This window comes from Anarhichas minor, unplaced genomic scaffold, assembly GCF_050575085.1.
Source record: "Anarhichas minor isolate MPS153535 unplaced genomic scaffold, ASM5057508v1 ptg000002l, whole genome shotgun sequence".
NCBI lineage: Eukaryota > Metazoa > Chordata > Actinopteri > Perciformes > Anarhichadidae > Anarhichas > Anarhichas minor.
Window position 1 is genome coordinate 4,415,878 of NW_027466448.1, and position 121,896 is coordinate 4,537,773.

General features: G+C 44.4%; 7 protein-coding genes and 1 long non-coding RNA gene across 25 annotated transcripts; 5 read left to right on the forward strand and 3 right to left on the reverse strand.

Annotated features, from left to right (window-relative positions):
- The first annotated feature begins 44,369 nt into the window (after positions 1 to 44,369).
- rapgef1b (Rap guanine nucleotide exchange factor (GEF) 1b) lies at positions 44,370 to 81,433 on the forward strand. 16 transcript variants are annotated; one of them, XM_076086200.1, is made up of 27 exons: positions 44,370 to 44,635; positions 62,502 to 62,647; positions 63,269 to 63,447; positions 64,964 to 65,120; positions 65,205 to 65,293; positions 65,382 to 65,537; positions 66,052 to 66,102; positions 66,636 to 66,750; positions 66,844 to 67,030; positions 67,563 to 68,078; positions 68,941 to 69,143; positions 71,342 to 71,503; positions 73,316 to 73,465; positions 73,975 to 74,067; positions 74,992 to 75,077; positions 75,442 to 75,547; positions 76,270 to 76,345; positions 76,737 to 76,821; positions 77,450 to 77,542; positions 78,112 to 78,297; positions 78,889 to 78,973; positions 79,070 to 79,164; positions 79,274 to 79,352; positions 79,444 to 79,545; positions 79,674 to 79,771; positions 79,859 to 79,987; positions 80,240 to 81,433. In XM_076086200.1, exons 1-27 carry the CDS (start codon positions 44,608 to 44,610, stop codon positions 80,388 to 80,390), a joined length of 3,603 nt encoding a protein of 1,200 aa, XP_075942315.1. In that variant the 5' UTR covers positions 44,370 to 44,607; the 3' UTR covers positions 80,391 to 81,433. The 16 variants fall into 16 exon arrangements, with proteins under 16 accessions (XP_075942315.1, XP_075942197.1, XP_075942239.1 ...); XM_076086082.1 differs by lacking the exon at positions 73,316 to 73,465 and having other exon boundaries at positions 65,379 to 65,537; positions 67,545 to 68,078; XM_076086124.1 differs by lacking the exon at positions 73,316 to 73,465 and having other exon boundaries at positions 65,379 to 65,537; positions 66,844 to 66,994.
- Positions 81,434 to 81,437: 4 nt separating this feature from the next.
- On the reverse strand, positions 81,438 to 84,052 carry uck1 (uridine-cytidine kinase 1). The gene is made up of 7 exons (XM_076086220.1): positions 83,879 to 84,052; positions 83,266 to 83,425; positions 82,904 to 83,000; positions 82,638 to 82,780; positions 82,464 to 82,558; positions 82,327 to 82,375; positions 81,438 to 82,242 (listed from the first exon to the last, which is right to left on the reverse strand). Exons 1-7 carry the CDS (start codon positions 83,966 to 83,968, stop codon positions 82,052 to 82,054), a joined length of 825 nt encoding a protein of 274 aa, XP_075942335.1. The 5' UTR covers positions 83,969 to 84,052; the 3' UTR covers positions 81,438 to 82,051.
- LOC142944984 (uncharacterized) lies at positions 83,239 to 87,380 on the forward strand. Its single transcript, XR_012952901.1, has 3 exons — positions 83,239 to 84,521; positions 85,119 to 85,273; positions 85,441 to 87,380. It is a non-coding gene; the product is annotated as an uncharacterized LOC142944984 (long non-coding RNA).
- On the reverse strand, positions 84,305 to 85,795 carry dnlz (DNL-type zinc finger). The gene is made up of 3 exons (XM_076086229.1): positions 85,391 to 85,795; positions 85,105 to 85,244; positions 84,305 to 84,515 (listed from the first exon to the last, which is right to left on the reverse strand). Exons 1-3 carry the CDS (start codon positions 85,715 to 85,717, stop codon positions 84,380 to 84,382), a joined length of 603 nt encoding a protein of 200 aa, XP_075942344.1. The 5' UTR covers positions 85,718 to 85,795; the 3' UTR covers positions 84,305 to 84,379.
- Positions 87,381 to 88,281: 901 nt separating the features above from the next.
- On the forward strand, positions 88,282 to 99,873 carry lrrc8aa (leucine rich repeat containing 8 VRAC subunit Aa). Its single transcript, XM_076086249.1, has 3 exons — positions 88,282 to 88,434; positions 92,433 to 94,554; positions 95,851 to 99,873. The coding sequence occupies exons 2-3, from the start codon at positions 92,443 to 92,445 to the stop codon at positions 96,124 to 96,126; spliced, it is 2,388 nt and encodes a 795-aa protein (XP_075942364.1). The 5' UTR covers positions 88,282 to 88,434; positions 92,433 to 92,442; the 3' UTR covers positions 96,127 to 99,873.
- An 862-nt stretch (positions 99,874 to 100,735) lies between these two features.
- Positions 100,736 to 105,120, forward strand: phyhd1 (phytanoyl-CoA dioxygenase domain containing 1). Of its 3 annotated transcripts, none has more exons than XM_076086288.1 (11): positions 100,736 to 100,907; positions 102,542 to 102,700; positions 102,954 to 103,029; positions 103,100 to 103,147; positions 103,241 to 103,296; positions 103,379 to 103,441; positions 103,518 to 103,539; positions 103,624 to 103,752; positions 103,857 to 103,973; positions 104,213 to 104,339; positions 104,561 to 105,120. In XM_076086288.1, exons 1-11 carry the CDS (start codon positions 100,875 to 100,877, stop codon positions 104,607 to 104,609), a joined length of 879 nt encoding a protein of 292 aa, XP_075942403.1. In that variant the 5' UTR covers positions 100,736 to 100,874; the 3' UTR covers positions 104,610 to 105,120. The 3 variants fall into 3 exon arrangements, with proteins under 3 accessions (XP_075942403.1, XP_075942419.1, XP_075942411.1); XM_076086304.1 differs by having other exon boundaries at positions 100,768 to 100,907; positions 102,519 to 102,700; XM_076086296.1 differs by lacking the exon at positions 100,736 to 100,907 and having other exon boundaries at positions 100,923 to 102,700.
- Positions 104,625 to 108,636, reverse strand: dolk (dolichol kinase). The gene is made up of 2 exons (XM_076086274.1): positions 108,506 to 108,636; positions 104,625 to 107,982 (listed from the first exon to the last, which is right to left on the reverse strand). The coding sequence occupies exon 2, from the start codon at positions 107,865 to 107,867 to the stop codon at positions 106,275 to 106,277; it is 1,593 nt and encodes a 530-aa protein (XP_075942389.1). The 5' UTR covers positions 107,868 to 107,982; positions 108,506 to 108,636; the 3' UTR covers positions 104,625 to 106,274.
- Positions 108,637 to 109,051: 415 nt separating this feature from the next.
- Positions 109,052 to 121,577, forward strand: nup188 (nucleoporin 188). The gene is made up of 43 exons (XM_076086262.1): positions 109,052 to 109,110; positions 110,120 to 110,174; positions 110,343 to 110,416; positions 110,501 to 110,585; positions 110,699 to 110,779; positions 110,975 to 111,019; positions 111,111 to 111,203; positions 111,305 to 111,424; positions 111,525 to 111,736; positions 111,837 to 111,951; positions 112,079 to 112,279; positions 112,588 to 112,668; positions 112,763 to 112,855; positions 112,966 to 113,085; positions 113,170 to 113,296; positions 113,385 to 113,543; positions 113,659 to 113,785; positions 113,877 to 113,964; positions 114,056 to 114,132; positions 114,230 to 114,344; positions 114,500 to 114,620; positions 114,724 to 114,790; positions 115,208 to 115,333; positions 115,429 to 115,669; positions 115,757 to 115,963; positions 116,044 to 116,213; positions 116,315 to 116,384; positions 116,465 to 116,532; positions 116,618 to 116,813; positions 117,340 to 117,417; positions 117,508 to 117,593; positions 117,706 to 117,842; positions 117,937 to 118,115; positions 118,338 to 118,538; positions 118,697 to 118,789; positions 118,897 to 119,049; positions 119,224 to 119,361; positions 119,461 to 119,535; positions 119,652 to 119,867; positions 120,025 to 120,156; positions 120,241 to 120,314; positions 120,412 to 120,541; positions 120,743 to 121,577. The coding sequence occupies exons 1-43, from the start codon at positions 109,085 to 109,087 to the stop codon at positions 120,920 to 120,922; spliced, it is 5,232 nt and encodes a 1,743-aa protein (XP_075942377.1). The 5' UTR covers positions 109,052 to 109,084; the 3' UTR covers positions 120,923 to 121,577.
- Positions 121,578 to 121,896: the final 319 nt, after the last annotated feature.

Genomic DNA, 121,896 nt, shown 5'->3' on the forward strand with positions numbered 1-121,896 from the left:
GTCAATCACATCACAAAAAGCGCTTTCTTTAATCTCAAAAACATCGCCCGTCTACGCCGTTCCATCTCCTCCTCGCCCGCTGTAACACTCATCCACGCCTTCGTCCCCTCTCGACTGGACTAACACCAACAAACTACGATACATCCAGAACTCAGCTGCCCGTCTGCTCTCCCACTCCTGCACCAGAGATCACATCAGCCCAGTCCATCAAAACCTCCAGTGGCTCCCCATACAGCAAAGAATCCAGTTCAAGATTCTCCTCATTACATACAACGCCCTTCACAACCTACCCCCTTCTGACTTCCTGCACCGGACCTGGGGGGGGGGGGGGGGCCTTCTCCATTGCGCACATCATCTTAAATATAAAATTGAAATTGAGCTCTTGACCGAGGTTCTATGCAGGCATATGTTTTAGTGTCACAGCTAAAATAATTCTGGAAACTTAATCTCAGAAGACACAGAAATATTGTCAGAGTAAATTGTTTGAATTGAGATGGTTGCAGGTGACTCACTGCAGTGAATATATGCATCCATGAATTCATAGAAGCAGAGCTGAAATATAAAAACGTTCCACTAGGATGAAGCATTGCTTTGGGAAGCTGTTGTAATTCTCTGTCTGACCTCGTGATGACCTCACATGCTTGTACTTTAATGGAGATTTATACATTTGAAGATTTGACCTTTCTATTATCTCCTCTGGTGTGATCGGTTGTAATCTCACTCTTCCCACTCTCTCCTCCTGACACGCCTATAGTGGCTACCTCTGCAGCTGCAGCATTGAAGCCTTAATCAGAAGTGTGTATCAATAATATCGAATCCAGAAATCCCCTTGTGTCCCGTGGCGTTTGTTCTGATGCATTGATGTACTATTGACGGAAACAGGACGGCCAACGGTGACAAATTAAAATGTCAGCCGTGGCAAAGGTGAGCCTCGCCTCGCCTCGCCTCTCCTCGCCGCGTCCTTAAGGTGGGGTGACGGGCCATCAGCTGAACGATTCCTGATAAAATGCTGACGCCTCACTCACGCACGAACAAGGACATCGGTGAGTTGCATATTGAAAGGAAGTGATTCAGGTGAGAGGACAAGTAAGGGGATAGGCTGTGACATAACGGTTTAATAATTGCATTCTGGTTAGTGATTTAATCGTATTGGAGCTTAAACTGTCCGAGTGTCTTATTTTTTAAAAGCAGCTCCCTATTCACTTATTACAGATCGGTTATTTAGCCACTTCTTTACATCACACTAAAATATGATTGTAGAGTACCGATGAACACTGCAATTACACAAATGAGAGCGTTTTTCCAAGAATTAAATGACACAAATCGTGATGCTGGTTGTGTCATTTAGCATGAGTAGGCCTGATGCACGTTGATTTCATGCAGCGTGTTCGGAGGAGTGAAATGAATCGAAGGCACAGTGACGGAGGACACGAGTGCCAGGCATGCTGTCAACATTTCAACATCATGAGGCCTTGTTAGTGCGCTCCCACCCGTCAACCCACACACACGACACACAGATAGAGTATATGATAACTGCAAAATCACTGATCAAGCTTTGCAAGAACTCCAGCCTCCTCGTTGCTTCTGACTGTTTTGACAGTTCATCTGGATGCAATTGCGGCTACTTATAAATGCACTCCTCCTTACAGTGATCTGTCAATGTCATTGTCCTCATGTTCCAGCTGTTCTGTGATTGTAACGGAGCCGCATTGTTAATGAGCGTAACTCTGACAGCCAACTGTCCAACCGGCCCGGGGACGGCTACGGTAGCCTCAGGAGAATCCTCGTCAGCTGACCGAGGTCAAGGACTGCCACTGATTGACAGCTCCGTTTAAGTTAGATCTACATTAAGTCGCTGCGTTTACACGACATGCATCCTAACTTCCAGGGACTAACGAGTGCCTCAACTGTAAGGGTGTCCGGTTTCCCAAGCCAGAGGACCGCTCTGATATCCTGCTGTTGTAAGTAATGGATGGAGGGAGTGGTGCTGTCGGTATCAGGTTTGTTTTATTCATGTTCTCTGTTGCAATATTAAGCCCGCTATCGAGCCATCCTTGACTGACCTGTACCGACGGGAGCCTCTGCAGTATGAACGAGACCAACTCTTCGCCTCGCTCCTGTGTAGCCCGGATTCAGCCTGATCAACATGAGCCGCGGTCTAATTTATGCACCAGCATGCGATTTACAGAACAACTATTAGCATAGCATCTGTCAACACACAGTCCTATACATCTCGGGGTAAAATGGTTTTGTATGAGGATACATCTGCATCATCCTGCCCGTTACTTAGAACAGAGATAAAACATTGTTTTGCAAATGGCATTGTGATTTCATGCTCAAGTATGGGCAGGAAAAGGCGGCCAGGTCAGCTACTCCTGTCGCCTCACTGCTGCTCCAATCCCCTCACTCGTTCCCTGATAAACAAACCACAATGTTTTCTGTTTTCTACTAAAACTCACCCGTCATTGAAAGTTTGGCATCATCCACAGGAATCAATAACGTATATATCTCACCACCTTATGCTCGTTAAATCTAGGGCTGCCCTTGACCAGATATATTCTTAGTTGACTATCACTCATACAGTTTTGTCAACTAATTGGTTTGTTGATTTAATCGACAGATCTGTGGAATGTTTCTCCACAAAGAATCACACACAGCACCAGTTTATATACAGAGATGTGCTCATAGGTTTCTTGAAAATAAGTAATTCAGTTTGAAAAAGCACAAAAAAATACTAATCAACTAAAGAAACAAAGACCACAATTACTAATTAGTTGACTATTCGACTAAGAGGGGACAGCCCAAGTAAAATCCACTTCACTGTGTGCACATCGTACTGTACAGTTTGTGCAACATTGAAATATTTTTGGTGTGCGTCAGACGATAAACATTTCAGTAACAGTTCATTTTATGTTCACAGCCATCCTGATTAAGTTTGAGGTTTAGCTCAACTTTGACAATGTAATTATTAAAGTAATGTAGTAATAATTCTGTTCTCGCATTGTTAGTCCTTATTCCAGAGCTAAACAGTTCCCTAACAATGTCAAGTCCTCCAATGAGAACAAGGGGCAACTTTTCTTGGATGTGTATTGAAAATTCACTTCTGTAAAACTGCAACAAAAGCACAAATCAGAAGCAAACAGAGTTCAGCTGTTTGTCCCTGTCCAGTCTTTGTGCTAAGCTAAGCTTCATATTTACCGTACAGACATAACAGAGATATCAATCTTCTCATCTATCTCTCAAGAAAAAAAAGCAAACGAGCACATTTCCTTAAAGTATTGCTTTAAAGCTTAAAAAAGGGCATCCGATTTCTCTAAACAGCTTGTGCCACACAATCCGAGACCCAACAGCACTGAGCAGGCCCAGTCTGAAAACGCTGTTTACGTGCAGAAACATTAGGTTACATTAGGTTTCGCTTTCTTTTTTTCTAAAAATCTCCATCCATCCCCAAATAAAAAAATAAGAGAAAAAATACCATCGAACAAGAAGCGAGTGGGTCATCGTTTTCCAAATGAGTTTTCCTCGTCCAGATTAACATGTGTGGGCGGGCTCTTGCATTTATACACACTGCAGAACGTTTGAAACATTTTTGGGGTGTGAAAACTGTCAGTTTAGGACACGTTTTTTTTTTTTACCTAATTAAGTATGGTGTAATGCATCAAAATATAAGACTTTATGTTATGAAGTAAGCTCTCCTCGTCTCCAACAGATTCTGTATCAGCCAGAGTTTTGTGTGCAGAGACAGTCAACAGATCGCTGGCTCGGTTTTGACAGAAGTCACAGCTGAGATAGGGACACTTCTATTTCTGTCTTTGTTCTTCACTCAGTTTCTGTCTTTCTCCCCTCAGTGTGACAAATGGACACCGCACAAGTCCATGAGTAATTTTTCAATGATTAATTTACTCTGCATAGTTTCTGCAGTAATACTTTTGTGTGGCAGCAAGTCATTGTAGCTTTTCATAGTGTTGACCAGTGTGTTCTTCATCTTATTTTCGGCAGCTTGCACACACACACACACACACACACACACACACACACACACACACACACACACACACACACACACACACACACACACACACACAGTGCTGTAATGTCTCTCTGGGAAGCTTTTCAATCTCATTGTGATTTGATGTTTGTTGTTTTTTTACACAGAGGAGAAATGAAAAAGATTTAACTGAGCTCCAATAAACAACCTGTCGAAACTATTATGTTAGAAAAATGTACGAGTAATGTTTGGTTTTGGGCTGTCATGATGTCAGATTTTCATTGAATGATTATCATGGCCAAAATAATGAATAATAACGATGTTATTGCGATATCTATAGAAATTTTGAAAAATGATAAGAATAAAAGATAATTCTATCAGTGAAATTCATCTTTGACATTGTTTATTGTGCGTTTTCTCTATTATTTGGCAAATTAATTACACTCAAAATACAAGTTTAGGAAGGGGAAAGAGTCTGTAACCATAAAGCGTACAAAAAGAACAATAACACTAATGGATAGTGAAACCATGATGAGCTGCTAAACAAAAAAAGGCCTAACATCTGCCATCATAGAAAGTCATGGGAAACAAAATCTCAGAGATTACGTGTATAATTAACATGATAGCAATATTTCATTTTTTCAAATCCCGGTTAACATCAATAACCGCTGCATCGCACACCCCCTAGTTCCAGAGTTTAACTATTTAAAGCTGTTTTGAATGTCTGAAACTGCAGATAGTATGACTGCAGTAGTAGCTAGTTGCTAAATTATCTGTGACTGTGTGTGTGTTTATGTTTTGGAGTCACTTTGGAGACACATGTTGGAGCCAATAAAAAAAAGTTATTACTTCAAAGTAATAAGTCAAAATTACTTTTGTTTTTTTTAAAGAAAGCTGCATACTAAAATCTGCATTAACTGATTTTTTTAGCAACTTGGGGTCAGGGGAAACGAGCTGTAAACTCAACATGTTATTTTCATTTATACATGCAGCAGTCAGGGAGCAACGTAAGCATTCATTTGGAGCCACTTCATGACTGTAAGTCCAACATTTTCTCTCCTTTTTAATTTTGCAGTTTAAATTGAGTCAATTTAAATTGCTACAGTTGTGGCGTTTGCTCCTTTTGCTGCTTTTACTACACAATAAAATACAAAATGATCTACAAAAATTCACAATAAAGCAGGAGAACAGCTGTTAAACGCAGTGGCCTCTCAATAAAGACCACCACTTGCCTCTACCACCACATTCTTTATGATGCCCTTGAATTCATCAATGGATGTCAATGTTTCTAATTTTACATTTTTAACTGCAAGAACAAAGACCTCTGACTTTGGTAGAGCTCTGAATGTCCATCTTTGTGCTGCACTTTATTGGCTTCCGAGGTTTATGGGTTTGGTAGCATCTAGTTCCCTTCAACATGTCAAAAACGTTGTCAGGAACAAAGGCACAACATTAACTGACATGGCTGTTATTAACTTTACAATACTGATACATTATCCAAGAGAGTTGCTGTGTTGTGTTATGTTGATGTTGTTTTATATGCACACTCCAACACTTCAGATTGTATGCTATATGTCTCCTCTCGGTTGTTATTGGAAATAGGAAGATTAGCACTAAATAATGGAGAACTAAATGGTGAGCTACATAAAATCCCACTTGAAATAGTTTGTGGTGCTTAGTCAAAGACCATCTCCTTCATGTCACAACAAGGTCTACTCTCAGCCTTGTTGCAGCAAGTTGTTCCTTCCTTTATTTCCCTTCATCTCCATCATTTCTCATCTATTACCGTCTTTCTCTCTCACTTTCCTCTCTGCCTCATCTTCATTATCCCCCTCCCTCCTCTCCGCCTCTCTCTCTCTCTCTCTCTCTCTCTCTCATCTGCATCTTTTCCTCTCTGCCTACGTTCCCTTGCCGCCTTCCCGGTGGTGTAGCCGCGGCCCAGTGGTCGTGGGGTTCCAGATGGTCTGGCTGGCAGAAGGTTCACAACTGACCCCTCGGCAGCTGAACCTGTCCTACCTCAAACCCCAGGGGCTCCATGAGGGAGCATGTATCTCAAGCAAGATGAGAGGCAGAGGACAGGAGAGGGACCGGGGGCTGAGGGAGGATTGCGTAACAGCCGAACCTGTCATTTACCGCATCTCGCACTCAAACAATCTGAGGCTGTTTCTTTGAAAGTGCCTCCACTTCGGAGTTGTTTGAACACACACTTTGCTATCACTCAAGTGCTGTGTAACGGGCAGTAAAAAAAAAAAAACTTGAACAGTAGAGGGAGGGAGTTGGGAGAAGAAAAGGCAGACTGATCACATTACAGATAGAAATTTAAGACAATGAGGGAGGGAGAATGAAAAGGAAGACTCAGCGAGGCATGGATGACAGCTTGTGACGCCACATTAGTCATTGTGGAAGAAGACAGAGGTGTCTACACTGTCTCTATAGCGCTGTCTCCTCTAATGGTGTGTGTGTGTGTGTGTGTGTGTGTGTGTGTGTGTGTGTGTGTGTGTGTGTGTGTGTGTGTGTGTGTGTGTGTGTGTGTGTGTGTGTGTGTGTGTGTGTGTGTGTGTGTGTGTGTGTGGGTGGTGCCTACAGCCTATGGTGCGTCCCGCCAATGCCTGCGTTTAGACAGCGGCTGCAGCAGTGTTGATGGAAACACACAGGGGAGGGAGGAGGGGAGAGTGTGTGTGTGGGGGGGGGGGGAGCAGGGCAGTGCTAATTGGGACAGAAGATCAGGGTCAGGGAGAAAGGAAAGGAGAGGAGTAGAGGAGAGACAGGGAGTCCTCAAGCCCTCAGGTGGCTCACTCTGCTTAATGATGCGTCTCTCTCGTAATTAGCAGACTGTAATTAACGCTCGGATCACCTGGGCCTCTGTGGGTCACATCCTCTCTCTCTCTCTCTCTCTCTCTCTCCGCCACTCCACATCCACGCCTCGCTGCAAACAAGCGGCCTGTCACATCCCCGTAGTCCTGCTCCGCAGACCTCCCAGCAGCCCCTGTGGCTCAGACTCGGAGCCAATAAAGCGCTCCTCCCATATGGGACGCTTATTTTATAGATGCATCTATGGCTCTGTTTAAACCAGCTTGTGTTTATTTTCTCGTGTATGTGTTTGTCTGTTTGTCACCACTTCAGCACCGCTCTGCCGCACACACACGTGTGTGTGTGTGTGTGTGTGTGTGTGTGTGTGTGTGTGTGTGTGTGTGTGTAAGCTGAGCGAGTTTATATGGGAGGCAGCCAGTGTTTTGTACACATGGTCTGTCAAGCTGCGTTATAGTGGGCCTCACCTCCAGGCTGGTTTAAATATTAAGACTAAGTGGTGGCTCAACATGCATATTTTAATGCAGCCCTTGTGTGGATGCATGAAGTGGCACATTGCTGGTTATTCGGCGCAGCAAAAACTCCGCGCTCCGACTTAATTATCATGATCCGAACCAGTCAGATTACACGCACCATAGCTGACCTTAATGAGCCGAACACGCCGCGCATGACAGAATAGGCCCTCGCGCGCTTAAACACACATTTGGTTGCACACAAACACATGCAAAGAAAAATACACACAGATGGTGGCGCAAGACACAATATGCCTTTGCTGGCTTGCTTCACGCCCGTTAATAAAACATGGAGTTGGTGAGACATTCATTGCAGACAAACCTGTCTCCAAACGGCTTTGTGCTTCATAATAACGCTATGAATTTATCAACATCTCTTCTTCACTTGGGTGTCATGGGATTGGGTCATGTTGGGTTTTGCCCCCCGGGGGTGGCGAGGGCTCGTGGAATGTTCACTTTTATATTAATTGCATTTTAAAGTGACCTTGCAGTGATATTGATCTGCATTTGATGCAACACACACTTGCGCACACACACGCGCGCATCCATCCTGCCTTGTGCATCCTTCACCAGCTCAAGGTTAGCGTAGTAGCAAACGTAAGCAGCGTGTTAGAGTGCTTCTTGGTGTAGAATATTTGTCAGAGTTCTGTGACGGCTGAAGTTTGGGAGTTGTGCTGAGCCGTGCAATAAAGGCGGGAGGGGCCGGTGGGGGGAGACAAGAGGAGGAGAAGGTGGAGGAAGGGGGGAGGGAAGAAGGGAGGGAAGAAGGGGAGTGTGAGCGAGAGAAGGAAGGGAGCAGGGAGGAGGGAGGGGTGGAGCAGCACGTCCAAAGTGCTTGGTGAAGTGATGGCGTGGCGGAGGGTAAAGAGGGAAAAGAGAAAGCTATGGGTGTTAATATGTTACCGGATTTAAGAGGAAGTGAAGAGGAAGCAAGCGCTGCGAACAGCCAGGTGTGAGGGAGAGGAAGACTTCTCTGACCTATTTTAAAGAGTTTGGATGCCGCGTGGCCCCCACTAGCAGCTCCCTCTTCTGGTGCAAAATGAGTAATACACGAGACCGGCTCCATTAAGTGTTTTCATTCCTCATTAGTTGCAATGAAAGTCAGCTTTTCGCAAATGACTTGCGTCTGAACACGCTCATGCATCACTTTGCCTGTTAACAACAGCTGTCAGAGTGAATTTTGGTCCTCAGCCCCAAAACAGACGAGCTGCTGATGACCGTGATTGCAGGAAAACGGTTCAGAGATGCACCGAACGTCTCTTATCCGTGGCAAAGATCTCACTTTCTCCTTGAAGGATAAAAGTACCGATTATTTCACCGTCGACACCTTGATTCTGCAGAACTGCATGTGCAAATATGGGGCTGGTGTGTTTCATGTGGCTGTGTCACACCCACGAGTGTGAGAAGGATCGAGTGTGTGTGTGTGTGTGTGTGTGTGTGTGTGTGTGTGTGTGTGCGTGTCCGTGTGTGGGCGTGTGCTCGCATGCCTGTATGGGAGTGTGAGCGTGTGAAGGAGGAAACAGTGGAAACTGCAGTATCTTAAATTGTGTTCCTATTTCTTTATGTCTCCTTCCAAATGAACTTACTTTATATTTGTCTCTCTGTGGAACTCTGTCCAATCATCTCTGTTTGTCTCCCCTTTAATCAGTCGGGCCATACATGGGAGTAGGGTTAAACACAGTGAATCACAGATCTAAGCTTTCTGATTGGTGGCATTTCCAGAGACAGAAGGATGTTAAGGAGCCTCCTATAATTCCTGGCGTTGGTCACGCACATTGACACCGATTGCCCGCTTAACTGGTACATGCAGGGGTTAATGGCAATTGATTGATTGCTGTTAATCACCGCGTTTTCTTGATTACCTGGCAGGGTCTCATCGATCGCTCATTGATCAGTGCATCGCCGCCACTTCTTCCACTGTGTCTGCGAGCTCGCTGTCATTTAGCACTGCGCTGGTGCAATATTGTCATTATGACACCCCAGGCGTTGGTGTTGCTCAATGACTCCCTGGTGGCAAATGTCTGCTGCGTTACGGAGGCACCGGTCGGTCAGCCAAACGTTGGATTCGCATGGGCGCAGAGAGGAAATCTAAACTGGAGAGAATATGTATGAGCTGTAGAGTTTGTGTTCGTCTGTGAAATACCTGGTGGCAATCACACACCTCGTGCTCCAGTATTATGTTGGACTCTTCTACAGACTCAATATGCAATATACAAGATTTTATGGTTTGAACACACATCACTAAGGTTAGTATATTTAACAACAAGGCCACTCACACAACTCCACAACAACGCACTGCAACAGAATACACACAGCACACTCGCCTCTCTCTCTGCTAACCGGACACACGTTCACTCGCTCGAGCCCGACACACAGAACTTGGCTCGGCTTCTTCTTGTTGCCGTCCTGGTACCCAAGAAGAGGAGAGACAATGTCCTGCTTTAATCCAGACCAAAATCCACAAAAGGCACTGGTTGAAATTTGTCCAAAGGGGATTTTTGCTGTTGGGCTTTCAGGGGGTCTGTAGTGGGAATATTGGGGTCTTGGACCCCCGAGACCCCCCATATTTTGCACACTGCCTTCAGGCTCTCTTTAGCCAGCTTGCTTATGTTACGTGGTTTGTTTCTTCACTTCCTCACCTGAATCTGGTCTGTGGTCAAGTAGGGTGAGGGGGGTGGTGCCACTTAAAAATAAAAGTTTACTCTCACCTCTCCCCCTTTCTCTCTCTCTCTCTCTCTGTGTGTCTCCATCGCATTCATTTCTGTGCCTTGGTGTGGCTGGCTCGAGCCTCCATTAAAAACCTTGTCTAAAGTAATGAGTTTAAAGTCAGGGTACCCGTCTCTGCTTTGGGAATAGAAACAGAGTGTGTGTGCGCGTGTGTTTGCGTGTCTGTGTGCGTGTGTGTGTGTGTGTGTGTGTGTGTTCTTGTACCTTGTGTGAGCGTGTTACTGCACACCCAGGATTTTGAGAATAATTGCATGTGCTCGTGTGTGTACGCGCTAAGGCTTTGAGGTACACTTTGACAGCTGCAAATTTAATAAGCAAACGTTAAAGGTAGGAGGGAGGAAGGGGGGGGGGGGGGGGTTTGATATGCAAAGGGCTCCGCTTATGAAATATGAATGACTGTTTCTGCATCATCTTCAGCGGGCTTGATATCGTCTCTGGTTGGCAATTCCCCTGCTCCGCTCTGAACAGGAGGCACAGTCCAGCAGTCTTGTGAGAGGGGATGCTTGTGCTGTGTATAGATATCGTTCTTCAACTTGTCAAACTGAGCTGCTCAGAGTTTTAATAGGCTGTGTCATGTCTCAACCTAAAGCGATATTTCTCTTTGGTGGAAGACTTTTTATATTTTAGCATGCATACCCTGAATGGCTGCATGAGCAGTCAGTCACCAATATTAAGTGACTCCGCTCTTTAAATTGATGTCACACACTTTGTCTCAGTTTGGTAGCCAACAAACTACGGCAAAGTGAGTCAGAAGCTGTGGGTGTAACTTGCACTGCACCACAACTTTAAACAGAGTTTCTGGTTGATTATTAATCAGTCAAATATGGAGACGTATGGAGAGAATTACCTTTCTGCTAAATCTACGGCTTGATACATCTTTGCATCCATTACTGTAGGAACTGGCACATATTTCAATCAGTATAACACGTGTATGAATGCATGGGTGACCAACTCTTTGTCCTATTATGTTTTGTTGGATTTCCGTGCTCCTTTAACAAAGAAAGTAAAAGAAAATAAATAAGAAAATGGATCAAAAGCTCCCTTCGAGCATCCCTCTGTGATCATAAAGTGTTCAGGGTTGTGTAGGAGATTTTGAGGAAGGATGAAAGAATGAGAAATATGACGTGGTGTGGTCTGTATCTCTTTAGCTGGTCCGTGGTCTTCTGGATCACTTCCATGACACATGAACAGACAAACTACAGTAGGTATGACATTTTTGATGTAAGTTAAATAAAGTTTCAGCTTTGCATTTCCGCAGTTCAGTTTGGAGTAAAAAACAAAATGTTAAAAATCAAAACAGCAGAGGTCGAGATACTCTGACATATAAAGCAGTATTCTTCAGGCTAAGTGCTCGTGAGTGATTGTTCCCCTCTACTGTGAGACGTTAGAATCGGGGACTGCATCCGAAAGATGTTCATTTTTTTTAAACCGACAATTACCCCCACATGACGCAGCAGTTGGCCAGGTGTGAGGATCTCAAGCTCTCTTTGTTTTCCTTCGTCACACAAATACTTCAGTCGTATTTCACATGCACTATCGAGTGCAACACCATACATGTATTTGGAGTGATCTGTAACAAAACCCAAATTTTAATTGTACCGTGTATATAGTCAATGCTCCGTTTTTCAATGCTCCGTTTTTCAATGCTCCGTTTTTCAATCCTCACGAGACCAACTCTGTAATCACACAACCATGTTGATGACATGAATGACCGCAAGTCATCAACATGGGGGTCTTGTGTTTACTCAGACTCTACAAAACCAGAGCCACAGAAGACATTGCTCCCCATGACAAACAAGCATGCATTAATGTGTCAATTTAAGTATTATTCCTGGTCAGGCTGGAAACATCTGCTTATGAAAAAGTTTGACACCAATATTTTGCATTAGCCTTTTCCAAAATAGTTGTGTGAATCCTCATTTAGATGCAGAATACATTCCTATAATCTGCTAAGCTTTGTAGGATATGATAATCGGGCTTGTAGTATTTCTTTCTTCCTGAATGTGTTTCTAAATGGAGCCTTATCTAAAATAGATACGGTTTTAGATTGCAATGCTACAAGATGATGCCTTTGTTTTCCCACACTGAACTGTAATAACTTGTTATCACCTCTTTTTCGCTCTCTCTAAACCCCACCACTGCTCTTCGGTGTTCAGTTTGTTCTAGTTTCTTCAGATAACAAGCTTTAGTTGTTCTGTGCATACTGTAGACAACAACAACAACGGCCCTGCATAATGTCTCACTGTCCTGCTAACAGCTTGGTTCTTTTCACTTAAATCTTTTTCTGACTGAATATTTATTAAAAAGTTCAGAAATACACCAAAGGAGGCCTCTCTTTTTCCAGTGGAGCTGGAAAACTACAGAGAAACATGAATACATGAAAACACGAGTCGGAAATATTTTCAGGAGGCTCATGCAGTTCAAACTGAGTGTGCAAATTTACCACAAAAGCAAAAACAGGTCTTTCACAGCTACGAATACGAATTATAATTTAGGAACCAGTCTAAAGAGCAGATACAATTAGTAACACATCAAACAAACAGAGAGGCGACCGATTGTTAAACAGGGACATCATATAGATTAAGCACCCTTGACTGTTTGTCTGCTAAACTAGTAAAACAGCTAAAAAGCTTTGCATGATTTTGCCTAAAGAATAATCCAACCTGCTAGTTTTCAGAAGCTTTGGACTCACTTACAAGAGACATGTCATTAAGAGAAATGATTCCCAGTGCAGAATAGGGTCAACACAGAGGTTGACGTACTGTACGTTTTAGAGCAAAGTTACCCCGAGTGTGTCTTTAAGCCACTTTCTCCACTTAAGTGAAATAAAGGCAAACAGGGTCATCAGACAATTAGCTCTCATTGTTTTCCTCCTCTATTCCGCATTTCTAATGTATATTAATTCCACCCCCTCGGTCTTAACATTAGGTTCCTTTAGTCTCAACAGAGGGGCCGCCCCCCTCCCTCCACGGTCTGCAACACTAAAAGGATGATGAAATGCGAAAGAAAGCCGTAAAGAAAAAAAAAAAAAAAGAGTTCAGCTCCTGCGCTGCAGTTGTGCAATAGAGAGGAGCATTCCCTCATCTGTTCCCCCAGATGCCGCGGTTCTCCATCGTGTTCAGTTTAACCCATCCATCCCTCTTCTTCAACCCTAATTACACACTGCGCACACGCATCTTTTACAAGTCCCTCAGCGGCAGAGAACTGGCTGCATGCTTAGACTGGGCTCAATAGGATGAAACTGATGGTTTTACAGACACACAATGGCTCTCATTAGCAGTCTCACACCGATAATGTGGAGATGAAAAGATGCTTTACCCCTGTGTGTGCCGTGCTGTTTTCTGTGAGCTTACAATATGCATTACTGCACAGCTGAAGCCTTGTGAGACACACACAGCAGAGCTTATGGCATTGTTTTAACTTGCTTTGTGGAGGGGAGAGAGCATTTACAGCCCAGCCAGGGGAGAAGACTTTTGTTTCCTTTAGAACGGTGTACGACGAGTGAGTGGCTGAATTCATAGATGTTGTGCAAGTCTGTGTGACTGATTATATTATTGCTATTAACCAATCTACATATATCTTTTTTTATTTGAGATTTACATATCTCGTCTGTGAGAGTCCTGGGTGAATAAACGTTGCAGGGCTGCAAAGATTATTTTCTCGCTGAAAGAATCAATTGTATGGTGTATGAAATGTGACCAAAATCACAATTTCAAAGTCCAGTGTTTTGTTGACCCACGCATCCACACCGACCTCTTCCCTCTGCAGACTTTGTTGCTCTATAATTACGTCGCCCAACTTCCTCCTCTGCTCCCGGTTAACTACAGTCATAATTCCTACAGTAGAGGCATTTGTCCTTTCGGGTATTTGCTGAAACAAGGATGACGGTCTAACACTACCCGTAAAATGGCCTTAAAAGACCGACCTCCCACCAACTTGAGACAGTTTTAACACCTTAACACCTTAACACCATGTGCTGTGACTGAGAGTCCCAGAAAACTAGTTAGCAAGTTTGTAGAGAGGACGAAACAGGTCGCTGAAAAGTGATGGATAAATTGATGACACGTCCAGCTACTGCCACTCCAAGCCTTCTTGCATGAGAGAAACAATATTGTAACCATATCCACTTAATGTGTTTATTAGTGTTGAATAACTTCCTGTTTATTGTCCATTCAGAAGAACACATTGAAAGATGTTGGTCGGTGCTGATGAAGGGATACTTGCGCTCATCTGATGGGGCAGATAAAAGAAGGTTGTGAAACACTGAACATGGTCTGCCCTCTTGAACATATTTCTTTCCTCACTTTCTTCTCCTTGGAGAATTAGTGGAGAAGCGCTAAAAGCCACAGTGGTGTTGACGGCTTGCACTCCCAATGTGGTAGAGAGTAGAGTCGACTTCCATCGTAACCAGCTGTTTAAGATGTTGTTATGATTCTTTGCATTGAATATTTGTGTTTGAATGTGTTAATTAATGCGTGCGTGTGTGACATGCATGTATTGAATATGTGTACAGTGGTGTATTTTTGCACCTTTTTTTTTTAAACCAAACTAATCAATGCCAGAACTGACAAAAGAAATCTAAATATAGAAATCTCATAACCTCAAACAGGGTTTAAGTGAGTAGCGCTCTAATGACTGATATATACACGGTGCGTTTTATCATTCGGGTCCCTTTTCAAAGCCTCGGTGGATGTGGGTGGAAGGCGCTTGATCTTCAAATGTTCATATCAAACAAGTCAGATTCCAGCCCCCACCTCAAAAACCTATACTCACATTTACACTTGGGCTTATTGGATGTGAATATGCGCCTGTGTGTAGCTTTCCTTTCAGCTCAGGCCAGTGAGTTTGAGTCCTTTTGAACAAGCGGTAACATAAGGCAACTACGACAGGCAGGACGACCCTTGATCACTGTTAATTATCCAAGTGGACGTGAGGCTCCCAAACCAACAGAGCGATGCAGCTAGCACTCTACATCAGGGAGGGTCTGTGCATACGTGCTTTCAAACCGGTGTGACACCCTTTGAGTGGGTGCACTCCTTGCCTTGTTTGTGTGTTGCCATCATCATCGCCGCCATATGACATATTGCCCTTCAAGTGCATGTCACACTCGCAGGAAGGCCTCGTTTCCTTGAACATCATTCAAAAGCAGAGCAGAGTTTGTCAAACCTGTCAAACACAAACGCACACTAAGGAGCTCTTGAGTAACATGTTTTTAATGAAGCAGAGGCCATTTAAGATTGATGAAAGAGTTTTACATCCCGACTACAATGGCCTGTCATTACACTTGAATTCAAAATGGTTGCATCATCTCTTAGGAAATGATTTGGACTTGGAATTGTGGAGACGATGCACTGAATTCCCTGGTGATTATAAAGTGGAGGTTTTACACGTGCTCGGAACTATTACAACACTTTTAGATCTTGTGACATGAAAAGGAAGAAAACTTTAAAAGAAATTTGACATTTTAACGAAAAAGAAAGAGCGTCAAGTGTCCTCAGTCCGGTGCACATTTACATAATGAGTCAATGTTGTGTGTTAGTGAGTCATGACAGTCTAGTCAGTGTATAGTGCCCACTGGACAATGCAGAGATTAGAACATAGATGGTCAAAGTGTCCTTGGAAGTATCGACTGGATTACAACGTATCGCTGATAGACAGCCGATCTAATCCTGCTGTTTCTCACTGGAGGGAGTCTGGTACTAACATAAGAAGAAATAATGGCCTGTTTAGCACATGACACCAGCAACCTGTGGGCGGTTTCATTTGTACTATAAATATATCACGCTGGCTTTGAGAAATGCTTTTGTGGATGTCTTCTTTCGGTTGCCTTCATTTGAGGCTAAAACAGCTGTTGATGCGTTTTTGCTCCGTAATTGTTTGCCTTATGCCGAAGAGCTGCTTTTTAACCACACGTTCATGGAACTAGTATTGTGAGTATAGAACTTCCGGAGCATATTTGTCACTGTGCATGCAATTATGCATCGTACCGATGCGTATAAGTGCAGACAAGGAAGTTGCCCTTTAAAAAGCAGCGAGAAAGACACAACAGAAACATACTTCAAAGTTGACATTGGAAGGTAAAGTATTGTATAAAGTGGTCAGTGTGTTTTTATTAAACCTCATACCAATGTTCTCGGGCTCCTCTGGGCCTGTTTCAGAGAATAGACAGTTGATTTTACCGGCTATATGCTGAACAAAATTCTCCCTTCAGTTTTTCAGCTTATACATAATGCTTTTTTCCTCCTCTCGTTTGTTGCAAGTAAAAATCTTGCTTTCTCTCTGTCAGCCCTAAACCAAACAACAGCCATTTAACAAGTGGGTGTTTGTTGTCAGTTTTCCTAAGCAGATACGTCCTCGCATTAGCTGTCAGACTGTCTGATATAGAGAGAGAGAAATAACTTCTGAGTGCCTTTACCCCTAAGATGTACTGAGGAGAGACCAGAGTAAACAGAAATGCTCCGTGACAGCTTATATTTGCGCACAAGGATGGCGAAGACTATGGCTAAGGGAACATTACATCATGCTCATGGACTTTCCATCTGTCATTCTTTGGGGAAAGAGGGAGCACGCTATGCTTCAGGCCCAGAGTTTGAATTACAGCAGTGCTAAAATCCTCATGCTGGCTGGTGGATCAAAACCAGATCCTTGTCTAAAGACTAAGGGGAGTGGTCTACCTCTTTTATTGTGATATAAAATACATGAATCCAAGCAAGAAAGTTTTAAGGATCCCCCTCCCCTTTTTCCTTTAAAATGCTCCTGTCCATTTCCAGCTGGTCTCGTTTATCACTGGATATAAGTGTTATAGTATTACACAGTGTGTAATCCCACCACTGTGCAGATTAATGTTTGCAAGCTACATTGTATTGCATTGAAAGAAGGGAAAAGCGAGGGAGAGAGATGCAGGGGGAGCACAAAAAAAAAAAAACACTATCAAAGGAGGGCTTCAAAGACTCAGCTGCGTCTCCTGGGTAATTTGGGATCCTGCATTCTTTCGACTTCAAAGGGCCGCTGTGTGTTGGAATACTGCAAGTGGGAGAGTGAGAGGGGGGGGAGACGAAGGGGGGGGAGAATCTGATTCCTCTAATAAATGCTGACACTAGGCCTGTTTGATATTAGATTCAGGGAACAGTTTGATTTGTTATCGCCTTTGAAACTCTCCGGACGTCCTTCAGAGAGGCAGGCCGACTATCACCACACCCCGAGTGCAGGAGAGGAGACCAGGGAAGCAGCAGGCTGATGGGACAATTGTCCAGCTATAAAGATGACCATTAAGGAGCTATTGATTAGGAGTCTCTCTGTCTGACTCTTTGTCTGTCTCTCTGTTGAGACCCATTCGGCACACACCGCATGTCTACAACATCTCAAAACATTTACAAGCAGCCGATAAATTTCATTCGAGGCTGATGTTGAAGCTGAAGCAACGTGGTTCAATACAGTGTGACTCAGCAGTTCTAATTCACTTCTCTCATAGTTATGGCTTGAAAGACATATCTGTGAACTTATAGTTGAGATAAAACTTCAAAAACCGAGCGATCTTCACATTTATGAAAACATACCGTCAGGTTGGGGGGAAAGAAATTGAGTTAAAATACGAAATATTCAGTGGACTCGGGAGGTTTTACTGACCACGCAGAGCTGTTAGTGAACAGCAGGGAGGAACATTTTGATACCCACCGCAGACTGCAGGTGAAGGGAGGAAGAGGAAACTCTCAGGGGTTGTCAGAATATCTATCAGGATAGCTCACAGCTGCAGCTTTGCATATTGGCATACTTTTAGGATGTTTTACTTGGTGTGGATCTATGCTTGCAGTTTGGAGGTACTTTGGTGCAGTGGAAACTTACAGTCCATCATTCAGTATTCCTGACAAGACATTGAGTTGGGGAGGATGGGGAAATTTGTTTTTGTTTTCTTCGAGTAAGGGTTAAGACACATGACGGGTCCCAAGTGACCCGACATGAGCCCTTACTGGTTTGATGGCTGACTTAAGGAAATGGGTGGCTGTCCTCACAGGAAAAGCTCATGTAAATATTGGCTTTTATCCGTCAGGAACAAAGGTGGATGAGTTCAGTAGTGCAGTCAAATCTGGAGGTTGGGGTGGAAGGATGGGGCAGCAAATTGTGTGAATCGGTTTCTTTAAACTATCGCACCAAAGATACCTTAACCAAGTCTTTTTTTTAAACCCAAACCCTGATCTTTTTCTTGTCTTAGTCCTTTTCGTGCCAAGACCGAACCAAACTATAATGACGAGGACTCGTTGGCCAAGATCTCTTCAATGCAACAAGCTACCAACATCTTATCCTTTCCAAACCGTACTGTTTGGCTTTGGTTTGGCTTTTGATTTTAAGAACTGCACAGCAATCCTTTAACAGCTTCCATTACATCTGCCTTCATATTTGCTGACACCACCAATGTCAAACTGCAGCATGCGCTCTCTGGGTTTCCTCCTTGTGTCTTTACCAAGGGTACACACAAGCTTGGTAAAAGGGCCTTTATGTGGGCAGCTCCATCTGCTTGGACTGAACTATAAAAAAATATTTCAAACACAAAGTCAGAGACGAGTGAAAAGTGTAAATGCATAGTGTTTTACTTCTTTTCCTCCTCTCTTTTTCCTCCTCTAAATGTTAGTTTAGGTATGCCGGTTTGTCTTGATCTCTCTTGAAAAAGAGATTTTGATCCCATCATGCGTAAATGAAGGTCAGACTAAATGTGAAATAAAAAAATGAATGTTTGCCATTCTTTTTGATATTTGGAAGCCAGTCTTTCCCTAGTTGAGAGTCGGTACGAGGAACTTTAAAAACCAACCTATCCTGTGAACTGGCTGTTAGCTTTGAACTCAACTAAGGACATCAAGGAAACTCTGCAACTTAGATATCATAGCCTTGTAAATGAAAAGACAGGTCTGTTGATGCCTTCTGGATTGTAGTGATGACCAGCAAACCTAAACCTAAAATCCTTCCCTCTAAAATGTCTCTTGTCCTGGTTTTCAACTGTGCAGCTTTAGAATGTAATAACATGACAAAAGAACACTTCTTGACTTTGTTTGTTAATACTAAACTGGAACATCAGAATCTTGTATCTCGATTCAAGCGACGATTTTAATCTTAAGCTTGCAAAACACATTTGGAATAAATCAACTGTGTATGTGAATTAATAGACGTGGTTACACAACACACATCCATACCTTTATTTCAACTTGCACTTATTCACATATCTTCCCCCCATAATACCCCCCCCCCCCCCCCCTTCCCCCCACACACACACACACGCAAAGGCACGGATGCACATCAAAGTGGATGTAAGTAGATGACACCTGCAGTGCCATCTACTTGCCTCATATCCGCAGCATTCACTGACTCAGGGGAGGATTGCGGTATTTGATTATTCTGCAGGGTGATTGATGTATCGTACACCACCGTGGTTTGCGCGCATATGAAAGCATGCATCGCCATTGATCCATTGATGCATGGGATCGTGTCATGAATACGCAAAATGTCGGTGCACTGCCGTGCATCCGAGCAATCGGCTCTGGAAGAGATCTCCAAGTCACAGGTGTTTTGGTTCCCGCTGTCCAGTCCGGACACTCGAGGATGTAAATGAGATGTAATGAGTACATCAGTACTAGCACTCCTGTATATGTGCCAGCTGAGAAACACCCCAGCACGCCACCCCCAAATCTTTTGCCCCTCCCCATCCTTTTCCGTCTCTCTATCCACTCATTAGTGCTGGGTTTGGAACAAAGAGCCATCTGGAAATGGCTACCTGCCAGCTCAGGTGGGCCTTTACACAGAAAAGACTCTTCAACATCTGTCTACCAGGATCAAAGACATCTCTGTTTACCCCCTAAACTCCCCCTCTTGCTTTCTCTCTCCTTCCCTACCTCTCACTTATTTCTACTGCCAAAACTTCCCATACATTAGATAGGAAGCAGGCTAAATGCAGCACCCTCCTCCCCCTCCATGTCTCTCTCCGCCTCTTTGTCACTCCCCGGCTCTTCTCTTTGCCCTCGGGGGGTCATGCATTCTCCCAGACTGCTTTGTTTTTGTTTGGAGCTTTTTTAGATAATTGTTTCCCTGTATGTATAATGAGGGAGACATGAGTTCTGGAATTTATCCGTGCTTTGCATCTCAACAGTCACTTGACAAATATATCCAACTTCTTTGTTTAATTAGTATCTTCTCCTCCTGGCCTTGAGTTGCAGGTGCAAACACGTAGAGGAGAAACGATCTCTTCTGGATGCTCATAGAACGTTTTCACATCAGCAGCTAAAAGTAGTGCTGGCATTTTTTTATGGGTGTTTGTACAAGGTATCACAATGTCCACTAAGATCAATAAACATGCTGAGCTATATGTGCAGACCGTAAAAAAAAAAAAAAAGGGGTCCGCTAGATTTACAGCTTGTAATCAGATGCAGATTGGTCCCCAGTCCCTCTGTGAGGACAGCTCATGGAAAGTATTGATGTATTTTTTTTATTTTTGTGCCATCCACTTTCAGAGAAATGATGCCGGCTGCTCTCGCCGTAGGTAGGTTATGAGATGGTGTATTCAGCTGGCCTGGCCCTGTAGATACAGGGGATCAGGGGAAGTGTTATCCTTTAAGCCAGGTGCCGCTGTTCAACACAGCCGCTTCCTGCTGACTGAAACACTTCCCTTGCACGCTTCTGTCTGACTGTGCTCTCGCAGGCTCAATGTGTGTGTGTGAAGAGGTTACTCAGGCCCTCTGTCTAAGCTGTGAGTGTGTACAGTACGAATGTGGTGAGAGTGTTTGAGCAGACTTTCTGGAAGCCAGTTGAAAAACTGCTGGTGTTGCTGCGTTTCCGTTTGAAGCCCTTTGCACTCAGAACTAATAAAGATTGATCAGTCTTCCGTTCGAGATCAATGGCGATGCTATTTTGGTTATGCCTGTTTGCAAGGAGGCATTCTGATCAATGACGGAGCTATTTTTTCTGTCGAGGGCAGAGCCCACTTTACTTCAGGCAGAATGCTGAAAACAAAAAAAGGGTTGGTTGATGGAGCGTTCAAGGCCACAGAAGCTTCAGCAGCTCGGCTCGACTCCTCCCTCCTCTCCCCCGAATAGTCTCCTAGTGTTGATGGTGAATTCATTTTGAGAGATTTCGCATGCTCTCTGTCACATTACCAGCAGGGACAATTACATCACTGTCAGATTACAACGTGCCACCCGCTGTACTGCCATATTATTAAAAACACTTCCAGGAAACCCTAAGTGTTACATGCGGCCCCTCTCCCTCCCTTTCTCTTCTCTTTCTTCTTCACCTCTCCCTACCCCTCACCCTCCTCCAGCAGAGCTTTTTCTCCTGCATGGACTTAGAGCTGGATGTGGGGGGTGTGGGGGGGGGGGGGGGGTGGTCATTGTCCATTTTTCAAGCATCATGTTCAGCCCACTGGGGCGTAAAACAAGGCTGTAGACTGCAGGTAGCCACCGGCTGAGCTCACCCGACGCTAAATTCACTCTGACAGGTGAGTTCACAGGTGAGTTCACAGGTGAGTTCACAGCCTCGTGGCGGGGCACGGCACCCAGCAGGGAGGCAAGAGGCGCGTGGGTGTAGCAGCTCAACTTCGTAGGAACTACTTCTGCACTGCAGCCCGGTGGAGCAAGATGGTTAATGACAAAAGATCTCATGGGTTATACGGTGAGTCTTTCTGCCGGATAGAAATGAGAAGATGCGACCACTACGCTCAGCTGGGCAAGCTGCAAGGGCCAGATAGTCACCGGAGCCACTATTAAAAGAGAGCTCATTTTGTTTTAATAATGATAATGACTCGCATTAAAGGTATGCCCTCATAACACAAGAATTAACCATACCATAAAGGAAGTGGGAGTCATTTAATGAGTTTGAACCATCCTGTGTGGGACAGTCATTCAGAGCATATTAGAATTCTTAATCTAGCATGTTTTTTTATTGATAGATCTACATGCTCATTTTAACTGATGTTCCTCTGCGTGCTGTAAATTCAATACAAGACATCACACATGAGGTACAAGCTGCTTTTACCAGTGTAAATATTATTTTGTCGGTTTAATTTGTACAGAAGGGGTCTTTAATCATTCATGACCCAGGGGAAGCCGAGACCTTCTGGTCCTAACAAGCTAAGGGTAGTACTGAAAGTAGGCTGGATTTTAGGGTCACATTAACATGTGTTTGCTAGCAGGAGCCCTGCAGTACAGTGACCGAGTTTCAGCTCATCGACGGAGCAGAAGAGTCACAGCATCTCCCATCCTAGTTTTATCATCCTCTTTCCCCAGTGACAGTTGGGTATTTCTCTGTTTTTTTTACGGGATAGATGACTGAAATGAAACAGGAGTCAAGTCAAAAATGGCTTCCATTTAAACTGCAGGAATTCAATAGTGCTCTGCAGAACACGAGTGTGTGTGTGTGTGTGTGTATGCGTGCGTGCATGTGCGTGCGTGCGTGTGCGTGCGTGTGCGTGTGTGTTTGTGCGTGTGCGTTTGTTTGTCACGTTTTCCACCTCCAGAGTGCTTTTATTTGTTCCACTCAGGTGCAAAACACACCATGGGGAAACCACACCCCTACATGCACATGCACACACATACACACACACACACACACACACACAAACCTCCCTACTCCAACTTATCCCAGCTCCACTGCTGCAACTCAGCAAATGTGGCGGGCAGGGTTTAATTTTCTGGCCCCCCGCCTCAGCCCCGGCCCCAGCCTCATGCATTTTTCATCACCGCCATCCTGTTCCCACCCAGCCACTGCTGCTGCACAATGGTATTGATTGGCGATTAAGCCATCAAACTGTTATAAAGAGGTTAATATTTTAAAGCTGTTACGCTTTTCCACCGGCCTTACATTAATGCCTACCCTCTAGTACAGTTTCAGGGGTTTTTGAGAGTTTCCACTCTTATGCCAGGTCAGGTTATGAATGTTTGATGTAATGCAGACGGCTGTGTCCCCCCCACCCCCCACCCCGCTCCTATACAACGCTTACTCCAGCTCTGAGGTGGTGTGTTCGATCAGCTGACTGTGCTAAAGGTCGAGAGGGAACAGTGTCAGTCAGCAGGGAGACTTGGTAGGGTCACACTCTGCTTATCCCACATATGGGATATGTCTAGTTGTTGACCAATTTGCTTATGGTAATTCGAATAGATCTCTGGAGGCTGCCTGGCAATATTGAGGGTTCAGCGTTAATTGTGACCACTGGGCAAAGAATCTGCAGTCTCATCCTATTCTAGCAACTGATGAGCATCTTGAGTTATTTTTAGGTGTTAATCCAGAGCTTTTCTTCCCCTCTCCTGTAAGTAATGCATGTACATATCCCTAATACCTCTGGTATACCAGCGTTATCATTTTTTGGAACAAAATTGGTAAAAGTAACTACATTTGATGGTGCTGAAAATCAGAACTTCTGTAAATGTGAGAAAGGTGAAAATTAAATGACCATATCAATATACATATATTTATATTTGAATTGATGAGTGTCCTCAATGGTAGCTACGGCCCTGGATACTTGCGTGCGGTAGTATAAACTCAAGCAACAACCCAAGACAAACACAGTGAAAAGAATAATGCATATTTTAGTATTTTTACACATTACAGTTACAGTTCAACAGCTTACTCTGAAGTCTTGGATGTTCGGAGCATCCTTGAACACACCAACAGGAAGATTTTTTTAAAACATGGTGCTGCATTGCCACAGGGCGATAAAACAATCTAGTCTATTATGATAGAGTACATTTTTAAACAAGACGGGAACACTCAGAACCACCAGCACAGCGTGGTCCTGTTGAGGGAGTGAAACAGGGGGTCTTGAGGGGGGACGTGAACAATGACAAGGGTTGAACGAGGTGAGAATGGACGCGGGATGTATTTCTTTTGTGAGATTGTGCTTGAATTGACAGAGGTGGTGGAGAAACAGGAGGCGTCATGGGTGTTAGTCAGTCCAGCAGGATTCACACCTGCAGGTCTCAGGACGAGAGGGTAAGAATGTCAGCAAGGCAGGGACAAGGTTGCAGGATGTAGGGGAGTGTTGAAAGAAACCAACTCTCTACTATTGTGCAGATGAAATGCTCAGAGCACATGCTTTAACTTTGACTTAAAGCCAAGGTTGTGCACTGAAAGGCACAGCTTTCACCTGTTACATGTCCCGGACTGACACAACTACTCAACGTCCACAAGCCCAACTCCAGTCAGTTATAGATGCTATTGCTCCGCACATCAATCATTTACTCGGTCCGCTTGACGGTGCAGACAAGTGACTCCTTTCATAAGAGTGGTCCTCTCCATTACTGCCAGTCAGTTTGCTCTGTTTAAGTCCTTATGGTGCTCTCCTCCAGGGCAGAGCTGGATAACACGCTTGAGCAGTGTCCCAATCACTGTGATCACCTGTGACAAACCGCACCGAGGCCCAATCAATACACAGCTCTCCCGGGGGCCGAGGCTTTAATGTAACTCTGCTGCCCTGCATGCCTCTCTCTCTCTGTGTGTGTGTGTGTGTGTGTGTGTGTGTGTGTGTGTGTGTGTGTGTGTGTGTGTGTGTGTGTGTGTGTGTGTGTGTGTGTGTGTGTGTGTTAGTGTTTGTCTCAGCACCAATACAGCTCTAGTTAAACGTTTGAAGCTCACAATATTAAAAAGGTGAAAATCTGGCTGCTTATATGTGATGAGGAGGAAAAATATCACCCCTTACCTGAAAGACGAATCAGAGAGGAAGAAAGAAAAATGATAGAATGAATGTGAAACAATGACTGAAGTAAAAAAAAAAAAAGGAGTCAAGTAGAGAAAGTTAGAGAGGCACAAATGAAGGCAGTGTGTGGGAGATACAGGCAGTGTGTGGGGGGGGGGGGCGCAGAGCTCAGTTGGTGTCTCCTAAGGGAGTGTTCACAGCTATATTAATAAAACACAGAGGGGGTAGTTAGAGAAGCTTTTGTTTGTCTTGGACTAAATTAACACCCCTTACCATCATAATAGTCATGTCATTATAGGAGGATTGTAGAAGAGCCTGAAGAGTGTTTATGTCATTGTTTTTCCTCCCACTTAATGAGCCGGGTTCACTCCCTGCAAATAAATGAGCGGATGAGACTATAGAGTCGTTAGTGAGGTACAGAGTTTGAGGTTTCACTGTCAATCCTTTGGTATAAAAGTAAGTTAGAGGCACAAATAACCACACACGCACGTATAAATTGTACCAACTGTTCAGTGTCTCCATTAATCAGTTGTAAGCTGTGTTTTTTCTTTGACTCATCCCCTGCATTTTGTTGCAGGTCTTTGTTCCCTTCTCTCTCTGCGTCTCCTCTTCCTCCACCTCCCTCCCGGCTCTTCTTGAACCTCCTGCTGCGATTGCCTCCAAACACCATCCACCCACCGCCACTACCCCGATGCCTGCAAGAGTTCGTCCCTCATTATCGGTTCGTACCGCACCCCAACCAACTTTCCCACCCAGCGTGGTGTCATGGCTTCAGTACAGCATTGTCTCATTATCTCCGTAGACACCAGAGAGGCAGGCATTATGAGACTTCAGACATTTCCCTCGGTTTGAGGGCCGAGGGCCACGGTTGATTAAGACGGGTCAAAGGTTTCCTCTGGCCATATCAATGCAGCCAAACTACACACTGAACGCTCTTTTCTGTTTTTGTTCATGCGTCCTTGTTCATACGTTTGTCATGAACCCTCATCTGCAACTTAGTATTAGTACAAAAAGAGTGAGCAGTCAAAATTAACAAACAGTTGTTCTTATGGTCTCAATCGCTAGTTTCAAGTCTTCTTCAATAAAACATGATGTTCATTTAGTAAATGAACATCTATAGTCTCAAATAGACCATAAAGCAGGGTATGCTTTAGGGCGGGCTTACTGTGATTGACAGGTCACTGTCGCTACCAGAGACGTATACGGCGTCTCTACCTCACTCCTTCGCATTCCAAATATGTTAATTTACTGCGACGGCCGTAGTCCAAGATGGCGACGGTGAAACCGCTAAACTCAAGGCTTCAAAACGGCAGTCCACAAACAAATTGGTGATTCAAAATTCAAAATACCAGAAAATTGGTGAATGCGACGAGGTCTCCTAAATCTGTCGTACGAGCCACTTAAGAATGAATCTGTTCGTACGAATGGTTCCTGCATGAGGCCCATCGTCTGAAAGCTCTATGACCAAATACACAAAGGACTCAAACAAGGACAATTAAGCAAGAGGTAGAAGAAAGTCTAAATAGACATGCATATAAATAGATTTGAGGCTTGAGTGGTTGCATTGTTTTTACAAGAACTCCTGTAGTTGGCAATTTGCAAGCACTTTGCCACCATGTCATTTATGTTTGTTTCAAAGCTCCAGTCTCTACATAAATGGTTTTGCTTCAACTTCATATTCACATTGGAAAAAATGTTTCTACAAAAAAAAAAACCATCTCAAATAGTCCAGGTTAACATGAGGTAATACTGGCTTGATTTGCCCTGTGTTGTTAAAAGAAGCCCTGGGTTTTAAGCTGAACAAATTTCAAAAAACTGACATCTTGCTTGCATCAGATGACATCTGTGACACTGAATGAATTCATTCATATTAACAGATTGTCCTTTGGTGACACCAAGAAGCAACAGTGAGGTGTATTGGACACAAATCTGAAATGAAATCATCCATATTATGTAATTAGATTTTGCAATAACCTCTGGTTATTGATCAGGAAAAGTGTTTTTTCCCAGAATACTTTAACTTGTTTCAATTATTTTCTTCCCATCTCTCTGAAAGATGCTGCGTGACCAAATTATCCAAAGATAATTGCGTGGAAGCAGGTTTGTCATAAATAAATCATCTCTCCATCTCCTTGATGTATGGGTTTAAATGCACTTGGCTCTCCATCTCCTCCTTGAGTCATCTCTCCAAATTACTTCTGTCTTCCCGGAGCTCCAAAAAGCAACACGTAACGTCCGTGTAACTGTCGGGTCTGTTTTCTTGCTTTTAGGATGGGGGTGGCGCGGCGGAGGAGCGGGCCTGGCGAGGACACAGCGCTGAGAAGGAGGAGGAGGAAGGAGGGGGGTTGTCTGTCCTAGGAGACAGCTGGTCCATGATGGGCTGGTGCTGGACGGGCTCCATGTGCTGTAGTGGGTAACTGGGGCCCAGGGTGGAACGTAGGCGGCACTCTGATCCTTAGCGCCACAGTAGTCCTCAGGCACAGGAGTCCACTTCCCCCGCCCATCTGTTCCTTCCATCGCAGCTATGGCAAGCGTTCCTGTACACACAAAAATACATGCAGGCGAACATACACAGGCGTTCGCATGCACACACTTACGTCAGACACTGCCCCCCCCCCCCCCCCCCCCCCGTCCTGCTAATATGCAGTTTTGAGTTCAGTTACAGTGCACAGCCAGCTCTTCCCCCCCAACATTCCTCCTCCCCATCTTATAAAATTAGCCCCAAGGATTGAGTGGATCCCACCAGCCTGCGCTCCCATTTCATGTCACACCAAATCTGTTAAACTCTCCCGCCTGACCGTTTGTGTAATCCTACATAATATTAGAATACTCCCACACATACTTATGGATGGCCGCAGCCTTTGCTAATCCTTGCACCGGAGATTTAATTGCTCCGCTGTCACCTGTGGGGGGGGGTAGAGCAGGTAGATCCACAGACTGGGAGACAGAAGCCAGAAGGTGAAGAAAGAAGAAAAACAATTGGCGACGTTGTAAACAGCAGAAAAACATGTTGCCATAAGGTCTGTAATGTATGCTGCAGGATGATGCGTTCCTGTGACTAACCCATGTCCCCGGAGATTTTTTTTTTTTCTCAAATCATCAATGTTTTCACAATCAGTCTGGTTATAAACGTGCTAACACACGTGCAGCACCCGGAGCGATAATGACTTGAATGGGAAGGTGACATCAGAGTCACGGTCAAAAGGCTGTTGATGAGTCAAGGTCAGATGGAGGCAGAGTACAAGATGCTTTTCTTTCCTGTTTTTCTTTTTGCCACCTGGAATGCTTGTGATCATCAAATGATGCACCACGCTTTTAAACGTTTTTATCTGTCCTCTGAGGGGGAAATGCGCAATGATAGTAGATGTGAGAAGTGTTTTTTTAATTTTTCTTTTATTAATTGCCTTCCTCTGGTTCTTCCTGTTCCAGATTACACTGATTGGACGGCAGGGAAATCCCCCTGAACAGGTTTTCGCACTATACAGGTTCAACAAAAACACAATCATGTTCATTACTACGGTCTAGGCATGTGGCTTGTTTGTCTCAAACTCCAAATAGAAGGGGCCAAGAAACATTTTGCTGTGAAGTGACACGGGTTTCACTGCTAAATGCAACTACAAATATTGCAAGGTCCATATCTGAGCTCTCATACAAACCTTAACTCCATCCATATCACCAGTTACCACCCCCTCTGTACACAATCGGCTTTACCTGTCTCCTCCCTTGTCTCTTTTCTCCTTTAGGGCAAATAGAAGCTGAGATTTAAAATTGAGACGATGTAACTTTTGCTAAACAATAGCAGCGGTAGCTATAAGTGGGAATACATGATAATGGCACTTTGAACTCTTTAATTTCTCATGGTTACCGTGAGTCAGTCGCTTCAAAGACATGAGTGAGAACGAGTGGAATGAGACGACAAGCAGGAAACAACAAACACGGTTCTTGACGATCTAATGGCGTTTACACATTGACATATATAGATTACCTTCCGAAAGTAGGAAATATGTCAACAGAATTTATAGAAAATCTGCAAAAGAAAATGCAAATGTTTCCAACCATGCGCATATTAGGAGTTGCTATTAAAACCATTGCAGAAGAAGAGGGCGCAACAGGATGACGTAGTTAAAAGACATCTAAAGCTATGTAGGAAATGCAATGGAAATATGGCATTTATGATTATTTCATGAGTTACAGTCTCTTTGCTCTACACATATTTTTCATCGCTTCAGTGTTTCACTGTTGTTTTGCCTGGAACAAGACATTGGATAAACCCAATATGTAGTGTTTTGATTTCTTCTTCTTCTTTTATTTCCCGGCAGAGTAGGCACGGGGAGTGCATTGCTGCCTCCCGCCGGTTAAAAACAACGCATTTAGTCTTTGCAAGTGGAAATGATCTATGTGTTTGTTTACATATAGACCGGGGAGGTGAGATCCGATCGCAAGTGGTCGCTCGAGACGCATTCTAATGCCGAGTGTGAACTGACGTACTTAGAGCTGTCCACTCTTGATCGGATCACCCAAGACGCATGTTAATGCCCAGAGTAAACAGGGCATATGAAATTCCACTGAGCGCCGGGCTTGACATGCTTTTAGTGAGAGGCCCTTAGCCAGCTGTCTGAATGCCAGTTAGGGAAACATTAGACCTTAAATATTAATGCAGTAATATGGCATTGTTGGAATGCTTACTGAGCTGTGGGCTCCAGGCCTGCTGGGTTATTTGTCTCGCTCCATAAAGCTCACAGAGCTTACACAGTGCAGAGTGTAGCCTCTTCAGCAGATAGGAAAGAAAAAGCACCACCTTTTATAACTTGGAAATGGGATCATGATGCTGGTGTATCCTTTTCTTTAGCCCAAGATACGTCTCTAATGTTCTCTTTCTTCTGCAAAAAAGCTTGTGGACTTCCAGCACATTATCTAGTTTTCTTTTGTAAGTGCTAAATTCTACCAAAGCCCAAATGAAATGTGGCTATTTTTCTCAGAATCCAATTGAGATTTGTACAATTAGAAACAGGTGCGAAATGCATGAAGCTCAGTAGTCAAAGCGGCCCTCCCCCTCCTCTTTCTCTCTCTGTGTGAATCTTCCAGCAACAGATGGCCGATGGAGAAATCAGCAACACATTTATTTTCTCTGTCCTTTTATTTTAACAAAACTGTGTCATAATTGGATGGCTACCCGAACACACATATTTTAGTATATATTGATTCTGTTCCAGCGGAGATATTTTCATCTTGCATTTTTCGGTGAACTGAATGTACGTGCCTTTACGAATAAGTCGCTTTTCGCCAGCAACAGGTTTTTTTTAAGATTTAGTTTTTGTGTAACCAAAAGAAATATGCAAATCTGCGTGAAATGCAACCACGAACACACAAAACTTACAGATACACGCAGCCTCTCAGTGCTCTGTGCTTTACTGCTTGTAATGTATTAAGTTGACCTTGGAGACTTTAGCTAGAGCTGGCAATGATGGCTGAAGCTCTGCAGGGAATAAGAAAATGAGAAGACAGAAGGAAAAACTAAACGATATGCTAACAACTTGAAGTATAACTTCACAGTTATAGTCAAATAAGTGTGTGCAGGTGTGTGTGTGTGTGTGCGTGTGTGCGCGTGTTGGAGCTCCACATTAAGACTGCCTGTGAAGAAATGTAAAACTAAAATTGGTGATGGAACGCTGGCGCAGGCTCACAATCGAGAAAGAGCTTCTGTGGGTAGAGTGGAAAGGTCGGGACACGAGGGTGGGGTTAGGGGGCGCATGCGGCGAGAGGGGGTCAATGATGTGAATTCCATCGATCGCAGGCTTCCTGACAAGTGTTCAGTGATTTCCTGTCCCTGGCAGAAATATTGTGCTTGTTAATCCATTTGAGTCAGGGCAGCAAGGGGGGCTCAGTCAAAGAGGCAGAGAGAGGTTGTGTGTTTGCCTGAGTGTGTGTGTGTGTGTGTGTGTGTGTGTGTGTGTGTGTGTGTGTGTGTGTGTGTGTGCGTGCTGTGTGTGCTGCTGCTTGGAAATGGTGGAGTGGGGGGGTCAATGCAAACAGGATGCTAATGAGCCTGCGCTAATCAATGTGTGCTTAATCAGCTATTCAGCTCTGAGTGGCCACGGGAAGGATAGAGGAGGGGAGCAGAGGGAGCGGTGAGAGAGTGTTGGGAGGAGTTCATGAGAAAGTGCAAGCCCAACCTCTGATTCACTCCCTTTCTTGAGAACATTGGTTCTCAGGAATTCCTTGGTGAATGCAGATTTACTTTCCTTCCGACAGTAGAGCAGCCAGTGTGTTGTTGGTTGTTGGTTGCTCCGATGCTTCACTCCTTCGGAAAGTAGCTTAATGATATTCAGCGTAAAAGATGGTGACGTCGTGATTTGTGACTGTTGACCGTACATATTATCTAATATATGTTTTTTTGTAGGAATGGTTACAGTCGACAGTCATTCTCGAGACAAATGGAGTGCTAGAGGGATGAGATGGAATGTAGTTTTGTTGGCCAATCCGGAAATTAGCATCACACTCGTCCCTCGACAAAATGCGAATGTTTTTTTTACCACTGGATTTTAGATTATTGCAGAAACTGAGCTCTGTGGTGAACACAAGTTAATAATAATTACAACTTTTCTTCAGCAAGATCATCTCCACAAATTAACACAACTCGCATACCGACTTGCAATCCTGGAAGCTAGAAAACATTTGGGGCGTTAGTGCCCTTTTAATTCTCACGCTATGATCTAGTATCTATAGTTCTTATTGTACATCCATGGTCTAGTTACAGTTGCAAAGCTATGATTTGACAATCACTGTTCAGAGGGGGGGGGGGGGTTTAGTGGGCAATTGTTGTTTTGTGCTATTAAGCACTTATTCATTAAAAGAAAAATCATTGTAATGATCAATCATTCATTTTGGAAGGTTGTTCTACACCTGCACGACTTGTCAAAAGCCTGTTTCTTAAGAACAGATCACACTTTTCTTTCATAAAGAATCAATGACATAGTACATAATGCTCTAGTTCATAAACTTATTTAATCCGCTCCCATAGGACATTTTCTCACTTTATTTTTTTCTTTTTTCCAGCGTGTTGGTTTCGAGAGTTATGCATTAATCCTGTTCTTTACCCACTCAGAAAAAGGCCACAACTCAATCAGTCTCCCGTCCTCGAGAACAGCGGCCTTTAAAAAATGACTCCATACCCTGAGTTGACAGCCCAAAGATGGGAAGAGAGGAATTAATCTCACAGAAAGACCCAGAATAAAAAATGGGAGGCGGGGGGATAAACTAGAAAAGAAGGTTGGGTAGGGTGCGTAAACAAGCTGTGCGTTTGGCGAATGTGGGGGCAGCCGCTCACAAATTGTACACAAATGCTACAGCACAAATGCTACAGCACAGGGTCCGCACACACATTCGCACACCCACACATCCGGTATGTGTGAAGATGAGGGGGGGGGGGGGGGGGGGGGGGAGCAGGGATCAATACATATTACGGTCTAATCTGTATCGCCTTGGGCTGCCGCAGCTGCAGGGTTTTTTGGGGACCTTATGAAGTGTCAACAAGTTGTGATTTCAACTGGAGCTGGCCCCGGGAAATGGGACCACTGCATTTGGTTGTTAACATTCTCTAACAGGCCAGGTCAGTGCAGACACTGTGGCGTCTACTTCCAAACAGTTAACAGAGGGACACATTATTCGGCTACTTTTACTGGCTGACACGAATAGGATGGGACCTGAGGGCAGCAAACAGCTGTAGGGCGGGGAGATCCGTTGGAGTAGTGAGAATCGGGGGAAGCAAAGAGAGAGAGAAAGAGAAAAGTGTTAATTCCTGGCAGAGGTCCATATCGATGTGCCGATGGAGTGTGTTAGTGCGTTTGCGTCGGTGTGTGCGAACTGTATCGGAATTTGGAAGAACAGAAGCGGAGAGGGAGGCAGATTGAGGAGAAATAAAAAGGAGAGACGTATGGATCGCAAAGGAGACCTATCTCTGAGGCCGTCCAGTGTGAATCGCAACTGCCAGTAAATTCATCACATCACAGCGCACAACACTCCTCGTTTTACTTCATTGCTCCTCTTGATCATTCCCACCATTCATCCTGTGAGACAGCAGCATGTAAATGGTGAGGCCCAATTGATTTACTGTTCTGAAAAATGCGCATTAACATGCTTTACAGTTGTCACATACCAAATTCGTGACTGTAATTTAAATGGCTCAAGTCTGATGTCGTGTCATTTGGCTTGTGTTGGAGAATGTTTGATAAGGCTACCCCCCCCCCCCCCCCCTCCCTCCCTCCCATCTATCTATCTATCTATCTATTCGGGTAAATGAGCAATGGCTCTCGTTTGAGCCGGAAAGCCGAGCTGTCATTAGTCCGTCTTCAAATACACCCACTAGCTCTAATGATGCAAAAACATGCCTGGCTATGCCTGAGCACGAGCCGTTTGAAGAGTATGGAAAAAAAAGAAGATTTGAAGAAAGATGGCTATAGCAGTGCATGTCTTAGGATGGAAGTAGTATTTCACCACTGAGAGATGGGGAAGGATGATGAGATCTTTCCGTGGGGTGGTGATACACACGTCGGTGTGTGTGTGTGTGTGTGTGTGTGTGTGTGTGTGTGTGTTTTATTTTCATTTTAAAGAGGAATGGGCTTTTAACATGCAACTCAGAGTCTGTCTGTCTGTCATCCACGCTTTGATGTCCTGCTGCTTCTGTGGCCTTTGAGAGGGCTTGGGTATCATTAAGCACTTCCAATGAGTCCCACGTAGAAAGATGACTGGATCCCAAAAGTGTTTCATCATCAATAAAAAGGAGTCTGCCGCTCCTTCAACTGGGGACTTCAATCAGCTTTAATTCATTTGTTTGTCCATAAATAACCTGCCTGTGATTAGCAAAATTATATTCTTTTAGCATTGTTAGACAACTGATCGCTGGCCTCTCCTGTTCTTCGGAGCTGCTTCACCACAGCAATGTGTGGCGTGTGGTCTATAATGATGTGCACGTATTCCTCGTATGTGAGTGATACGAGGCTAATATGCGCAGAGCTAATATATGCCTGTCACCAGCAAAGGAGAGCATGAGCATTCCAGAGTGCACCGCGTGCTGAATTTTGAACGAGGGGGGAAGACATTAAATATTCTTTTTGATTGCATATCCAGCTGCATATTCTCAGAGAGGGGTTTTGCTTTTAACTGAATGTGCTGTACACAAGCACTTTGCAGTTTAACAAATATTTTTCCCCTGGCAATGTCTCAGCCCAACGGTGGTTTAGTACTTAATCCTTCCCAACAAATTCAACTACTAGATTCACCCATGGGTGGGCGGGGGTCTGCCACATCTACAAAGGGAATTATTGACATTATTAAGCTGTTTACAGTAGAAAAGGCTTTTTGTATCATAAACAAATGTATGGTTTTCAATCCCTTTAAGCCTTCTGTAGGCTATAACTTAGCACATAATGATGAAAGTGACCTTGCTCCGGAGAGTTGGGTGGGCAGGTTTTACAAATGTAGCTGGGAATACTTAGGGGAATACTAATGTTAGTTGAGGCAACATCTTAGCCCTTCTTATAGCAGTTCTTACCCCCACGTCTGCCCCAGAATCAAGGGTCTTTTTTGAAAAGGCCCATCTTCTCATCTCTGGCTGTGTTCTGAAAGCTCATTAGGACCAGATATCAAAGAGCGGGGCAGCCGGCCTGTGAGCTGGACACTGTGGGCTATTTCCATCTATTTATCACTCGTATACGGCCGTTTTTGGCTCTCACTGGAGGTGATCTGCATCCAGATCGCACCACAACTTTCCTCTGTAATCCTGCCCGTTTGGTGACATCCATCAGCAGCCGTGCACTAAGAGTTCTCCGAACTGAATACCTGTTTCCAACAAATGCTGGCCTGCACATGAAACAAGTTCACAAGTTTGCGTGAAACAAACAGCTTTAACCTTGTCAGACTAAAATGCAGTTGAATCAGCACTTCTCTAAACCAGTGTGTTTGTTGTTTGTAGATTGCATTAGTTTTAGCTCAGGGTACCTAATAAACAGGCAACTATACATATGTATACGTGTGTGTACATACGGTGTAAACTCCACACCACCAGTTTCCTAATTTGCAGTCTTTATCCAAGACAAGATAATATAACCCGAAAGACATCATCGGTTATTTTTTGTCAGACCTGACAAAGCACCTCCAGAGCCGCATAAGACGTAATGCAACTGTTTTCACAGGCTCATAACTGGTAAACTCAATTTGATGTGTAAGATCAATGCAGACCGCGTGGCTGTGTTTCCTGTCTGCGTTTTCACCTGGAGCAGCTTTGCGGATGCTCGTTCCCTCGGCCTCGGACAAGATGCCCGGTGGAAACTTGATCAGCTGAGGGCAAAGAGAGCAGGACAAACAACACACTTCCTGTCTCAACCGTTTCCCTGCTTTTGTAGTCTACAGACAAACACACCTGCGTGGGTTCAAACACAAATGTTCATTCACTTGCATACAAAGGTTGACCTCAGAGAGCCCTGAGCGGGTGATGAGCGGGATGAGCAGGTGATCCGTCTGTCTGCTTTTACAGTTGTTTAACAATGACATTGCACAGCCAAGTCGAACAATAAGACGACTGTGGATCCAAATCTCTTGGTGCAACTCTGTTCCTCCTCAATGCACAGACTGGCGAACACATGCAGCATTTATAACCTTTCTACTCCTTGGGCTTATAGTGTCCATATCACACAGGACAAGAGTAGTAGACAAGTGTGAGAACATGCACGAAGTGGACGTCTAAAGGGAGCGAGTCTGTGATGGATGAGCCATAAGGGACATTGTGTGACAGACAGCGTCACACTGTAGCGACCTCTCGACACATATACATTATACATGACACACCTGCACTCCGCGTGCAGCCTTTTCACTCGTACATTCGTGTCATAAACATACCAGAACAGCGCAGTGACCCGTTCCCTGGAGCAAGCAGGTTTTTTTCGCTCTCGCAAGCTGTCCGAACATTTCTGCCTTTGAAGGCCTGTCTCAGCCTTTCCTTGCCTTCGCTTGGTACCAGGCTTCTGTTGAAAGCATCACTCTAACCACTGATTTATACTTCAGAGAGACTGAGTGGGAGAGGAAACAGCAGTGAGTATGTGTCTATCTGATTCTGGTGTGTTATCGTGGGCATTGGCCGCCTGTGCGCTTTGCTGCAGGAGAGTGGGATGTTCCATTGAAGGTTGCAGGTTTTTTTGCCAATTAAACCGACACTAATATCTGCCACAACGCCTGAGCTGAGCGGCTCAGGGGTTCCAGGTTGCTATCTCCGCAGTGTGCAGAGCAAACTAGGTTACTCCGTCTACATAAAAAAAGTTGATTGCAGCACATCAGAGCAAAAGCAGCCCGGAACACCCCAATAGCTGTCGTTGGAGCTCAACAGATGTAGCTTCCTTCGCTAAATCAGCTCCTGGAAAGTTGTCAACACAGCTCTGCCAGAACTGCTGCTTCTCTTCCTCTTGTTATAGTTGCCTTTTTTCCCACTTCGCTTCGGTGTTTAGTGTTTGCTGGCTGACTGTGGGGGAGATAATGAGGAGGGTGTTCTTTCTTTTTGTCCCCACGTTCACGTCCTTCTTGTGCTCTGCCTCACACATTCGTACTTCACAGACTTGCTATACAGTATGTTTGTGTAGCGTACGTGTCTGTGAGTGTGAATGTGTGTGCAGGTGTATAGGGCTGGGGGGGTGTAGTATAAATAGTCTTTTGATGCACCGTAGTCATGATAATATTCACAATTTTGCATGAAGAAACTCTTTTTCATCTACTTTTAAGGACCCTGTTGAGATGGTTTATTTCAAGGGATTTATTTATAAAATTGTAATTAAAAAAATATATACTAATCTTAACACTGTTTGAAGTTTAAACACTTTCTTAAAACAGTATTCATAGTTTTTGTTTTTTGTTTTTGGTAGCAGCAGAACAGCTGTACTTTTTAAAGCTGATACGATTAACATGTTTGTAAACTGTTGCTTATTTTCTAATCCAGCTGACACAGAACAACACAAGCAGTCATTTGAAGTCCTGTTTCTGTCGGACCAATGATCACTATTTACTCCTTTGGCTCCGTTCTGTCCTCCACCAACTCTAGAGTTGAATATCCGTCCCTCTATATGCTAAAAATAATGCTTCACTAGCTGGCCGCTGACTTTGTCTGCCTGCCGTTTGGTGCTGGGTGGACGGCGCACGCTGGGTATGTCACAGTTGTTTCAATGAAAATGAGCTGCATGTTGTTCATGGTTTTGGTTGCGGGACGTAAACCAAAAGAATGAGCTGAAAGACTCTAAAAAGCTCAATGGAGCTGCAGGGAACTGAGTGACAATTCTCCGTGGATGGTTAGTTTAACTAACTGTTGATCAAATAAGAGCACTTTATTCAACATGATATCAATATACTATAGATACATGAATAAAATATACACAGAGAATTAAGTCAAAGTCTAAAAATAGTAATAAGACAAATAATGTTGCTCATGAGCATGGAGATATGAAGTATTACTGAAATATTAAAATAAAAACACTATTCTCTTGAGAAAATAATTAGCTTCTTCCTTTGGTATGGTGTTGCAAACCTTTGAGTGTTCTTCTCTTATCACCCAGCTTTTCTAATTACACGTAAATCGTATGTTAACATGTCCTTAATGGGTCGCATGTAAAAAAAAGATGCATTTAAAGTATATATTAAAGGTCAGATTGACACGGTTGAGTTTAAGAGGTCTTGTGAACAGGAGATTTAACCTCGAGGAATCAATGACAGACTGTGACACTATCTAAGTCCCAGCTACAAGGTTTGATCCGCAGTGCATCCTGTTTGTTCTCCCTCTGTACATTTGGGTTTCTTCTAGATACCCTGGCTTCTTCCCACAGCCCACAGACATACAATCAGGTGGATTAGAGATTCTAAATTTCCCACAGGAACGAATGGGTGTGTGTGTGTTTATCTGTCAATCTGTGTTAGCTCTGTGATAGACTGGCAACATGTCCAGGGCTTTCCCTGCCTTCTGCAGAGTGTGTGCTGGTTTTCGGGTTCCACCCCTTCCCCATTATTATTAGCCTGGAAAGAAATAGGCTAAGTTAGAGGAGATGGCACTCCTTATATTTCCTCAGGAGCGAAAATTTATGTCAAAGTAGTTTAGTGAAATGTTAAATTTGCCTGCGAGTTGTTCACTGCAAGCAATAAGTGTGTGTGTGTGTTTGCGTGTGTGTGTAGGTAAGTAGGGCAGTTCTACATTAATAATGGGCTGTCACGTTGTATTTTTTTTTAGGCAGTGCAAGCAACAGGACCTGACTTAAACTGTGTCCTACTTCCGCCCTGTATACTAATACAATTTTCACTACGTATTAAACTTCATACTCTACTGTTTTGGCAGTTAATGCTCAAGGAATTCATGCACTTTGCTGTTTTGTGTTGTCGTATCTTTCATGCGACAGTGCTGTTGAAGTGATGAGGAAGGATGCTCCGAGGACACTGTTCTTGCTGGTATAATAAAGTTTATTACAAACAAGCAACACATGCCATTACGGACGTCTAGATCGCCCGGAGGTCTCAAGTCGAATCTGAAAGTCCTCCCTTTAGGGCTCTCGCTTCATCTTTATATAGGATACATGTTATGTAACATCTGGGCGGAACGTAAGAGAATGTATGTGGCCTCATCATTCCACACATCCACCCTTCTGCCCCTGGTATCCTGCACATCTGGTTTTCATCTAAGACAAATACACTTGGGGTCTTCGCTGTATTGTGCAAGACCTGAAAATATACCACAGTGTTAACATTGATACAGAACCTGCCCCAACAAACATCAATCAAACAATGATTTTGGAACATTACTGCCAATTTACATTTTGGAAACTTAACAAAGAGAAAGCAAAATGTTTTTTTTTTTTACAAACAATTAATATGTATTTAATATTCATGGGGCCTTCTCACCACCATCCAGAATTTCAGTTTTTCCAGCCGATACTCGATAATGAAACGTATTTAGCGTTCATACTTCATTACTGGTGTGAACGCACCGCAAACTGAATCCCGGTTAGAAGTAATATGAAGCGTGGAATTGGGGCACAGCTTTGCTCTCAGCATGCGACAGGCCGGGCTAGACCTGAAAAAATGCAAAGAAAAAGTCCTGCTTTCATTTTCCATTGTAGCACCTCATGTATTTATGAACGAGCACACTCTCTGGACCATACTGTACATATACACCGACAAATTCAAGCTGCAATGCACATTAAAGACGCATACATTTGACTTTCAGTGCAACGCTTTTTTTAAAGTTTCTAAAACTTAATGGTGCGTCACAGTTTGATCAATCTGTAATCATTAGTTATGGGTAAAATAACGCGTGGGCTTGTGTCACCTCTTTCACTTTAACCACAAACTTCCTCATCTTCTTTTGGCCAAGTCGCTGTCAGGCAGCTTTAGCTTTGGGCCGCACAATCCTAATTCAATTACTCACAGCCTTAATCACTGATCCTGTTAAACGGCCCTGGTGTGGATTGTATGTTGGAGCGCGAGGCAGCCGACTGCAGCACTTGTTAGGCCAGCAGTACAGTAACCCCCTCACCCAGGAGCTGGCATGAACTTAAGTGTGACACCCACGGACCAGACCAGTTCATAATGACATGCTGCTGTCAAAACTGGGCAGGACTAGTGTGAATAGACGATGACGCATCCTGGTCAGCTTCCATATCCACTGATAACACCTACCAGTACAACTGACCAGCAAAACACACTGAGATAGTGCGATGAGTTGTGTGAAGAGGAAGTCACCCAGAGGGCAGATTTCACAGAGTGGGATTTGAAACACACACAAAAAAAAAAGGGTGCGTTGATGAAAATTTAAATGTTACTACAACATTAAAACCTAACCATGAAGCACGCACAGGGAAGTTCCTGAAGAAGAATAAACACAAGAGTGATGTTGGACGAGATGTGTGCAAGAGGAAAAAAAACAATAAGGTGTCACTGGAGCCTCAAACACTCCTTAAATGCCTCAGACCTGCTGAGCAGAATAAAGGAAAGGATGAACGCTGACATTTAGTCCTCTAAAAAGGGGAAGTAGAAAGTGGAAAGGAAGCTGAGGCTTACTGCTAAAATGATAATCTAAAGAAGTGTAATTGTTCTCGGTGTCACTACATCACAGGGTTGGCCTATACACCCCCGTGCTCTTTGTTACACCCAGAGCCTTGAGCTCACCTCTGCGACTGAGGGCGCCTGCAGACCCCATGGGACTCCGGCGGCTAATGGCGGTGGAGGTGCGAGATGGGGAGTGGTCGGGTCTCACTGTGCACCCCTGTGGCCAGTCTCATTTCATGCTCTTTGACCCTCTTTAGCCTGGCACCGGAGTTAAATGTCAGTCGGGAGCACTGGAAGGACTGGCACAGTGGAGCGGAGGGTCCCACCACGAAGAGTGGCTGACCCCGCCGTTTGAAAAGCGCCGCGAGGAACAGAGAGGAGGGAGAAAGACGGAGACGGAGTTTAGAGAGTGAGACCTTCACTGTCATGGTGATGGGACGGAGCGTTCTTGAAAGGCAAGCAGCTGTGCTTTCCTAAAAGCCAGGGCCGCCGCCCTGTAGTGCTCCAAAGAGCAGCACAACAATGCCTGTCTCAGCACATAAATAATTCCTACTGTATGTGTATGCATGCACAAATGTGTGCGCCCTCATACATAAAACCTACCTTATATATATATATATATATATATATATATATATATAAGGTAGGTTTATATGTTTAAGATTTGTGTTTGTATATACACTTTTCATTTCCTGTGTATATTGGGAAGAGCGTGCAGCTCTGTTTGTTTTTCCATAGCTCCTGTCAACGACCCCCTTGTCTAATTTCCCCGACCTTGTCAACACGTGTCTCCATGTGTTTGTTTGTGGCAGTGACAGAGTGCTCTATTCTCATGCAGCATTGAGTAGGTTATGACCTAGACATCTTGTCCTCTTCGTCCAACGCCCATCTTCAATCCACACTGACTTGCGTCCAACCCCCGTATTGATACCTCCGGTCGTCCATCTTAATTCCACCAAGAAAAAAGCTCACTTGAAAAATCCCTCAATTGTAATGTTAACGAAAGGGGGCAAAGATAGAGGACCCTGATTGTTGTGGAGGTATTTTTTTTCCCTCCTTCTCAGATAAATGTATTCAGTCGTTTAAGCCTCTCTGATCCCCTCCCTCTTTCCCCAAACTCTCAGATGTGAGACAGACGGAGGGGCCTGACCGCTGGCCAAGGTTAAAAGAGCCTTAAACTGTGTTTGAGCTCTGCATCACACGCCCACCACCGCCGAGATCAAACGCCGCTCTTCTCCCAGCTCCCACTGACAACTCTCGGCTAACAAAACTGTCTCGCTTCTCCTCTCTCTGCCCTCTCTACGCCGTGAACCGTACCCGGCCCGCAGCAGACCAGACTCTAAGCCCAGTGTGAAACTTCCCAGTCCAAACCAGTATGAGGCTTCCCACATAAATTAAACATTTCGACCCTGAATATTTGAGCCTGGTGATTGATTGAAGCTTGTTTAAAATGATCTCTATCAATTTAGAATAGTTACCACAGCAGTGTGAAGTTCTAAGACAACTTATTAATCATATAATGTAGTTCATATGTCTGTTATTGACTTTCCTTGAAGGCCTTGCCTCTGATCTAAATCCCTGCTCTCAGCTCAACTTTATTGTTTCCGTGAATGTCATCAAGAAAACAGCAATTACATTACATTAGGCTCAAATTACATTTGATCAGCACTCCCTCCATCCGCCCATACGTTTCAACAATAACCCACCACAGGGTGCATAAAGCCGAGCAGCAGGATGCAAAACGATAAGTAGCTCATGAGCACCACTCTGTGGCACAAAGTATAATGGCAGCGGTTGCTCTGTGCTTTTCTATGCAGCCATTAGACAGCAGCATAGAGCTTCAATACATGACCATGATACATACCTGTGTGACCTGAATGACACAATTTGATTAGCAAAAGTCAATCTTTTATTTTTTTTTACAATCTTACAATTGTGTCAGTGACCTTTGAGTCAGACGACTGCTAGGCTCATTCAGGTTGCACTTCTGGCAGTCTGAATGTTGCCTATGGAGGAATGCTAAGACACTCAAAACAGAGCTGCTCTGGATTCGTGGCGAGACTAATCCTGTCCTGACAAGTCTGCCGCTGCTCAGGAGCTCATTGTCTTCCCTGTGTGACTTTATCATAGCCTCAAGGAAGGTATTTCCACTCCTTCCCCTCCACCACTCACGCCCACACATTCTCACCAGTGCACACACACACACACACACATAGAGAAGGCACTTCGCACTTGTTATATAGGTGTGGTTTCTGCTGTGCAAGCACAAGGGAGCAGGCATATTGACAGCCAGTGCAAATATGAACCCTTGACTCCTGAGGCCTCGGTTTGATATAACTGATTAAATAAGGTTGATGATGAGGCAAGCTGCACCAGGCTCCAAAGAAGTATTCAACAACATGCGATGAACCCCTTATCTCAGTATTTTGTTGATACGTGTCTCTGCTTTCGCGAGCGCATCTCAAGCGTACAAGCTGACCCAGATCACTCAGAGAATGTAGATCCTTTCAGTCAGATCAATTATTCATAAAAAGATGACAGGGCATGCTTGCTTCGTCTTGATATGCCTGAGACATAATCTAGACGGTTGCTCCTTAATGGCCCAGGATAATGTGCAGCACTAAACAGGCAAAAGCCGTAGTCAGCAGTTTACTGAAATCGGGGTTTAACCTGAAGTCATCCTCCACCCCCCCCCCCCCCCCCCCCCCACCCCCCTCTGCTTCACTCCTTTAATTTTCCTGTCCTAAGAACAAGTTGTAGAAGTAGAGGAATGATGAATAGGGGAATAACTAAAAGATGGATGTAGCCAAGGGCTCAGTATGTCCAACAGGGGGCTCTGTGCCTCCATTTAAGCCGTACATGGGCAAAGTCAAACTAAACTTAGAAATTAACCATATATTTCCTGATAAGGTTATTTTTCATTGTAATATCAGTATTTGCACCCAAACTTTTTTTTTAAATCACAATGTTTAAGGTGTCCATAAGTTACAATAAGTGAAAGATTCACGCCTCATTGAGCCGGTCTGTCTGTAGCAGATTATATGTTGATGAACTTTTTCAGTTGATTTGTTAAGATCAGGTGAAGGAAACATGCATAGAATATTCACTGAGTTCTGGCTGTAGCTCTGTAGGTAGAGCCTTTAACCACAAGGTTGGCAGTTTGATCCCCGGCGCCTACTGTTTATATGTCAAAGTGTTCTTGAGCGAGACATTAAACTCTGAGTTGCTCCCACAAAACCCTCTTTGAGTGAAGACATTTATGTGAAAAGAGCAGAGGTTTGCCTATTGTTCATACATCTGTTTGACAAAACAGTTTAACTCACTAAACTGGTCACTGACCACATCGACTGAACACTTTCCTCAGGGAAACCCTGCACATACTGAGGATTACGATGGAGCACAACATTATGAGCCAACATGTTAGGGAAATGTCTGAGAGTCTCATGCTGTTTTATCAGGGTAAGCACTGAATGAGGGAATACCTTGACCTGACCTGACAAAGGAATACATGTGCACAAAAGTAGACTAGCCTTGATGCTAACATGTGAAAGGCAGCCATGAATGACAAGAACAACTGTACGGACCAAAATAACATTCTTAGAAAGAAGAAGAGCACTTAATGTTGCCAGGAAAATGTTGCACAGACATCAGGCATTTTCTGTGGAAAGATGATGTTAGAAAGTAATATATACACCAACAGTACTGTCAGAGGAACAACCAAAGATACAGTGTGATTACAAACAAAAACCACATTCTTTATTTAATCAGGCAGTCTCATAGACTGATAAAAAATGAGTTTACTGCGAAGGATATTAAAGCTTTAAGTTGCTGAAGTCACCCTTTCCAACCAGTATTGCTGAGCATCCATTTAATTTAAATATATTTAGAGCAGCCAACAGTTTCTGTCATTTCAGTGTAGCCTCGTGCTGCTGAGATCGATGATGAGGTCAGAAATGATCGTGTGATGTCATGGACTACAGCTTAACTGGGTCATACTATAACAGCCTCTCAAGCTTTCCTACAGTAGTTTCTACTCGTTTCTCTTTTTTCTTCTCCAAATATATGTATCTATCATCTGACAGTAGCTTAAGCACTCAAAATACTTTGATTTTGCTTACTGTTGCCTTCTCTGCACCAATATATGTCAACATAGATAAATCAAGTCAGTTTAGATAGATAGATTAATGCTACCACACGTTTTATTCCTAACTTGTCTGTTGTATTTTATTATTATTGTTTTGTATCTTATTTTAGGCCAGGATTTTTACCCTTTTTATTTATTCATTATTATTTTATTGTCTGATTTTATTGCCTGCACTGGTTTAATGCCGGTTCTACCTTCTAATGGACTTTGAAAAGTGCTGGATAAATAAAGTTCATAATTATTATGTGCACAACTTGTCCCTGCAGGCTCCACGTTAATCCTCCACAAATGCACGGCACCGCCACTTAGCCCTGAACACAGACCAACAAGTCAAAGTTGCATGCACATTGAAACACGCCCATCCTCTTGTTGACAGCTTGACGTGGCTAATTCCTCCCGCCAGGGGGCGCTGCTCTACTGGATGAGGGCTCTCTGCCCGACTCTAGGTTCAAGACATTACCAATGTGTGTGTATCCAGTGAAAAATACCCGGAGACGGACAGAGACCGTTTTTCAGACCGTACCAATGTGTGTGGTTTATAAATATGTTATATTAACCCCAGCGGAATCATCTCATGGACACAACAGTGTGTCGACAATGAGGGAATAATCGGAGGAGACAAAAACGGCGAGGCTCGTCTGTAGCTTAACGTTTTGTTGAACTGCGAGTGGGATCACAGCTGCTGGCTACGAAAATGTCGGGAAAAATAGAGAGCAAGCAAGGTAAGTCCTGCCCGGCTAGACTCCACCACACCGCTGCACCTCGGGATGTATATGTATAACGGTATTCCTCACGCGGGACGCGGGGGTATCAAACGTGGGGCTCTACAGACCAACTAAACGGGGGTCCAGACAACGTTTGGATGTTGGGTGTAAATGGTGGTTTAATTGGGCCTCATGGATTGTTCTTTTCTCGGCTATCCAGTCGAAAATAAATCAGCACCATATCAGCTAGCTGGTATTAGCTACAGTTTAGTCAATGGAGCAAATGGCTCATGCTGAATAGAGATAACTAGCTGGTTAACTGGTCGGTTAATGGTCAACGGTGTTACTACAGCAATGTGGCGAGACAGATGTACCATTTCGATGTGATATCATCCTATAACGTTAGCTCACTTCACCGGCATTTCACAATCCTCTCTCAGCTCCTCGGTCGTAAATAAACCCTGGTTTGATTGTTTGGAAGCTAACATTCAAATTACAAATCTTGGCTTTTCACACGGGAAGAAACGTTTTAACATGATTTGTACTAATGAGGATATGGTGTTTTATAATTCCTTCTTTTTAGTTGTCAAATAGCTTACTAACATTTTTTTAAAAACGGGGTTGTAACGGTGGCTAGCAATAGCTAGCCCAAATGTTAGCCTTTCACTAGCTACCGCTAGCTACGTTGTTACCTAGTACACTTGAGTTGAAACGCGTTCACGCCCAAGACTTTCGTGCGTATTTGTGTTTGTGTTGATTTCAACATTGTGCACGTGGCGGTTTTTTTCTTCTTCGTTGCTTTGGCCCATGTTGTGTATGTCTACACGCGCCGTTAATTGTGTATGCAGCTTTAAAGACATAAAAAGGAGAGCAATGGATACGAGAGGAAACGGGGTGGTCTCGGGTATGCCTTTGGAAGGAAACTTTATACCCGGCGGGCTACACTTGCATCCCACTCCACCAGCTGTCTCCCTGCTTTGCTCCACATACAGTCCTGTCCGGTGATGCCTGCAGTAAATGGACACACACACACACACAGATACACACACACACACACACACACACACACACACAGAGAGAGACAGACACACAGCTCCCAGTAACAGGCAGGGAGGGAGTGTCATCCACCACTAGCTCAGTCATTCTTCATAGGCGTAAAAGTTTCCGATTCCTTTCCTGTCTCGCAGACAGATGACTACATATGGTCACAGCTAAATGAAAAATCAGGGTGCAATGTAGCTTTTGTCGATTTGTGGTTCAACAGTTGGTTAAAAGCAAATAAAGACAAAGGATAATAGTCACTGTGAGCCCAATCCATCACCTCTCTCTCACGCGGACCAGCTCCCCCCCCAAGGCTCCCTAGTCGGGTTGACCAGGTCATTTTGTTGGCCTGCATTCTGCTCTCGTTCACATGTTCCCATCGATCCCAAATATGTACCCAGAGGACGTGCTATGCTGGATGCCAGTGAAATGGAAAGAGGGGCCCAAGGCTGGGGACTCATGGTAGCACTGTAAAGCTGTGGCATAGCTTCAGTGTCAGCTTGTTAAGCCTCAGAGAGAGAGAGAGGGAGAATGTGTGTGAGGATTGGAGGAAGAAAAAAAAGAAAGATGGTGTTAAAAGGAGGCTGTTGTCTATGTGGGCTTAGGCTGTGGAGACTCTCGACAGACAGGGGAACCAGTTTTAGACCACGACAGAAGGAGATTAATTCCCTGGTGCTTCGAGGAGCAAATAAAAAAAGGGAAAAGATTTGGATGAAGTGAAATAAAGTTCAAGCCTGTAAGTAGGGATTCCTGCACATGGATATAGTCATGGGTTACGGTTTAAATAGTTAGCGTTGTATGATGCAAATGGTTACCATAGGACGCAGAGCAAGCAGGACTATCAATGTGACACAGAGACCGAGCTCCAGCAGCAGGAGACTTATGGCCGGCATTTCTTCCAGAGCCACCATGGAGACCGGGGGGTCCTGCTGTCACCGACTTGTCCTCTCTTTGGGGCATAAACACTGTTGTTCACTTCCACTTGTGTGCAGCTTAGTTTAGGATGTTATCACCTGGAGAATCACGTGGGTGGTTCTCGTGTCTGTTTCAACACTGAACCCCCAGTCTTCTGTGTGTACGCACCCACATGACCTCATCGCTCAGGCAGCCCAAACTGTAATCCATAAACAGATCCAGAGGCTGAGGGAGCTGGCGGGGAGACAGACAAAGCCATCCCATTTTGTTGTGTAAATTCACACTCGGTGCACTGTGGTGGACTTGTTTAAATGGACTCGGAAAAAGTGGCTGTGAAGTGAATTGGATTGTAAAAAGAAAAGAATACAGGTACTCAACCCTGAGGTTTTAAACCTGCCTGTAAAACGGTTTGGGTGTCCGTATATTGTATATGAAAGACAAATACTTTCTGCTCATTATCTCTGATGTTCCATATCTTGGTGTAGAGACTTTGTTTAGCTACCGTGCCGTACGTGACTTCCCACCCGAGCCGCTATCCAAGTTCAGACTCTGCTCGGCTCTCGGGCTTTGTATTTCTGCAGTGGCTTGTGAATGCTTCCTGAAATGAGTAAAATAGCTCATTGTTTAGTATGTGTTTTTGTCCAACGTAATGCTTTCAATTGCCTGAATAGACACCCTGGAATGATTCCACTGTTGCTGTCATAAGTCGCAGTGAGTCATTTAATGCAACACCCCTGAAACATGCTGTGACACAGAATTTAAGTAAAGCAAACACGGCGAGCTTCACGACGTAGAATAAACCCTGAGTCCAGTCTTCAGGAAAACAACGCGGTGGAAGCATACAGTGGAGATGCACATCTGATGTGACTTGACTTTGTCTTTTTGCTGAGACAACGCTGTGTGTCCTGCGCATGAACTCCTTATTAACATGAATAATTCTAAAATGTAATGGCTTGACTGCAAGTTGTCGCCAGAATATTTGCGCTGCGTTCATTTTAAACACTATTAAATGTGTTTCATTCTGAAGATGGAAGCTCAGATTGGTGCCCTCTTCCATACTGTGTCGCAAAAAAAGTTACCGTGGCCCTATTATTTGGGATATTCATAAAGCCGTGTGGTATGCATGGAGGTTGTGCTCACATTTGCCACTTGGTAGGAGGCTAGTGTTGTTTTTCTATCAAACTGTGACTGCAAGAAACACCCTCATGAACACATAAGTAACAGAATGAAGGCTTAATTGAGACTTTATGTTTGTATTATTGCGATTCTTCTGCAGTTGCAAAACGTGCATGTCCCAATGTTCACCACAGAGACTGGGATTGTGACACCGCTCTGGCATGTTGGTAACAAAGTCGTGGGAGTATCACAATGTTTTATTAATAGCCTCCTCTCTCGCTGGACATTCAGTGGTAGTAGCCGGCCACAGCGGAACTGATCCATCAGTTCCTTATTTTAGACTCCCTGCCCCCCCCCCCCCCCCCCCCCCCTGCATAGTGGAGGAGGGTGTATCTGTGTATTTGCCTTTGAAAGGGTTCAGCTGTAATACTTGAAGTTTACTCTCTCAAGCATCACAATGAGTTAACACAGGAGTGTAACTCATTGTGATGGCTTGGTGTTTGCTAAGTGGTGACTGCATCACTTCAGACTCTGCATATCTTCTTCTTCTTCTTCTGATGGACGGAAATAGCCCCGCGTGCCTTGTAGTCACCAGAACTCTGAGCAAGAGCTAATGTAGCCGTGATTACAAAAGGCTTCCCTGGATGATTAGGTTCACACACATCGCTGATGAGTGATCCCACTGTTGCACAGGGCGAGCTTTGGCTCTTGGGTTTGACATGCTGCAATTTTGAGGTTTGATGGCAGAAAGCATTTCAACCTCCCTCTCCCACAGAATGAGAGGCTTGCTGTTCCCATATATGTTTAGCTGTGTTGTAATTAGTGTGTGTGCTGTGCATGGGAAAGCAAAAGAGGGACGGAGTAGAGCTTAGGGAGCGAAAGAAAGAGAGGGTGGAGGAGGAAGGTAGAGCATTGATGGGAATCAAATCTCTGCGCAGAGAGAATAAGGGGGAGAAGACCAAGGATATCAGTGAGCGATGGAAGGCCGTGTCTGTGAAGGCAATCAGGTCTTCGCTGCATGAATGTTTTCACGGCCGTTGTGCCCTCAGCGTCTCCCCCCGCGGAGCTGAAGACGCCAGTTCTCTGAGCTCTCATGTGTGATTTGATACAACTTCCAATCACGGGTCGTATTCGTCTCTCTACCTGCACGCGTGCCGAGCTCTTGAGACTTTTATAAGACGATGCTTCGCTTGATTTCTCCGCTGTGTGTCGGCCTTCGTGCCAGAGAGTGGCTCATTTATTCCCGCAGGTGGCCCGCTCGGTTCCTTGTGACTCTTCAGTACATCCGCCACTCCAGATAACTGCGGGTTGGACCACCGATGCCACCTCGCTCTGACGCTCTGCGAGGGGGATTATGTGATTCCAGACATATTTACAAAAAAGTCATTATTTGATAAACAACCGGCTCAGGAAAAGCACAGTACTTTTTCAGTCCCGCTCGCCTTCTCTCCGTTTGCTATTTGTGGACGTTTCCTCTGAAGTGTGTCTGACTCAAGAGAGACCGATCATGCGGGGTCAGGCAGTCTGTGACTAACTCTCAGCAGCGCTATTGAGCGATTTGGTATGAAAATGCCAGCCTGACCAGCAAGTCCTCACTGTACACAAAAACCATCAGTATCACCTCAGGACTAGTAGCTGTGTGTGGACTCAGGCCTCTTGGATGGGCAATATAAGCTGGAGGAGCCAGGCCTCCTCGGAGGACACGGACTCCTCTCTACAGGGGGATCTAGACGAGGACTCAGGTAAAGACACACAAATATATATACAGTTATATATAGAGCGCTGTATAAACAGGACCGTTGACATTGATCTTCCCCAAAAAGGTAAAAGATTTGGCCATTTAAATGATGATAACAATGAAGAAACTAGATATATCTTTTTATATAATCTGTTTCTCCACATTTCAAACAGCACAGAGCCCAAACGAGTCAGAAGAACAGGCTTTTTTTTTTTTACAATGTAAATGAACAGGCCAGACAGAGAAGAGACTCTACTTCCTGCTATAAATTATTCTCAGGCTCTGTAACAGCAGTGGCTGAGTACAGAAGTTCCATTGCGTGCACTCACTATGTATTTATTCAGCATTTTTCTTTTGTGTGAAATAAATGCATACTTGCATCGCTTGTTGGGGATGTGTACTCCTTTTGTTTTTTGGAGCCGTAATGTAAAATGGGCCTCGCTGGCAGGATGAAATGCAGGGGACATTCCTCGCTGTGCTTTTTGTGTCGTGTGGCTTTATACAAGGTGCTCATTTGCTCCGCTGAAGTCTTGGGTGGACCCAGCCCGATGGAGGCTGCTCTGCAGGGCCACATCCTTCCATCGCTGGCTGCCTCTCCGCCTTATCACCTCCACAGCTTGTGGACAGAAGCCATAGCTCCTTTAGTCTTCATGCCCAGGTGCTGTGGTCTTAATCCAGTTACACAATACAAAAAAAAAAAAACTGGTATTGGTTAGACTGTGGGGCCGTAATCTTGGTGTCTTAAATCCAACCTGCCTGCCTTGCTTCACCGTGGCAGCCGTGTCGCGGTTAGCGCCGTTTGATTGGCTAATAATAATAAATCTGTGCATTTCAGTCCAGCGGGCAGTAAGAGTCGGCGTGTGTGTGTGTGTGTTGTCCGTCTACCCTGACCTGCCTCGTCTCTGTAACGGACTGCACGGCGCTGCAGACGAGGAGGTCTCTCTTAAGCCCCGGCTGAGCTGCCCATGCTGCGGGGATGATACTTGAGGTTTTGAACCACACGCAGTGTGAGGATCACCAAGAGGATGAGGCCACTTTCCAATCTCACAGAAGCATAATCAGCTGATCCCAATCCCAGTGCAGATTTACACATTTTGTTAAACTGCAGAATATCTCAGGAAGCAGCTGCTTTAACTAATCACACCCTCTCCGGTGTCTCTTTATATTAATACAGACTGCTTAGACATCTAAACCCAAAGGCTCCACAGCATGTGGTCCTTCTGATCCAGTTCAATAAATCTAAGTGACCTATACTATATCTTAGTGATTTTAAGTCCTGGACATGTTCAGTGTGTTTATGTCTTGTTATCCTGTTGCAACTTAATTGCATCAGTTGAATGCACCACGTGGTAAAAAGCTTAAAGTAATCCTTAGTAGAGCTAAAACTGAGAACCACTGAATCTCATGATGAGTCCTGTGACGTTTCCTCTCAGTTCTTGTTTCAATCGAGTTCATGTTTCAGGCATCGTGTTTTCCCAACATTTCGCGCAGAGCTCCAATCTATCGGATACATCCATAGATTATACAACCGAGCCCGTTATTGGAACATCAAGTCTTGCCATTTAATGCGCTTGCTGATGCCCATTTTTCAATTTCCTCAGAGGCCAAAGTGAGCAGCAGGGAGAGAATCGGCCAGAGTGGCCTCGGTGCGACTGAGAGCAACTATCTCGATGGCTGGGCAGATCCTGAAAAAGGGGGTTTATGTCAAGTCATTGCCTCTTGTGTGTTCTTGCGTCAAATCATTCAGACCCCCGGCAGGCATGCCATGGGTCAGGGAGCTGGCATACAATGAAGGAGTTGCTGCCAGTTTCCGATGCCAGTCTAAATCAGGAGTGGAGAGACAGAAATTGACATTGCGTGCGTGCGTGCGTGCGTGCGTGCGTGCGTGCGTGCGTGAATGATTCTGAATCACTGGTTTGATATATTCTTTAACAGTATATGACTTTCATGCAGACACACACAATGTTTATTCCGTCAGTGACGAGTGTGTCTACCTTCACTGACCCACTTCCTCTTGGCTGTGCCTCCTCATGCAACCTGAATGAGTGTTTTTGGAATAATAGTGTTGCATGCACGACATGCAACACTGGCTTTATGAGCTCCTGCTATCAGTAAACTTTGGTCTGAGATCAAACAGAAGATATATCCTCTTAGGACTTCATTCATTCTCACTTTTTGCTCTGCATATATCTTGAATTTAATGAATTAAAGAATTTTGAAGTGATGTGACCAAACGTGACTTAAGTCCGGTTGAGAAAACGCATGCTCGGGCTGTTTACTTGCAACCTTTTCATTGTAACCAGCCACGACAGCAACGCTGGTGTTGCCATTGCCGTGGCTGGTGTGAGCCCATCGCAAGATGGTCTCTGGTTCATTCTGTAAACTTCATTATTGTCTAAATATCTTAATTATTATAGTTGTGAGGCAACCTATATCGGACATCTACTTGGCACAAGCATAGCCATTATAACAAACATACCAACATATTTTATTCGGGCAAACAAACAAACGAACGAGATAGGACGTTGGAAATACCCGATCATGAAAATGCTTTTCTTTATAGACCTGTCCTTAATGATCACTTCAGTAACGTCATGCAATCTGACTTTGTCTTCATTAAAACATAGAAGTGAGGCAACTCCAACACACAGAGTGGATGATTTGATATATTTCTGGATTGCATTAAGTTTAAATGTAGATTCACACACGTGTTGGAGTCTTTCAGCGTAAACTTTAAGCTGTAATATAAAGCTAAATGTTGTCGGGTCCATCTTTGTCGTTCAGTACATCTGCTGCAGTGAGTGAGCACTCAGAGGACAAAACAAAGAACAATCAATATACAGCATGTGCCGTCTTTTTTTTAAATTCATTTTTCCACAGTAAGACCATTAGATCATTGTTATGACATCAAAAAAAGTACGTCTATATTTGTGTTCATCTAAGCTTAAGAGATTTAGCTTTAAGGAGGTATTGTCGAGAGCCGGTCCCAACTGATCCTCAACAATAGAGCTCTTTCGGTCTTCGTCTTTTTAAACTCTCAAGTCAAGTTCCTCCCGACTTCCTGTCCTGTTCCATGTCAACACCACCAAAGAAACATACGATCATTTAGCCGCTTTGTGACCTTTTTCAAAAATACATATGACTCAACAATAGACTCTGCTCAGATGAGACATATCAGTGTTTTACATGACTACCGTAAATATAAAGATATTAATACAGTGAAAAGTTTTTAATGAGAGACGTTTACAACAATCAGAATATGGAATATGAAATTCCAGACGTATGGATTTCCTACAACAGCAGAGAGTGAAACATTGTGTGCATGATGAGTAAAATAAACTAAAGTTATTTTAGTGTGCGTTGGATTAATCATCGCAGACGCAGCTTAAACAACCACTGCCTAATTATAAGCGACCGTGCGAGTCTCCTCCTCAGTGGTGGACACATCTGTCACCCGAGCCCATTTATATAAAGAGGCCGGGAAACAATGCAAAGCGCCAACGAAATGAGTGTGTATCATTCAACATCTGTCCGTCAGTCTTGTCCAACGCAGTGTGCGTGCACAAAGTGTCAAGAGGGTGACAAGTGGGCCGCTGTACAGACAAGATGGGCTTTGTGCAGCACTCCAACGCGGGGGAGAGCGGTACCACTCCTCGCTGCTCGAGGCCATTTACTGACAGAACGCTGCTGCCGATGCGTCTCTGTGTCTCTGTCTCTGTCTCGTACTGTGTGGAAGTGATTGGTTCTCTTGTGGCTGTTTGTCTGCGTGTCGGATCGTTCTCCCATCTCGAGTGCTTTTATAGTTTGCCGTTCGCTCCGCGCTCTCTTGCCAAACAGCTGCCGTTCACCGAGATCTCTGGATTCATCTTCAGTAGATCAGAGGGTGTTTTTTTTTTTGTTTTTTTAAGCTGTCGCAGTGTCTCCGTTCTGGTGCCGCTTGATGTTACAGATACTGACAAGCAGGGTATTTATAGCACTTTTGTGGTTCTTCAGTCTATTGGTTTCACCCAAGGTGAACCTGCTGCCTGTCTGTCTCCGCTGAAACACTCGGTTCAGAAAGCGAGCTAAATGGAAGTCTACGAAACGCCCGTAAACCACCGTAGCCGGAAGGTCGACTGAAGGATCCGACTGCTTTTGAGTTTCAGTCGGGCGGTTGCCTGGCACAGTGAGCTTCTCTGTCTTGTGTGAGTTTCAGTGCACTGTGTTCTTAAGCCTTTGCCTATTTAGGTGAGGTGTTAAACAGTGGAGTTGTAGAGGTTCTGAGTCCAGGCTGCTCTGGGCTGTGAAGTCAGTCCAGAAAACAGGGAGCGGCTCTCAACGAGGGAGGCGAGGGACGGGAAATAGTGCCGGTGGCGTCGGGGATGGGGGAAGGAACAGGGTGTGTGTGTGTGTGTGTGTGTGTGTGTGTGTGTGTGTGTGTGTGTGTGTGTGTGTGTGTGTGTGTGTGTGTGTGTGTGTGTGTGTGTGTGTGTGTGTGTGTGTGTGTGTGTGTGTGTGTGTGTGTGTGTGTGTGTGTGTGTGTGTGTGTGTGTGTGTGTGTGTGTGTGTGTGTGAGAGAGATTTCCCGCTTTCAACACTCTCATTCACATGTGCTTGCCCTGTCCTGTCCAATACAACGGTGCACATTTATTTCACTGTCTGCAGCCTCCTTCATTCCATACACCAGGGCGACCATGAGCTATCACAACCTCGGATTCCAAATATAGCTGAGAAAAAAGGGGGCTACAACTAACAATCATTTTCATGACTGATTAAGATTAGGATTATTTTCTCAATTACTCGATTGCATCTTCAAAATGTGTGGGGAAAAAGCTTCCAGCCACCGGCTCAGCCGTCGCCATGTTGAGAGCCGGGCAGAGACAATCCCTCAATCATAGATATCACCGCATTTCGAAATAGGCATGTTGAGCTACTTAACTCGATTTATAGCTCTAATCACAATCCTAAAACAATCTGGTCTTCACACAAACATTTTATTATCACCTCAATGACGAGATTACTGATTATTTTGGTGAACTATTTTGGAACCAAAATACAGTAAATTAGTCCATGTAGGCTTAGGGGATGTGAGCATTATTTGCAGATATTGAGTGACTTCACACATTCAAGTTAACGTGTTTTTTTTAATCCTCCTCGAGGCTACTAGAGTAATAGCCTCACTGCTGTGTTCACCTCTGGACCTTTGCTATTTTCATTGTGTCGTTTGCTCAACCCTTTTGTCACCGTGCCAGTCTGTGCAGCTTTCTTGTTTTTGTTTGTCATTTTTACAGTTGGGGCTTTAAAAAGCCTCCTGCTCGTGGGCCGTGGACTATTTTCTTTTTTTGTCGTCGATGCTGTTGAAAACCCGGCCCTGTGGCATCCCCTCCGCCACCTTTCACTTTTGGGTGAATAGTTTCGAGGCACTCTTTGTTGACTCATTTGTTACTGTCTCGGGATGCTGATGTGCATTGTGTGCATGTGTGTGTGTGTGTGTGTGTCTGTATACAGGACAATTGAGTGACCTAGACCTCGGGGCTCCCTCCACAGCTTTCAGTACAACACTGACCTGCTGTGCCAAGTGCTCCCATCAACTAGTTCCATTAGCTCGTCCAGTGCCCACTATGAGACCGCAACCCGTATTGAATCCATACAGAACAAGTTACATCGCCTGCCAGAGAGTGGGGATTATCTGAACACGGTCAGTCACAGCCCACAGTCAATGCAGTAATGTAGGCTATGTGCTTATTGTAACACTAAAGCTGCCACATACAGGATAACTAATATATTGCTCTTCATTTAGTTGCCCCAACCTAAAAGGGAGGGTGTGAAAGAGTGGCCGTCAAAAATCAGTGAAGCAGAGGAATGGATGAGTAATAGTTAAAGTAGCTTGAAAGTGGGTCGTGAATTTGGTTAACCTTTTTAACACAGTGACGTGCAAATGTCGTCAACATCCCGCCACACTAGCTGGAAAAGGCGGAAATGTCTGGTTTAAACTACAAGCAATGGTACCACAATGAACCACAGGAACATGAAAATGATGTTCTCTGCTCAGAGAGATTTGTGGAAGAAGATCGTTGGCTTCCGAGTAAAACCGAGGGGGAACTGAGGCTAGAGACTTGTAAATGTTTCTGCCACCACACGATGCACAGGCCTAATGGTCCCAGCCTCATCCAAAACACCATCTTCACAGCTTTGTCACAGTACAGAGCTCTGCATCCGAGTCACACCGTGTGTCTTATAGGATTAAAAGAAATGCACCGATCTGATCGAGCAGTTCTTATTCTAAAGAAAAGGAAAGTGATTCCTCACCAGTGATTAAACTGCTTGACCAGAGCAGGTCATGGAATGACTCACTGGATTTAAGACTGCGATAATATTCCAAATGACTTCCTGAAAAGACAAAACCTTTGAACACAACCACAGCAACTAAAGTCAGCTTCCCTGTTGTACTGCAGAACGTCCTGTTTATTTCTACTGCTCATGCATTAATACTTAACCGGTCCACCACTTGACAGTGTGCTGCCTGGAACACACTTACTTTGCAAATATCAGATATATTATTGACACAGTTGTGAATAATCAACTGCACTCTGCTCATGATCAGCTGTGAGGAGACGCCATTCCTCCTGCTAGAAAGGAAACTGTCAGCGAAAGAGACGGCTTCACTTTCATAGTGTTCACACTGACCCACAACCGCCGATATCTGCACATCATCCACCACATCTCTTCTTCCACAGGCTGTGTAGTTATGGAACTGTTATAACCTCGGTAGCCTTGAGTTTATTTGAAGCTACGTTATGAATACGACACAGTATGTTTCTTTATTCCCCTCACTGTTCTGCCTCAAACCATGTTTGTTTTTTCCTGTTATGTTGCTCCAAGAGTCTATAACCTTGTGACTTGGCGCTCGCAAAATATTGAAGCGAAAACATCGCTCTAAGGCACAGTTTTACTGCCGTACGTGACAGAAGATTCAGATAATAGATCGAGCATCGTCGGATCGCTGTGTGAAAATACACACTTCATTTCAGTGGGCCGCTTTAAACCGAAGCGAGGCTCATAAATGGTTTATTTGTCCAGTAAACTCCACTAAAGATGTGACGGACATATTGGGATGTGACGTGTCTGACTTCAGCCATTCATCCTGAGTGATAAGAACACAAATAGCCAGACTCAAGAAAGCAAGGTGTGTCCCTAAGAGATGAGGCTGGATTGTGTTGTTATGGGCCTCTGCATGCTGCTTAGTTATTATGTCTTAATGCAGATAATTCTAGTTTCTTTTTAGATGCGTCACACAGTATTGAGAGAGGATACTTTGATGAGATTGGGAATCAGAAGACATTGCATGTTGAATGTTATTCTCCCCCTTTTTTTTTTTTTAATGAGCTTTCCAAAACGGTGAGAAAGTTGATTGAGGGTATTTTTGATATTGTTTTGAATCTCCTGACTCATCGCGGGTAATGATGTGTTTTTCACAGAACAGGAGTTTCCCCGAATAGACGCATTCTCAATCATCAGACTCTCGGTCACCTCTGTGGTGAGATCTGAGAGCAGCTGTCACGCTCAAAGAAAGAGTCTTCACTGTCTTTCATTCACAGCTTTGAAGGATCTGGTTTTCTGTTTTCTCGTATGGATCCGGGTTATAGATCGCCTCTGTTGTGTGGCTCTGTTCACCACGGCGGACCGTGGCCGTCTGTTCCCATGCAACCCGGCACCACATTGAGATCTGGTCCGGATCGTTGACCCGTGGTCGGTGGGTCATTACCATACTGAAGGGGCATGTTTGTGTAAGTTATTCATAGCGTAAAATATTGACCGAGATGGATTTTTATTCAAGCGGAGATCAGGAACAGACGAAAGGCCAGACTAGAATTTAAATAATGACAAACAAGCCATGTAATAAAAACGGTCGACAAAACTTAAGCGTGAAAAGCAAATCTGTGTTTCTCATTTTGAAAAGTAATTGTATAATAGTGAGCTATTTTCTATTACTGCAGCGACGCATTCATCTCAATCAGCCCCCTTCAGTCAGTAGTGACTAATGTTTTATTGTCGTCCCTGATGTAATTACACAGAGTCAAAAATGATTTTGCCCATTATGTTTATTTTAGGACTTCAGAAGTCATCGGGGAGCGAGCGGCTGAAGAAGTCCCGTATTCGGATGTCTCGTTTTTACGTTGACAATTTGATTTGCCACATGACAACCTTTCTTCTGCGTCTCCTCCGTCTGAGTGAAATACAATAGACTAAGTGTGCCGAGCACTTAGCGTCCTTTACTGACTCGGTGAATAGACTGGAGGCTCTCGGTCTTGCTGTGGCTCGCAGCGGGACAACCGTAAAAACCCACCGCTGGACTTCTTTCCTCCATTACTCCTGAAACCAACCGTTAAAGCAGGGGCCACGTTCCATACCGGGGCCTCCCTCTCCTCCCTGCCATCCTTTGGCAGGAGTTTGGCTCCCTCAGCCCGCTGAGGACATGGAGGAGGATTCCTATTGTAAATTGAACACACCCAGCAGGAAGCCAACCACTACAATGGGGGGGGGAGAATAAATAATTCACAGAGCACTTAACTATTTCCTGTTGAATTTTTCTCCATTTTCCTCCCCGCTGTTCATCTCGCCTGCCTCGGGCTTACATTCCACACTCTTGCTCTGCAGCAGGTCTCGCCTGTGGAGATAAGATACCTTGGCACGGCACTTTTTTTTTGCGGTTTTGTTTTACAGTGTAGCCGACACTAATTCACTCACCGTGTTGTTGTTTTTATAGCCAAATAAGGCGTCATTGCAGGCACGGTTGCTTATAAACAACGCACGGTCTATTTACATGTATCCGGGGGGGGGAAGGAGTTCTACTTATGTGTGTCAAGAGTGGAGGGATTCTGTGTTTTAAAAAAGCACTGCTTATAGCCAATGCTTAAACAAAAGGTGGAATCAATGTGTTACTCTCCATCCTATATACAGTATAGGACATATTCATGGAGAGCAGGAGCAGAGTACATTTCATTTAGGGGGGTTCATTCATTCTCCACGCATCAGTTCAACCAATATTAACTGCTGTTGCGATCTTCTATCTTGCTCAACAAGTCCTCGTGTGCGTTGCACACTTTCATTGAGCAGTCCTCGCTGAGTTCAGCGGGAGGTGACAGCTGTGTGTGTGTCACCTTACGCACAGCCTCCCCTGTATCCCTCCACCCAGTTTACATCCTATAGTGGGGGGGGGGGGGGGGGGGGCGACCAGCTGTCCTGTATAGATCACACCTGTACTGAACCTGTCGGCTCTTCAGACAGATCTGGACCAGCTCGTATGTCACCGGTCATCAGTTGTGCTGCAGGGGGTCCTGTTGTTTCCCACGGAAAATATTCAACTGTATATACTCTGTCCATGCGTTTGAACAGGCAGCATTGTGTTCATCTAGGGAGCTAAATGTGTGGGTCATTGCATTGTTTAGGTACAAATCAGTTGAAGCAAATCACACATGGAAATGTAGCTCCAATGAGTTGGTGTATAAATCCAAGGTTTTGACTAAAACTACATGTATATGGATATGTGTTGTCCATTAAACTACAACCAACCTTCTCGTGCTCACAGAGGCTGTCCTATAAATAGAAAAGAACACACTGTTTACACTAATAAAACGACGTTTATTAGAAGGCAGAAAGCCTCGAAGGTGTGTGAAAGCTTTATTTATTCACACCTTTTGAAAACACAATCAAATGTGCCTTACGCCAAAAGACATAATAAACATTTTTATAGTTGGGATTAATTTACTCTGGCAACCATGCTGAAGACCAGAGAGGCAGAGAAATCCCTGTAATATGACTTTATACTTTTTAGTGATACTGATTTAGAAGTATTAAACCCTGCATTGGTCGGATTTCTATGAAAGACACAAAATGTACTGCGATGGCTGTTATTGATATATAACCTTTCTGCTCAACAGAATATTTGGTGGTCTGTGGGGGCCCACAGTTAATGAGAAAAGGTGTGTGTGTGTGTGTGTGTGTGTGTGTGTGTGTGTGTGTGTGTGTGTGTGTGTGTGTGTGTGTGTGTGTGTGTGTGTGTGTGTGTGTGTGTGTGTGTGTGTGTGTGTGTGTGTGTGTGTGTGTGTGTGTGTGTGTGTGTGTGTGTGTGTGTGTGTGTGTGTGTGTGTGTGTGTGTGTGTGTGTGTGTGTATTTACTTATTGTGTGAAGACGCTTTGAGCCTGAAGGCTCCTGGGGACTCCACCACACCACAGAGTTGTGAGAACCCTCCCAAGCTTTGTTCAAGAGGGTTTGTTTTAAATGTCCCCACGGCCTTTCAAAGCAGCAATGTATTCAAGCAATTAAAAGTCCCCAAAAGATGTTTACTTGCTAAATCTTTCACTATTTATTGTCAACAATCTGATTTTAGGGATGCCCTGATTTTACAGATTCATCGCATCATGAAAAATGTCACTCTTTTCTTTCTTTTTTTTGCCAATTTAAAACAAATAAGAATTGTTTATCATGTGTTTTATTGCCTCTATAACTGTAGAACTATAAACCCATCACACTGTACTCTGAGGTTGCAGTGTAACAAAGAGGCTCATGGGAATTGTGTGTGTGTTCAGTTCTCTTGGGAGTGAAATCTAACCCTTTATGGAAGTGTAACCACACTTAGCTGTTCATCAGGCCGGCTCTGCTGCTGTATTGTGTTTTAAATGGAGCAGGGAAGAGGCATTTGGGAGGCACGAGCAGGAATCAACAAGGGGAGAAAGTTATGAATGATCCGGTCCATTCTGGTAATATTGTATCAGAAGTACCAATCTTTCTCGGTGTACTGCTGCTACTCTAAAAGCAGTCTTAAGGCAGTACAAACCCAGATATTGGCTCTGGAGAATAAAAATGTGTATGAAAATGTTTAGGAGGCAGAAAGGGATGTTGTTGGCCGGGCATAATGTTTTCACTGTGAGGTTTCTTTCAGTCTCCTATTCGGCCCATGACTAGTGAGATTCAGTGTAATAGACATTACAAGCAATGACATCACCGCGTCGTAAAGGGTGGACGTCGAGAGGCGTACGTGACTGTAACTGTAACAGAGGAATTCACTGTGTTTTCTCTCTCTTTCACCCGTGTTCATTTCTTTCTGTGGATGATGTCATTTCCATGCTGAACCAGACTTCCAGTGAACTCTCGAGGAGGGGGGGGGGCTTTCTGTTCTCAGAACTGAAGAGAGAGAGAGAGAGAGAGAGAGAGAGGAAGGGAGGTGGTAAAAAAAACAACAAATGAATAGAGAGCAGAGGAGACCTGGAACCGGTCCAGTGTGCACGATGAACAGCCGAGCCGAGCCGTGCCGGGGTGCTGCGATGGCGTCTCGGGGACCAGCTGTATCGATCTTGGCGGTGACTCATTGTGCTGATGTCACGCTGCTCCTCAACTCTGGGGCTGCAGCTGTAAACTCACACATGGTCCTTCTGGGCCCGTTCAAGCTGGGATTGAGCGAGCGGGTCAGATCACATCGTGACGTCGGCCACAGCCCTTGCACTCGTGCCAGGAATAGGACGGGAAACGAGGTCAAACGGATTGGATTATGTGAGCCTAAATTCATACGCAGGCTGCTGTGCGATCAGAAAGCACGCGGCCCAATACACACTCTGCAGTAAAAAGTGAAACCTGACCAGGATAGCATCCTGACTTGTGGCAAAACTGGCTATCACAGGTATGTGTGTAGCCTCAGGGTGCAAAAAAAAAAACCAACCCTCACACACTGTTAGCCATAGCTGTGCTGTTCAGGCTCTATTCGGTGCACTGATGCAGCACAGCATCCCTTTGTGGCCAAGCTACACAGTACGGTCGTCTTCACTGTGTCTAGTCACTCGTCTGACTCTGATAAACTCAAACGCTTTGTCTTCCTGCTATCTCCCACAATCCTCCCTGGCTGACTAGCTGATGTTTTATCTGTTTACAGATACCCTGAATGAAGAGGACCATGTCTCTGTTACATGGCGGCTTTGCCTTTGTAGTGACATAACTGGGCTACAAATGAAATTCACAAAAACTCTTTGTCTTCAAACATTTAGTTATGTTTTATTGTAACAAAGCTGACATTTAGGCCTATGTCATGTTTGTGTGAGTGCTTTGACTTGTTGGGATGTTAGGAATGAGGTCAGTAAATGCAGATTAAAGGTGGCACTACACGGGTAATGCGATCCACGTCCAGTAACTCTAAACTTTATTGAATCAGCCATGCACCATCGGTGACTTACCAATGCCCGCTGAACGGCCAGCTTTGATTTAGTTTTGCACAGCATAAGATTCAATTTTTTTTTGTGGACACGGTGTAAAGCAGCAGCCTGAGGGGTCAAAGCCGGCCTCATCCACATGCATTTGCATCGGAAGGAAACTCCACTGGAAGCGTTCTCATCAACATTTTTAATGAGACACACACACACATCCTCGTCCTTGGCTGCCTCAGCAAACTTTGGCTTTTGGTCGGAGTAAGGGATGATGGGGATTTGGGGCGGAGGGGGGAGATAACGGTAGGGTGGATGTGTGCGCCGCGTGCGGATCGATGGTGCAGATGAAAGCGCCGACCGGCTGGAGGTCTAGTTGGTGGTGTTTTGCCGCTCGCTATTCGCCATTCAGTGTTTTTACGCTGATGACCGTGGAATGTCGGATCCCGCTGTAGTCGAGCTGAGGGGAGATCACACCAGATAGAGGTGTCATTTAGTCACTGATAACCCTCTCTGCAGCGAACAAGTGGAATCCTGCTAGATTGCTCCACTTTCATGACGCTTCTCTCAATTATGTCCCATAAAGCACTTTTCCCCTCGGCCCTAACTAGAGTGTTTTATTGTGAACCCGCTCTTCGGCTCTGTCCTCGTCTCCCTTTGCGTGCTCTCACATGTGTGTGTGCACGCATCCGTGCACATAATTGACTGCTGGAAGAGGCTCTATGACTGTGCCTGTCCAGCAGATTTATTGTTGGCAGCAGGAAGAGCAGATGAAATGCTCCGTTAGTAATATTTCTCTCCTTTTTAAAGATACAGATACAGTAAAGATACAGTATTGTATCTTGTAATCTCTCCTCCTCGACTGACCATTCAACTTTCTCTTGTTTTCCCTCTTGTCCGTAGACTCGCAGCGGTCCCATTTGTCCTCGTTCACCATGAAGCTGATGGACAAGTTCCACTCTCCCAAGATCAAGAGGACTCCATCCAAGAAGGGCAAGCAACTGCAGCCCGAGCCAGCAGCCAAGAGTGCCGAGAAACCTGCAAACAAGGTGTGTGTGTGTGTTCAGGTGCCAGAAAATATGTGTGTGTATTGTGGGAAATCCATCTCTTTCCCACCTTTTTTCCGTGTGTTTGTTTGTGAAATGATTTGTTTCCTGCTTAATGTTTTGTGCTCTCCATTGTGTCTTGTGTGTCTGCACAAGTTTCCCTGCTGGTTCCCACAGCTTCCCAGTCGCTGTGGCGGCTGGCTGCGCTACAGCAGGTGTCTAAACCTATAAAGACATGAATGGAACTGGGCCGCTTCCTGAATGAACTCCTCCACTCCCTCTTAAGGCTTTCGGTGTAAAGAGTATATTCCCTAGCAGCCCTGCTGCGAAAGAATAGAGAAGCTGAAAGAGCCCGTTGCTGTAGTACCAAAAAATGGCTCCAAGCCAGATCACTTGATAGATGGTTCTTTGAACAGCAAGCAGACTATGGTAATCATAGAACCACAGTATGAAGACCAGACTGTGGTGACGGTCCAAATAATAGATCAATAGATAGGTCAAGTTTCACTGCGTACTCCGTTTATGTTTTAAAAAGCTTGTAACATGTTCAGCATCATCATAAGTAGCTGTGTAGTGCAATTCTGAAAAATAGTGTTCTGTGTTATTGCTTCCCTTTGTTTGTAGAAGGTCAGCCGGCTGGAGGAGCATGAGAAGGAGGTGGTCAGTGCCCTGCGCTACTTCAAGACAATCGTGGACAAGATGGTCGTGGAGAAGAAGGTGCTTGAGATGCTTCCAGGCTCGGCCAGCAAGGTGCTCGAAGCCATCCTGCCTCTGGTTCAGGTAGAGGCCCGAATACAGCACAGGTGAGTTGTTTGTTTTTATAGAAAAAAAACTCTTGCTTCCTGTTTGCTACCCTTTTCCTGCTATAGATCTTCACAATGCACCATTTCTCAATGAATTCTTGTCATTGCTGCCTCTTGACGTAACTCATAACGTAGTTGGTATGCATGCAGGACACGTTAGAACCGACATGATGTAGACTACCACTGGCTTAGCAGCTCATGAAGATTGATAGTATGTTGACATCAAAGCTTCCCGGACTTGATGCCTGAAGCCTTTAAAATTACGCTCATGTATCGCTAAGTGTTCATGTGGCACGCTATCAGAAGTGTTAGATTCAGATATAGTAAACCCTTTCTGCGAAACGTAACCTTAGCTGCAGTTTTTTTTGGGGGATTGTCAAGACATGTTAGAACGTCTTTGTCTTTGTGCCTTTCCCCATCCGTCAGTACGGATGACAGTGTGGAGGTCAGAGGTGACAGATTTTGTCTCTCGCAGCCCTGTGTTTAGAAGCGATTGATGGATTGTTGCTGCAACATTGAGAAGCAGCCGTCTCTGGGGATTCGGCCTCAGTCTAATGGAGTCGAACCCCAACGGAGCACAGTAGAAGTTCGGCAGATTGTTTGTTTTGGCAAATAAACTACTGTACATCAAGCACTATTGAGTGACAAAGAAGAGTCTTACCCTCACATGCTAATAATGCTAACAATGTCTTACCATCTGTTAAACATCCACAGTGCACTACAGTGTTAGTCTGCAGTGATTTAAATCAATATCGGTCAAATAAGTAGGTCAACAGTGGGTGTGACTCCTACCCGCGGTTGTGGCGCACAGTGTTAAGTTGATTAAAGTGCTTATTTGCCGAAAGGTTTGTGTGTGAAACACGGACTGACTAGTTACTCATAGCTGTGGACTTAATTATAATTCCACTGTTCCTGCTTAGTTACAGTATAACTTTCAGCCCTTTAGTCTTTCTGGGTCAAACCTCTCCACCCTTCCAACTGCATCACCATCCTCTAAATCCTCCTGCTAACCCCCGTAGCTACAGTCGTGTCCTGCTCACCGTCGAGCTAAGCCGCACAGAGACAGCGGATGGGTATTCCCGCACTGTGAACCAGCGTCAGCATGTTGGTACAGGCCGGGGCCACACCTTAGTGTTGCGTCTACATGTACTGTTCACTACAGGCAGAAACAACACCCCACTTCTCCGTGTGGTTGTACATTCTTCCCTTCCCGCTTATTCCAACCTCTAAGCTTGTAGTCAGGCATACCTCCTCAACAAATGCCCCATAAATATGTAGTTTAATAGCTGGTAGACAGATGGAAGTGTATGATATGTGTGATTTTTGTCACCATTGCATTTAGTTTTTCTCAACCGTCTGTTGTGCTGTCTTGAATCAATCTCCTTTCTGCACCTCTGGTTTCCATACCGTCTCTCACCTCCTGTACATTGTCTCTTTATCTGTTCCATATGCCGCGTTTCTCCCCCCAATGCTGTGCTCTATACTCTTACGCTCACCCAACCGTATTCTCCAACAGTTCGGCGCTGTCTTCCTGCCATAACCGCGTGTATCAGAGTCTCGCCAACCTCATCCGTTGGGCGGACCAGGTGATGCTGGATGGCATCGACTTGGAGGACAAGGAAAACGTGGCGTCCGTCACCAGCGTCATCAAAGCGGTCCTGGATGGAGTAAAGGTAGGCCCTTTGCTGATAGAAGAGATGTTGTGGGGAGTGTTGTGTGTTATTGTAGCAGCCACTGAAAGCTCTTTCTCTGAACAGGAATTGGTGAAGCTGACCATAGAGAAACAGGAGCAGCCGTCACCCACCAGCCCGAACAAACCATCACCACCTGCTACCACAGCAGAGAGGTGAGTGTGCTCCGTGTGTGCTCTGCAGAATACAAACCACACACTCAAAGTAGTTTGTTCACTCAGACGGCTTCTCTGTGTGTAGCAGCGTGTCGTCAGAGATGCCCTTGATAGATCGGGAGCAGGAGGTCTCGAATAAGACGGCTCCGGCAGCTACTCCCGCAGAGGCTGCCTCCGACATACCAGATGAGGACGTGGCCCCTCCCAAACCCCCCCTTCCTGAAGCCAAAATGGCAGAGCTCAGGTGGGGACGACACACACACACACACTTCAGCACCTTGGATTTCAGAGTTCGATCTCTATACAGAGAGGATGCAGAACGGCGGTACACCGTCCAATGAGAAGCAGTGACGACGATGTGGCCACAGAAATGTTGTGACCTTTTGCAACGGTCTCATAAAAGCGAAGCCCACTGTGGATTTATTCATCACAGCCGTTTCACTTTAGATTGAACTTATTTTTAGAACGAAAATGATTCAGTGCTATCAAATGAGGAATAAAGAAGGTTTTTAGGATGTGGGTATGGGAGGGAAAGAGGAGTTCCTTATTTAATTTTCACAGATTTTTGACCTTTTTTGAGTTTGAAGATTTCTTTTCCCATGCGAGCCATGCAATACCAGACTCCTTAGAATCTTTCATCACTTTCACACTCCGGGCTTTAAATATGGCACACTTTGGTTTGTCTGTTGCTCTGTCTCTTCTTTTCTTACTCTTTCTACTTGTTTCATCTTTGGTTTCCCTTTGGATTCTGGGAACAGAGCACAGTTGAGTGCTGACGCCGGCCAAAGGAGACCCTCTCAGAAGGAGAAGTATGTTAGCCCGTAGGATCACCTGTCTCCGTTATAACATCCCACCCCAGACCCCCATAAAGCTTCTGGATTGGATGAAAGTGTTTTTGACTTGCATGGTTGCATTCTCCCAAACCTTTGTTTTGTCCTGAGCATTTCCCGAAGAAGTCCTCATCCAATCAGAGGGCCGTGCAGTGCATGAGAGTGTGTGACTGACCTGTGCTGGCCTCCATATCATGGTGCCTTGTGTTCCGCTCTCCGCCCCATTTTGACCCGGTATTAACGCACTGAATTTAGGTTTGACAAGCAGCACAGCATCATGTCATAGCTGAGAGAGGCTAACATGAAACACCCTCACTTTCATCCTGCTATAGGAGGGATGACAATGTGTGTGTTCATGTATTCATACATGGATTTGTGTGTGCATACATGCCTGAGAAAGCGTGTTTTGCGTGCTTGCCTGGTTGTTTGTATTGACTTTGCTTCTTGTACAAAAACATCCATCGTACGAGTTATTTTATTCTGCCGTTGCTGTTTGCGTTTCTTATCTGCAGCCCTCCGCCAGCTCTTCCCCCTAAGAAGCGTCAGTCAGCCCCTTCGCCTACGCGGGTTGCGGTGGTTGCCCCGATGAGCCGCGGCTCCAGCTTGCCTTGCAGCGTCCACAGACAGGTGGAGGAACCATTGTTGTGTAACTAACAGATTCACTAAACTGACCATTAAGAAAAAAAGGAGTGCTGAAGGTCTTTCTTTGTGTGTGTGCAGCAGCAGGACTATGAGCAGGAGTTCCTCCAGAGGCGTTTCTCTGGGGGGAGCCAGTCCTATGGGGGGGACTCCCCCCGCCTGTCTCCGTGCAGCAGCATGGGGAAACTCAGCAAGTCCGACGAACAGCTTTCCTCCATGGAGCAGGACAGCGGTCAGTGTTCTCGTAACACCAGCTGTGAGACGCTAGGTAGGACTACGAAGGCAAAGCTGCGGTTGGGGTTTGATGGAGTTTTATCAATCTGAATCTAATGCAAATCCTTTTGAATACACACACACACACACACACACACACACACACAGGCTTACAAAGAGCACATTGACCAGACAACACCCAAAAGTTTTTGCATACTGTAACCGTAAGACAATTACCGTCAGTCAGCTCCAGCCAATATGGTCGATTACTGGTAACGTGTCATTTTCACGCAGTATTGCCTGCTTGTTTTCGTTTCCTAAGTATTTTCTACACTTCTCTTTCGATAAGAGTTTTGTTATTTTGAAAGCTAATCCGGGTATTTGGCAAATAGGGAACCAGATCAAAAATGGAACCAATTTACCGAACCCGTGACAAACTTTTGCTCATGTCTCCTTAAAGTTTTTCATCTCATTTGTTGTGGTGGTGTTACAGTTGAAAGCTACATTCTGGTTGTGTGTGTGTTCAGTCTGATTTTTATGATGATTCAAATGCAATTTGTACCTTTTAGTTTGTTTTACCTTTTCAGACAACACGGAGACTTACGACCCGGATTATGACTTCCTCCACCAGGACTTGTCAGCTGGGGAAAACCTACCCCCGATACCAGTAGGAGGGTGCCTGAGCCCCCTGCCCGAGTCTCACAGCGAGTCCTCTTCCCCGGTCCCCGGACAGCATCCCTCACATCCCCGCTTCAGCGCTCCCCCCTCACAGCAGCAGCCAGAGTACTGGACCCCGCAGCCCAATCAAACCAATCCCTTACATTCCTTCCGCGTCAGCGCGCCCCCCGCCCTTCCCCAGAAGAAGCGGCGCAGCACCCAGTCGCCCTTCCCTGACGCGGGCTCCAGGGTGCTGTATGAGCGCTACCCCTCCCAATATGACAACTTGTCAGAAGAGGAGCTGCACCCTACGCCGCCATTCCCCCTGTTCACACCCATCTCACCCATGCTGCAGACAAACGGGGGCGTGTTCGTCGCCCAGTACATAGCCGGCGAGCATGCAGATGTCAGCCCGCCTCCATTGCCGGAGAAGAAAAGCAGACACAGTAAGTGACGGGATGGGAGTGTAATGAGGGAGCGATGAAGGCAGGGAAGAAGAAGAACGAGCTTTAATTGAGATGAATGCGTAGCGGGCACTGAGGCAAAGGAAGGGACAAAGAGTCTAATGTAGGGAGGAATACAGTAAGGGATGAGGGTGATTTTAGGAAGAGTCAGTGGGACATTGGCTGCACTTTGTCATCAGTTCATTGAGGCACAGCTTATGTCAAGGAAATATTCCACTGTGAATAGAGGCAGGAAGTGAAAACCAGGATGTGCTACAATGGGGCCGGCTCCAGGGGCACCGAGGGCAACGTTTGGTCATTTGGTCATGACACACCTGCTACATCACTTCCTCTCAAGCTACTGTATTATGTCATTCCAAATGGCCAGCCCTTCCTGCTGGCTGAAACACTGATCATAGTGTATGACTACATGCATCTGAGATTTTAGGTGGACAACTACCTTGAAGCCAGTTTAAAGGGACATCACGGATTTTACAAAAAAAGCTGTAAAATATCTTCTGTGGCTCTGAGGGAGTTTAGTCAATTCTGAGAAATAACTGGTGACGTCATCAGGGTGATCTCATGTTGGGCTTGGAGACATTTTTAGCTGGAAAACCTTCTTGTTATGATATCTCGGCTGCTTTTGATTTATTTTTTAACATGTCTCTTAAAGTCTTAAAGTCTTCCAACTTTGTGGAAGTGCAATACTAAATCATTGGAGTGCCCCCTTTATGAAAAGTGAGGCTTGATTTAATCCAAAAATGTGCTATACGGACAAAGTTTAGTGTCAGTATTCTTGACTTTGTTGAGTTTAAAGTCACAGCAAAATAAACGATACATGTTTGTTAATCTAATCCACCTCCAGTCCTCCAGTACATGCAGTTTGTGGAAGACTACTCCGAGCCGCAGCCCTCGGTGTTCTACCAGATGCCCCAGAGTGAGAGCATCTACGAGCAGCGCAACAAGCGCTTCCAGGAGGTCTACGGCTTCAACGACTCCTTCAGCAGCACCGACTCAGTCCACGAGCCGCTGCTGCCTCCAGCATTGCCCCCGAAACAAAGGCAGCTGGTAAGAAAAACCTCTCCGTTTGTGCAAGTGTGATGACAAAAACGCTTCTGAAGCACTTTGATAATGTGCTGTTTCTTATAAACTACCAGGGTTAAATTGAATGTCTTTTGTTGCATGTGGGTAGAAATGAATTGTTGGTTTAACTAATTTGGACTGTGTGAGCAAAACTGTAATTTAAATTCCTTAAACTGTTCAGTTCCTCTTCCTCAAATTCAAACTACACCCCTCTGTGGTAGAGCTCTGTGCTGGTTTAAAAGTCTTCATGCCTTATGCTGGCTGGGAAGCAAAGAGCGGGGGAAGAATGCAGCAGGATGCATTCCAGTGGTAACCATCATTATTCTTCAGTGGAGTCTCCTCCTATCTTGTTATCTCTCTCACCTATTCAGCCCCCCCCCCCCCCCCGTCCTTACTCTCTCCATCTCCCCTCTCTGAAACCAAAGCAGACTTTTGTACACGCACACAGAGGTGTTTGGTTGTCAGTGGGAGATAAGACCAGCCTTTATCAGCCACACATCAGATCCAGTCCACTTATCTTAATCTGGGTCGGCGTCTGGGTTAATTGAGACAACTGTCTGACAGCGAGTCAGTGAGGGGAGAGAGGAGGAGACACGATTGGATAGATCATAGCAGGAGAAGGCACCTTGTGAGGAGCCATGCGAGTCTGAAATAAAACCTTTTAAAGGCCCGACAAATGATTCTTCTTACTACGGTATGAGCGGTGGGGTCCGACATGATCACGCTATTTTCTGCCAATTTTGGTTATTATTTGTCAGTAGATATTTGTGCAATTCCTTTTTTGTCTCAATGCTCTTGTCACTGGTTTGATGGGGGATGGGATCAGTTAGAAAGAGGTGACACTACTTCCACGCATCAATCAGTTTTTGAGAGTAAAACTCTTGATTTCACTTTAATTAATGTTGATGTAGTTGATGTAGAGATTCAGGGAAACGAGAACCTGCGCAAAACAACGTAAATTGGAGCAAGTCGCGTGCGTCTCCTGCCGCTTTCCAAATAAACATTTTTAAAAGCCCCCTGGAATAACCCATAGAAATATACCAGAACAGTCACCACTATAGAGCTACAAAACCAGAAAAACATTGCATGTTCAGACGGTCTGTGGTTTGTGTCACAAATGAGACAATGAGAGTTCTCAGAAAGAAACCCACTTGCGTATTTTCCCCCACTAATGCCTTCCATACATATTTGAAGGTGACACATTGATCTGTGGTTGTCCTAAAGCTGTGTAGTAGTGACGGCGGTACATTTGTGGACAGTGGACAGACGGTGCTGTCCTGCAGGGCAGAGCTGGATGTACAGTATCGGAGCCCCAGCAATGAAAATAGACTCTGTGGCTGAGTGGCAGTCTACCCGGGCCACCTCAGAGAGTCTTTCTTCTCTCTCTCTTTGTCCATTGTCCTCTCTCCGCCACCACAACTCTGTATTTAGAGCTTTTATTTTTAGCGTTCTTTTTGTCTGAGCGCACAGTCCAACTGCACTCACCTCTGCTCCGGCCACGAGGCCTAATCTGGCCTCGTGTTTTGGACTTGATGAGCTCGTGGCCCAGTGGAATAAGCCGGTTTGCTTCCTCCATAAACCCATGTTCCAGGCTTACACGCATTGGCGACTTTACACGGCTTTGCTATAAAAAACATTTTTAAAAAGTAATTTCAGCTGCTGCGTGGATAACGAAATGGGTGCAAAAATCAAACGGATCCCATTGGCCCCGTTAAGGACGTGTTGTAGTTGGCCTGGTTTCTGGAAAGGCCTCTAAAGCTGGAGATACTGAAAGAAAGTCTATACGTAACAGCGTGTAACCTGTACACGTCACATGACCTTTTAGTAATTACTTCCTAGAAAGAACTCTAAATTAAACAGTACACACATATTCAGTAGCACTTCAACAGCGCTAGTCTGTTAAGTATTTACTTCCACCGGCAGTAAGCTGCTGCTTCTCAGCCAAACTACCAGAAACCTCCCCAGCTTTCACCGCTTCACTTCTGCTGATCTTTGATTAAATCTGCTCTAATTCAGTCTCGCTTACGAGTGTAATCAACTGTCCCCTTTTTTCTTCTTCTTTTTTCTCCTATAACACCATGTTTTCTCCCTCTTTGCCGTCCTTAACCCCCGTTACTGTCACTCAATTTCTTTTCTATCTTTTCTACCTTTTCTTTTTCTTCCTTTTTGTTTCCTTCTCTCAGGCCTCCCACTCTTCCTCCCCCTCTTCCTCCTCCTCCTCTTCTCTCTCCTGCCACCTCCAGCCGTCTGTGGCGGCCATGGAGGAGGCGGGCTCTGGGCTGGGCCTCAGCATGTCCGTTTCTAACTCCTACCTGATTGGCCAGGCTTCTTTGATCACACCCACGGTGAGTCCCCCCCATCGCTCCACCTCCATGTCTCCACTCCGGTGTGGGTGCTGTGTGGTCCTGGACTGGTCCAGGGGCAGCTTAACCTGTGTGTGCATGTGTGTGCATGTGTGTGTGTGTGTGTGTGTGTGTGTGTGCTCCATATGCGATGCAGTCTATCTATTTTACTTTTTGATGGGGTCATCCCTCAAGGGTCGTGGTTTGGTGCTCCTTCACTTTGTTCACCCACCCATCCATGTGTGCATTTGTTTTGACCGTGTGAATTTGTTGTATTGCTGTGTGTGTGGGTTTTTTTTTTTAGCTGAAGTATTATATATGATGTTATTAATGTGTGCTTTGCAGTGTTGTGTGTGTGTGCAGTTATTTGTTGCCTGTGGCTCGCCAAGTTCTGTGTGTTGCACTGAAGCATTCCTCCACATGACGAGTAATTCTTTGCCCCGTTCCCTCTTCTCTGTTTGCCTCAGAGACACAGAAAGTGAGTTGTGTGTCTGGAGCGGCCCATCCAAATATCACAGGAGACCGTGAGGCCTTTGGTTGGGGATTATAAGCAGCCACATAGCCCTTTGTGTGTCCCACTGGAATGTTTCACCCATCAACAGGTTCTTGTTAATGAATTTAGCTTGTGGTTAATCAGTGCTATATTCCAGCTACTTATGGCCTGACCCTGACTCTGTCTTACAGTGGTTGGGTCAGTATTTTGAGGGGGGTTGACCCACGGTGACCCCATAGTGTGCGAGCATGGTGTGGATCTCCCTCAGGGTATCTGCAGTGGAATGCAGCACCAGATGGACCTGATGGAAAACACATTCCAGCTGTTTCTGCTCCTCTCCTCCTCGTCTTTTTTTTCGTGCTCCAGCGTCGGTCGCACACACTTTTCTCCTATCTGTGCAGTCTCCTCTTCACCGCCACCTCCTCCCGCCCCGAATGCACACGCACCTCCACACCTCCCATTTGTCCGTTTCTGTGGAATGTTTGCATTCCTCAACTCCTTAGGGGCGTGATGTTTTTAGGGGGATGTTTTTTTTAAGGCGTGGTAAGGCACGCCAGGAAAAGATGCTCTGCATATGTCGAGTGGGAAAGAAAGGGGAAGAAATATCCAGTGTTTTAGTTTTAATGGAGAAGTGTCTCCCCCCTGTGTGCGTTGCTGATGTTAGAACAGACAGTGTTTTTTTTTAAGACTGCTGTTATGAAAAGGAGGCGACTGAGCTGCCTTGATTTCCTGCCGGTCCTGCGTGTCTGTGCATGAACGCGTGCACGCGTCAGTGTGTGTGTTGGTGTCAGCCGAGTGTGTGTGATGTTTATCAGTGATCTGTGTATCCGCCGCTCCATGCCGGTATGCTGAAAAAGGAGGCTGATATTCGCAACGTGTTAAAACAGGTTACCACTACCTCCCTGCAGACAGGCATCTCCTCAGCTGGCCACACACACACACACACACACATGCACATTGTGAAGACATCTCTTGCCTAAACACATATTCACACTCAGAGGTGGTGTTTCCATCGTTTAAAGATTTCCATCTTGCCATCTTCCATGTTATCTCACAGGAGATGCGTCTGTTGACACTGTTTGGCATTATTTTGTGTGTGTGTGTGCAGTGCAATTTATTCCATGTTCAGGCACATCATTCTCAAAGTCCAGGCTTAATGGAGTTGTAGGAGAATGAGGTGAACACGTCTCCTTAGCACTGCTTCCTATTGTTCAGCTTCCTTTCCTCTCTGCTCTGTCTTCACCGCTCTGATCCTCTTATTGCTCTCTTTTCTTTTATTTTTCCTTTCTTTTCTTGCTTTCCTTTCTTTCCACCAATCACAGAGCTTGGACCAGGTTGCCTTGACCAATGCCACCATTCTGGATGGCGGCGGCGGGGGCGGGCCCAACGGTTCCCTGGCGGGCTCAATGGGCTCTGTGGCTGTCTGTCTTCCTTCTGAGTCTTCTCTCACTGACTCTCTCCACACCTCAGCGGTGAGCTTACACAGGATAGATGTCTGAAGCACAAGCGGAACACTTCAGTGAACCAGCTCTCGGAAGACGGACGATAAATTGTGACGTTGGACCCCTTCCTCTGGCAGATTGCTGTTAGATGACAGCAGTGTGGTGCTCAGTATTGTTGCTCAGATGATAATACAGTGACTCATTCAGTTAGTTGTGTCTTGTTGTCATCATCACTGCCCACAAACTGTCTGCTGTCTGATTATTGGTCTTAAAAGAGTCCCAGTAGAGCATGTTGCACTGCATGTTTCTTTTTTTGTTTGCCAGTAAATAGTATTACCTTCTACAAATGATGCTCTGCAGTGCCACCCGGTGGTCACGATGATGAAAACACGGCGCTCACTGTACCAAAACCAAACCCCAGCTAGCCGCTTCCCCCTCCTCCTTAGCCACATATTCACACTTGCCGTCTGTTAGCAAACACTCTGTGCCCCTCTCCGCACCCTCACGCCTGGGTTTGTGTGCCTCCTCTTCTCCCGTAGAGCGAGTGCGCAAACGACGAGGGCGGAGAGGGGGAGTACGTCAACTTGTACTCGTCCAGCCAGGCCAATGGGGAGCTGCCTCTCTCCCTCAGAGTAAGTAGCTCACCGCCACGGGGGAAAAGGTCAATTCCATTTGCACGTCCCGTCACTTCGGGAGTATGAATCGATTCGAAATGCGGCGGGGTGGGGTTTGAAGCAAGGAGGCCCCGTTTGACTGGCAGACATCACTCGCAGCGAGCTGCTCGTATCGATTCATCCCTCGAGCTGATGGCGCTGAAATGGAATGTGAATGTAGCCAAATCTGACTGAGCATGACTTCAGGTTCACGGGTTTGCCTGCGAGGGACTCATGTGCTGTGGTTGGTGTCTGTGGCTAGAAGTCTGTATGTTGCTCTGGCTGCACTGGCTGGTGATTGCTGTCTCTGTGGCTGCACTTTTACTGTAACCAGCATTTAACCTTGTTCAGATCTAACACCTGACATGTCGCCGCTCCTAACGGGATTCTCAACGGTCCGCCGGTTTTCAATTTTTCCAATAACATTTCCCATAACCGCTTAAGTGCACCTGTGCATGTTTTTACAGCGTGTGTGGTTGTGCGCTTGTATTCCCGTGGGCCGGCGTGTACGTTCAGGGTGTATTTAAGGTGTGTTTGGGTTGTGAGCAAATGTACGGTAAGCGAGAGCAAACAATGTGTAGGTGTGTGTGATTGCGTTTGTAGTTTTACGTGTGGTGCAGTTTCCGTGTGTATGAGTTCTACACTCTGGTGTCTCATCTGTTGGGTTTTTCCTCGTTCATACTCAAGAAAATCTGTATTTTAACCATCAACAAGAATTTATTTACTTTGTGTAGATGTTTGTACAAAGCATCCTTCCTCCCTTCCACCAACAGTGTTGCATGCACTGGTGGTTCATCCCTCATCAGCAGCCAGCCGTCAGTCACTGCACGGAACCATTCATCCGTGCTGTTCCATGTAACTTACAGGTCACGTGTTGATTATTGCTTTTCCCCTCATGATTAGGAAACGATCACAGCTGACGACGTACTTCAAGACTCCGCCCCTCAAATGCCATCCGCCAACAGCAAAGAGGCTTTGGACAAGGAGAGGTAAGGGTCGTAACGTGATCCTGTAGGTGATATACTCTGTGTCCCACTTCATATGATGCCAATTAATTGACTAATCGTTTTTCTCTAAAATGTTGTAAATTCATGAAAAATACCCACTATTATTTTACAGACCCCAAGATGATGAATTCAGAAATGGTCAAAAAATCCAAAGATATTAAATGTGCTATTAAACATGACAAAGAAAAACATTAAATCCTCACATTTGAGAAGCTGAAACCGACGACTGTATCAACATTTCAGCTCCTGTATGCAGTATGACTGCTGCAGTCATTGGTGTGTCAGATATGTGTGAGTGTTTCTGTGCTGATTACCGTTGTGATGACGTGTGTGTGTTCGTTTTTAGGAGGCAGAAGTCAACAGAGTCGGCTGGGAGCGATGAGGAAGACGTAGACGAGCTCTCCCTCATAGACCACAAGGAGATCATGAGCAGGATAACACTAAAACAAGAAGTAAGACACCCACCCGCTGCTGAGGCCGCGTACTGTTTTTAGAAATCTGCCGTGACACAAGTGTGCAGCACCGGCATACAAAGCACATTTTATCCTGTTAGTCCAGCACAGGCTAAAGGTCACTGTGAGTCACTCACATGTGAAATCAGACCCTGAGATGTACCAGGGACGGCCGTTGCTGCCCCCTGCTGTTAAGTATCTGAAATTGCAGAGCTGAAATTGACAAAGCGCCCTCCTCCTCCTACGCCTACTCCTCCTTTGTCCTGTGTGGTGCAGTCTGACAGACAGATGTGTGAAAACGCTCCTCTCTGCAAGGTTAGGGGCAATGTGGCAGCAATGATTCACTAAAAGGAGATGCTGAGGGGTCAGAAATGAGAGGAGGGAGGATTCATAGCCTGCGGTGACATGTAGAGTTGTTACAGAAGACATATTGCAGTGGTTGGGCTTTTATCATACACAAGTCTGAGTTTTTCTTCGTCATCAGGGGAGCTGGTGCAGGACAGGGAGAGGTGGGGGCTGTTCAGAGGGGGGAGCAAAGCAAGAAAAACAGGCAGAAGAAGGAAAGGTGCAGGCTACATTTTGGGCTAGAGTGCATCATCGCTCATCATTTCTAACCACTCGTTTCCTCTCATCTCATCCATCTCTCTCCATCTCTCTGTCTGTCGTTCATTTTCTCCAATTCTTTACGCCTCGCTTGCTCTCTTTTTTTCATTTTCCCCCAGAGCGATGATGGCCCTGACGTTCGTGCAGGATCAGGAGATATTCTATTAGTCCACGCTACCGAAACGGACCGCAAAGGTACAGTACAGAACACGTTCCGACTCACACTCACCCCGTGTGTTTGTTATGTTCAGCTCAGTATGCTACTGGGCTTCTGGGTCACTGGGACAACTTCTGCTACCTTGACAGACCTGCAGTCATTTCAATTCAAAGACAGATTTATGTCTTTTTTAGTTGTAAAGTGTGGTTCTATAGTTTGACAGATGTGTTACTACTTTTCTAATCTCGTCATGTGAGCAGCATTCTAAATAGCCTCAGTGTGTCTCTGTGGTTCAGTTATCGGCGATGTGTCAGTATGTATGGCGGCTATGCAGCCTTCACATTTGATGTGTTTTCAGCTCGAGCCATTTAATTGGGAGCTCTTGCTGCACTTCAATTGAAATATGTTGCTTTTTTTTTTTCTCGACAGATCTTGTTTTGTACTGTGAAGCCTTTCTGACTACTTATAGGACGTTTATAACCCCCGAGGACCTCATTAAGAAGCTACACTACAGATATCCTTTTCAAATCACTCAACGTGTCACTCTGAGCGTAATCACTGTTTAGTTAGCTGAAGGCTGTTGCGAAGTGTTTTTTTAAATAAATCCTTATTTACCGAGAAAAGACCTTGTTTGCTCATATTCAGCGCTCTCAGTTACAAACATTCATAGATGGAGACCCCCAGTCCTCTCCTGATGGATACTCAAGTTTAAACTACTACTGGATTTACTGGGGCTTGTTGTGATTGTACATCTTGCTCACTGTCACCGCAGCAGAGCGGGGCACCATGGACTCTTCACAACCTGATGTTGCCTGCCGTGATGCTGCCTCTCTGGTGGCAAACGTCCACGTGGAATGCTGTGTCACTGTTTTCAGCTAGCGGCTAGCTGACAGAGCAGCTAGCACCGCTGTAGACTTTTATTCCTCCACAGCGCTGACGGTGACAGCCATGTGATGATGTATGTTTCCATATAATAAGGCTATTTTTGAATTGATTTGTAGAACCACAAGATCTTCTTCTAGTGGAGGGATGCAAGCAAAACTCCACACATCTTAATGAGGCATCATATCAAGGAGCTTTAAGCTCAATGTCTTACTGTATTTTTTACCGTATTGTTTTGTTTGTCCTTGACCACTAAGCACATACACCAGGTTCTGCCACAGTCCGGACACCTTCAAGAAGCGAGTCAGCAAGAACACATTCTTTGTGCTGGTCCGTGTGGTTGATGAGCTGTGGTGAGTCGTGGTGCACCTCCTCAGGAACATGTGTTTCCAAGTATATTGAGAGGAATTAATCATCATTAATGAATGAAAGCATGTGTGCGTTTAGACACACGGATGTTGCTGGTGCTTTAAATAGGATTGCGTATGTTTTTGGTTTTAGAGGTAAGCAAGGTTTTTAAAGAAATGTAATTTTGTTAGAGACAAAAAAAAAATGCAGTGTGCTAAGAGAAGCTGGTTATTGACACCTGTAGGCATCGTGTAAACTCATGCGTGAGTGATTTGAAGCTGGGATATAACGCTAAAAGTCATTCTTCAGTCATATTTCTTTACTAACAGTGGATTGCAGCCTTATAATATGTGTTTCCGAATCCAATGATCCGAAGAACTTCACTTTATTGTCCTGCCGACAGCTATAACCAGAAAGTATGTCCCTGTTTCTGCAACAGCATCTGCAGATCGCTGTCTTTTTGTTCCAAATCTCCCTCTAATTGATGCGTTAATGGTCATAAACGTCTGATCATCAATAACCAGTTGAATTAATGTCTTTCTTTCCTTCTCTCCCATCACAACTCTTCCTCCAGCTTGGTGGAGCTGACGGAGGACATCTTGAAACAGCTGATGGACCTGGTGTTCACGCTGGTGTGCAATGGCGAGCTCAGCCTCGCCCGTGTGCTCCGCAAGAACATCCTGGACAAGGTGGAGCAGAGGAAGCTGCTGCGCTACACCAACTCGCTCAAGCCGCTCGCTGCCCGAGGGGTCTCCGCAAGGTACATTGGGGGGGGGTCAAGGGTCAGCTTTTTCTGAGACTGGCATGTGCGGATAGCAGGTGAAATGTAACCTTACTCTTAAAGCTCCGTACCCGTGAGGAAAACGGAGAGTGTTACAATGACTCCTCTCAGTTGTTTAATGTTTCACTTGAATATCCAAAATTGATTGAAAACTCTTCTCTTGTACACTTTACTCCCCCAACGATGGCATTCGATCAGTCATATGACTTTGCAGTGCAAATGTAAGAGAAATACAAATGACCATGAATTCAATATTACAGCCACTCAATCCGACTCGATAACGTTTAGACACTGAGGTTTTATTAGACCCGTCATGCAGTGTGGCATGCGTGAAACTTATTACGCCAAAATACATTCTCAAATCTCTTCCATCTATTAATATTTATGCATAACCTTAGAATAGATAGATTAGTTAGGTTTCATAACCAAATGAGATTCAAACCCTTAGGTTCATTTTTATGTTACAACAAGACCAGACTTCCTGTAAAAGCATTCGACTGCACCAAAAGGGAATCACTGTAGAAGACTGTAATTTGAAGACATCACCTAATCGTTGGTGTGTCCCGACAGGCCTGGAACTCTCCACGACTTCCGCAGTCATGAGATTGCGGATCAGCTCACTCTTCTTGATGCCGAGCTCTTCTATAAAATTGAGGTACAGCGGTGTGTTTGTGTGTCACTCCTTGTTCATTGTGTTGCGAGCGCCACAGAGTCGACCTCAACTTTCTTACTCTTTCCTGTTCACCTTCAGATCCCTGAGGTGCTGCTCTGGGCCAAGGAGCAGAACGAGGAGAAGAGTCCGAACCTGACTCAGTTCACAGAGCACTTTAACAACATGAGCTATTGGTAAGACCAACACGCAAACCTCATGCAGTCACATCTCCATACCTGTCACTGGCTTCCCTCTTATACCACCTGGATGACCGCACACTGTTTGTTTCTCTTTACCCTCTAGGGTCCGCTCTTTGATAATTCAGCAGGAGAAAGCTCAAGACAGGGAGAAGCTGCTTCTCAAGTTCATAAAGATAATGAAGGTAAGTCACCTTCAACTTGAATATCCTAATTGTCGTGTTAATATTCCTTGTTGTTTAATGCTGTAACATTTATTCAAATCTCTTATTACAGCACTTAAGAAAGTTGAATAATTTCAACTCCTACCTGGCAATACTGTCCGCTCTGGACTCCGCCCCCATCAGGAGATTGGAGTGGCAGAAACAGACCTCAGAGGTGAGGTTACCACACGTATCAGCATGTAAAAAAAGGAGAGATGTAGTCTCTGAATATACACATCTACTCTCACCGATTACAGTATTTGTGTCAAACACTTCTCACATCGCTCCTTCTTCTTTTCTCAGGGATTGGAGGAATATTGCACGTTGATTGACAGCTCCTCCTCCTTCAGAGCGTACAGAGCGGCTCTGTCTGAGGTTGAGCCGCCGTGCATCCCGTACCTGTAAGTGAATCAAATGTTCGATCTCATACAGATGTTGTTTTTATTTATCCGAGAGCCACGACTTGACATGACTCGTCGTTCTTCCAGGGGTCTCATTCTGCAGGACTTGACCTTCGTCCACCTGGGGAACCCCGACCTCATCGACGGGAAGGTCAATTTCTCCAAACGCTGGCAGCAGTTCAACATTCTGGACAGCATGCGGCGCTTCCAGCAAGTGTAAGTCCACTGGGATGAATTTACATTATGATGAAAAGATGCCGGTACTCTTGATATATCATTAGAACGCTTTGTTGACATCAATCAGAGTAATAAATGTCATCATTTCATTGCCACTGGCAGGAAATACAGTGGATGCCTACTTTGTTTTTCATTAAATATTAAGCATCGCGGCCATCTCCACACGGGCTGTTTTGTTTCCCCACTAATGAATTACCGCATCAATCAAACCTCCACCTCTTGTCGTCACAGGCACTATGAGCTGAAGCGCAACGACGACATCGTCTGTTTCTTCAACGACTTCAGCGACCACCTGGCAGAGGAGGCGCTGTGGGAGCTGTCGCTAAAGATCAAGCCCAGGAACATCACCAGGCGCAAGACGGAGCGCGAGGAGAAGACCTAGGGCCCCGTGGGCCTCCGAGACTGACCTCCAACTGTGCTTCATGACACTAACTCCACTTTACTACAGACGAATGGAAGCTTATCCGCTGGAGCTAATGGAAGACTCTTTGGATGCAGAACAAACTACAGACTACAGAAGCGTGGCTGAGGTTCACGAGGAGCTCCGCCGCTCTGGGAGATTATATTTGGGATTACTGTGGCTCCGGCGCTTAGACGGGTAGAGATTCTGTGACTTTGGTGAAGCGAGAAGAAGCCCGGCCCCCGAGGATGAGTGAAGAATCACAGAGCGGACGGGGAGACGCTACGGAAATAACCAAAGTCTACTCCCTGGGCTCTCTGTTTTAGAGTGGAGCTGTTGCGTGTGTGAGATTGAGCCGAATGGTCCATTACTTTCCAAGTTGCTCCTTCCTCTTTCTTTTATGTATGTGCCATTTGTTGGTCTCCTTCTGCGACCCTCTCCTTGACTCATGACGTCCCCTAAAATGGCAGAACCACAAGAGCGGCCCGCCCTGAACTGAGACGTCAACGCGAAGCTGCTGGGGGGGGGGGATTTGGACTCGGAAGAGAGGATGACCATTACAGACTGGAATTCGATGAGTTTTGAAACATTTTGTGTAAGAATCATGTACGGTTATGAAATGTATTATATACAGTGCTCCTTTTGTTCTTAAAAAGGATGTTTATGCTTACGAGAAGAGCTTAGCTTCTCCCAAAGTGCCATACACGTGTGTGCACTAAAAAAAAGCAAAGCAAAAAACACAAAAAAGATAAATTACTAAAGATGCTGTGATCTATGTATGTCATACTGAATAATTGTGTGCCGTGTTCAAGTGTAGAGAACCACCAGGCAATCACAATCACGTCCCAGCCATGTCGGTGTGTGAAAGAGTGTTTTGTGTGACTGAAGTCCTCGGTGACTTGTGTGTTTGTCGTTCCAAACTGTGCTGTAGTAAATCATTGATTCCCTCTCGGGATAATAGTCCAAACCAACACATCACACTGTGCTCTCAAACTCCCAATAAAACAAACAGCTCTGTTTCTATACACCTTGTGTTGGTCAGAAGCTTCATTTTCATTGTCAAATAACACTTACACTTTTCCATTTATTGTTGTACAGAAATATCAGTGGAAAACGAACGCATGTATTAAAAGGAAGCACTAATTACCAAAGTGTCACACCGCTACAGCCACCTGGCCTAATGTTAGACTTAAATAAGTTAAAACAAACTAGGAAAGCAGCGAGATAAAAGGTTAGTGTAATTTAAATATAATCTTCCTATAATAAACATAAGCAGGTATGTGTGAATATATATATATATATAAGGTCAAAGTGCAAAAGCATGACTGAAATGAAACATTTAAATAATGCTTCCTACCCTCATGTCATTACCATACAGCTTAGTAACAGGTCATGTCACCAAAGTCAAACTAGCTTGGAAGACTTTTACATGTGACAAGCATCTATTATATTGGTTATGGACCAATAATTAAAGTGAAATTATGAAGAGGTTGCAGCACTGAATGTGGATACTTAACGAACAAAAAACCTGCTGCAGAAGGTGAGACGGGCATCACAGCTACTGACCCGTCGCAGCAATCCCAACTCAAAAGCTTATATTCACAGTCTGGACCCACCCGTCCACCCCATGCGTCCACACAGTCTCAATGAGGCCGACAACTGGGCTCCAGCAGGACCCTCTTTCCTGAAGGATTTGAGGCCCCGCTCTGCAGGTCGCCCGGGTCAGAAATAGCCCGTTTGAAGCCTTGTGCGTGGCCATATATGGACGCACGCCATTTGCACATGTCACCGTTCAGGATGTCTTGGATGTGCTGTACAATGAGGTTGATGGCCACTGGTGAGAGAGAGAGAGAATTTGTCAAGCACTCATGCTGGAGAAATTAGCAGAAAAGCATCTTAGTTAGGAAAACACACTTACCCATATTGTCAACTCCCCTTGGAATGATGACATCTACATACTTCTTTGTCTGAGAGAGAATCAAATTACGTAAGATTAGTTTGCAGAGTAAGACACTGGAAAACAGGCACAGAATTAGTGATAAAAATCATACTTACAGGCAAACAAAACTCTTCAAAGGCAGGCTTGACAAATGTTGTATACTGCGTGAGAATCTGCTCCAGGTCTCTCCCTCTCGTCATGTCCCGCAGAACTACAGGAAAATGAAGTTACATGGTTTATATGCTGTGGCAACATCTGGAAATATAGTGTGTGATTGGAGACTTCAATACCTCTGCGAGACAGTCTGACGTCTGAATCTGTGTCCACAAAGAGCTTCATGTGAAACATATCACGCACTGTCTGGGGGTAGAAGACCAGGATCCCCTCAAAGAGGACCACGTCTGCTGGGTAAACTGTGATCCTGTCCTCCAACCTGGAAATATGCACATATTCTTCATACAGAGGCAATGTTGATGACAATTATTAGTTTTATTTAAAAAAAAAAAAAAAAGATTTCTCATTAGGCCTGAATCAATGTGAAATCCTTCCTTCCTACCTGGAATGAGTGACAAAGTCATACGTTGGAACTTCAACCACCTTTCCCTCCCCGATGTCCTTCAAGGTTTCGTACATTAACTCGGTGTCAAACGCCTCTGCAAGACATTAAACAAACGGTAGAATTTAAATGCAGTGCATGCAGCATGTAAACAATGTACACATACACTACACCAGGTGTGACATTTAATAAGAATGTTTAACAAATAAATCCACAGTAGGATTGGTGCTGGTTGGATATTACAGGAGGGGCAATATTGATGTTATAAGTCTAACAACACATCAGTGCACCTCTTTTGAATAAAGGTGTGTGTGTGTGTGTGTGTGTGTGTGAAACGAGAGGTTTCTGTGGCCTGGGCCTACCTGGGTGATCAAAGTTGTACTGGCCCTTCAGCGCCTTCGCCTTCTGCTCTGGAGTCAGGACCCTGTAGAAGCAGTCCTGGCTGATAATCGCCACCTTCCTCTGCCGGCGGTCCACCTTGTTTTGGCCCAGGAGCTCCATGATCTTGGCGCAAACTGTTGACTGTGGCACACAACTTCTTATGCTCAGTTATTGGCATGTATGACTAATCGGAATGCTTAATTTACTAGGTTAAACTAGCTAGGACACGTTAAAATGTAAGGAAGTGTGGAACAAAACATTGTACCGTTACTATCGGTGACCGTCTCAATGTAACGTTCGTGTTAATCAGCTGACTCTCGGTCAGGTATTAAAGGAATTGACTAAGTCTTGACAGCGGCTAGTTAGCTGTATGAAGCTTTTTAGTGCTAAAAGGTGATAAATAGGAGTTGGTAAAGATAGTAAATATTAGCAGAGCATAAGTTCTTAATGAGAAAATGTTAACTGAGCAAGGGGACGTGCCAGCTGATGTGACCGTTTGATAAAGCTCATGTTTGCGCTGCTAGCAAACTAAGCTAAGCTACTTAGGTTGCTAATTTCCGTAGTCGGGAGATCTTCCGGTTAAAACGGACTGACCTTGCCGCTGGCGGTTCCTCCACTGACCCCTATTAGGAAAGGGTGATGCCGTGGCCTGTCTGCCTCGTCTAGGGCTCCGAATACATCCATCGCACTCCCAACAGTTCAGAAAGTCTGCGGATATCACGGTAGCTTGGCTGAGTGCTAGCTATGCTAACCTGTAGCAATAACAACGCTCTGCTCTCGCGAGAACAGGAGCGTTGGTTCTCGCGAGAACTAACGCTCTCTCAGCCCAAAGTGTCAACACAGGACAGTTTGGAGCGGAACTACATTCAATGTTTAAATATATGTTAAAGATAAAGTATATACATACTATCGGACATTTACGTTTACTATCTAATATTCTGAATACCTTTGGTTATCTGCCTTTGAGTTTTTCGTTATACCCCCTCTGGTCTCACACAATTCTTTATTCAACAAATCCAATAGGAAAACATTTGTGTTTATTATATCATTAAATATAAAGATCTTAAAATATACATATACAGTGTAAATACAGCATCATTGTTTTTCTGGGTCGTTTTCACCACGTGGAGACTTGTCTTTTATAGATTCATCCACCAATATCTCCAAAGCAGCACTTCCTTCAATCCTCTTCACAGTCTCTCCTTTGGCAGCAAGGATTTCCTCAATGTTTCTACAAGTATAAATGCACACAGCACGAGTCATTCAGAAGTGTACTGTACACACAGTTATTGGTTAAATCAAAATATCACAATTATTTCTAGTGCATTTTGAACTGCAGTTGCAGAGGTGTTTTTTTATCCATTTAACCAGTATTTTGTGATTTCCATTTACCTGGAAACTTGCACCCTTTGCCCAAAACCAAATTTTGCGATCTGTCTCCCCTCATACTTCCTGATAAAGTGCATGTTCTACTCTTCTTCTCACCTGTCTCAACTAAAATAATCTTTTGAATGATATGTGGCTGCTATGATAAACACTAGCTATACACATGTCAGCCAATAATAAGTAACAACAAAATGTGGACCAGAAATCTCAATATATTAAAGGTCATAAACAATCGCCATTACATGATTTGTCTACCAGAGTGCAGTAACAAGTTAATTTTGTAACTGTTAAGTGTCTCTGTACATATCTTGGTCACCATTCTAAATTAACCAAATGTCAGGGCAACCACATGACTTGTAATGGTTCTGTTTTGAATGTTGTTGTGAATCAATGACATATTCTGGTTTATGATCAGAAGTCCAATCACCACCAACCTCTTCCCTTCCAGGTCAGAGAACCAGTTGAGGTTATCAGCCATGATATGGTGATTCTTACATCCGGGACATGTCACTATCACAACACCTTTGTGATAAGCCTGCTTGGATATCTTCTCTGTGGACCTGGTAGAGCAAACCTGCAGAAGTGACACAGACAGCATGTCAGGTATAGGACTCAGAAACATGTCACAACAACACACAAAAACAGACCAAGACAACCAAAACATTTGAACTAAAATCTGATAAGACGCAAAAGCAATGTCCCAAACACTGGTACTGGTACCTTGCATGTATAAACGAGTTGATAATGCTTTGCCTCGATCTTTCCAATAGCGTCACTTCTGGTGCTCGGTGATGTAGAGAATCCTCTGGAACTACTAAAACGAGCTGCACATCCGTCAGCAGGCAACAACATATGCAAATCACGCTGGTTTAGTGAGGAGGGAAACCCGGACCTGACTGTGGTGGTCGTCGGTCCTGGAGGACGACAGTCGAGTCCAGACGGTGCTGCACGACCGTGAAAACACTGAAGCAACCGGCCGACAGTCAGCATCGTCCTCGAATAACTAGATGGACGAACAATGTCAAAACATTTATGTAAAACCAACATGACGGGTGTTTCTAAAGGATATCAGCGTCCCCTTTTTTCAATTTCATTAACATGCACTTTTGGCGTGGACTGATGACGTCAAACACGTTTTCAAAATAAACTTTATTGACAAATTGTTCTGTCAACAAATTAAAAGCATTTCAGCGGGCCATGCGTGTATGGTGAAATTAGAAAAAGTTTGCATAAAACTGATATCCTTCTAAACAGACAAATAAAAGAGAACAAATTCATTATGTGATAGAGTTTCTATAGAGATTCTGAGCTCTTTGACAGAATAGCAAAGGCTATAAATGGACTTTTCTGATTCTGTGAATGTATTATCTACAAATATTTTTTTCAGTTGTTGAAAATAACTACGTACATGTTCTCAAGTACTGTAATTAAGTAGCCTACAAATTAGAGGTGATATTTACTGCTTTTATGTTACGTTTAGGCAGATATATTGAACTTTTTGCTTAACCACAATTACCTGACAGTTATTTGTTACTTTTTTAAATACAATCATGTGATCAACAAAACAGAAAGCCTGTGTGGCCAGAATGAAGTCCAAGGATCTGAACCAGAAACTGGGCATTTGCCAGTTACAATCTGTCCCAACAAAACATCACAATAGCCTGGTCAATATTTAGTTAAGCAATCTGAAAAATATATGACTCTGCTATTTGGTGGGTTATCATGAATTTCTTAATCAGTCAAAAGATGTGTGTCCACTGTTAAAACGGACATCATGATTGCATCCATTCCCTCTAATCAGTATAAGATAAGATTCTGTATTGTCCCTGAAGATAAATTATGCCTGGGCAATAGTGCTGCTAGTTGCCCTCATTGATGGATGCCATGTCAGCAGCAGAATACATTTCAGGTCAACCACAGTTTATAGACTTGTTTTGGAGGTGAAACAAAGGCTAGGAGGAAACAGAACAGCTAGTCCTGTATCAATGTTAGCTAAGACAATTCTCTATTTATTCCCAAATGAGGAAAGTTAAGTCTTGTTTATGCTTTTTGGCTATTGTAGTTTTCTGCCTGTCCATGATCAGTATGTTTGGAGGTAATCTTGCAAAATAATAATTGTCTTGTTTGCTTGGAGTTCACCATTAAAGATGCTTTAAGTTAATATTAAAACACAAAATTTGATTTAAGTTTTGATTAAGTAAACATCCTGGTGTGGGGAAGTCAAGTCATTTCCTTGACACAACCACCAGAGGGTGTCATAAATAATCTCAGAGTCAGACTTTTTCTTCCAATCTCAAAGACATGTCTGGGGAGGCATCCTGCAGTATTGCACAAAGAAATATGCACAAACAGTTGTCATCGCTTCATCGTCTGCCAATGCTTAGAGGGAAAGGGAGAAGTAGAGCAGGTTATGCATAACAAAACCACCTTCACCAACTGGCTGAGGCCAGTGCTGCTGCCGGAGGGCGCAGCTGAGTTGAATGGAAATCAGCACAAATAACAAATTTAGTGAGCTGGTGGTGACTGAAGGGTGTGTTGCTTAATCTTGCTCTGAACGGTGGGCTGAGCTTGTTTAAGTGGAACTGCAGTCAGTCTGAAACTAGGAGGCCTCCCAGTGCTGACACACTGCCTCTGTGATGAGTCCACATACAGTTTTGTCTGTTGTATTCCTCTGTTACTGACTTGGTTTGCACATCACTTATGTTCCACAATCCAGAGACTTAAAAAATTAAAAACAATTCATTGTTTTTTCTTGTATTCTGATGAAGAATATTACATTGTAAACATTACACAAAATGTACTTCGGATGTATTTAGTTATGTGCATGCCAATGTAGAAAATGCAATGTGATTAACAGTTGAGGATTTACAAATACAAGTAGTTAAAAGGCCACTATAAAGTCAACACTATGCCACAGTCAAATATTTAAGATATACTTTTAGGAACCTTTACAGTACAGCAGTTTATGGAATTGCAATATAACCATTCATCTGGCGTAACTAGGCACATTTACTCAACTACTGTACAATTTTGACATGCTCTTAACTTGAGTATTCCCATTGTATGCCACTTTATACTAGTACTAGAAATGTTGTACTTTTTACTCCATTACATGTATTTGACACTTATAGTTACTAGTTACTAATGAATTACAATGCAGTACTGCTAATCTAGTATCTCAAATTGGAAAAAATGAAAAGAAAACACTGGCAACAATCAGAATCAGATTCAGCTTTATTGGCCATGTATGCATATGCCTAAGGACATTAAAGACAACAAAGTAGAACAGAGAAACTAAGCATAAACCTTTAACATTTAACTACTATGTACAATATAAATATCAAAGAATATAAACATAAACAACAACAACAATGACAATGGATTTGGGAATGGACAGTGGATTATGATATAATATCACTAATTGGACTATAAACACATCATTTGTACGTAATATTAAAACAATCATACGAAATATGTCAAATTCTGATTTCTTAAAATTAACCAACTTTGCCATACTACCGCCGTGCTTTTATTTTGATGGCGGCTCTATATTAGTACTTCCGCCAGTCTCGTGCAATAGCAGTTGTCTTCGTGACAGCGGACGACACCGCTCTGGTTTATACCTTCGTGTGGTTTTTCCTCCTCCGTCACTGTTGTACGGGGCCCCGGCCCGGTGTCCGACCGGCTACAGCTGCTGAGAAACGTTTGAGAAATGTGTCACCCGTGTGCGGCGGAGCCGAGAGACACTGTCTTTACCAAAACAGGTGTGTCTCTCTCTTAATATCCCTTATTTGTTTAACTGGCTTTAATAGCCGTGCGGGTCACGGTGGTTTCTCTGCCGCAGCGTGCTCACTGGTCATCAGTATGAGGTCGCTTTCCGGGGTAGACAGCATGTTATTTTATCTTAAATCCGACCCAAAATAGCTAATGAGACATTATCGCTCATATCAGTAACATGTGAAGGCCAGAAAGGTAACGTAAAGATTATTAATTCTGCTGTATTGTAGCCGACAGCACAAACAATGTTGCCGATTAAATACTAGGATAGTTAACAATGGATTTAAATGCAAAATGAATTAATAAATTGTGATATACGTCTCAGTAAAGCGCTGTTGTTTGATCTAATCTCTCCTCCCCGTGTTTCCTTACTACACCAATATTGCAGGTATACTATAAGATATAGTTTATCTATAATATGCATGTAAGAGCTTAAATATAGCTGGTGTCATATTTGTGGTAATATAAATGTGTATGGCAATATTGCAGTCCTTTCTTGTAAGGTTGCAAATCAAATATATTCACATTATTTTAATGATGTCATCAACACGTGCCTTTACACAGTTGTGTGTGTGTGACACAGAAGCAGTGTTGTAGTGAAAAAGAAAGTAGCTAGAACCAGTTAAACCTGGTCAAGACTGACAACAACGCCCTGCCTGCTGCAACACCAGGTTTTGGGCAGATGGGTTGAGATCAGGAGCTGTTTCTTTTGATTTCAAGGAACAGGAAATATATCTTGTTTTGAAAGGATGTGTGGGGTCTGTGATTGCCAAGAACACGATCCTCGATTTATTTTTATTTACAGTAAACGTTTAACATCCACACCTCAAAAAGATGCAGCCAAACAGGCAGACGAATAAAAACCAGTAACCTCTCAAATATATATATATATTTGTGGAAAGGTTATTAATGCTGAAGAGAGCAAAATTCTTATACTATATACTAGTATTTAATATACAATAATATAAAACCGCAAATCCTCTCATTGGAGAAGCTAGAATTAGGAAATGTTTGGCATTTTTGCTTAAAAACTGATTTAAATGCTTGGATCAAAATTGCTTCTGATTCAGTTATTTGTTTATAGAGTAATCACTGAGAGTCCTTTTTATTAATTATCAGAAGGTCTGAGGCTCGTGTGAAGCATCGACTGCACTGGGATGTGGACGGCTTCAACAACTGGAGGAACTAGTGAAAGAATCCCCAAATGTGCCACACCCTTTTTAGATTGACACTCATCCATGCACCATCAGGACAGAGAAGAAGCCAGTAAACGTGTGTGAGATATACCGAACACAAAAAGTGCATATCATCTAATGCAATGTAATAAAACGTCAAGCCAGTAATTGGGGAATGCTGGCTTCCATCAATATTTCCATCCAGCCATCCATTTATTTTCTAAACCACTTATTTTCTTAAGGGGGCTGGAAGCTATCCCAGAATGCCTTGTGTGAGTTGATGTGTATACAATAAACAGGTTGGCAGTCTGACATAAGGTTCACACACAGCAATTCGTCTGTCCGACAGATCACCGTTCTGATAAAGCTAAGTGCTAACAAGCTCAAAAAGACGACCCCCAACATGGCGCTGTTACGTGGATATAACGCTCACTGTCTTTTGTCTCTAATTCCTAAACTCAGTTTGCTGTGGTCTCGGGTTTACTTAATTTCATTTTCAGAGGGAGATATCTTTGTCAGGATTTTCTTTCTCTACTTGTCTTTGACCGTAGCTTGAGTTGAGAGACTCTAGTGTCCTTGAGGGAAGTCATAGCCGGCTCTGTGATATTTTGGCTCTCTTGTCGGCCAGGTTCACCTGCAGCTCCATCAGACCGTGTGTCAGCGCCTCATGGACAAAGACATGCCTGTACACAATAGAAGGTCTGTTCAAGGAACAGATACAGAACAAATGTACCGGGGGTATGGCTACAAACAGGAAGCCAGCAGCAGCAGAGTTGTTAAATCCAGTCTTGACCTTTTTTTCCTCTGAAATCCAGTTTTTTTTTTTTATCACAAATAATTACATCATATTCTCCTGGACATCAGATAGCTTTAGTTCCACAAAGTAGAAGTCCTTTGTTTTGGGGAGATGGGCAATGTGATGCAGAGACGAAATAAGCTGACTGTTCTGCGTAAAGATATTGTGAAACAAATGTGTGATGTTCTTTCAAACTAAAGATACCAGTCTGTCACACTGTTTGGATGCTAGGATAAGGTCCTTAAACAAACATGCCATATGCATCTTTTGTTCTTACAGTTTACTTACTTATCAGTGCCGTCATGTGAGAGGCCATTATCTACAGTTTGAACTTGTTGCTGCAAGTTTCAAGCCATAGCATATTTAATGTACTGTTCTGGTCTGGGCTGTGTAATTAATCTGTTTGCCATACAGTGTGGAAATTACATTGATGTCAAAGGTTGTTGTTTTTTAATACCGTGGAAATGGTATTACTGTAGTGTCTGAGTGGAAGCAGCAGCAGCGTCACAGAGGAGGCCCTCAGCGACTGTACTGCCATTCTGGTTTGAGCCGGATAAAACAAGACTTTTTCTTTTTTGTGACCACTTGACCAGCTATCCTCTTTCATCCTCGTCCCGAAAGTAAGGGCTGAGCTGAGCGGACAGGGAGATACAATAGGAAGCAGAAGTGATGAGACTATTGTTATTATTATTATTATTCGGATACTCTAGAAGATAACAGTGTAGTCCAGGGTTGACATTAAGCTTTGAAACAAACTTGAAGAAGGAAAACATGCTTAGATTGCTGTATTTCTTGCACTACTCCCACATTTACTGTGTGAGGAAGTAGCTGTGGTTTGACAGTGCGTGAGTGTAAATGGACGCCCGGGAGAGTCTTCTGGTTTTGGGGTTTCTTTGTTACGTGGTCAGCAGCCCGCTTGGTTTTACTTCCTATTTGCTGAGAGTTGTCGTTCAGTATCCCGACCAGATGTTTAAGTGTGATTTCATGCCGACTTCTTAAAGATTAAATTCCAAACCTTTGTCCTCAAAGAAGGCACTGCTCCATATCCATCGTGCCGTGAACGTGTTTGTGCAGACACATTGCTGCACATCAGGAGATATATATTATGAAATATGTGTGAACATGCATGCTGTGTCAGGCTCTGTGGTGCTTTTTACATCCAGCTGGCTCTGCAGTCTGTGAACCGCAGTGTGATGTCGCTACATGCAGCGCGCCCACCCAGGATAACCCCGATGCACATTAGACTACTCAGCAGATACGATGACTGCCGCTCTTTGTGTGCTACATGTCTGGTGTCCTCCACACTTGGCCTTAAACCCGCTGAATGGACTCCATGTGTGATGATGATAACTGTATTGGAGTTGAGTCCCTAGTTGTGTGTCGGATTTATTAATTTGCCTGATTCTTTATTTCACTGCAGAGAGCAGAGGGGGGGATGTCTGTCTTCTTCTTCTTAACATGTTGTTCATTTGTTTAGAGGTAGCTACACTGTACTGCACACTTTAATTTGTTTAGATCTTTTAGGAAATGTAGTCCGTTGCTTTATACATAAAGAAGCTGGTGATACACGAGGGTGTTGGCTTTCAGTGAGTCCAACATCACAAAAGTAATCGGCTACTATTTTGATAATCCATTAATAGTTTCAGCATCATCATTTTTCAAGCAAAAACTTCAAACTTTTGCCAGTTTCAGCTTCTCAAATGTGCCGATTTGGCTGTTTATCTCATTTTGTATAAATAATCATTCGTAGCATCTCAAGTTGCGTGATTAAAATACCCGCATACATCTTTAAATTGCTGGTTTCAGTCGAAAAACAGTCGAAAAACCTAAAGATATTCAGTTTATTAGCAAATAAAATATTCACATTTGAAGAGCCATATAGCAGGTTGTATCATTGCTGAGTGACATTTTGATATGCTAACATTTACCCCAATACATTCAGGTTTCCAAAACATTGTATTATGTTTTAAACTTGACATGTCAGCCACTAATTCCCTGTTTTCTGTCTTCTTAGATAAACCATCATGATTCCCATCACAGAGCTCCGGTACTTTGCTGACACGCAGCCAGCGTACCGCATCCTGAAGCCATGGTGGGACGTTTTCACCGACTACATCTCCATCGTCATGCTGATGATCGCGGTGTTCGGCGGCACGCTGCAGGTCACGCAGGACAAGATGATCTGCCTGCCTTGCAAGTGGGTGGTCAACAAGTCCTGCGAGACCATGCCCGTCCCGAATGTGAGCGCCGCCGACGCGCCGGAACCCAAAGGGATTCAGTACGACCTCGACCGTCACCAGTACAACTATGTCGACGCCGTCTGCTACGAGAACAAACTGCACTGGTTTGCCAAATATTTCCCCTATCTGGTGCTACTCCACACCCTTATCTTCTTGGCGTGCAGTAACTTCTGGTTCAAGTTCCCCCGCACAAGCTCTAAACTGGAGCACTTTGTCTCCATCCTCCTCAAGTGCTTTGACTCCCCGTGGACAACCAGGGCTTTGTCTGAGACGGTGGTAGAGAGCGACCCCAAGCCTTTGGGGAAGATGAACGGCTCGATGGACAAGAAGGCCTCGTGTGTGAGCGAGGACGTTGAGGCTAGCATGCCCATGCTCCAGCGAACAAAGTCCAGGATTGAACAAGGAATAATCGATCGCTCAGAAACCGGGGTTTTGGATAAAAAGGAAGGGGAGCAGGCCAAGGCTCTTTTTGAGAAGGTGAAGAAGTTCAGGATCCACGTAGAGGAGGGTGACATCGTGTACCGTCTTTACATACGTCAGACCATCATCAAAGTAATCAAGTTCATACTGATAATCAGCTACACAGCCTACTACGTACGCTACATCAGGTTCAGTGTGGTGTGCACGGTGAACATTCAGAAACTTACAGGGTACAGCACGTTCTATTGTGCTCACCCGTTAGCAACTCTTTTTAAGATTTTGGCGTGTTTCTACATCAGCCTGGTGGTGGTTTACGGTCTCATCTGCATGTACACTCTTTGTTGGATGGTCAGCCGCTCCCTCAAACGATACTCCTTCGAATCGATCCGCGAGGAAAGCAGCTACAGCGACATCCCCGACCTGAAGAACGACTTTGCCTTCATGCTCCACATGATCGATCAGTACGACCCTCTGTACTCCAAGCGCTTCGCTGTGTTCCTGTCCGAGGTGAGCGAGAACAAGCTGAGGCAGCTGAACCTGAACAACGAGTGGACGCTGGAGAAGCTGAGGCAGCGCATCACCAAGAACTCGCAGGAAAAGCTGGAGCTGCATCTGTTCTTGCTCAGCGGGATCCCGGACACGGTGTTTGACCTGGTCGAGCTGGAAGTGCTCAAGCTGGAGCTCATCCCCGACGTGACCATCCCGCCGATCATCGCCCAGCTCTGCAACCTGAGGGAGATGTGGCTCTACCACACGCCGGCTAAAATTGAGGCGCCAGCTCTCGCTTTCCTGAGAGAGAACCTGAAGTCTCTCCACGTCAAGTTCACGGACATCAAGGAGATCCCGCTGTGGATCTACAGCCTGAAGAACCTCAGCGAGCTGCACCTGACCGGGAACCTGAGCGCCGAGAACAACCGTTACATCGTCATCGACGGGCTCCGGGAGCTCAAGAGGCTCAAGGTGCTCCGTCTGAAAAGCAACCTGACCAAGCTGCCGCAGGTGGTGACGGACGTGGGCGTGCACCTCCAGAAGCTCTCCATCAACAACGAGGGCACCAAGCTGATGGTGCTCAACAGCCTGAAGAAGATGGTCAACCTGACGGAGCTCGAGCTCGTTCGCTGCGACCTCGAACGCATTCCGCACTCCATCTTCAGTTTGCACAACCTGGAGGAGATCGACCTGAAGGACAACAACCTGAAGACGATCGAGGAGATCATCAGCTTCCAGCACCTGCACCGGCTCGTGTGCCTGAAGCTGTGGTACAACCAGATCGCCTACATCCCCATTCAGATCGGAACACTCACCAACATGGAGAGGCTGTATCTGAACCGCAACAAGATAGAGAAAATCCCCAGTCAGCTTTTCTTCTGCCGCAAGCTGCGCTTCTTGGACCTGAGTCACAACAACCTGACCAGCATCCACGCCGACGTGGGCTTCCTCCAGAACCTGCAGTACTTCGCTGTGACGGCAAACCGGGTGAGAGGAGAAAAATCCATCAAATCTGAACCCTCATTCTCATTTCCTTTGTTCTTAGGGAGGTTATCCGTCTCCACCAATCCATTCTACAGTCATGTGTGAATAAGATTAGCTCAAAGGCCAGATAAGGGATTTACAAAGGTCAACGCTTTTGACTACTGAGATCTTCACAGAGAGGTTGGGAATTTGGGCTTTAACTTTAGCCACATGACTGAGGCTTTCATTTTCTTTTATTCTTTCAGTCAGCTTGGACATATTTATTGTATACCGTAATATATATTGTTTAACTTAACGTTACGTGGGACCACATGATTCTTTGAGCATGGTGAACTCCTGTCCCCCTAATCTAGCTTCTCTCTGATAGTTACTGTTTGACCCGTCGACTTCCTTGAGAAGTAAACGATTGCTTTTCAAGTAAATCCTCACAAACGGGTTTTCTTTAGGATGTCGTTTATTTCTGCCGCAAAGATAATTAACCTAAATGTTTTGAGGGCTGTACCAGATCTTGCCATTACTGTCATGGCTGGGTTAGTCAGTTTGGCTTCAGGAGCATTTCAGTCTTAGCAAAACGTTTATTTGAGTCCCGATGTAGCAGTTTCATTCTGCTCACTGTGAGAAACTCTTGAAAGCGCTGGTTTTTTTTCACTCCGGCTCATGTGTTTTCAGTAAAGACTATTACTGCCGTTTTACTGTGGTCGCCTGTGTGGTTTTACACTGATAACCGGTTCCAGCGGGTTTGTGTGCCGCCAGAAATAGCTTCATTAAATGGGACCCCGCTGGTGGTTTCTGAGCCTTCTCGCGCCTAAATCCGACATTATCAATTCAAATGAGTTATGTAATATTGTGAATATTTTGGACATCAATGAATAGAGGTTAAACATTTTATTTAGAGACAAACAAGGAGAGTTATAAATATATAAACGTCTGTCCATGGGACATAAGTACACAAAGGCTTCAAGGGACATTTTAGATTATTCGTTTGACGCCTTTTCAAACCATTTTTTCTGCGTTTTCTTTTTCCATAATCTAAATTTAGTTTTGAGGCTTCCCACCTAAAGTCTGGCTGTGAAGCATTGAGTGTCCTTCTAATCTTGTTTTGTTTTGTTTCCTGCCAATGCATATGGATGAAAAAAACCAACCTTTCTGTTCACCGTTAACTTCCACCCTTTATTATTCTGTCTCTCGTCTTTCTTTCTGTTCACCGTTAACTTCCACCCTTCATTATTCTGTCTCTCGTCTTTCTTTCTGTTCACCGTTAACTTCCACCCTTCATTATTCTGTCTCTCTCTACTTAAGATCGAGACTTTGCCCCCGGAGCTCTTCAAGTGCAAGAAGCTGCGCACTCTGAATCTGGGAAACAACTGCCTGCAGACGCTGCCGTCGCGCTTCGGGGAACTCACCGGCTTGACCCAGCTGGAGCTGAGAGGGAACCGCCTCGAGTGTCTCCCGGTGGAGCTCGGCGAGTGTCGTCTGTTGAAGAGGAGCAGTCTGGTGGTGGAGGAGGACCTGTTCAACACGCTGCCGCCAGAAGTCAAAGAGCAGCTGTGGAGGGCCGACAAGGAGCAAGCTTGAGCCGAACATCTGTGGAGAGCCGCAGAGGAGAGAAGTTTGATTGGAGCGAATAATTGAGCAGAGATTTTTGTTTGTAAACGCAGGCTAACGTTGAGTTTGCAGCAGTGCGAGCCATGCTCAGAAAAGTGATGGCTTGTTGTTTGATCGGTGCTACAAAAGCAACGGACGTTAGCTTTCAAGAAACTCCAAGGATGTATTCCTGGTAATCACTCGTTACATGGTCGCCAAGGAAAGACGTCTACGATCAAAGTAATGTGGCTTACCTGTAATATCATCCTGAGATATAAAGTATAGTAGCAGGTGATGTTGAATATGCATGCCACTGTAGGTGGCAAGCAAACCCGTTTAATAGAGAGAGCCGTAAAAATCCGAACAAACTTTGCACGATTCAGCCTTTGCCTCTGAGCTAAATGTGCTCGCAATCACGTATTTGCTGATCATGCACAAATTGAACATGCTCAAAGCAGTGTTTGCCTGACCTTCCTCTGGCCTTCTGACATTTTTTACAATTACATATGTTGCTACTGGAAGATCTTAGTAACTGCCAGCCAAAGTGTTGCGATACGAAGGTTTAGTCCTGTTGTTTCCTTCAGGCTCTTTGTACCCTCGACGTCTTTTTACGTGAACAAAATGACTCCGATGAAGATCAACGGATCATCCCACAGCTTAGGCCTTAACACAGAGGACTGATGTAACGACGAGTACACAAACTCTCCAGTGCAACGTCTAAGTTTCTTGGCTGTTTGGGAGCATCAGCGGAGAAACGCACCATTTTTTCCCGGACTTTTTATTTTGCTTCTCTGAACAACATGTCTTCTTCAGACATGTGAAGCAGGCTTTACCTTATTTTGCATGACTGAGCATCACACACACATTACTGGTGTGTCTTATTGAAATATGCGTGATGAGCTTTGTATCAGTTTTTGGCCTGTTGAAACTAAATCAAGAGTTTATTCCGACATCAAGGTACATAAATTAGTACTTTTAAATCCTGTTTGTGCCTGTGGGACAGGCTGTGATTGGTGCAACATTTAAGTAATACAAACCAGTGAGTGACTGAGTGCCACATATTCTACACAGCCATTGATTTCTTGTGGAACATGTCCCGGTAGTCAAAGATCTTAAGTGACCTTTGTTCAATTGAAGGCGGACATATGTTCCTTCACTGACTAGATTGTAATTACGCAAGTGTGCTGACCCTGCTGACAGGAAGTGAGCTGTCCCTATCTCAAAGCTACAGGCTCACAAACGTTCATACGACTCCCCGTCGCAGTTGATTTCTTTGTCTTCATCAAATTAAAACACACGCGAGCTCGCACAACTCTAATCATACAACCAGAATATTATGTAGACCAATAAAACGAGCAAGAATCGTGGTACTTTTCTATGCTCGGTATGATTTTTGGATTATGAAAACCTGTGGATGAACTCCTGCAGACTAGCTGGCAGGTACTGCCAGTCTGGAATATATGTTGTCGGGGACTGGAGTTCCCAGCTGTTTATCTGTCAGCCCTTGTATTTATCTTCAGTCTACTCCAGGGTAAAGTGGACATTTGTCAGCGTTTTTGTTTATCCGTTCAAGAGCGAACTGGGGACAAACAGGAAGTCACAGAGTGAAGGAAACTGGTTTTGACCGACCTACACAAGGGAAACATTTATTCACAGAGATTATGCAGAATATGTGATTTCCACATTTGTGTTTTCCGAATTAGTGCAACATGCTTTGTCTCTGCTTGAAACACTTTTCTTGTTAAGCCTTTGGATTTAATAGCATCGTTTGGAGCAACCCTGCTATGTTTACTCCAGCTCGCTGCTAACACGGCCTTATCTTTTACAAGCTGAACGCCCTCGTAATGATCACAAGCATCACCTTCACGACTTTTTGGTGTGTTGTAAAATGTATAGCTGAAATGTGTTTTTCATATCAGTCGTATGGTATGTGCTCTTATTGTTTCCAGCTGTTTCTTTTAAAGGGAAGTTTCACTGTAATGGTACAATCGCACCTTTGTTCACGGTGAGTTTTGCTTCACTGACTTTCTGGCTTAAATCCAGACTCCCTTCTTTGGGGGGGTCATGAGTGAACTGCTCGTGTTCTGAAAGAAGAGCCTCAGTCTTGAATGTGTTGACGAGCAACCGGTTTGAAAGTTGTAAGCAAAGGTCACAGACGAAAGCAACAAAAAGGTACAAATGACACCAGAAAAACACAGTAATTCAAAGGAAATCTCTTTTTAAACGTTAACACTGGTTTAAGTGGCGTGTCCAGCTCCATGTGTCTGCTCTCGTTTCATTTCTGTGAGGCCAAGAAGTTGCCAAAACATGTTTTTTTTTTTTTTTTTTTTTTGTTTTTTTTTACGACCTGTTGGATGCCAAACAATGAATGCAAATAGGCAAGTTATTTAAGACTCTTCTACTGCGGTAGCTGGCCGTAGATAGGGGGACAAGTTGTAGGACGACTTGTACGTCATTCCACAGTAAACTTGATATCGTAACATGGCTCGTTGCAGTGGTGCAATGATCTCCCTCCTGCAGTGCACCACAGGGTGTCAAATTAGGCAAACAATGCCCATCAGTTGTTGTGTCAAGTGTTGTTTGGCCTTAACTTGGTGCTCATTAGAGGATAATCACAGCTAAATATACTTTTTTTTTCTGACCTATGTTTAACCCTAAATGCACATTTTTCTCTTGAAGTATGACGGTGCCATGGATATTTCTTTCTGGGAAGTCATCCACACCTTAGATTTGCTGCAATGACTCAACACATATTGATATATTCATCTATCTGTCAGCTCTGTCGTGGTCGGTCTACGTCAGCATCGCTACACATCTGTAGTCGGCTATATGTGTCCGAGTCTGACTTTGTCCTGCTAACATTTGGATTTATATCCACAAATATCCTCTTTTCTGACCTCCAGAGCTCTTACAACAGTCCCTTCCCTCTGAGTCACGAGATGAGGAGCACATTAAAACCTCACGTCAGCGTCAGGGAATCGGCTGAAGGTCCAAGCTGAGGTCACCAAAATGCCCTTTGGCTAATTTAAAAACTGTCATGCGAGCACTTTAATCAGTATCACATCAGAAGAGGCCCATTCTTATCTAAACATGAATCATTTATATTTAATACATGTAAAAGCTTTTGTTTCATTCTGTGAAAATGTACCAAAAAAAGTTTTGTTTAGTGTTGCCTGTCCTGAATTTATTTAAATGGTGTTACGTTTGCCTTAAGTAGAGTAGTTTGTGTGAAACAGCGCGGTTGATCTGTTTGTTCTCATGATTAACACATTTTGATCCGACAGTGAGATGCTGATTTCTTTGGAGCTCATTTCCCCAAAAACAAGACGGGATTTAATTACTCCACAGAAGGAACCCATGACAATCTAACACACTGTAATCGGAGGTGAGCTGATGTTTCTGAAGTGTGCACATTTTTGGACATTCGCATTCCATTTCACTTGAGCACAGAAATCACAATATTCAAAAAAACTGCATTACAGCCACACTGAAGGTATACAACCCACCTAACCCCGAGCAGCGATCTCTGTTGAACACGAACTGTAAGACTTGTTTAAATCTGCCCAGTCTGACGTGACAAGGCCTTTATTAACGAAGTGTTGCCAAGTGGACTGAACACAGGCTTTTTAAGCGGGACGTCTGTAACAATGGACAACTGAACTTTATTTCCTGATGTTCAGACCCTTTCTTTTTGTACCATTCTGACACATGATATTGAAATAAACACTTAACACTAAATCCGGTTGCAGAGAGTCTTACTTCCTCATCTGGCGGGCGGTTCTTCTTTCAGGGGAAGGTTCTGAGCACTGGAATGTATTTTGATTACTTTATGATGACGTTGTGCTAATACGCCTTTCTTCTCTGCAGACATTTTGACTTGTCTCAGTGCAGAAAGCTCAGCAACATATTTATTACTGTGTAGTAAATGTCTTTCTACAGATTGTAACTGGTGGTCCGATACTTGGAGGGTCAGAATTACAAAATGACCTTTTTTGCTCTTACAACATTACTGAAATGATCAAGTTATTAACTCTATAATTGGCCCTGTGTTATACATCCAGGCAGTGGCGGAGGAAATATTCAGATCCTTTATTTTTAAAAAGTAGCAATTATGCTGCAATATAAAAGTAAGTACATGTTGAAAATATCACTTAATATTCAGTAAAAGTATGTTACCAAAACATATGAAAGGTATGTAATCGTGAAGCATCATTGTGGTATTTTGCCCTTTGGTATTTTAATCTATACAGTAAATCATATTTGATAATATTGTATGTTTTGTTTGTAAAATCAAATAAATTGGAGCAAAAAATACAGTTTATACTCTTTATATATATTAAGTATTTAATAGCATGAAATGTAAACACTCAAGTAAAGTACAAGTACCTCAAAATTAGTACGGAAGGAAGCTACTCGTTTACTTGTACCAGGTTACATTCCACCACTGCGTCTGGGCCTCATCAATGACCCTGCGTGGTTATTACTGAGTGGGTATATACACCAGATGGCGCTGTGGTTCACCTCTATCTATATCCACATGAGCAGGTTTCTCAGCAGCGACATCTAGCGGCCACTCTGAGCTACTACAGCAGGGTTCATGTGCCTCAAGTGTGTCGCAACGAAGTCCAAAATCCTGTTACGGCCTGTCTGCGGGGTTACACTTGAATTCATTTAGACGTGTCACGTCGTCGGAAATCAGCGGCTGCTGGTTGGAGTGGAGCCCTTCTGTGCAGACAACCATGGACTTTATGACGGATCGGGATGTGCAGAAGGTGAGGTTGAATTAAAATAAAAACCAAGGCTACAGTGAGCTAACGGGACGTGCACTGTATGCTTTAACTGTATGCTTTAACTGCACTTAAAAATGCTCATATAGGCTACAATATCCTTAAAACGAGACTGTTAAAGAAGCCCAGTCGTGTGGCTGTAAGCTCCTGAGGTGCTCCTCCCTCGGAGTAGCCTGGTTGACGCGCTTGCTGTAGGCTATGCTAAACTATCTGAGGTGTGGTGCCTTTGACACGTCACAGAGACCTTTGTTTGCTGATCGATAGTGCATTTATTTTTCGTCGTGGGACAATATACACGAAAGCCACTCTTTCTCACGATGTAGTAAATGTGTAGAGTATCACGGTCAAAACCTTTTGCCCTTTCGGGGTCAAACACCTGACAAACACGGTGATTTCAGGACCTATATACCCGAGCCCCGGACAGGAATACAGCGCCACCCAATGTACACACAAAGAAGTACAGTCGTATTTATAATACCATTTTTGGCTCTAACAGAGACTATTATCAAAGAAAGCTGTATTTAACACTATTACATGTGTAGAGCTTTGTTGTTTTAGCTCTACTGTATCATATTCCTTCAATACTGTATTATCATTCATGTAGTTTAAATAATAATAATAATATTTTTTATTTATATAGCGTTTTTCAGAGTACTCAAAGACACTTTACATTAAAATCATTATATATAAAAGCAATACATTAAAAGCAGTTTTGAACAGGTGGGATTTGAGATTTGAATGTGGAAAGGTCAGTGCAGTCTCGGATATGTTTGGGGAGAGAGTTTTAGAGGGAGGGGGCAGATATAAGTGACAGCACATTTCAGGCTCATTACATAACCTGCAGCCACAGGTGGCCGGTTAGAGGAAGTCTGCACGAGCAAATGCCTGTTTATTGCACCACAGCTGCCTTTTAAGAGGGATTTTACCTTAAAGGCATTAAAGGCATTGGAGAGCACTTGGACACAACCAGGACATAAATACTGAGCTCAAGAGCCTCTTTACAAACTAGTGAGTTTAACAGTGAAGCAGCTTTCAAGAACAGAGGTGCTTCAAAGTCATAAAATATTATGTAATTATGTTAGAATGTACACAGTGTGTACGTTTTACCCCAGATAGGACTTAAAGATCCCTCCTCTACAATGTTTGGGTGAATGGTGGTGAGACAATCATTTGATTAATCGGTCAATGGCTAATTAAGCGCTCACAGTTCAATATAACTATCAATAAGTAGTTTAAGCCATGGCTAATACACTCTTATTCCTGCATTTTCTTATTTTATCTGATAGTAAATTCTATCATATTTTGGGCAAATATTTGGCAGATTAATCTTTCTTAAAATAATTGTTAGTTGCTCTAGTGTGAATAGGCAGCGCATGAAGGATCAGCATGTCCCAGCTCTTAATTGGGACTAAATAATTTAGTGAAATATTCAAATCCAAGACATTCACCGTTCAATCAAATGGAAATATCCTACATTGAGGTAATACATGCTGTACATTTGATCCTAGATGTGATGTGAATTTGAGAAAACAAAACATCTTTGTCTGAGTGAGTGCACACATGCATGAAGGAAAAACTAAAATTCCGACTCGGCAGCACTTTCCTCCCTTGTTCTAAAGTACATGCAGGATGGATACGTGGTGCTGGACGGGCTGCTGACCTCTCGGGAGTGCGATGAGCTGAGGCAAAGGATGGCAGAGATAGTGGAGCGCATGGACGTCCCGGGGCACTGCCGCACCACCTTCTCCACCTACCACGACGAGCAGCTGAAAACACAGGTGACCTCATGCAGCCCGGCACAGTGTGAGATGAGTAATAAACACTCAGCGACTCACAGCTTTGTCCCATAATATTTCTCTCACATGCTTTCCATCACATCGCTCTAAAAGATGCAGGTAAGGTCCCCATTTGTGTTCCCCTTCACGATGAGGGTAGTCTTTAGGTACTTTACCCTCAGTGTGTCCCTTCAGGTTAATAGAAAACGCTTATGTCAGCAGTCTAGTCAGTGTGCCTCTCCCTTTTGTAACGCAGGGAAATGCTGACTATTTCATCACCAGTGGAGACAAGATCCGCTTTTTCTTTGAGAAGGGAGTTTTTGATGACAAAGGTGAGATCTGTTTCACTTTAAAAATGGTAAAATGCCAAATTAGATGGATCAAGCATTTCCTGTCTTGCAGGGGAATTCATCGTTCCAAAACAGCGGTCGCTGAATAAAGTCGGACATGGTGAGTTATCAAATCAAATCTTCCAAAACATCACGTGCAGAGGGCTTCAAAAGTTCATGTCTAATCTCAGTTGTTGTTTTGTTGTCTTTTCAGCCCTACATGCCTATGAGCCGTTGTACAAAAAAGTTACACATTCACCCAAAATCCAGGTGAGTGAGCTGTTGAGCTGATACCATGAACATGAAGTACGGAGTCACAGAATAACCAACACACAGAATTGTTGTTTCGTAGGGGATGGCAAAGAAGCTGGGTCTAATCAGTCCTGTGGTTCTGCAGAGCATGTTCATTTTTAAGGTAAAGCTTTACTGTCCGTCTGTCTGTCCATGTCTTCGTATGGGTAGCTCATCACTTTTCCTTCTCACTCCTCCAGCAACCAGGGTTCGGTGGAGAAGGTAAGAAAACGAATAGATTGAAGAATACAGAACTCCGTATGTAAGATTATTTCTATGACATATCTTGCATTGGTTTGTTTTTAGTCACGCCGCATCAAGATGCCACGTTTCTGTACACGGAGCCCCTGGGCAGAGTTATGGGGCTGTGGATCGCCCTGGAAGATGCCACTGTTAACAATGCCTGCCTGTGGTTCATCCCGGGCTCACACAACAGTAAGCTTTCTGTATAACTAACCTCACACTGTAGCTTCCAGCCACTACTTTGTTTCTCCATCATACTGTGTGATTTGGTGGAGTTAAGTCATGTTTTTGCCCAGGTGGCATTTCTCGCCGCATGGTGCGAACACCAACGGGCACGTTTCCCCTGACGGACTTCATGGGTCGAGAGCAGACTTACGCCGACGACAAGTTTGTCGCTACACCTGTCAAAAAAGGTAATTCACTTGAGTCTTTAAATTTTAATATATATATCAACAAAACTACATATTAATCTATTAATCAACTATTTTAATGATTGATTAAATGTTAAAGGAATTCATCCAACAACAGCCGTTTGAAATGTGAGGATCTGCTAGTTTTCATATCTTTGGGTTTCTGACAGTTGATCAGACAGACAACAAGCCATCATTTTGGACATTTTATAGACTCGGCAATTCATTTGATGAATATCCAGGTGGCGTAGTCCTGATCCACGGGGAGGTGGTGCATCGCAGTGCGGTAAACACCTCAGAGGACTCTCGCCACGTCTACACCTTCCATCTCATGGAAACCCAGGACGCCCGCTGGAGCCCTGACAACTGGTGAGAGCAGATAAGAGCAGTCTGGCTCTGTGGTGTTTCTTTTATTCCCTTTTCTACATTAACATTAGCCACCGTAAGCTCCTGGTCATACCAGACCAACAACAGCTGCGGCAGCCTTTGTGTTGTTTTTATTGCTCGTGAATTCAACTTTTCATTTGGAAGGAGGATTGTGTTGCGTCTCATTGTGACTCAACTTATTTCCATTTCTTTGGTCTTTAAAGGTTGCAACCCACTGAAGAGCTTCCTTTCCCGCCTCTCTACATGAAATGAAGGGGGGGGGGGGGGCATCTGGTGCTGCAGTTCATGGAGAGACTCTTTTAACCGGACAATGTGCTGCCAGCAAAGTTAATATGGACTAATGGTGACTAACCGACATTCTTAATGAATGTATCAATGTTTTTAAATGAGATGTTTTAATACATTCGAAAATGAATTTGAGTAAACTTTTTGATCTATTATTCATGGCGACAATACAGCCGACATTTAAATCTTATATTCAGCAACTTTATTCTTCTTCTTTTTTTCAAATTTGTGTCAAAACAAGATGGCAGATTCCTATTTTTACAGACAACAGTAAGCATAATTTTCAAGTATGTGTATGTTCATGTTCAAGACGCAACTTGAATGAAAAGCAACTAAAATGCATGTAGCAACGCTCAGCAACCACAACATCGAAGCTTTTTATGTTCATTTAAAAATCAAACCCAAAGGACTAATGTGTCTTTTCACAGGTCCTGCTTCTCCATCATTAAACATGTGCTGAAGAAATTGACTAAAATAGGAGGCGTGTCAATTTGATCTTTCTTCTCTGATGCACTCAACATGCGATATTACATTTTAGAAAATGTAAGAATGATTGCAAAAAACAACATACTAGTAGGAACATGCTAATAAATTAATACATAATTTAAAAAAGAAACACCAAAGAACTCTTATAGATCAACAAACATTAAGGCTGTTAAGTAATTCATTCTGAAAACAGGTTCCAGGTTATAGACCGTACCATCCTCGTCCAAGAATAAGGAGAACCCTGATGGCATTGGTGGACATTTCTGTAGAGATAATAATCAATAAAATAGTTGCGAAAGAAAGATGCTATAAAGAAAAAGGGCTTATGTTCATTATTTTGGCCCAAAGCGTATCTACAAAAATAAGCAGGTTTGACGGCTTAGTGTCAGAAGGAAACGTATATATTAAGTGTACCTTTAAGGGGTCCCATCAGACCTCAAACTGAAATACACTGCAGGATACCCGTGTACATGTTCCAGGACCGAATTTCACATTAGTGTCATGCAAGAGCATCGTGACTTTCTGCCATATGAAGTATAAACCAGCCCTTTGTAAAGAAGAGTCGAGTGGGGCCGTCATGCTTTCATCTACAACAGTAGGTCATGTGTGATAGAAAATATACTTCTTAAGGCAAATATTTTCAGCAGTAAGTCCTTCGTATTGCCATCGGGGGAGGCGACATCATCTCACAACCAAAAAAATGTTGATTGAGGAAAAAGAAGATATCACTAAGCTAACTCTAAATCATGTTCTTCAAAGGCAATACAGAGGTGTGACACGACAGGGAATATTAGCAGCTCTTACTCATATTCCTCAGTAAGTTCTTCTGAAATATTCATCTCGCTCCTCAAAGCGACCGATACTGAAATGTAATCTGAGGGCCACGGTCTCTAACGTCACGCTAACATCATGTCTGCTGCCGCGTAAAGTGAGGAGCGGATTTATTTAGTGCCCCATCACCCGGCTTGATTAAACCGTCGGCTCTAAACTATTCGTTTCTTGTGCCCTAAAGAGACTTCTGTTACTTCTATCAATTATTTCCATATTTCTTACGCTTTTTTTTTACCCCAAACTCATCCATATTTCTTCCCCCTTTAAAGAGCTGGGGACAGTGGGAGGGATTTTGTTTTCGTGCTTTCTGTCCAGTCAAAGCAACAGCAGGATGAAGAGGTAGAGCGGGAGTAGGAGGTTGTCTATTTGGGAGGTGTAGGCTTCCAGCATGGCCACCAGAGTGATGCAGCCAACGATCCACGAGTACGTGGAGTTCAGATTGATGCTCCCATCGAAGATGAGGAACATGGCCACGGCGATGATCTGGGCGAACACGGACGTCGCAGTCCCCTCCACGGTTTTCTTAGTGCCGGGCCAGCGGATCTCCCCCATGGTGCTGCCGAACACCGACGCCACGGTGTCCCCGACCCCCACGGCCAGCACACCCGCGTAAGGCACCAGGCCGCCCGCACCAGGTAGGATCCCCTTAGGGGCGCAGGGCCCGGGGAACAGCCAAATGGGCAGGGACATGCCCAGCAGCAGGTACACGTGGGTCAGAATCAGAGGCCCAGAGTCCCGCTCATCCAGGAACAAAGTGAGCAGCTGCCTGAGCAGCTGACCCAGCGGCCTGATCCGAAAGTACCGCACGTACTCCAGGAACAGGAAAATGGCCAAGCAGCCCACGGACGCCACGTGAAGCAGCTGCCTGTCGTACACCAGACCCGGAACATACGTGGCCACCACGATCAGGTGGAAGTACTTTCTGACAACGGTGGAGGCCTGGTGCTTCTTGGAGCCTGACTGGCGCTGGTAGTTCTGGTGCAGCACAACGCAAGTGGCCACGGCAGCCAGAAACAGCCAGTACCCCAGCAGGTAAAGTCTTCGGTCATTTAACGTGACGAAGTCCAGCAGCCACATGATGGGGTGCCGGCCGATGAACAGGGAGAGCCACGGCATGAGGATCCCCAGACCCAGGACGGCCGTCATCATGTGGAAGAAGAGCGACGACACCCAGGTCTCGGACTCCATGAAGCAGAAGAGCAGGGCGAAGAAAACCCCCAGCAGCAGCGAGCCCACCACCACGACCGGCAGGAAATAGTTCACCGGATCACCTTTGACCTCCGCCAGGTTCAGGGAGCGCTTGATGAGCTGGTTGACGATGAAGCTGATTCCGCCCACGATGAGGAGCGCCTCTCCGGGCGTGAGGCAGCGCGGCAGCAGGTAAAGCACGATCAAGCTGAGATAAACGAAGATCAACAGCACCTCCAACACCTCGATGACCTCCGACACCGTCAGCGTCTGTTTCGCCGTGTAGAGAATCGCACTGCTGGCCACGCCGGCGATCACGCAAGTGTTGGTGGGCACGGGTCTGGTGATGCCCAGCGCGATCAACGAGAGGAACAGAGCCAGGCACATGCCGGTGATGGTGACCACCATGGAGAAGCGCTCAAAGTAGACATTCCCCGAGGCGGTGCACTTTTCTTTCAGCGCCAGGCCCAGTAGAGGCATCACCATGGAGGCCGGGACGATGCCGCTGTTCGCTGAAGGGCGGAACTGGAACACGGCGGCCCCGGACCGGAGCAGGCGGTCCCATTTGTGCTGTACGTAGAAAGCCTGCACGAAGAGGGCTATGCAGCACCAGGAGTGCTGGTTCCAGATCGCCATGTGGACACACAGCAACATGGCCAGAACCACGGCGGACTCCACGAGTACCGGGTTGATCAGAATGGCTGCAGGGCGGACGATCATTGTGAAGGCAGGACGGGTTGGTCTGAACAGATGGTCTGCAACAATGAACTTCTGTCACTTCCTCTCTCTGGCACACTTCATCATTTTGCAGCCACTTTTCTCTTGCCAAGGATATCTAGAAAATAAAGGGAGGAAGGGAATAAACAAATCACTACAAGAATAGAAAAATGAAAATATGCATTAATGAGTCCAGTAGTGTTGAGACTGGGTGTACTGAGACCATGAGTTATGTTAGCTTCTCCTCACAGTGAACCTTGCTCATCCTTTATCTGCTTTCTGTCATGAACTATGGCCACACTGAACATTCCCCAAGTCATGAGTGAAACACACACACACACACACATCTAAGCACATGAACTAAACCCCGGAGCATGCTCTGCCTACATCAGCTGCAACCTTTAGAGATATCGAAGAAGAAAAACGTATCCGGTCATTTGTTATTAGCCATGCTAATACTGCGCAACGTGGACCAGCTAACCCCTACTAACCATAGGAATGCAAGCCACACAGGGATGCTGCAACGTCGGACGACATCAAGCTAGCAGCGGAATACAGCTGAGTTATCATAACGCCACAGAGGGCAACACTGCAGGCGGACAGGAAGCGAAAAGCAGGCTGACAAAGACGAGAGAACATACCACATGCGTGCAGTGTTATCTGCACAGAGGTGCGGTGTTGAAACGAATGGGCGCTGTCCTTTTTTGACAGATTTCTTTCCTTTGTCAGCTGTCGTTTCCCTCACACCCAGAAGGAGGGGGCCATGTTTGACAGCCGGGTCACGTGGTGCCACCGTAAAAATATCTCTTAAAGGCGTGGTTTAAATTTTTTTTTTAATATTTATAAATTCAATAAATTCAGATATTGTTTCGTGATGAAATCGAATGCTGTGTATATTTTTTTTTATTAAGCTACACACTTAATTGCATAATAGCTAGTTCAGTATATGATATGAATCACACTTAATAACATATACGAACACATACTTATAATGGATTAAATGTGTAGAGATGTAGATGTTTTATTTTTGTTTAAAATGTGCTTACGGGAGAATTAAGTGAAGCGTTTGGATCTCGGCGGGCTTAATTTCGTTCCAGAAGGTGGCAGTAATCATACGACTGTAGGCAGTAGTGCAACAATAAGAATACCAGCGAAGAAGAAAGTGCCTACGATGGCGATGACGATCCAGCACGTCAACCAATCACAGAACAGGAACGAAGATGGCGGAATCAGAGATGAGCGTCAGGTAGGCAGATGGCAACAAACTTTAGCTAACGACTGCGTTGTTTAAATAGTTTTTAAGTATCTACCAGCGAGCAGACATTTCTACACAACGTGTCTCTTTATTAAGCCCTATCGATAGTAACATTTATGTTTTACAAGGTGTCTTTTGAGTTGTTAGCTCCACGCTAACTTAGCTTAGCAACCGCTAGCAGTTGGACATTTGAATGGCTTTTCAGCAGCGCGGTGTGTCAGCAGCATGACAACATGTCTGTGAAGTTGACTCGTAAACTATAACTGGGTTTTTTCACTGGACGAGGAGCAGACGAGCTTTTTTTCTAGTTAAAGTGTCTCTTAATTAGTTCCGATAATCGGCTACTGGTTAGTTGTGACTGAGAAGAGAGTGACGCTAGGTTTGAGCATGGAGAGGACAATGGCAAAGTACGTTAGCTTACATTACTGTAATGTAAGCTATGTAATGTTTCGCTTTTACAAAGTTTAATAATGGACACATGTCACCGCCACATTAACTACTTCAGCCTCCGACCTGTTGATAAATCAAATAAACTGGACGTTGTACACAGTTAATATGAACTCATGTTAAGTTTAAGGTGTTATTTTTAAAGTGTTTAAAATGCATCCATTATCTTTACAATATATGAGTTATAAAACGCACAGCAGCACAAAATACTGGTTTAATAAGGGCTTCACAGCATGTATCTGTAACGCTACATAGCCATTAGTTTTATAGACACCTACAGTGCACCAACTCTGTGTATCAGTGTATACAAGCACTGTCTCTCAGCTGGTACATGGAAATAAATATATGCTTTTGATATTTTGATCATTCAGGCATTTAACTGGATAAGCCCAAAACATGTATGTGTATATATTTATATAGATAGATATACATGCATATCTGACGAGGCCAAATATCTAAAGAATAGCTTAGAATGGTCTGACTGTTGACACATTTATATCAGTGTAAATCATCTCTTAATTTATTTGCTAAAATATACCCGTTATTCCCTTAGGAGCAGTCGAGAACTATGGACCATATTGCTGGGAAGATCTGCATTGCGAGAGCAGGTATGTCTACTTGCCAGACGTCCTTATATGCCAGAGTTCTGTGAAGGAGTTTGAGTCAGCGTTTATGATGGATAACAAATATATTTCTTATCCACTCACAACATATTGTTATTTAGATAACACAACTGATTTTCCCTCTTGATAATTTGACATGTTTAATGGTCCCAGGCTCAAATAGAGGCAGAGCTGGACAGACACTGGGACAGACTGCATCAAGGACTCAATTACTATAAGCCACCCAGGTATGTTAGTTATTTTATCCTAACATCAAATCCACTACTATTCATAAGAATATAAATGATGACTGTCGGCATCATCTGTTCTAGCTCATCCTCTGCTGGGAAAGTGAAGGAGAACAAAGATGTCGCACAACCATTGAAGGATTTTGGTCTCCGGATCAGTAAACTATTGGTAAGAGTAAAACATGCTTGTTTAATGTAAAAAAATATCAGATTTACTTTCTTCATTTGGTGGTGCACTTCATGATGATTTGATCACAATGTAATGCTTTAATACTGTTACAGGCTCTTGATGAACAACAGAGTGTGCAGCTGTTACAGTGTTACCTACAGGAGGGCTACAGAGGAACACGCAATTCCCTGAAGGTGTCTGTTCCAACTTTTTAAGATTTTATCTTTCAGTTGTGTTGAAATTTGTGTCTTGTCTTACATCTTGCCACAAAAAAGTACCTGTCAAATGCAGTTTTTACGGAAAAAATATAACGTGATATCACTTAAATATAACACAAGATATTACTATGAAAGACATTCAGATGTTGGCTAACAGAGTCTTCCATACAGGTTGTTCTCAAGGATGAGCGACAGAGCCAGGCACTGCTACTGAAGGTCAGTACAGAGATCTGCAGCCATTTACACCTGCCGTAGAGTTTCACATGATTCAGCGTGATAGTTATATGTCCTGTGTTTGTACTCGCAGGTAGCTGACTATTACTACGAGGAGCGCATGTGTCTGCTCAGATGTGTCCTGCTCCTACTCACATACTTTCAGGATGAGCGACATCCCTACAGGGTGAGAGGCAGCTGGGTTTTGGGTCACATTTCTCCCCTGAAAATATGTGTATTTGTTGTTGCTTCTGTAAAGTAACACTGGATGTGTTTGTTTATGTCTAGGCGGAGTACAGCAACTGTGTCAATAAACTGGAGAAGGACCTGGTGAGCCGGTACCAGTTGCAGTTTGAAAACCTCTTCAAAGCAGAAGCACCAACATGGGAAACTCACGGAAACCTCATGGTGATAATTTGGTTTATATCTGGTCAATACCATAATGCTGTGCTGTACATTGTAACATAATACTCAGATGGTGACATTGTTATTTAAATGTTGTTTTAAGACGGAGCGGCAGGTGTCACTGTGGTTCCTGCAGTGTCTGAGGGAACAGTCTCTGCTGCTGGAGATCATCTTTCTGTATTACGCCTACTTTGAGATGAGCCCATCCGACCTGCTGAGCTTCACCAAAATGTTCAAATTAGAAGGCTTCGGGCTGCGGCAGACCAACAGACACCTAGTAGACAAGAGCATGGACTCGCTGGTTGACCGCATTGGGTAAGAGCTCCTCATAGTGTCTGTGTGTATGTGAAGCATTACTTAACATTTAATTCCATGTGTAGTGTTTAATGTCTTGTATGTTTCTTTTGGCCTGCAGATATTTGAGCTCTCTCATCCTGGTCGAGGGAATGGACATAGACTTCCTGCACAAGTGTGCTCTAGAAGACTGTACGGAGCAGCATCAGTTCTCCAATGCTCCCGACGTCATCAAGGTTTGACCCCAGTCTCTACAACATAAATGTTCTGTAAAGTAACCGTACGGTGTGTGAACTGATTCAGGCAGGTAGAATACACCACACAGATAACATAAACCTCCATATTTCCTCTTGTTTCTTCCAGGAGATGGATCAGCTGCTGTTGACATTTGGCGACATCCCTCATCACGGGCCGGTGCTGCTGGCCTGGGTCCTGCTGAGACACACTCTGAGACCAGACGAGTCCAGCCCCGTGATCCGGAGGATAGGCAACACCGCCCTGCAGCTGGGGGTTTTCAAGTACATTTCAACCATGCTGAAAGGCCTCGGAGTCTCAGGGAATAATGTAAGAGGACATAGATACAGACTTGGTCAGAACTAGTTCTTTAGAATGTGGGGGAAAAAAATCTATAACTTCAAGTTAAAGGAAAACTCTTTAATGATTACTGTCTTTTCACTTTGATTAGTTTTATAGTCAGTCTGAGCTAAATCAGACTTCAGGTTTCATAATCATAACCCTCAAGCTGTGGTGTATATTTACAGTGCAGCCAGACATTGAAGTAAAGAAAATATACTTTGCTGTACCAGTATGTGCCAACGTCTACGTTATACTAAAGTATATTTTGTCTGTCACCTCTTTTCTTTTCTCTCCAGTGCACAGCCAGCACAGCAAAGATGTGTATCTATGGTCTTCTCTCTTTTGTGATCACTTCATTTGAAGAGGAAAGCCTGCAGGTATACTGTACATCCAGATTTTACAGTTCTATATGTTAAAAGTTCTCGCTCAAGTTCTTATTTGTAACTCGCCTTCATGTAATGCATGTGACAGACTGATGGTGTGGCGACACAGTGCTCCCACCTGATCGATGCTGCCTGTGAAGTCCTCTCTGCTCCCAGTCTGGCTGAAGTCTTTTGGGAAATGGTGAGAAAGAGAAAGAAAGACAGACAGAAAGAAGAGCTCTTTAGGGATGAAATTGGATGGAATCCCCAAATTGTTGACAATCTGTCCTGTTTGTCAAATTCTGAATCCAGAAACCAAACATGGGATTGGGAATGATCCTGGACAGTGCGGTCGGGATGTTCCCCCATAAGATCGGACCGCTGTTGCAGCTTCTAACTGCACTTCTGTCAAACAAGTCGACTGTTACAAAGGTAGATTCCACATATTATACTCAGACATTTACACACTCAAATATTCCCGAAGTAAATGGTTTAACAATGTAGTTTTATTTACAGGTTTACAACTTTTTGGATAAGATGTCCTTCTACACGCAAGTTTACAAACATAAGCCCAATGACATCATCTCCAAGGATGACGAGACACTGTGGAAGAGACAAACACCTAAACTCCTCTACCCGCTCGGTATGTTTTTTATTTTGTATTATACCTAATTAAAGGAGATTTAAGATTAGATATTTCTCTTGCTATAACATGTTGTCCCAACCTTCAGGCTCGGGGCAGACTAACCTGTGGATGCCACAGGGAGTGCTGGGCCAGGTGATGATTGGAGGCGAACAAGGCTACGTGGTGCGCTGGGAACACTCGTACAGCTCCTGGACTCTCTTCACCTGTGAGGTGGAGATGCTGCTCCATGTTGTATCAACTGCAGGTACACAACTGTTTGTTCATATATTCTCACAAGCATAGATCAATGCTATGTTTTTGTTATTGCCAACAAATAAACACATCATTTATCTGTGTGTCTCTGCCCTTTCTTGTGCCAGATGTTATAGCTCACTGTGCGCGTGTGAAGCCCATCCTGGATCTAGTCCATAAGATCATAAGCACAGACTGGACTGTGTCGGATTGTCTGTTGCCTCTCACTTCACGCATCTACATGTTGCTGCAGAGGTATACTCCCTTTACAGAGACGCTTATCAAACTCTTTAGAGTGTGATGGTTATTTTGTATTAATTTGTCTCGTTGTTTGTGCGTCTGTTAGGTTAACGTCAGTCATCAACCCTCCAGTGGACGTGATCGCCTCATGTGTGAACTGCCTCTCTGTACTGGCTGCTAGGATGCCTGGGAAGGTGTGTGTGCTGGGTCCTTCCAGTGTGAACAGGAGCTAATATTAAGGACTTAAAGTCACTGAATCTTCTATTCTTTTTGTTTTCTCTTCAGGTGTGGTCCAGTCTGCACCACACAGGTTTCCTCCCGTTCGCCTCCAGCCCCTTGACCAGCATGCCTCAGTGTTTAAGGTACCGAGTGCTTCCTGATTTGCCCGGAAAATTAAAATCAGACTTTCATGTTTTGGGGGAAGTAAAAAATATTGAACAAAACCGTTTTGTTTTCTAGTGCTGAAGGGATGAAGGCGGGTAACTATGGCACCCTGCTGGTCCAGATTGAGCAGCCCAGGGGGGAGTATGCTGTGACCATTGCCTTCCTTCGTCTCCTTACAACCTTGGTCAAGGTAACATGTTTTACCTAAAGAGATGCACTCAACTGTTTTCTGGCCAGTGAGCTGACGGGTGCAATTTTAAATATAATAAAGGCAAAAATGTTATTCCTTTAATGTGTAAACATGGCGTCCTGCCACTATAATGTACATTTTATCTCTTGTTTCAGGGTCAGCTTGGCAGCACTCAGAACAAAGGCCTGATCCCCTGTGTGCTGCTGGTGTTGAAGGAGATGCTGCCCACTTATCACAAGTGGCGTTACAACACCTATGGAGTCAGGGAGAGGATAGGTAAGGGCACATGTCTTACCTATCTAGACTAGCTGTGGCAAGTTTCTTTCCTCCAGACTGTAAAATGAAAGTTAAAACTACCGGCTGCTCTGTGTCGCTGCAGGCTGCCTTATCTTGGAGCTGATTCATGCCATTCTCAACCTGAGTCCAGAGGGAGAGGACCAGGGCAGGTAAGGAGAAGTCTGCTGGGATTAAAAATGTTTATCTTGAATATATTAGTTGATTAATGAATTAGTTGATAGAAAACTAATTGATTGTTCAAATTGATGCGGATTAATTGTCAGTCTTAGCCTCGCTATATTTGCGTTTTTTTGGCGCCTTTTCCGCCATTTTTGTAGCCACCTCTTGGCTGTGTGCTTACGATCTGTCACCTGGTTGCTATGTTGTTATGGAGCTAAACGCCCAGAAACGCCCTGCACACAGCGAACTGAAAAGATCCAAAACAGGGTATCTGCAGATACAGACACAGCCTCTTCTAGTGGTCATAAGTGATGATTAAGAGGGATTATTTTTGTTTGCGTCTGTACATAGTTTTTAAAGGAAAGTCCTTCTCATTCTCCCTTCGACCTTTTTTCCCCCTGCTGCAGCACTCCCACCCTGCAGTCTCTGTGCATCTACAGCCTGGCAAACACTGAGGCTGGACAGGCAGTCGTCAATATCATGGGAGTTGGAGTGGACACCATAGACATGGTCCTGGCTGCACAGCCCAGCAGGTGAACAGACAAAACCATCTTTATATTGACAGACTCATTTTGTTGTCATGTTTGGAAAGTCACTAGTTACATATATTTCTGCTTCTCTTGTCCAGCTGTGGCGCCGAGGGTCCCGGTCAGATCCTGATCCAGACGGTCAAGCTGGCTTTCTCCGTCACCAACAACGTCATCCGCCTGAAGCCGCCGTCTGACGTCGTGTCGCCTCTGGAGCAGGCCCTGACGCAACACGGCGGCCATGGCAATAATCTCATAGTTGTCTTGGCCAAGTACATTTACCACAAACACGACCCGGCGCTGCCTCGCCTGGCAATCCAGCTGCTCAAAAGGCTCGCCACAGTAAGGACTTCCGATCTGTACGCATTTGTTGAACGTGACTTTGAACAACAGTAAATATTCATAATGTTCAACATGTTTTGTCTGTAGGTGGCTCCCATGTCCGTCTACGCTTGCCTTGGCAGCGATGCGGCGCCCATCAGGGATGCGTTTCTCACTCGGCTGCAGAGCAAGACGGAAGACATGAGGATCAAGGTCATGATCCTGGAGTTCCTCACCGTGGCTGTGGAAACTCAGCCCGGCCTCATCGAGCTTTTCCTCAACCTGGAAGTAAAAGATGGGATGGAGGGGTCAAAGGTATGAACTGCAGAGATAATGTTCGTTTTTACTTTTTGCAGTGCTGCATCTGGATTCAAACTACCGTTTTGTTTCTGTAGGAGTTCCTGCTCGGTGAGTGGAGCTGTCTTCATGCGGTGCTGGAGCTGATAGACTCCAAACAGCAGGGGAAATACTGGTGTCCCCCGCTGCTCCACCGAGCGGCTCTGGCCTTCCTTCTGGCCCTCTGGCAGGATCGCAGAGATAGCGCCATCTCTGTGCTACGTACCAAGTAAGCACATTATCTCAGACAATTACTTTGACCTAAAATAAATATGTGCTGAGTAATGGAGTTTGATGAATATATCTCTGGGTTTGTTTTTTTTTACACAGAGAAAGGTTTTGGGAAAATTTGACAACGCCTCTCTTTGGAACCCTCACTCCACCTTCAGATACCACAGAGGTATTTCACTCTTTCCTACGCTGCTGTAATCGTGATGCATTATTTAAGATGTCAATTTAAGAATTGTATTTGACTTTCAGCCTTGTGTTCTGGAGACGTGTGCTTTTGTCATGAAAATCATTGGCCTTGAGATCTACTATGTTGTCAGGTAAATTCTGTGTTCCCTTATTTATCACTTTCATGAAGCTCATACCTCCCATAACTGATGTTGATTGTGTCTGTGTTGTTAACAGCGGCTCCTTGGGGCAGTCTCTGAAGGATGGGCTTCAGAAGTTTTCCAATGCACGACGATACGAGTACTGGTCCCAGTATGTCAAGTCTTTAGTGTGCCACGTAGCGGAGATGGAGGAGGAAGGCATCTGTTCATTCCCTGAGACCCAGATGTTAATCTCTGCCTGGCGGATGCTGCTAATTCTTTCCACAACCCACGTATGTATCAATGCTTTCATAACACGCACATTACTAGTGATGCACTCAGTTGTTCACATGAAAAGTGACAGAAATAGTTGTTTCAATAATGAAAAAAGAAAGTTACAGAGTGAAGTTCAAACCCTCGCTACTTAAAGGAATATTTCAACATTTTGGGAAATTTCCTTTTTGATTTCTTTGATGAGAAGATCAATACAGCCTGCGGCTGGTTAGTTAAACTCAGCATTAACACCTGAAACGGGGGCAAACAGTTAGACAGTCTCTGTCCAAAAGTAACAAAATCCACCTACCAGCACCTTTAAAGCTCACTAAATAATAGATTAAATAGCATTTGTTTAACACTTTGGTTTTTGTTTAAACTAAATGACTATTGCATGGCAACCTCAGGAGAAGGAAGTCGCTGCTTGTGGCCTAGAAGTAGTCTTGCACACAACAGCCCTTTTTACAGTGAGGTTTTTGTACAAATTAAAACTCATATTTGATGAGAATGTGATGCAATGCTCATTAGTGTGTTTTATGTTTTCAGTCCGATGTGATGCAGCTAACGGAGGACTCGACCAAACTGAAGCTGTTCATGGATGTCCTGGATGGGGCCAAAGCTGCTGTAAGTCATCAGAGCACAACATCTTTTCATTTCTTTTGTATTTCTCCTCTCATCACTGTTTTACTTGCGAACTCTTTGTGTCTCTTTCAGCTGACGACACCCATGTCTGTGTCTTGTCTTCGTCTTGGATCCATGATGGCCACTCTACTGCTCATCCTCCTCAAACAGTGGAGGAGGTGCGTCTTCATGCATTTGACAGAGAGATTTAATAGGTTTCCTTAAACGCACACTCGTATCCTAACTATTTGATCTCTGATGAACTCTGTTTTGCTATCTCCGTGTCTGCAGTGTGGTAGCAACAGCTCCTGACATCCTGTCTCCCCTCTCTCTGATCCTGGAGAGTGTCCTGCAAGCTGAGCAGCATATGATGGAGAGAACCAAAGCCAAAATCTTCTCTGCGCTCATTTCTGTGCTGCAGATTCAGGGTAAGAGGCGTGTGTGTGTGTGTGTCTTCTGTTGTCTGTGTCAGTGGTATGTAGTCCCAATATTTTTGTTGATTGATTTATTTTTGTCAAGTAGGCGGAGAAGTTTCCCAGCTGCCTCAGCTGCTGCTGTCTGTGTGTGAAACGGTGAAAGACGAGGCCCTGTCGCTCATCGATAATACTCGTCACATGAGCCAGATGGGAGACGCGGTGGACGACGAGGACAGTATGGAGACGGACTCTTTTCGCGGCCCACAGAAGGACCAGAGAGACGGGGTGAGCTGAGGCAGGAGTGATGGACGGAAGTTTTGTTTGCAGGTGTTTTTCACACTGAAAACACCTGCTTTGGTTCCATGTCCCTCCTTCCAGAGGAGTCTAAAAGTCTCATATTCAAGCCAATGATTCAACAGATGTCAAGTTTTTAGATAATTAACCGTGAGGCACAATATCATTGTTTTCCCAACATAAAGTAAAATGTTCTCTCTCTTTTTTAATCAGGTGTGTGTGCTAGCTCTGCACTTAGCGAAGGAGCTGTGCCGCACCGATGAGGATGGTGAGCATTGGGTCTCGGTGATGAGGAAGATTCCAGTTCTCCCCTCGGTGCTCAGCGCTGTTGAGCTCAGCCTGCGATCCAAACACAACCTCTACTTCACTGAGGCTGCACTTCACCTGCTGCTCACACTGGCCCGCACTCCTCAGGTAAACACTTTCTTCTCACTGACAATTAAAGGATACGGCTGATGTTTTTAGGTTCTTAATAAATGCTGTGAAAAGACCAAAAACATCAATGCGTCCGTCTGTCTAAATATTCCTACTTAAGATGTTGAATGTTGAGGGTGTCTTCATTTGTCCTCCAGGGGGCAGCTGCTGTCGCTGGAGCTGGAGTCATCCAGACGATCTGCCTCCCTCTGCTGAGTGTCTATGAGGTGACTTCAAACGGAGCATCACAGGTAATGAAATTGTTATTATAGCGATCCCTTTACAGGAGCATTTCTCTGCCTTGCTTATCACACAGCGCTGCATTAACATCGTATAATATGTCCACGTCTCTGAGCAGAGTTTCTCCCGGAAGTCCCAGGACTCCGCCTGCTGGCCGGGTGTGTACCGCCTCTGCATGTCTTTAATGGAGAGTCTGCTCAAGACGCTGCGCTACAACTTCATCAACGAAGCCCTGGACTTTGTCGGAGTACATCAAGAACGCATACTACAGGTATAACAGTTACGAAAGTTGTCCTATTGCATAAATTGATGAATTGATCGATCTAAAAAATGTAGACGATAGTGAAAAATGCTCCTTCACTCCCTAAAAATCTGGATGTTGTTGTTTTTCTTGTCGACGATGGCATTACTAATGCTTCACGTTAACCCTTTCTCTCCCGCGCAGTGTCTGAATGCAGTGCGGACAGTGCAGAGCCTGGCGTGTTTGGACGAGGCCGATCACACAGTTGGTTTCCTGCTGCAGCTCTCGAGCTTCTGTAAGGAGTGGCAGTTCCACCTGCCCAAACTGCTCAGAGATGTACAGGTAAGTCCAGAGGAAAGCGCCTCGTCAGCAGAGATAACACCACAGCAACACTTCAGTGTTCAGTTAGTCAGTGTGTGTCTTTCTGTCTCCTCCCTGCAGGTAAACCTGTGTTATCTGTGCCAGACCTGCACGTATCTGCTCCACAGCAAGAAGATGCTGCATCACTACCTCCAGGTCAGAAACCAGGAATATATGATGTCATAGTGACAAGCACTGCAGCATCATTACATTTCTGTTCTGTATTATAACCAACGTGACATACAAAGAGTTTGTTTTGGATTTATTTTTAGGCCAAAAATGGCGAAGCGTTGCCTCCCGTTCCCCATCCCAGGACGCAGCGAGCGCCCCAAACCCCCTCTAAAGAAGCAGCCGGTGGAGGGGAGAGAGAGGAGGCTGAGCAGAAGGCCTTGTTGGCGGTGCAGTGCAGTCTTCTGAAGATCCTCAGCAAAACCCTGGCAACTCTGCAGCGCTTCACTCCAGACTGCTGCCAGATACTCCTGGACCAGGTCAGCCTCCTTTCTCTGCTCCAACGGTTTCTCTTTCTCCAAAACGAGTCTAATAATTAGTTATATTTCCATCAGCGGCACAAGAAACTGTTTCTGTGTTCATATCTTTGCATAAAAGACAGCAAGATGCTGATTTGTGTCCCTGCCTGTGTGTCAGAGTATGGACCTGGCAGAGTATCGAACCCTGTTTGTGCTCAGCTTCACGACTCCGGCGTTTGACCCCGACGTGCCTCCTTCGTTCGGGACCCTGCTGGCCGCCATCAACGTGGCCCTGAGCATGTTGAGCGAGGTAGATGTTCAATGTGAATGTAGTAATTTACAGCCCCCCTACAGCAGATCCCTGACTGGTTTTTTTCCCCCTTTGTTCACATAGATGGAGAAGAAGAAAGAGCCAGTTTCATTGAGCATAGCCTCACTGGCCTCATCAGAGGAGATCCAAGCTCTGAAGTGAGTAAAGTTTATTTCCAACTATTTAACTATTATTAATTTCACTTCTTTCTTTTGCTTCAGAACTTTCAGTTTACACTAACTTCTTTTTCTTCAGGTCCTTGCTGATTTTCACCATGGAAAACTGTTTCTACGTGCTGATCTCTCAGGCTGTTCGATGTCTCAAAGATCCCTCCATCCTCCCCCGAGACAAACAAAGACTCAAACAGGAGCTCAGCTCTGAACTGGTGAGACATCATTTCTTTGAAGTCTTCTGTATACTTTTTAAGAGTCACAATATGTCACAAAGTATTGAGTCTGGACTGACACATTGATGGTTTTGGTCTTTTCATTTGATTTGTTGACGATAAGAGGAAAACACAATAACCCCCGACTTATTCTTGACAAAAACATATTGGAATATAATGTCGTTTTTTTTCCACCACCAGAGCACTCTACTCTCGAGCCTTTCCCGCCACTTCCGCAGGGGCTCTCCATCATCTCCGGCCAGCGGCATCCTCCCCTCCACCCAATCCAAGCCACCCACACCGGGCTCTAAGGCCAGCCATGAAGGCCAGGAGCCGTTAATCCAGCTTGTTCAGGCCTTCGTAAGACTCGTGCAGAGGTAGACATAGATTTCCATTAGGAGGCACAAACGAGGAAACCCCCTAACGTTGTTGATGTACCTCCAGTAGTGCCATCAGAAAACATTCTTATGAACAGTTATTGCAGTAGTTGAATTAGCACAAATGTGTGACTGAGAGTGAGCGTGTTTATTCTAATGTGATGTAATGATTGGAACCATAATTTGCAGAACATTTCATCTTGTCAAAACTGCTGTTGTAACTAAATTTGACATGACCACAACCAAAGTATTTCCTTTAAAAGGCCAACGAGGAGATTGTAAAAAAGAAAACGTGTTTTATGGAGAGATCTGAGTTTGTAGATCTTGGTGCTACTAAACATCAGTCATTGACTGGTTTTGTCTTTCCAAGGCCTAGTTTTATAGGTCACTTTGATGATACGTAATGACTTGTACATGTTTCAAGTGCTACTTAAAAAGAATTAGACCTTCATATATAATCGTCTCCTGTATGACTAAATGTAGTAGAAAAGCTTGTTCTCTTAAGCTCCATTATACCTTTTCTAATTCTCTTAATTTTCAATAAATCTTGTTCTGAACTTTCTTATCTGTGCTTATCGATGTATACATTTTGAAGCGGCAACCAAGATTTGTACTTAAAAACAAATGTATATGCTAATAAAGGGACTTTTGTACCGCAATTGGGTTTCATCATTACCATTTTTCACTGAACACTAAATAGTCCTGAACCAGCCAATACATAAACAAAACAAATATTTAAAATGAAGCAATTAGTTTTTACTCGTGTTTTCTTTAAAAATAAACTTTTATAACTTCTGAACCTAAAATAAAAACTCTCATATCGGTCTGTTTAACATGAAGCCAGAGCCAAGAGAAAGTTGGTGTAAACTGAGAACAAGTAGAAATGGCTGCTCAGTTAGTTACTATGACAATTGTACTAATGTACTAGCAATTGTATTCATGATCTTTATTTCGATGTGATACACCTGGACTTTTATC

Coding starts and splice junctions, on each gene's coding strand:
- nup188 (XM_076086262.1), top strand. CDS start 109,085: ATGGCGGAATCAGAGATGAGCGTCAG. Junction 116,385..116,464: donor CACCTTCAGATACCACAGAG/GTATTTCACTCT, acceptor TTTGACTTTCAG/CCTTGTGTTCTGGAGACGTG. Junction 120,157..120,240: donor CCCTGAGCATGTTGAGCGAG/GTAGATGTTCAA, acceptor TTGTTCACATAG/ATGGAGAAGAAGAAAGAGCC.
- dolk (XM_076086274.1), bottom strand. CDS start 107,867: ATGATCGTCCGCCCTGCAGCCATTCTGATCAACCCGGTACTCGTGGAG.
- rapgef1b (XM_076086200.1), top strand. CDS start 44,608: ATGTCGGGAAAAATAGAGAGCAAGCAAG. Junction 67,031..67,562: donor CACCAGCTGTGAGACGCTAG/GTAGGACTACGA, acceptor TTACCTTTTCAG/ACAACACGGAGACTTACGAC. Junction 74,068..74,991: donor AGCTGCCTCTCTCCCTCAGA/GTAAGTAGCTCA, acceptor CCTCATGATTAG/GAAACGATCACAGCTGACGA.
- uck1 (XM_076086220.1), bottom strand. CDS start 83,968: ATGGATGTATTCGGAGCCCTAGACGAGGCAGACAGGCCACGGCATCAC. Junction 83,001..83,265: donor GTACAACTTTGATCACCCAG/GTAGGCCCAGGC, acceptor AATGTCTTGCAG/AGGCGTTTGACACCGAGTTA. Junction 82,781..82,903: donor GACTTTGTCACTCATTCCAG/GTAGGAAGGAAG, acceptor GCATATTTCCAG/GTTGGAGGACAGGATCACAG.
- phyhd1 (XM_076086288.1), top strand. CDS start 100,875: ATGGACTTTATGACGGATCGGGATGTGCAGAAG. Junction 103,974..104,212: donor CGCTACACCTGTCAAAAAAG/GTAATTCACTTG, acceptor ATGAATATCCAG/GTGGCGTAGTCCTGATCCAC. Junction 104,340..104,560: donor CGCTGGAGCCCTGACAACTG/GTGAGAGCAGAT, acceptor TGGTCTTTAAAG/GTTGCAACCCACTGAAGAGC.
- lrrc8aa (XM_076086249.1), top strand. CDS start 92,443: ATGATTCCCATCACAGAGCTCCGGTACTTTGCTGACACGCAGCCAGCG. Junction 94,555..95,850: donor TCGCTGTGACGGCAAACCGG/GTGAGAGGAGAA, acceptor TCTCTACTTAAG/ATCGAGACTTTGCCCCCGGA.
- dnlz (XM_076086229.1), bottom strand. CDS start 85,717: ATGTTGGTTTTACATAAATGTTTTGACATTGTTCGTCCATCTAGTTAT. Junction 85,245..85,390: donor AACTCGTTTATACATGCAAG/GTACCAGTACCA, acceptor TCACTTCTGCAG/GTTTGCTCTACCAGGTCCAC. Junction 84,516..85,104: donor TCTGACCTGGAAGGGAAGAG/GTTGGTGGTGAT, acceptor TTATACTTGTAG/AAACATTGAGGAAATCCTTG.